The sequence below is a fragment of the Lithobates pipiens genome, unplaced genomic scaffold, assembly GCF_037356315.1.
Source record: "Lithobates pipiens isolate NorthernLeopardFrog02 unplaced genomic scaffold, aLitPip1_a1.2 Scaffold_73, whole genome shotgun sequence".
Lineage (NCBI taxonomy): Eukaryota > Metazoa > Chordata > Amphibia > Anura > Ranidae > Lithobates > Lithobates pipiens.
Window position 1 is genome coordinate 176,408 of NW_027507896.1, and position 138,940 is coordinate 315,347.

Consider the following 138,940-nt stretch of genomic DNA (forward strand, 5'->3'; position numbering starts at 1 on the left):
GGTACAACCTGTGAGCTCAGACAATCCACATCCCGCTGTCCTATGACATCACAGTGATGTCATACCTGGTGCCCCACCTGATAACATTGTACTGCCATACCTCATATTATCGGGGTAGGTCGTGTGTTTTGTGTCTCATATCTGGAGGTGGGTAACAAGGTAAGCCGCACGATTCCAGGGATCTGATGTCAGAAGTTTCAGGTTGGGGTTTCTGATTGGCTGGTTTTCAACCATTCGTAATTCATCTTGGAATTCATATTTATAACCTTCCATTGGTAGATTTCAGTTGCTTTTTTTTTTTTTTTTTTAAGAAAGACCAGCCCCTCCCCCCCACCCCGGGGGGGGCAATAACGAGGTTAGAGGTAATAACCCCAGGGGTAGGAGATTCAGGGAATATCTGATTATTGATCAATGGAATATCCGATTATTCATTCAGGGAATATCCGATTGTTAATTCAGGGAGTATCTAATTATTGATCTGGGGAATATCCGATGTTTATTCAGTGAATATGCGATTATTGATCCAGAGAATATCCAATTGCCTCCTTGGATCTGGAAGATTTTTTTTTCCCCCACTGGAGTGAATTGGATCAGGTTTTTTGGGGTTGTTTGCATTCCTCTGGATCAGCTGTGGGTAAGGATAGTATATATATATGGAAGGTATATATGGAAGTTTTCTATTGGACGAACTAGATGGACTTGTGTCTTTTTTTCAGCCAGACATGTAACTACGTAACATGTGAGGCCAGCAATGGGGTGATGTATGTATGTGTATATAATATATTAGACATGTGCGATTCGTTTCGTACGAATCTCAAATTCGTACGAATTTTCCAAAATTCGTACGTTCTGGAGGACTCCGAAATACGAATTGCCGTGCGTCCGAATTCTGTACGCAATACAAACTTTTGTTTACGAATTTCGGATCAGTTGTCGTCGTATCGACGACGACTCAGTCATTATGCTTATTATGAGGGGCTCCCACCATCCCTGTGCTATGCTGACTTCCTCCTGGGGCTGTACCTCTGCTGTGCTCATTATGAGGGGCTCCCACCATCCCTGTGCTGTGCTGACTTCCTCCTGGGGCTGCTTATTAGGAGAGGCTCCCACCATCCCTGTGCTGTGCTGACTTCCTCCTGGGGCTGCTTAATATTAGGGGCTCCCACCATCCCTGTGCTATGCTGACTTCCTCCTGGGGCTGTACCCCTGCTGTGCTCATTATGAGGGGCTCCCACCATCCCTTTGCTGTGCTGACTTCCTCCTGGGGCTGCTTATTATGAGGGGCTCCCACCATCCCTGTGCTATGCTGACTTCCTCCTGGGGTTGTACCTCTGCTGTGCTCATTATGAGGGGCTCCCACCATCCTTGTGCTGTGCTGACTTCCTCCTGGGGCTGCTTATTATGAGGGGCTCCCACCATCCCTGTGCTGTGCTGACTTCCTCCTGGGGATGCTTATTATTAGGGGCTCCCACCATCCCTGTGCTGTGCTGACTTCCTCCTAGGGCTGCTTATTATGAGGGGCTCCCACCATCCCTGTGCTATGCTGACTTCCTCCTGGGGCTGCTTATTATGAGGGGCTCCTACCATCCCTGTGCTGTGCTGAATTCCTCCTAGGGGCTGCTTATTATGATGGGCTCCCACCATCCTGTGCTATGCTGACTTCCTCCTGGGGCTGTACCTCTGCTGTGCATATTATGAGGGGCTCCCACCATCCCTGTGCTATGCTGACTTCCTCCTGGGGCTGCTTATTATGAGGGGCTCCCACCATCCCTGTGCTGTGCTGACTTCCTCCTGGGGCTGTACCTCTGCTGTGCTCAGTATGAGGGGTTTCCACCATTCCTGTGCTGTACTGACATACTGAGCACAGCAGAGGTACAGCCCCAGGAGGAAGTCAGCACAGCACAGGGATGGTGGGAGCCCCTCATAATAAGCAGCCCCAGGAGGAAGTCAGCATAGCACAGGGGTGGTGGGAGCCCTCATAATATGCACAGCAGAGGTACAGCCCCAGGAGGAAGTCAGCACAGCACAGGGATGGTGGGAGCCCCTCATAATAAGCAGCCCCAGGAGGAAGTCAGCACAGCACAGGGATGGTGGGAGCCCCTCATAATAAGCAGCCCCAGGAGGAGCAGGCGCAAACTGGACCAGCGGTGCATGGCAGACAATCCGCTCCTCTCTTTCTCATCTAATGAAACTTCGTATTTCGGATAGGAAATTCTTCAACGGAATTTCGTATTTCGGATAAAAACCAAACTTCCATCAGCATCGACTGTCATATTGAGGTATATTTTTGCCTTTAAATTCATCGTAAAGAACGTTCGTACACGTTAACGAACCTAACGACAATTCATATTTCGTACGAAAAGAAACGGAATTTCGGACACGAAATACGAAGTACGAATTAATTTTAATACGAATCGTAACAGAACAGAAAGAAACGAGTTCATTGACGGCGCCCATGTCTATAATATATATATTGTAGGCTTGGAAGGTGGGAATGGGAGACAGGTTCTCCACATTGGTGAAATATAATGGATTTCTCTGGGGAAGTGGAGCGGAGAGGAAATCCTGGAGGAGAACAGAGATTAATGAATTGGAACAAATCCATTTCCTTCACAAGCCCTCCGCCTGCCAGGGTGGAGCTACCATATGTAATGTCCCAGGTTGGCCTGTTCCATCCAGCAGCCCCTCGTGGTTCCATGTCCCATCCCCATCCTCCATGTTGGACATCAGAGGCTTTTCTTCTTCTTTATGGTGTCCTGATGATGTTTCAGTGATGTTTGAAGAGCTCCAAAAATCCAGAAGCTCTTCTTCACGATTGGGGCACGAGGTAGGCCCTCCAACAGGGTGAGCACTGTGTGAGATATTCCCCCATCAACATTGACTGTGTTGAAGAGGGAATTGAGCAATTTTCTATCTTTTCAACCATGGTGGAAGAAAAGAAAATTGCATAATCTACGGCCTGCCTAATATTCTGACCTCAGATCATTGCAGAGTGGGGTAGAGGTGTAGGATGCCGACCCTCCAGGCCATTGAAGAGTAGATCGGAGGTGTAATGTGCTTACCCTCACCCTCTGGCCATTGCAGAGTGGAGTAGAGTTGTAGGGTGCCGACCCTCCAGACCATTGTAGAGTAGAGCGGAGGTGTAACGTAATTACCCTCACCCTCTGGCCATTGCAGAGTGGAGTAGAGGAGTAGGGTGCCGACCCTCCAGGCCATTGTAGAGTAGAGTGGAGGTGTAACGTAATTACCCTCACCCTCTGGCCATTGCAGAGTGGAGTAGAGGTATAGGGTGCCGACCCTCCAGGCCATTGTAGAGTAGAGCGGAGGTGTAATGTAATTACCCTCACCCTCTGGCCATTGCAGAGTAGAGTAGAGGTGTAGGGTGCCGACCCTCCAGGCCATTGTAGAGTAGAGTGGAGGTGTAATGTAATTACCCTCACCCTCTGGCCATTGCAGAGTAGAGTAGAGGTGTAGGGTGCCGACCCTCCAGGCCATTGTAGAGTAGAGCGGAGGTGTAATGTAATTACCCTCACCCTCTGGCCATTGCAGAGTAGAGTAGAGGTGTAGGGTGCCGACCCTCCAGACCATTGTAGAGTAGAGAGGAGGTGTAACGTAATTACCCTCACCCTCTGGCCATTGCAGAGTAGAGTAGAGGTGTAGGGTGCCGACCCTCCAGGCCATTGTAGAGTAGAGAGGAGGTGTAACGTAATTACCCTCACCCTCTGGCCATTGCAGAGTGGAGTAGAGGAGTAGGGTGCCGACCCTCCAGGCCATTGAAGAGTAGAGCGGAGGTGTAACGTGAGAAATTGGAGGGACGGGGGTGATTGTAGCTGTAGGATGCATTTTGTAATGAGGTTGTCCCTACAGATTGTGGCTTGGTCCCTCAGATTGTCCTGGCACATGAAAGATGGACATGTGTTAGTGGGAGGATTGCTCGTTATTATTGGATATAAGATTTGGTGTTCTCGGCTATCCTGCAGACATTGTACAGTCATTTACAGCCAGAAGCTCTTTCTGTGGGGAACATTTGGTCTATGTGTGTATGCTGTCACTGTCCATCCATCTCCATCGTCCATGTGCAATCCAGGGGCCAGTCCAGGCAAAGAGTAAGCCGAGACTTCTATAGGGGGGTCAGGCTACACAAAGCCTTCCAGGGTTGAGGGTCTCCACCTCGGATAATAAACATTGGCTGTGGTGACAGGTTCTCTTTGCAATGGCTTCTGAAGTTGTAGATGATAAAGGTTGGGTACGGCCACAGAAGATGGTGCCGCCCTGGTCAGGTAACTTTGTGTTAGTCGTGTAGATATGGAAAGTGTTGGGACATCAATGGCTACCAGCCTGGCCACAACATACAGGGATATGGGACATATTTATCGACATTGACACACACACACACACGCACACACGTTGAACTGGACGGACCATTTGTCTTTATTCATTCTTACCTACTATGTAACAGACAGCCTCACAGACACACATAAACCTCAGGACAAAGGACTCCTTTTTTTTAAAATGAAATGTTTCCATTGCATATGCATTCATGCAAACAAAAAGTACTAACTGACCGAGCCGACCCTAAAAAAGTACTAACTGACCGAGCCGTCCCTAAAAAAGGTCTAACTGACCGAGCCGACACTAAAAAGGGTCTAACTGACTGAGCCGACCCTAAAAAGGGTCTAACTGACTGAGCCGACACTAAAAAAGGTCTAAATGACCGAGCGGACCCTAAAAAAGGACTATTGACCGAGCCGACCCTAAAAAAGTACTAACTGACGAGCCGACCCTAAAAAAGTACTAACTGACCGAGCCGTCCCTAAAAAAGGTCTAACTGACCGAGCCGACACTAAAAAGGGTCTAACTGACTGAGCCGACCCTAAAAAGGGTCTAACTGACTGAGCCGACACTAAAAAAGGTCTAAATGACCGAGCGGACCCTAAAAAAGGACTATTGACCGAGCCGACCCTAAAAAAGTACTAACTGACGAGCCGACCCTAAAAAAGGACTAACTGACCGAGCCGATCCTAAAAAAGGACTAACTGACGAGCCGACCCTAAAAAAGGACTAACTGACGAGCCGACCCTAAAAAAGGACTAACTGACCGAGCCGACACTAAAAATAGAACTTCACGAAAACCAGCAACTGTTGGACTTTGGTGTAAAGGGAAACTCTGATGTCAGGGACCGTCTGACCAGCAAAGCCCCACGGCGCCCCCACCCCCACCTTACATAAGAGTCCCCAGAGTTCCCCTTACATTAGAGTCCTCAGAGTTCCCCTTTACATCACAGTCCACAGCGATTCCCCTTTCATCAGATTCCACAGAGTTCCCCTTTACATCACAGTCCACAAAGTTCTTACTTTCATCAGAGTCCCCAGGGATCCCCTTTACGTTACAGTCCACAGAGATCCCCCTTACATTAGATTCCACAGAGTTCCCCTTTATACACAGTCCACAAAGTTCTCCCTTACATCAGAGCTCCCCTATAAATTACAGTCCACAGAGTTCCCCCTTATATCATAGTCCACAGAGATCCCCTTTATATCATAGTCCGCAGAGATCCCCTTTATATCATAGTCCGCAGAGATCCCCTTTATATCATAGTCCGCAGAGATCCCCCCCTTACATCAGATTCCACAAAGTTCCCCTTTTACATTACAGTCCACAGAGATCCCCTTTTACATTACAGTCCACAAAGTTCTCCCTTACATCAGATTCCACAGAGTTCCCCCCTTTATCAGAGTCCGCAGGGTTCCGCCTTATAGTGTAAGCACCGTGGACCCCGATGTAAAGGGGAATGCTTCACACCGTGATGTAAAGAGGGAATTCTAAACTAAGGGGGTATCTGGACACTAAAGCCCCCCTTACACAAGAGTCCAGAGTTCCCCTTACATCAGAGTCTGCAGGATTCCCCCTTACAGTGAAAGTGGGAACTCTTGTGGACCCTGATGTAAAGGGGAACTCTGTGGACCCTGATGTAAAGGGGAACTCTGTGGACCCTGATGTAAAGGGTTGTACATTGTTCCCCTTTACATCAGGGTTCACAGAGGTCCTCCTTACACTGTAAGGGGAAATCTTGCAGACTCTGGTGTAAGGGGGGACTTCCTCAATCTCCCCCCCCCGGTGATCAGACTGTACATTGTAACTTTGTAGAAAGCAGGAGTGATTTCAGGAGAATCTTCCTGGTTACAGCTGTTTCTGGGACTTTTCTTCAGTGAGGATGAGGAGAGGGCCTCCTGTCCCCCGGGAGGATGAGGAGAGGGCCTCCTGTCCCCCGGGAGGATGAGGAGAGGGCCTCCTGTCCCCCAGGAGGATGAGGAGAGGGCCTCCTGTCCCCCGGGAGGATGAGGAGAGGGCCTCCTGTCCCCCGGGAGGATGAGGAGAAGGCCTCCTGTCTACCGGGAGGATGAGGAGAGGGCCTCCTATCCCCCGGGAGTATGAGGAGAGGGCCTCCTGTCCCCCGGGAGGATGAGGAGAGGGCCTCCTGTCCCCCGGGAGTATGAGGAGAGGGCCTCCTGTCCCCCGGGAGTATGAGGCGAGGGCCTCTGTCCCCGGGAGTATGAGGCGAGGGCCTCTGTCCCCGGGAGTATGAGGCGAGGGCCTCTGTCCCCGGGAGTATGAGGCGAGGGCCTCTGTCCCCGGGAGTATGAGGCTAGGGCCTCTGTCCCCGGGAGTATGAGGAGAGGTCCTCCTGTCCCCCGGGAGTATGAGGCGAGGGCCTCTGTCCCCGGGAGTATGAGGCGAGGGCCTCTGTCCCCAGAGTATGAGGCGAGGGCCTCTGTCCCCGGGAGTATGAGGCGAGGGCCTCTGTCCCCGGGAGTATGAGGCGAGGGCCTCTGTCCCCGGGAGTATGAGGCGAGGGCCTCTGTCCCCCGGGAGTATGAGGCGAGGGCCTCTGTCCCCCGGGAGTATGAGGCGAGGGCCTCTGTCCCCGGGAGTATGAGGAGAGGGCCTCCTGTCCCCCAGGAGTATGAGACGAGGGCCTCTGTCCCCCGGGAGTATGAGACGAGGGCCTCTGTCCCCCGGGAGTATGAGACGAGGGCCTCTGTCCCCCGGGAGTATGAGACGAGGGCCTCTGTCCCCCGGGAGTATGAGACGAGGGCCTCTGTCCCCGGGAGTATGAGACGAGGGCCTCTGTCCCCGGGAGTATGAGGAGAGGGCCTCTGTCCCCGGGAGTATGAGGCGAGGGCCTCTGTCCCCCGAGTATGAAGCGAGGGCCTCTGTCCCCGTGAGTATGAGGCGAGGGCCTCTGTCCCCAGGAGTATGAGGCGAGGGCCTCCTGTCCCCCTCGAGTATGAGGCGAGGGCCTCCTGTCCCCGGGAATATGAGGAGAGGGCCTCTGTCCCCCGGGAGTATGAGGCGAGGGCCTCTGTCCCCCAAGTATGAGGAGAGGGCCTCTGTCCCTGGGAGTATGAGGCGAGGGCCTCTGTCCCCGGGAGTATGAGGAGAGGGCCTCCTGTCCCCCGAGAGTATGAGGAGAGGGCCTCTGTCCCCGGGAGTATGAGGCGAGGGCCTCTGTCCCCAGGAGTATGAGGAAAGGGCCTCTGTCCCCAGGAGTATGAGGAAAGGGCCTCTGTCCCCCGGGAGTATGAGGCGAGGGCCTCTGTCCCCGGGAGTATGAGGAGAGGGCCTCTGTCCCCCGGGAGTATGAGACGAGGGCCTCTGTCCCCCGGGAGTATAAGACGAGGGCCTCTGTCCCCCGGGAGTATGAGACGAGGGCCTCTGTCCCCCGAGTATGAGGCGAGGGCCTCTGTCCCTGGGAGTATGAGGAGAGGGCCTCTGTCCCTGGGAGTATGAGGAGAGGGCCTCTGTCCCTGGGAGTATGAGGAGAGGGCCTCTGTCCCTGGGAGTATGAGGAGAGGGCCTCTGTCCCCCGGGAGTATGAGGCGAGGGCCTCTGTCCCTGGGAGTATGAGGAGAGGGCCTCTGTCCCTGGGAGTATGAGGAGAGGGCCTCTGTCCCCCGGGAGTATGAGGAGAGGGCCTCTGTCCCCGGGAGTATGAGGAGAGGGCCTCTGTCCCCGGGAGTATGAGGAGAGGGCCTCTGTCCCTGGGAGTATGAGGCGAGGGCCTCTGTCCCTGGAAGTATGAGGCGAGGGCCTCTGTCCCCGGGAGTATGAGGAGAGGGCCTCTGTCCCCGGGAGTATGAGGAGAGGGCCTCTGTCCCCGGGAGTATGAGGAGAGGGCCTCTGTCCCCCGGGAGTATGAGGCGAGGGCCTCTGTCCCCGGGAGTATGAGGAGAGGGCCTCTGTCCCCGGGAGTATGAGGAGAGGGCCTCTGTCCCCGGGAGTATGAGGAGAGGGCCTCTGTCCCCGGGAGTATGAGGCGAGGGCCTCTGTTTCCCGAGTATGAGGAGAGGGCCTCTGTCCCCGTGAGTATGAGGCGAGGGCCTCTGTCCCCAGGAGTATGAGGCGAGGGCCTCCTGTCCCCCTCGAGTATGAGGCGAGGGCCTCCTGTCCCCGGGAATATGAGGAGAGGGCCTCTGTCCCCCGGGAGTATGAGGCGAGGGCCTCTGTCCCCCAAGTATGAGGAGAGGGCCTCTGTCCCTGGGAGTATGAGGCGAGGGCCTCTGTCCCCGGGAGTATGAGGAGAGGGCCTCCTGTCCCCCGAGAGTATGAGGAGAGGGCCTCTGTCCCCAGGAGTATGAGGCGAGGGCCTCTGTCCCCAGGAGTATGAGGAAAGGGCCTCTGTCCCCCGGGAGTATGAGGCGAGGGCCTCTGTCCCCGGGAGTATGAGGAGAGGGCCTCTGTCCCCCGGGAGTATGAGACGAGGGCCTCTGTCCCCCGGGAGTATGAGACGAGGGCCTCTGTCCCCCGAGTATGAGGCGAGGGCCTCTGTCCCTGGGAGTATGAGGAGAGGGCCTCTGTCCCTGGGAGTATGAGGAGAGGGCCTCTGTCCCTGGGAGTATGAGGAGAGGGCCTCTGTCCCCCGGGAGTATGAGGCGAGGGCCTCTGTCCCTGGGAGTATGAGGAGAGGGCCTCTGTCCCTGGGAGTATGAGGAGAGGGCCTCTGTCCCCCGGGAGTATGAGGAGAGGGCCTCTGTCCCCGGGAGTATGAGGAGAGGGCCTCTGTCCCCGGGAGTATGAGGAGAGGGCCTCTGTCCCTGGGAGTATGAGGCGAGGGCCTCTGTCCCTGGAAGTATGAGGCGAGGGCCTCTGTCCCCGGGAGTATGAGGAGAGGGCCTCTGTCCCCGGGAGTATGAGGAGAGGGCCTCTGTCCCCGGGAGTATGAGGAGAGGGCCTCTGTCCCCCGGGAGTATGAGGCGAGGGCCTCTGTCCCCGGGAGTATGAGGAGAGGGCCTCTGTCCCCGGGAGTATGAGGAGAGGGCCTCTGTCCCCGGGAGTATGAGGAGAGGGCCTCTGTCCCTGGGAGTATGAGGCGAGGGCCTCTGTTTCCCGAGTATGAGGAGAGGGCCTCTGTCCCCCGGGAGTATGAGGCGAGGGCCTCTGTCCCCCAAGTATGAGGAGAGGGCCTCTGTCCCCGGGAGTATGAGGCGAGGGCCTCTGTCCCCGGGAGTATGAGGAGAGGGCCTCTGTCCCCCGGGAGTATGAGGCGAGGGCCTCTGTCCCCGGGAGTATGAGGCGAGGGCCTCTGTCCCCGGGAGTATGAGGCGAGGGCCTCTGTCCCGGGAGTATGAGGCGAGGGCCTCTGTCCCCGGGAGTATGAGGCGAGGGCCTCTGTCCCCGGGAGTATGAGGAGAGGGCCTCCTGTCCCCCGGGAGTATGAGGCGAGGGCCTCTGTCCCCGGGAGTATGAGGCGAGGGCCTCTGTCCCCGGGAGTATGAGGCGAGGGCCTCTGTCCCCGGGAGTATGAGGAGAGGGCCTCTGTCCCCGGGAGTATGAGGAGAGGGCCTCTGTCCCTGGGAGTATGAGGCGAGGGCCTCTGTTTCCCGAGTATGAGGAGAGGGCCTCTGTCCCCCGGGAGTATGAGGCGAGGGCCTCTGTCCCCCAAGTATGAGGAGAGGGCCTCTGTCCCTGGGAGTATGAGGCGAGGGCCTCTGTCCCCGGGAGTATGAGGAGAGGGCCTCTGTCCCCGGGAGTATGAGGAGAGGGCCTCTGTCCCTGGGAGTATGAGGCGAGGGCCTCTGTTTCCCGAGTATGAGGAGAGGGCCTCTGTCCCCCGGGAGTATGAGGCGAGGGCCTCTGTCCCCCAAGTATGAGGAGAGGGCCTCTGTCCCTGGGAGTATGAGGCAAGGGCCTCTGTCCCCGGGAGTATGAGGAGAGGGCCTCTGTCCCCCGGGAGTATGAGGCGAGGGCCTCTGTCCCCCGGGAGTATGAGGCGAGGGCCTCTGTCCCCGGGAGTATGAGGCGAGGGCCTCTGTCCCCGGGAGTATGAGGCGAGGGCCTCTGTCCCCGGGAGTATGAGGCGAGGGCCTCTGTCCCCGGGAGTATGAGGAGAGGGCCTCCTGTCCCCCGGGAGTATGAGGCGAGGGCCTCTGTCCCCGGGAGTATGAGGCGAGGGCCTCTGTCCCCGGGAGTATGAGGCGAGGGCCTCTGTCCCCGGGAGTATGAGGAGAGGGCCTCTGTCCCCGGGAGTATGAGGAGAGGGCCTCTGTCCCTGGGAGTATGAGGCGAGGGCCTCTGTTTCCCGAGTATGAGGAGAGGGCCTCTGTCCCCCGGGAGTATGAGGCGAGGGCCTCTGTCCCCCAAGTATGAGGAGAGGGCCTCTGTCCCCGGGAGTATGAGGCGAGGGCCTCTGTCCCCGGGAGTATGAGGCGAGGGCCTCTGTCCCCGGGAGTATGAGGAGAGGGCCTCCTGTCCCCCGGGAGTATGAGGCGAGGGCCTCTGTCCCCGGGAGTATGAGGCGAGGGCCTCTGTCCCCGGGAGTATGAGGCGAGGGCCTCTGTCCCCGGGAGTATGAGGAGAGGGCCTCCTGTCCCCCGGGAGTATGAGGCGAGGGCCTCTGTCCCCGGGAGTATGAGGCGAGGGCCTCTGTCCCCGGGAGTATGAGGCGAGGGCCTCTGTCCCCGGGAGTATGAGGCGAGGGCCTCTGTCCCCGGGAGTATGAGGCTAGGGCCTCTGTCCCCGGGAGTATGAGGAGAGGGCCTCCTGTCCCCCGGGAGTATGAGGCGAGGGCCTCTGTCCCCGGGAGTATGAGGCGAGGGCCTCTGTCCCCGGGAGTATGAGGCGAGGGCCTCTGTCCCCGGGAGTATGAGGAGAGGGCCTCCTGTCCCCCGGGAGTATGAGACGAGGGCCTCTGTCCCCCGGGAGTATGAGACGAGGGCCTCTGTCCCCCGGGAGTATGAGACGAGGGCCTCTGTCCCCCGGGAGTATGAGACGAGGGCCTCTGTCCCCCGGGAGTATGAGACGAGGGCCTCTGTCCCCGGGAGTATGAGGAGAGGGCCTCTGTCCCCGGGAGTATGAGGCGAGGGCCTCTGTCCCCCGAGTATGAAGCGAGGGCCTCTGTCCCCGTGAGTATGAGGCGAGGGCCTCTGTCCCCGGGAGTATGAGGCGAGGGCCTCCTGTCCCCCTGGAGTATGAGGCGAGGGCCTCCTGTCCCCGGGAATATGAGGAGAGGGCCTCCTGTCCCCCGAGAGTATGAGGCGAGGGCCTCTGTCCCCCGGGAGTATGAGGCGAGGGCCTCTGTCCCCGGGAGTATGAGGAGAGGGCCTCCTGTCCCCCGGGAGTATGAGACGAGGGCCTCTGTCCCCCGGGAGTATGAGACGAGGGCCTCTGTCCCCCGGGAGTATGAGACGAGGGCCTCTGTCCCCCGGGAGTATGAGACGAGGGCCTCTGTCCCCCGGGAGTATGAGACGAGGGCCTCTGTCCCCCGGGAGTATGAGACGAGGGCCTCTGTCCCCGGGAGTATGAGACGAGGGCCTCTGTCCCCGGGAGTATGAGGAGAGGGCCTCTGTCCCCGGGAGTATGAGGCGAGGGCCTCTGTCCCCCGAGTATGAAGCGAGGGCCTCTGTCCCCGTGAGTATGAGGCGAGGGCCTCTGTCCCCGGGAGTATGAGGCGAGGGCCTCCTGTCCCCCTGGAGTATGAGGCGAGGGCCTCCTGTCCCCGGGAATATGAGGAGAGGGCCTCCTGTCCCCCGGGAGTATGAGGCGAGGGCCTCTGTCCCCGGGAGTATGAGGCGAGGGCCTCTGTCCCCAGGAGTATGAGGAGAGGGCCTCTGTCCCCAGGAGTATGAGGAAAGGGCCTCTGTCCCCCGGGAGTATGAGGCGAGGGCCTCTGTCCCCGGGAGTATGAGGAGAGGGCCTCTGTCCCCCGGGAGTATGAGGAGAGGGCCTCTGTCCCCGGGAGTATGAGGAGAGGGCCTCTGTCCCCCGGGAGTATGAGACGAGGGCCTCTGTCCCCCGGGAGTATGAGACGAGGGCCTCTGTCCCCCGGGAGTATGAGACGAGGGCCTCTGTCCCTCGGGAGTATGAGACGAGGGCCTCTGTCCCCCGGGAGTATGAGACGAGGGCCTCTGTCCCCCGAGTATGAGGCGAGGGCCTCTGTCCCTGGGAGTATGAGGAGAGGGCCTCTGTCCCTGGGAGTATGAGGAGAGGGCCTCTGTCCCTGGGAGTATGAGGAGAGGGCCTCTGTCCCCCGGGAGTATGAGGCGAGGGCCTCTGTCCCTGGGAGTATGAGGAGAGGGCCTCTGTCCCTGGGAGTATGAGGAGAGGGCCTCTGTCCCCCGGGAGTATGAGGCGAGGGCCTCTGTCCCCGGGAGTATGAGGAGAGGGCCTCTGTCCCCGGGAGTATGAGGAGAGGGCCTCTGTCCCCGGGAGTATGAGGCGAGGGCCTCTGTCCCTGGGAGTATGAGGCGAGGGCCTCTGTCCCCGGGAGTATGAGGAGAGGGCCTCTGTCCCCGGGAGTATGAGGAGAGGGCCTCTGTCCCCGGGAGTATGAGGAGAGGGCCTCTGTCCCCCGGGAGTATGAGGCGAGGGCCTCTGTCCCCGGGAGTATGAGGAGAGGGCCTCTGTCCCCGGGAGTATGAGGAGAGGGCCTCTGTCCCTGGGAGTATGAGGCGAGGGCCTCTGTTTCCCGAGTATGAGGAGAGGGCCTCTGTCCCCCGGGAGTATGAGGCGAGGGCCTCTGTCCCCCAAGTATGAGGAGAGGGCCTCTGTCCCTGGGAGTATGAGGCGAGGGCCTCTGTCCCCGGGAGTATGAGGAGAGGGCCTCTGTCCCCCGGGAGTATGAGGCGAGGGCCTCTGTCCCCCGAGTATGAGGCGAGGGCCTCTGTCCCTGGGAGTATGAGGAGAGGGCCTCTGTCCCTGGGAGTATGAGGCGAGGGCCTCTGTCCCCGGGAGTATGAGGAGAGGGCCTCTGTCCCCCGGGAGTATGAGGCGAGGGCCTCTGTCCCTGGGAGTATGAGGAGAGGGCCTCTGTCCCCCGGGAGTATGAGGCGAGGGCCTCTATCCCCGGGAGTATGAGGCGAGGGCCTCTGTTTCCCGAGTATGAGGAGAGGGGCTCTGTCCCCCGGGAGTATGAGGCGAGGGCCTCTGTTTCCCGAGTATGAGGAGAGGGGCTCTGTCCCCCGGGAGTATGAGGAGAGGGCCTCTGTCCCCCGAGTATGAGGAGAGGGCTTCTGTCCTCCGGGAGTATGAGGCGAGGGCCTCCTGTCCCCCGGGAGTATGAGGAGAGGGCCTCTGTCCCTGGGAGTATGAGACGAGGGCCTCTATCCCCGGGAGTATGAGGCGAGGGCCTCTGTCCCCGGGAGTATGAGGCTAGGGCCTCTGTCCCCGGGAGTATGAGGCGAGGGCCTCTGTCCCCGGGAGTATGAGGAGAGGGCCTCTATCCCAGGGAGTATGAGGCGAGGGCCTCTGTCCCCTGGGAGTATGAGGCGAGGGCCTCTGTCCCTGGGAGTATGAGGAGAGGGCCTCTGTCCCTGGGAGTAAGAGGCGAGGGCCTCTATCCCCGGGAGTATGAGGCGAGGGCCTCTATCCCCCGGGAGTATGAGGCGAGGGCCTCTATCCCCCGGGAGTATGAGGCGAGGGCCTCTATCCCCGGGAGTATGAGGCGAGGGCCTCTATCCCCCGGGAGTATGAGGAGAGGGCCTCTGTCCCCCGAGTATGAGGCGAGGGCCTCTGTCCCGGGAGTATGAGGAGAGGGCCTCTGTCCCCGGGAGTATGAGGAGAGGGCCTCTGTCCCCCGAGAGTATGAGGCGAGGGCCTCCTGTCCCCCGAGAGTATGAGGCGAGGGCCTCCTGTCCCCCGAGAGTATGAGGAGAGGGCCTCTGTCCCCGGAAGTATGAGGAGAGGGCCTCTGTCCCCGGGAGTATGAGGAGAGGGCCTCTGTCCCCGGGAGTATGAGGCGAGGGCCTCTGTCCCCGGGAGTATGAGGCGAGGGCCTCTGTCCCCGGGAGTATGAGGAGAGGGCCTCTGTCCCCGGGAGTATGAGGAGAGGGCCTCTGTCCCCCGAGTATGAGGCGAGGGCCTCTGTCCCCGGTAGTATGAGGAGAGGGCCTCTGTCCCCGGGAGTATGAGGAGAGGGCCTCTGTCCCTGGGAGTATGAGGCGAGGGCCTCTGTCCCCGGGAGTATGAGGAGAGGGCCTCTGTCCCTGGGAGTATGAGGAGAGGGCCTCTGTCCCTGGGAGTATGAGGAGAGGGCCTCTGTCCCCGGGAGTATGAGGAGAGGGCCTCTGTCCCCGGGAGTATGATGAGAGGGCCTCTGTCCCCCGAGTATGAGGCGAGGGCCTCTGTTCCCGGTAGTATGAGGAGAGGGCCTCTGTCCCCGGGAGTATGAGGAGAGGGCCTCTGTCCCCGGGAGTATGAGGCGAGGGCCTCAGTCCCTGGGAGTATGAGGCGAGGGCCTCCTAACCCCCGAGTATGAGGAGAGGGCCTCTGTCCCCGGGAGTATGAGGCGAGGGCCTCTGTCCCCGGGAGTATGAGGCGAGGGCCTCTGTCCCCGGGAGTATGAGGAGAGGCCCTCTGTCCCCGGGAGTATGAGGAGAGGGCCTCTGTCCCCGGGAGTATGAGGAGAGGGCCTCTGTCCCCGGGAGTATGAGGAGAGGGCCTCTGTCCCCGGGAGTATGAGGCGAGGGCCTCTGTCCCCGGGAGTATGAGGCGAGGGCCTCTGTCCCCGGGAGTATGAGGCGAGGGCCTCTGTCCCCGGGAGTATGAGGAGAGGGCCTCTGTCCCTGGGAGTATGAGGAGAGGGCCTCTGTCCCCCGAGTATGAGGCGAGGGCCTCTGTTCCCGGTAGTATGAGGAGAGGGCCTTTGTCCCCGGGAGTATGAGGAGAGGGCCTCTGTCCCCGGGAGTATGAGGCGAGGGCCTCAGTCCCTGGGAGTATGAGGCGAGGGCCTCTGTCCCCCGAGTATGAGGAGAGGGCCTCCTGTCCCCCGAGTATGAGGAGAGGGCCTCTGTCCCCGGGAGTATGAGGCGAGGGCCTCTGTCTCCGGGAGTATGAGGAGAGGGCCTCTGTCCCCGGGAGTATGAGGAGAGGGCCTCTGTCCCCGGGAGTATGAGGCGAGGGCCTCTGTCCCCGGGAGTATGAGGCGAGGGCCTCTGTCCCCGGGAGTATGAGGCGAGGGCCTCTGTCCCCGGGAGTATGAGGAGAGGGCCTCTGTCCCTGGGAGTATGAGGAGAGGGCCTCTGTCCCCCGAGTATGAGGCGAGGGCCTCTGTCCCCGGGAGTATGAGGAGAGGGCCTCTGTCCCCGGGAGTATGAGGAGAGGGCCTCTGTCCCTGAGAGTATGAGGCGAGGGCCTCAGTCCCTGGGAGTATGAGGAGAGGGCCTCTGTCCCCGGGAGTATGAGGAGAGGGCCTCTGTCCCCCGAGTATGAGGCGAGGGCCTCTGTCCCCGGGAGTATGAGGAGAGGGCCTCTGTCCCCGGGAGTATGAGGAGAGGGCCTCTGTCCCTGGGAGTATGAGGCGAGGGCCTCAGTCCCTGGGAGAATGAGGAGAGGGCCTCCTGTCCCCGGGAGTATGAGGAGAGGGCCTCTGTCCCCGGGAGTATGAGGAGAGGGCCTCTGTCCCTGGGAGTATGAGGCGAGGGCCTCTGCCCCCCGAGTATGAGGTGAGGGCCCCTACCCTCGGGAAGAGGCGTTGGCTGGGTCGAGCCCTGATGAGCAATATAAAAGTTATAGGCGGTGTGAAGTGAGTGTCTACATTACAAGGACATTCAGTTATCGAAGTGCCAAAAATGTCACATTGTGTGCCACAAAACACGGGGACAGCAAAGTCCTGGGATCAGGGATTATGGGAGAAGCAGCTGCGAGCTCTCAGTGTTTGTAATGCAGAAATTAAAGACGTGATACCATTAAAATACTAATCACCCGACATGTTTATAGTGTCAGCCGATCAATAAGGAGCTATGAAAGTTCTCCTGAGGGGAAGATATTTTCCCACACACTGCTGACTTCCTATATTCCTATACTATGGGGGGGGGGGGGGTGCAGGCTGTGTTCTTCATTATCTTTACCCCGTGATTTTGTCTCTCAGATCATAGAACAAAGCTACAATGAATCGTACATCAGTCGCAACAGTCCCGAGTCTCATTCCATCGATGTCGGCCACCTACGCACGTTGTGGGCGCTGTCGGTGGCCATTTTCTCTATTGGTGGCATGGTGTCCTCTTTGTGTGTCGGGGTCGTGTCTCAGTGGCTGGGACGGTAAGTGAGGATTGTGGTTGACCAGAATATTGCAGCCAGGAACAATTTGGATGGAATACATAAAATGTGGAGAATAAGAGGGAAGGGGGAGCCAGGACGATGTACATGGAGATCAGGGAACATGGAGAGTACGAGGGGAGGGGGAGCCAGAACGATGTACACGGAGATCAGGGAATATGGAGAATACGAGGGAAGGAGGAGCCAGGACGATGTACACGGAGATCAGGGAATATGGAGAATACGAGGGGAGGGGGAGCCAGGACGATGTACACGGAGATCAGGGAATACGGAGAATACGAGGGAAGGAGGAGCCAGGACGATGTACACGGAGATCAGGGAATATGGAGAATACGAGGGGAGGGGGAGCCAGGACGATGTACACGGAGATCAGGGAATACGGAGAATACGAGGGAAGGGGGAGCCAGGACGATGTACACGGAGATCAGGGAATATGGAGAATACGAGGGGAGGGGGAGCCAGGATGATGTACACGGAGATCAGGGAATATGGAGAATACGAGGGGAGGGGGAGCCAGGATGATGTACACGGAGATCAGGGAATATGGAGAGTATGAGGGGAGGGGGAGCCAGGACGATGTACATGGAGATCAGGGAACATGGAGAGTACGAAGGGAGGGGGAGCAAGGACGATGTACATGGAGATCAGGGAATATGGAGAATACAAGGGGTGGGGGAGCCAGGACGATGTACACGGAGATCAGGGAATATGGAGAATACGAGGGGAGGGGGAGCCAGGACGATGTACACGGAGATCAGGGAATATGGAGAGTATGAGGGGAGGGGGAGCCAGGACGATGTACACGGATATCAGGGAATATGGAGAGTATGAGGGGAGGGGGAGCCAGGACGATGTACATGGAGATCAGGGAATATGGAGAGTACGAGGGGAGGGGGAGCCAGGACGATGTACATGGAGATCAGGGAATATGGAGAGTACGAGGGGAGGGGGAGCCAGGACAATGTACACGGAGATCAGGGAATATGGAGAATACGAGGGGAGGGGGAGCCAGAACGATGTACATGGAGATCAGGGAATATGGAGAATACGAGGGGAGGGGGAGCCAGGACGATGTACACGGAGATCAGGGAATATGGAGAGTATGAGGGGAGGGGGAGCCAGGACGATGTACACGGAGATTAGGGAATATGGAGCGTACGAGGGGAGGGGGAGCCAGGACAATGTACACGGAGATTAGGGAATAAGGAGAATACGAGGGAGGGGGAGCCAGGACGATGTACACGGAGATCAGGGAATATGGAGAGTATGAGGGGAGGGGGAGCCAGGACGATGTACACGGAGATCAGGGAATATGAGGGGAGGGGGAGCCAGGACGATGTACACGGAGATCAGGGAATATGGAGAATACGAGGGGAGGGGGAGTCAGGACGATGTATATAGAGATCAGGGAAGGGGGAGCCAGGACGATGTACACGGAGATCAGGCAATATGGAGAATACGAGGGGAGGGGGAGTCAGGATGATGTATATAGAGATCAGGGAAGGGGGAGCCAGGACGATGTACACGGAGATCAGGGAATATGGAGAATACGAGGGGAGGGGGAGCCAGGACGATGTATATAGAGATCAGGGAAGGGGGAGCCAGGACGATGTACACGGAGATCAGGGAATATGGAGAATACGAGGGAAGGAGGAGCCAGGACGATGTATAATTAGTTTTGGTAGATCGTATTTACTGTTTACATGCCTAAAAAAATTGGTGTTTCCATTCAGCCAATATTTTGGTTTAGGCACCCCTGTCAAACAGTACATCCAGGAATTAGACAGTAATTTCCAGGTTTATGGTAGTTTCCTGTGTCTCCTCCACCTCCTCACTGAGCATTGAACAGTATTGTCCAGTGAGCATTGAGGTGATCCTGGAAATAATCTTCCTGGCCATGCAGTCGGATCAGTCAGTACATTCCAGGACTGGATAAGTAGAATTACAGATCATTATGATGATGTGAAAGTTGTACCAGAAGCTTTCAATCAAATTTGGAAAATGGAGTCTCAGTTTTCTGTGCTGATCGTGTTTTGTTTTTCTTTTCTTCCATCCCTGAACAGGAAGAAAGCCATGATTGTGAATAACATCTTCGCCTTCATTGGTGGGGCCATGATGGGACTATGTCAGATCAGCCAGTCGTATGAGATGATGATCCTGGGAAGGTTCATTATTGGAGTATATTCAGGTAGGAAAGGCGAAAAACAGACCATTGGAAGATATCACTAGTGATGGACGAACTTCTGACGGGACGTTTCGCGAAAGCGAACCGCAAACGCAAAGTTTGCGGCGGATCCCATTGACTTTAATGGGAGGCGAACCTTAAAAACCTCCAGGTCATATTTTCAGCCACAAAATAATTACTAGCTGTGTACACATAGTCCCACCACATGGCCAATGACACAACACATGTATGAGGTGAATCTGGGATCGACAACTACAAGCATTCTTTTTTTTATATGGGAAATTTTGACAATTCAGGACTCAGGAGCGCATGAAGGCCATGGAGGAGAGGGAAGGTCAGGGTAGGATATGAAGGGGGTACAGGAGATGATCAGTGCCACAGTCAGGGCAGCGCAGTCCTGGGCCAGTGTCCCAGTGTGTCAACCTGTGCTTGAGCCCTTCCCTCTGCCCGGCCCTTACCCCCACCTATGCAGGGCTCCACTGCGGTGGTCCGGAGGTGCCAGTCCAGTGCTGATCCTCAGCCATGGTGCTGGCACTGCCTGCTGATTGGCTTCTCCGCTGCTATCTCCCTCACTGTCTGAAACCAGCACCGCAATAGAGACTGAGCAGTGACACCAGCACCGTGATAGAGAGCACTGACACCAGCACCGTGATAGAGAGCACTGACACCAGCACCGAGATAGAGAGCACTGACACCAGCACCGAGATAGAGAGCACTGACACCAGCACCGAGATAGAGAGCACTGACACCAGCACCGAGATAGAGAGCACTGACACCAGCACCGAGGATAGAGAGCACTGACACCAGCACCGTGATAGAGAGCACTGACACCAGCACCGTGATAGAGTGCACTGACACCAGCACCGTGATAGAGAGCACTGACACCAGCACCGAGATAGAGAGCACTGACACCAGCACCGAGGATAGAGAGCACTGACACCAGCACCGTGATAGAGAGCACTGACACCAGCACGTGATAGAGAGCACTGACACCAGCACCGTGATAGAGAGCACTGACACCAGCACCGTGATAGAGAGCACTGACACCAGCACCGTGATAGAGTGCACTGACACCAGCACCGTGATAGAGTGCACTGACACCAGCACCGTGATAGAGAGCACTGACACCAGCACCGAGATAGAGAGCACTGACACCAGCACCGAGGATAGAGAGCACTGACACCAGCACCGTGATAGAGAGCACTGACACCAGCACGTGATAGAGAGCACTGACACCAGCACCGTGATAGAGAGCACTGACACCAGCACCGTGATAGAGAGCACTGACACCAGCACATGATAGAGAGCACTATGCTTTCTATATGTGCAAGTATTTTATACGTGTATTACACCCCTATATACTGCACACCAAATAGTACACCTATACCAGTCCTTAAAAGGACCTTTGTGGACCTAGTAGCTAGTGATTTGCAGACTGTCCCTCAGTCCCTACACTGATAAAAGACAGCTGCAGAATCGGGCAGCACTCAGCACAGCAGTCAAGTATAATAGGCTTTCTATATTTGAAAGAAAGTATATTATACGTGTACAACCCTATATACTGTACACCTATACCAGTCCTTAAAAGGACCTTTGTGGACCTAATAGTAATAGATAGTGATTAAACTGACTGTCCCTGCTCCACACAGCGTCCTGTCCCTCCCTACACTGACAAAAGACAGCTGCAGAATCGGTCAGCAGTGCACTCAGCAATCAGCAGCACAGAAGTCAGCAGCCGTGCACCAGAACCCTATATACTGTACTACACCTATACCAGTCCTTAAAAGGACTTTTGTGGACCTAATAGCTAGTGATTTGTGTCACTACAGTCTCTCCCTGCTGCACACAGCGTCCTGTCCCTACACTGACATAAGACAGAATGTAAAATGGCCGCCAGATCAGGTCTATTTATAAGTTAGGGGGAATGTCCAATTGTCCATGTGCTGAAATGTTTCCATTGGCTGTCCTGTACCCCATGATGGATGTGTCATCATGGGTCAAAGTTCTTTCACAATGTAAACGCATATGTCCGCCGCACGAACAGCGCCAGAAGTCCACCGGTTTGGCGAATCGCGACCCGCAAAATTCACCACGAACCAAGCGCCGGGGCGAACCGCAAGGCCATCCCTAGATATCACACAGTACGATGAAAATGCAGGCCACCTATTGGACTCTATTGTCCAAGAGAGGTCCTTGTAGACCTTCCTCAACATTGGTCACGTGATATCACCACATTGCCAACATGACATCGCCAGCTTTCGGGATAGAGGGTGCGTGACCACATGACATAAATAGTTTGAGGGTCGGCTCACATACTATGAGCGTGTTCGAATATTTCTTGGTCATGTAATGTAACACAAATCTGTTGGTCCTTCTCTTTGCTTCATTTGTTCCATCACCTCCTCGTGATATCTCAGTAAAACCTTCTCTGTGTTATGCCAGGTCTGGCCTCTGGGTTGGTTCCAATGTATGTAGGAGAAATTTCCCCAACACACCTGCGAGGGGCGCTGGGCACCCTCCACCAGCTATCGCTGGTCATCGGTATTCTTGTGGCTCAGGTAATCTGATGGATGGTCCTCGTTCTCTGTCCTCATGGTCTCCCCCACCTCTTTTCTTCACCTTTGTGTCTCGTTTTCTCAGGTCCTGGGTCTGGATGTGTTCCTGGGCACAAGCTCTCGGTGGCCGGTCCTCTTCTGGGTGACTCTGATCCCAGCTGCTCTGCAGTCAGTGCTGCTGCCATTCTGTCCGGAGAGCCCCCGCTTCCTGTACATTGTGTGCGAGCAGGAGGGGCATGCCAAGACCAGTAAGTGGCACCCACCTGTATAAGCAGGGCTAGAACAAGGGGTGGACGGGAGGGAATGGTTCCCTGGGGGGGGGGGGGGGGACACCGTGAGAAGATTAAGCGAGGAGGGAATTAGTGTTGGGAGGAGGAATGTGAGGGGGAGGGAGCAGCAGAGGGTAATAATTGTTCTCAGAGGGAAAATAATTGGGGGGGGGGGGGGCTAGGAGTGGTGATTAAGGGAGAATTGTGTGGGGTGTAGGGAGGAGAGAATGTGTACTTGGAGGGAAAATTTGAGGGGTGGAGGATTTGTGCCAATAGGGGGATTTGGAGTTTGGGGGGAGAATGCATACTTGTAGGGGGCATTTTTTGGGAGGGGTAATTTGGGGGATGGAGGGGGCAGAAATTTGTGTTGGGAGAGCGAATTTAAGCAGGGGGATGGATTTGTACTGTGAGGAGGGGGAATTAATGCTTAAGGGGTAATCGTGCAGGTTGGTGCCCAATTTCTTTCTTTTTTTGGCGGGGGGGGTGCTAGTAGGGATTATTGGGGGTGGTTTGTGCTATGAAATGGGATGGGGGTGGTAGTAGAGATGATTGGGGGAGGTTTGTGCTAGGATGTGGGATAGGGGTGGTAGTAGGGATGATTGGGGGTGGTAGTAGGGATGATTGGGGGTGGTAGTAGGGATGATTGGGGGAGGTTTGTGCTAGGAAATGGGATGGGGGTGGTAGTAGTAGGGATGATTGGGGGAGGTTTGTACTAGGAAGTGGGATGGGGGTGGTAGTAGGGATGATTGGGGGTGGTTTGTGCTAGGAGATGGGATGGGGGTGGTAGTAGGGATGATTGGGGGTGGTTTGTGCTAGGAAGTGGGATGAGGGTGGTAGTAGGGATGATTGGGGGTGGTTTGTGCTAGGAAGTGGGATGGGGGTGGTAGTAGGGATGATTGGGGGAGGTTTGTGCTAGGAAGTGGGATGGGGGTGGTAGTAGGGATGATTGGGGGAGGTTTGTACTAGGAAGTGGGATGGGGTGGTAGTAGGAATGATTGGGGGTGGTTTGTGCTAGGAAGTGGGATGGGGGTGGTAGTAGGGATGATTGGGGGCGGTTTGTGCTAGGAGATGAGATGGGGGTGGCAGTAGATATGATTGGGGGTGGCTTGTGCTAGGAGGTTAGATGGGGGTGGTAGTAGGGATGATTGGGGGAGGTTTGTGCTAGGAAGTGGGATGGGGGTGGTAGTAGGGATGATTGGGGGAGGTTTGTGCTAGGAAGTGGGATGGGGGTGGTAGTAGGGATGATTGGGGGTGGGTTGTGCTAGGAAGTGGGATGGGGGTGGTAGTAGGGATGATTGGGGGTGGTTTGTGCTAGGAGATGGGATGGGGGTGGTAGTAGGGATGATTGGGGGTGGTTTGTGCTAGGAAGTAGGATGGGGGTGGTAGTAGGGATGATTGGGGGCGGTTTGTGCTAGGAGATGGGATGGGGGTGGTAGTAGGGATGATTGGGGGTGGTTTGTGCTAGGAGGTGAGATGGGGGTGGTAGTAGGGATGATTGGGGGAGGTTTGTACTAGGAAGTGGGATGAGGGTGGTAGTAGGGATGATTGGGGGCGGTTTGTGCTAGGAGATGGGATGGGGGTGGTAGTAGGGATGATTGGGGGTGGTTTGTGCTAGGAGGTGAGATGGGGGTGGTAGTAGGGATGATTGGGGGAGGTTTTTGCTGGGAAGTGGGATGAGGGTGGTAGTAGGGATGATTGAGGGAGGTTTGTGCTAGGAAGTGGGATGAGGGTGGTAGTAGGGATGATTGAGGGAGGTTTGTGCTAGGAAGTGGGATGAGGGTGGTAGTAGGGATGATTGAGGGAGGTTTGTGCTAGGAAGTGGGATGGGGGTGGTAGTAGGGATGATTGGGGGTGGTTTGTGCTAGGAGGTGAGATGGGGGTGGTAGTAGGGATGATTGGGGGAGGTTTGTACTAGGAAGTGGGATGAGGGTGGTAGTAGGGATGATTGGGGGCGGTTTGTGCTAGGAGATGGGATGGGGGTGGTAGTAGGGATGATTGGGGGTGGTTTGTGCTAGGAGGTGAGATGGGGGTGGTAGTAGGGATGATTGGGGGAGGTTTGTACTAGGAAGTGGGATGAGGGTGGTAGTAGGGATGATTGGGGGCGGTTTGTGCTAGGAGATGGGATGAGGGTGGTAGTAGGGATGATTGGGGGTGGTTTGTGCTAGGAAGTGGGATGGGGGTGGTAGTAGGGATGATTGGGGAGGTTTGTACTAGGAAGTGGGATGGGGGTGGTAGTAGGGATGATTGGGGGAGGTTTGTGCTGGGAAGTGGGATGAGGGTGGTAGTAGGGATGATTGGGGGAGGTTTGTGCTAGGAAGTGGGATGGGGGTGGTAGTAGGGATGATTGGGGGTGGTTTGTGCTAGGAGGTGGGATGGGGGTGGTAGTAGGGATGATTGGGGGAGGTTTGTGCTAGGAAGTGGGATGGGGGTGGTAGTAGGGATGATTAGGGGAGGTTTGTGCTAGGAGATGGGATGGGGGTGGTAGTAGGGATGATTGGGGGAGGTTTGTGCTAGGAGGTGGGATAGGGTGGTAGTAGGGATGATTGGGGGCAGTTTGTGCTAGGAGGGGGATTTGGAGTGTAGGAGGGTGAATGAGTACTTGGAGGGGAAATTTGAGGGGTGGAAGATTTGTGCTTGGAGGTCTTTTTTTTTGGGGGGGGGGGGTGGAGGGGGCATTTCATTCAGCAGGGGGGGGCAGATTTGTATGAGCAGGAGGGGGAATTTATGGTTAGAGGGTAATCATGCAGATTAGTGCCACATTTCTTGGGTGGGGGGGGGCAGTTTGGCATACTTGCCCTTGGCTTGGCCTGGCACGGAGTATAAAGGGCAGGAGGGGACACTGACCACAGTATGAGTGGAGTATATCGGAGTGTGGAGGGTCACCATACGGCGTGGACCAGTGACAATAAGCTTGGTGGGTCTCCTGCCACGTCTCACCCCCTTGCCCCCTTTTCCCAGGTCTGCGGCGTCTGACCGGTCTCATGGATGTATCGGGTGCCCTCTCGGAGATGAAGGAAGAGAAGAGACGGATGGACATGGAGCAGAAGGTCACCATCCCGCAGATCTTCAGGTCCAGACAATACCGGCAACCCATGATGGTGGCCATAATCCTCCAACTCTCCCAACAACTTTCCGGCATCAATGCGGTGAGTCTTCTCCACTGGCCGTCCCGTGTAAAGTCCCTCGGCAACGTGAAGGAGGCTTGAGATGTGACCGGTTTTCATTGTCTTTCCTCAGATCTTCTATTATTCCACCGATATCTTTGCTAAAGCCGGAGTGGAGCAGCCGATCTACGCCACCATCGGGGCAGGAATCGTCAACACGGCCTTTACGGTGGTGTCGGTACGGGAAAAGATCTATCTCCTTTCTCTGTTTAGGCCGATGACACAGTCCACAGTCTCTAGACCAGTGATGGTGAACCTTGGCACCCCAGATGTTTTGGAACTACGTTTCCCATGATGCTCCACTACATCCTGAGGCAATGTCTCGGAACTACGTTTCCCATGATGCCCCACTACATACTGAGGCAATGTCTTGGAACTACGTTTCCCATGATGCTCCACTACATCCTGAGGCAATGTCTCGGAACTACGTTTCCCATGATGCCCCACTACATCCTGAGGCAATGTCTTGGAATTACGTTTCCCATGATGCTCCACTACATCCTGAGGCAATGTCTCGGAACTACGTTTCCCATGATGCCCCACTACATCCTGAGGCAATGTTTTGGAACTACATTTCCCATGATGCCCCACTACATCCCGAGGCAGAGGGCAAGAGCATCATGGAAAATGTAGTTCCAAGACATTGCCTCGGGATGTAGTGGAGCATCATGGGAAACGTAGTTCCAAGACATTGGCTCGGGATGTAGTGGAGCATCTTGGGAAGAGTACAAGAGCATCTTGGGAAACGTAGTTCCAAGACATTGCCTCGGGATGTAGTGGAGCATCATGGGAAATGTAGTTCCAAGACATTGCCTCGGGATGTAGTGGAGCATCATGGGAAACGTAGTTCCAAGACATTGCCTCGGGATGTAGTGGGGCATCTTGGGAAACGTAGTTCCAAGACATTGCCTCGGGATGTAGTGGAGCATCATGGGAAATGTAGTTCCAAGACATTGCCTCGGGATGTAATGGAGCATCATGGGAAACGTAGTTCCAAGACATTGCCTCGGGATGTAGTGGAGCATCATGGGAAACGTAGTTCCAAGACATTGCCTCGGGATGTAGTGGAGCATCATGGGAAACGTAGTTCCAAGACATTGCCTCGGGATGTAGTGGAGCATCATGGGAAACTTAGTTCCAAGACATTGCCTCGGGATGTAGTGGAGCATCATGGGAAACTTAGTTCCAAGACATTGCCTCGGGATGTAGTGGAGCATCATGGGAAATGTAGTTCCAAGACATTGCCTCGGGATGTAGTGGAGCATTACGGGAAACGTAGTTCCAAGACATTGCCTCGGGATGTAGTGGAGCATCATGGGAAACGTAGTTCCAAGACCTTGCCTCAGGATGTAGTGGAGCATCATGGGAAATGTAGTTCCAAGACATTGCCTCAGGATGTAGTGGAGCATCATGGGAAACGTAGTTCCAAGACATTGCCTCGGGATGTAGTGGAGCATTACGGGAAACGTAGTTCCAAGACATTGCCTCGGGATGTAGTGGAGCATTACGGGAAACGTAGTTCCAAGACATTGCCTCGGGATGTAGTGGAGCATCATGGGAAACGTAGTTCCAAGACATTGCCTCAGGATGTAGTGGAGCATCATGGGAAACGTAGTTCCAAGACATTGCCTCGGGATGTAGTGGAGCATCATGGGAAATGTAGTTCCAAGACATTGCCTCGGGATGTAGTGGAGCATTATGGGAAACGTAGTTCCAAGACATTGCCTCGGGATGTAGTGGAGCATTACGGGAAACGTAGTTCCAAGACATTGCCTCGGGATGTAGTGGAGCATCTTGGGAAACGTAGTTCCGAGACATTGCCTCGGGATGTAGTGGAGCATCATGGGAAATGTAGTTCCAAGACATTGCCTCGGGATGTAGTGGAGCATCATGGGAAACGTAGTTCCAAGACATTGCCTCGGGATGTAGTGGGGCATCTTGGGAAACGTAGTTCCAAGACATTGCCTCGGGATGTAGTGGAGCATCATGGGAAATGTAGTTCCAAGACATTGCCTCGGGATGTAGTGGAGCATCATGGGAAACGTAGTTCCAAGACCTTGCCTCAGGATGTAGTGGAGCATCATGGGAAATGTAGTTCCAAGACATTGCCTCAGGATGTAGTGGAGCATCATGGGAAACGTAGTTCCAAGACATTGCCTCGGGATGTAGTGGAGCATTACGGGAAACGTAGTTCCAAGACATTGCCTCGGGATGTAGTGGAGCATTACGGGAAACGTAGTTCCAAGACATTGCCTCGGGATGTAGTGGAGCATTATGGGAAACGTAGTTCCAAGACATTGCCTCGGGATGTAGTGGAGCATTACGGGAAACGTAGTTCCAAGACATTGCCTCGGGATGTAGTGGAGCATCATGGGAAACGTAGTTCCAAGACATTGCCTCGGGATGTAGTGGAGCATCATGGGAAACTTAGTTCCAAGACATTGCCTCGGGATGTAGTGGAGCATCATGGGAAACTTAGTTCCAAGACATTGCCTCGGGATGTAGTGGAGCATCATGGGAAATGTAGTTCCAAGACATTGCCTCGGGATGTAGTGGAGCATTACGGGAAACGTAGTTCCAAGACATTGCCTCGGGATGTAGTGGAGCATCATGGGAAACGTAGTTCCAAGACCTTGCCTCAGGATGTAGTGGAGCATCATGGGAAATGTAGTTCCAAGACATTGCCTCAGGATGTAGTGGAGCATCATGGGAAACGTAGTTCCAAGACATTGCCTCGGGATGTAGTGGAGCATTACGGAAACGTAGTTCCAAGACATTGCCTCGGGATGTAGTGGAGCATTACGGGAAACGTAGTTCCAAGACATTGCCTCGGGATGTAGTGGAGCATCATGGGAAACGTAGTTCCAAGACATTGCCTCAGGATGTAGTGGAGCATCATGGGAAACGTAGTTCCAAGACATTGCCTCGGGATGTAGTGGAGCATCATGGGAAATGTAGTTCCAAGACATTGCCTCGGGATGTAGTGGAGCATTATGGGAAACGTAGTTCCAAGACATTGCCTCGGGATGTAGTGGAGCATTACGGGAAACGTAGTTCCAAGACATTGCCTCGGGATGTAGTGGAGCATCTTGGGAAACGTAGTTCCGAGACATTGCCTCGGGATGTAGTGGAGCATCATGGGAAATGTAGTTCCAAGACATTGCCTCGGGATGTAGTGGAGCATCATGGGAAACGTAGTTCCAAGACATTGCCTCGGGATGTAGTGGGGCATCTTGGGAAACGTAGTTCCAAGACATTGCCTCGGGATGTAATGGAGCATCATGGGAAACGTAGTTCCAAGACATTGCCTCGGGATGTAGTGGAGCATCTTGGGAAACGTAGTTCCAAGACATTGCCTCGGGATGTAATGGAGCATCATGGGAAACATAGTTCCAAGACATTGCCTCGGGATGTAGTGGAGCATCATGGGAAACGTAGTTCCAAGACATTGCCTCGGGATGTAGTGGAGCATCATGGGAAACGTAGTTCCAAGACATTGCCTCGGGATGTAGTGGAGCATCATGGGAAACTTAGTTCCAAGACATTGCCTCGGGATGTAGTGGAGCATCATGGGAAACTTAGTTCCAAGACATTGCCTCGGGATGTAGTGGAGCATCATGGGAAATGTAGTTCCAAGACATTGCCTCGGGATGTAGTGGAGCATTACGGGAAACGTAGTTCCAAGACATTGCCTCGGGATGTAGTGGAGCATCATGGGAAACGTAGTTCCAAGACCTTGCCTCAGGATGTAGTGGAGCATCATGGGAAATGTAGTTCCAAGACATTGCCTCAGGATGTAGTGGAGCATCATGGGAAACGTAGTTCCAAGACATTGCCTCAGTATGTAATGGAGCATCATGGGAAACGTAGTTCCAAGACATTGCCTCGGGATGTAGTGGAGCATCATGGGAAATGTAGTTCCAAGACATTGCCTCAGGATGTAGTGGAGCATCATGGGAAACGTAGTTCCAAGACATTGCCTCGGGATGTAGTGGAGCATTACGGGAAACGTAGTTCCAAGACATTGCCTCGGGATGTAGTGGAGCATCATGGGAAATGTAGTTCCAAGACATTGCCTCAGGATGTAGTGGAGCATCATGGGAAACGTAGTTCCAAGACATTGCCTCGGGATGTAGTGGAGCATTACGGGAAACGTAGTTCCAAGACATTGCCTCGGGATGTAGTGGAGCATCTTGGGAAACGTAGTTCCAAGACATTGCCTCGGGATGTAGTGGAGCATTACGGGAAACGTAGTTCCAAGACATTGCCTCAGGATGTAGTGGAGCATTACGGGAAACGTAGTTCCAAGACATTGCCTCGGGATGTAGTGGAGCATCATGGGAAACGTAGTTCCAAGACATTGCCTCGGGATGTAGTGGAGCATCATGGGAAACGTAGTTCCAAGACATTGCCTCGGGATGTAGTGGAGCATTACGGGAAACGTAGTTCCAAGACATTGCCTCGGGATGTAGTGGAGCATTACGGGAAACGTAGTTCCAAGACATTGCCTCGGGATGTAGTGGAGCATCATGGGAAACGTAGTTCCAAGACATTGCCTCAGGATGTAGTGGAGCATCATGGGAAACGTAGTTCCAAGACATTGCCTCGGGATGTAGTGGAGCATCATGGGAAATGTAGTTCCAAGACATTGCCTCGGGATGTAGTGGAGCATTATGGGAAACGTAGTTCCAAGACATTGCCTCGGGATGTAGTGGAGCATCATGGGAAATGTAGTTCCAAGACATTGCCTCGGGATGTAGTGGAGCATCATGGGAAACGTAGTTCCAAGACATTGCCTCGGGATGTAGTGGAGCATCATGGGAAACGTAGTTCCAAGACATTGCCTCGGGATGTAGTGGAGCATCATGGGAAACGTAGTTCCAAGACATTGCCTCGGGATGTAGTGGAGCATCTTGGGAAACGTAGTTCCGAGACATTGCCTCGGGATGTAATGGAGCATCATGGGAAACGTAGTTCCAAGACATTGCCTCGGGATGTAGTGGGGCATCTTGGGAAACGTAGTTCCAAGACATTGCCTCGGGATGTAGTGGAGCATCATGGGAAACGTAGTTCCAAGACATTGCCTCAGGATGTAGTGGGGCATCTTGGGAAACGTAGTTCCGAGACATTGCCTCGGGATGTAGTGGGGCATCTTGGGAAACGTAGTTCCAAGACATTGCCTCGGGATCATGGGGTGCCGAGGTTCACCATCACTGCTCCATACCGACCTGGCCACACACTTCTTATTATATGAGAGTTCTTTTCAGCGGGATCTTCTTTTTCCGGTTCTGCCGGGTAGAAGAGAAGGATCGGGTTGGATCGGGTTGGGTTGGGTTGGGTTGGGTTGGGGCTTTTATATCGGGAGAGGAGCTCTTATTGTGCACAAAGTTGGAAGCAATCACAGTTCCACATCTCAGAGGTCACAAGCTGCCAGCCACGCCCGGAGTTTAGTGAAAACGCTAAGCGAGGCTCCTCGGGGGCGGGCATAACGTTAATGCTTTTTAAGCTTGTTGAAAAATAAAAATAAATAAATAAAAAGTCCACAGGAGCGATAGAGCTTCTTAGGACAACTATTAGTGGAGTATGTGGGACAAGTGAAGAGCGCTACACCATCCCCCCCCCCCCCCCCCTCCTTTTCAAAACTGATTTCCTGGGTCTCACGTTACCAACAGACACGTGCGATTCGTTTTTTGTTACCAATCGAAATTTGGAAGAAATTTTCAATATTCGGAGATTCGGATGTATCTGAATTTTCCAACTTACAATCGTAATGAATTTCAATGAATCCCAAATAAAAATGTTATAAACAAATGAATTATCCGAATTTGAATATAAAGTTCAAATTGCAATAAATACAGCGAGATATAAATGTGAAATAAGATGATGATTCCGACTTAGGCTGCTTTTATAGAATAGAAACAAATAGAATAAAACATAATAGAATGGAAAAATACAATAAAAATGAGGAGAATGAAAAATAAAATAAAAATGAGGAGAATGAAAAATAAAATAAAAAGTGAGCAGAATAAAAATTAGTAGAATGAAAAATCGAGAATGGAAAATAAAATAAAAATGAGGAGAATGAAAATAAAAGAATAAAAATAAAAGAATAAAATAGAGAATGGAAAATAAAATAAAAATGAGGAGAATAAAAATTAGTAGAATGAAAAATAGAGAATGGAAACTAAAATAAAAAATGAGGAGAATGGAAAATAGAGAATGGAAAATAAAATAAAAATGAGGAGAATGGAAAATAAAATAAAAATGAGGAGAATGGAAAATAAAATAAAAAATGAGGAGAATGGAAAATAAAATAAAAATGGAGGAGAATAAAAATTAGTAGAATGAAAAATAGAGAATGTAAACTAAAATAAAAAATGAGGAGAATAAAAATTAGTAGAATGAAAAATAGAGAATGGAAAATAAAATAAAAATGAGGAGAATAAAAATTAGTAGAATGAAAAATAGAGAATGGAAACTAAAATAAAAAATGAGGAGAATGGAAAATAAAATAAAAATGAGGAGAATGGAAAATAAAATAAAAATGGAGGAGAATGGAAAATAAAATAAAAATGAGGAGAATAAAAATTAGTAGAATGAAAAATAGAGAATGGAAACTAAAATAAAAAATGAGGAGAATGGAAAATAGAGAATGGAAAATAAAATAAAAATGAGGAGAATGGAAAATAAAATAAAAATGAGGAGAATGGAAAATAAAATAAAAAATGAGGAAAATAAAAATTAGTAGAATGAAAAATAGAGAATGGAAACTAAAATAAAAAATGAGGAGAATAAAAATTAGTAGAATGAAAAATAGAGAATGGAAAATAAAAAAAAAATGAGGAGAATGGAAAATAAAATAAAAATGAGGAGAATGGAAAATAAAATAAAAATGAGGAGAATAAAAATTAGTAGAATGAAAAATAGAGAATGGAAACTAAAATAAAAAATGAGAATAAAAATTAGTAGAATGAAAAATAGAGAATGGAAAATAAAATAAAAATGAGGAGAATGAAAATAAAAGAATAAAAATAAAAAAGAATAAAATAGAGAATGGAAAATAAAATAAAAATGAGGAGAATGAAAAATAGAGAATGAAAATAAAATAAAAATGAGGAGAATGAAAAATAGAGAATGAAAATAAAATAAAAATGAGGAGAATGAAAAATAGAGAATGAAAATAAAATAAAAATGAGGAGAATGAAAAATAGAGAATGAAAATAAAATAAAAATGAGGAGAATGGAAAATAAAATAAAATAGAAAATGAAAATAGGGAATGAAAATAAAAGAATAAAAATAAAAGAATAAAATAGAGAATGAACATAAAATAAAATAGAGAATGAAAATAGGGAATGAAAATAAAAGAATGAAAATAGAGAATGAACATAAAAGAATAAATTAGAGAATGAAAATAAAAGAATAGAATAGAGAATGAAAATAAAAGAATAGAATAGAGAATGAAAATAAAAAGAATAGAAAATAATATGTTGTAAAACACTGTGAAAACCGTTGGTGCTATATAAATATAAATTATATTAATGGTATTAATAATAAAATAGAAAATAAAAGAATTACAATAAAAGAATAGAACGTAAAATAAAATAAAAGAATAAATTAGAAAATGAAAATAATAGAAGAGAATAGAAAATGAAGAAAATAGAATAGAATGCATATAACCTTCTTTTGCAATTCGAATCGATTTGAAAATAATTAATATACGAAACAAATTCCTAAAAGGAATAATTGTAAACATAACAAATCTGATGAAACAAAAGGATTTATCTTAAGGAACGAAGCCAAAATGAAAATCCCGCCGCGCACATCTCTAATCACCAAATCTTGGGGGGCCATTGACGTCGGAGCGCCCCGTTATTGGCGAAGGGTTTATGTAGGAAAGTCTTTTGTGTGACACCAAAGAACATGAGCCGGGATGGAGCTCACACACACACAGAGCTGAATCATCCACAAGGCAGACTAGGGACCGGGGGCCCCAGTTAGGACCTTCCCGGCTCCTGCGGTAAACCGGGGCAAACCGCCATTGGACAAATCTAGGCCAGTGATGGGGAACCTCGGCACCCCAGATGTTTTATAATCTCCATTTCCCATGATGCTCTGGCACTCTGCAGTGTAGTGGAGCATCATGGGAAATGTAGTTCCCAAACATGTGGGGTGCCGAGGTTCCCCATCTAGGATCTGGGCAGTGGGTGGGGCCATACCGGTAGAGACGATATAGACGGGACGGCTTCCCTATATACATAAGTTCCTATGAATGTCAATCAAAGCTGTTACGTGCCCCCAGGGCCCCACTTTGCCTCGTTCCGTCTCTACAGTTCAGGTTCTCTTCCATGATCGTTGGGCTCTCGTTGTTTTCTTTGCAGCTGTTCCTTGTGGAGAGGGCAGGAAGACGGACCCTACACCTGGTGGGCCTTGCGGGAATGATCCTCTGTGCCTTATTGATGACGGTGGCCATGGTCCTACAGGTGAGCAGTACACGGGGGGCTCCTGGGGGGCGGGGTTTAGGAGTTCTAAGGTAAAGCCGGACGCGGTTCCTGCACCGGAGCAGACCTTCTTCTTGCCAATAAGAGAACCCAACTCTTGCGGTTCCCGGAAGCGAAACGTCTGTTTCCCGGTTCTAGAAAACTGGTTGGGTTGCCGTTTTGGCACCAGAAGTCGTGTCTCATTTATTTCCCTCCCCCGTCTCTCCAGGAAAGCGTCCCCGCCATCAGCTCTCTCAGCATGGCCGCCATTTTTGGATTCGTGGCGTTCTTCGAGGTGGGGCCGGGTCCTATCCCGTGGTTTATCGTGGCGGAACTCTTTAGTCAAGGTCCTCGGCCGGCAGCCATGGCCATCGCCGGATGTACCAACTGGACGTCAAACTTCATCATCGGGATGGGATTCCCATACGTGGCGGTAAGAAACCAACATTTTCACCGGACGTGTTGCGCCTTTTTTTTTTGTTCCAAATTTTTTATTTTTTTTTCCATTTGAGTGTTTATCCAAATTTAACCCCTTCATGCCCCGAGCCTTCTTCTGACATTTGTTCCGCCCGCCGTCATTATACCATGGCACTTTATCGTTGTTATGGCAGCACCTTCCATAACCCCGGTATCCTCCTCTTCTTCAGCGGGCGGTCCACTACAAGATAAACGTGGCCTCTGCGGCGGATTCACCGCAAGATCACTTTTATGGCCGGTGGGAGAGCCCACCCCCCCACGCTCCAGTGCCCTCCTCCTCATACCGGAGCCGTCGGCAGCGGTGGAGGCGGTCGGGTCCTCTCCTTGGTTTGGTATGGAGACCAGTGAGGGGAAGATGCCCCCCCGCCCCCCCAACCGTCTCCATAACATTGCAGGGCGGAAGCCACTTCTACCCATAGCCCTTAAAATTAAATATAATTTAAAAAAAAAAAAAAAATGTCTATTTTTATCTTTATTTTTTTAATTTTTTATTGCATTTTAGTGTAAATATGAGATGTGAAGTCTTTTTGACCTCCAGATCTCATATGCAAGTGGTCCTGTCATACTTTTTTTTTCTATTACAAAGGATGTTTACATTCCTTGTAATAGGAACAAAAGTGACACCATTTTTTTTAGTTTTTTTAAAGAACAGTGTAAAAAAATAAATAAATAAAAAAAATGTATTTTTCTATTTAACAGTGTAAAAATAATAAAACATTTTTTTTATTATTATTATTTATTTTTAGACTGTTCTTTAAAAAAACAAAAAAAAAATGTATTTTTCTATTTTTTTAAGAACAGTGTAAAAATAATAAAAATTATTTTTTTAATTATTATTTATTTTTTATTTTTAGACTGTTCTTAAAAAAAATAGAAAAATACATTTTTTTTTAAAGAACAGTGTAAAAATAATAAAAAAATGTTTTTATTATTATTTATTTTTTATTTTTAGACTGTTCTTAAAAAAAATAGAAAAATACATTTTTTTTAAAGAACAGTCTAAAAATAAAAAATAAATAATAATAAAAAAAATAATTTTTATTATTTTTACACTGTTCTTAAAAAAAATAGAAAAATATTTTTTTTTAAAGAACAGTGTAAAAATAATAAAAAAAATTTTTTATTATTAATTTATTTTTTATTTTTAGACTTCTTTAAAAAAAAAAAAAAATGTTTCTATTTTTTTTAAGAACAGTGTAAAAATAATAAAACATTTTTTTTTATTATTATTTATTTTTAGAATGTTCTTTAAAAAAAAAAATAAAATAAAAATAAAGTATTATTATTTAACGCGTCCTGCAAAGCTCACGTGTAGAAGCAAACGCATACGCGAGTAGCTCCCGCATATGAAATCGGGGGGTTCAAACCACACATGTGAGGTATCGCCGCGATCGGTAGAGTGAGAGAAATAATTCTAGCCCCGGAACTCCTCTGTAACTCAAAACTGGCAACCTGTAGAATTTTTGTTTAAAACTTTGCCTATGGAGATTTTTAAGGGTAAAAGTTTGTCGCCATTCCATGAGCGGGGGGGGGGGGGGGGGGGGGCACAATTTTGGAGCGTGACATGTTGGGTATCAGTTTACTCGGTGTAACATTATCTTTCACAATATAACAGAAAAATTGGGCTAACTTTACTGTTTTTTTTTGGATGGAAAAAAAAATAAGACAAGTGTATATTTTTCCAAAAAAAGTGCGCTGAGTAAGATACGGTGTGACAAAAAGTATTGCAACGACCGCCATTTTATTCTCTAGGGTGTTAGAACCCCCAAACACATTATACACACACATACATATGCATTATATATATATATATATATATATATATATATATATATATATAAAAATATATATATAAAAATATATTTATTTTTTTATTATAATATAGATATTTATTTGGGGGTTACAAGTAATTTTCAAGTAAAAAAAAAATAGATTTTAACCACTCAAGGACCGAGTCTATTTCTGAGATTTTTTAACTTGTAAACACTAAATCTCAGAAATAGACTCGGTCCTTGAGTGGTTAAAATCTGTATTTTTTTTTTTTTTTTTTTTGCTTGAAAATTACTTGTAACCCCTAAATAAATATTTATATCATAATATATAATTTTTTTTTTTTTATTTATATATATTTTTTTTTTAAGCAGAGGTTCCAGAGAATAAAATGGTGGTCGTTGCAATATTTTATGTCATACAGTATTTTTGCAGCGGTCTTTCAAACGCAGCTTTTTTTGGGGGAAAAAAAAAATACTTTCACGATTTAAAAAAAAAAAAAAAAAAAATACTTTCACGATTTAAAAAAAAAAAAAAAAAAAAAAATACTTTCACGATTTAAAAAAAAAAAAAAAATACTTTCACGTTTTAAAAACAAAAAAAAACAAAAAACAAACAAACAGTGCAGTAAAGTTACCATTTTTTTTGTATAATGTGAAAGATGATGTTGCGTCAAGTAAATAGATACCCAACATGTCACACTTTTAAATTGCGCCCGCTCGTGGAATGGCGACAAACTACGGTACTTAAAAATCTCCATAGGCGACGCTTTAAAAATCTCTACAGGTTACCGGTTCAGAGTTACAGAGGAGCTACAGAATTATTGCTCTCGCTCTAACGATCGCGGCGATACCTAACACGTGCGGCATGAACGCGGTTTACAGTTTCGGTCGCGATTTGCGTATATGCGTTCATTTCTGCGTGCAAGCACAGAGGGATGGGGGCTCTTCAAAATTTGAATTAAAAAAAAAATAAAAAATTTAAATCGGCCTTCGAATTCATTCTATTCCAATTTCAGAAGACGGTTATTTTTTATTCTATTTTCTAATCTATTCTATTAAAAAATTTTTTTTTTTTTTTTTTAATTCAAATTTTGAATAGAATAGATTAGAAAATAGAATAAAAAATAACCGTCTTCCGAAATTCGAATAGAATGAATTTGAAGGCCGATTTAAGTTTTTTTTTTTTTTTATTCAAATTTTGAAATAGAATAATTAGGAAATGGAATAAAAAAAAAAAAATAACAGTCTTCTGAAATTGGAATAGAATTAATTTGAAGGAGGATTTAAATTTTTTTTTGTTTTTACAAATTCTAAAATTAAATTAGAAACAAATTCAGAAAACAAAAACAATAAAAAAAAAATGTAATGAATCCGAAATAATGAAACAAAATTACATCTAAAATTCCAATATTTAAATACGAAATTTAATTTTAAAACAAGAATAGAATAAAATAGAAGAGAACAGAATAAAAAAAAAAAAATAAAGGAATATGAAGAATATAACCATCTTCTGAAATTCAAATACAATAATCTAATTTTATTGTATTTGAATTTCAGAAGATGGTTATATTCTTTATATTCCTTTAATTTTTTATTCTGTTCTCTTCTATTTTATTCTATTCTTGTTTTCAAATTCAATTTCGTATTCAAATATTGGAATTTTAGACGTAATTTGGTTTCATTATTTCAGATTCATTCATTTTTGTTTGGAAATTTTGTTTTCTGAAAGATTAAAAAAAAATTGAATAGAATACAGAATAAAATAATTGAATAGAAATCCCCCCCCACCAAAAAAAATAATAATAATTTTAAAAAAATACAAAAAACATAATCAAATTTTATTGTATTTGAATTTCAGAAGATGGTTATATTCTTTATATTCCTTTAATTTTTTATTCTGTTCTCTTCTATTTTATTCTATTCTTGTTTTCAAATTCAATTTCGTATTCAAATATTGGAATTTCAGATGTAATTTGGTTTCATTATTTCGGATTCATTCATTTTTTTTTTTTTATTGTTGTTCAAAAATTTTGTTTTCTGAAAGATTAAAAAAAAGATTTGAATAGAATACAGACTAAAATAATTGAATAGAAATCCCCCCCCCCCCCCAAAAAAAATAAAATAATAATAATTTAAATAAAATACAAAAAAACATAATCAAATTTTATTGTATTTGAATTTCAGAAGATGTATATTCTTTATATTCCTTTTTTTTTATTCTGTTCTCTTCTATTTTATTCTATTCTTGTTTTCAAATTCAATTTCGTATTCAAATATTGGAATTTTAGACGTAATTTTGGTTTCATTATTTCAGATTCATTCATTTTTTTTTTTTTTTTTTTTTTTATTGTTGTTCGGATATTTTGTTTTGTGAAAGATTAAAAAAAGATTTGAACAGAATAAAATAATTGAATAGAAATCCCCCCGCCCCAAAAAAAAATAATTATTGAAATAAAATACAAAAAAAAAAAAAATCAAAATTTTATTGTATTTGAATTTCAGAAGATGGTTATATTTTTTATATTCCTTTATTTTTTATTCTGTTCTCTGAATTTGAAAACAAGAATAGAATAAAATAGAAATTTCGTATTCAAATTGGAATTTTAGACATAATTTGGTTTCATTATTTCGGATTCATTCATTTTTTTTCTTTTTTATTGTTGTTCGGAAATTTTGTTTTCTGAAAGATTAAAAATTAAATTTGAATAGACTACAGAATAAAATAATTGAATAGAAATCCCCCCCACCCCAAAAAAATAATAATAATAATAATTTAAATACAATAAAATTTGATTATTTTTTTTGTAATTCAATTTCGTATTCAAATATTGGAATTTTAGACGTAATTTTGGTTTCATTATTTCAGATTCATTCATTTTTTTTTATTTTTTTTTTTTTATTTTTTTTATTGTTGTTCGGATATTTTGTTTTGTGAAAGATTAAAAAAAGATTTGAACAGAATAAAATAATTGAATAGAAATCCCCCCGCCCCAAAAAAAAATAATTATTGAAATAAAATACAAAAAAAAAAAAAATCTAAATTTTATTGTATTTGAATTTCAGAAGATGGTTATATTTTTTATATTCCTTTATTTTTTATTCTGTTCTCTGAATTTGAAAACAAGAATAGAATAAAATAGAAATTTCGTATTCAAATTGGAATTTTAGACATAATTTGGTTTCATTATTTCGGATTCATTCATTTTTTTTATTTTTTTTTATTGTTGTTCGGAAATTTTGTTTTGTGAAAGATTAAAAATAAAATTTGAATAGACTACAGAATAAAATAATTGAATAGAAATCCCCCCCACCCCAAAAAAATAATAATAATTTAAATACAATAAAATTTGATTATTTTTTTTGTATTTTATTTGAATTTCAGAAGATGGTTATATTCTTTATGTTCCTTTAATTTTTTTTATTCTGTTCTCTTCTATTTTATTATATTCTTGTTTTCAAATTCAATTTTGTATTCAAATATTGGAATTTTTAGACGTAATTTTGGTTTCATTATTTCAGATTCATTCATTTTTTTTTTATTTTTTTTTATTGTTGTTCAGATATTTTGTTTTGTGAAAGATTAAAAAAAAGATTTGAACAGAATAAAATAATTGAATAGAAATCCCCCCGCCCCAAAAAAAAATAATTATTGAAATAAAATACAAAAAAAAAAAAATCAAAATTTTATTGTATTTGAATTTCAGAAGATGGTTATATTTTTTATATTCCTTTATTTTTTATTCTGTTCTCTGAATTTGAAAACAAGAATAGAATAAAATAGAAATTTCGTATTCAAATTGGAATTTTAGACATAATTTGGTTTCATTATTTCGGATCCATTCATTTTTTTTTTTTTTTTATTGTTGTTCGGAAATTTTGTTTTCTGAAAGATTAAAAATAAAATTTGAATAGACTACAGAATAAAATAATTGAATAGAAATCCCCCCCACCCCAAAAAAATAATAATAATTTAAATACAATAAAATTTGATTATTTTTTTTTGTATTTTATTTGAATTTCAGAAGATGGTTATATTCTTTATATTCCTTTAATTTTTTTTATTCTGTTCTCTTCTATTTTATTATATTTTTGTTTTCAAATTCAATTTTGCATTCAAATATTGGAATTTTAGACGTAATTTTGGTTTCATTATTTCAGATTCATTCATTTTTTTTTTTTTTTTTTTATTGTTGTTCAGATATTTTGTTTTGTGAAAGATTAAAAAAAAGATTTGAACAGAATAAAATAATTGAATAGAAATCCCCCCGCCCCAAAAAAAAATAATTATTGAAATAAAATACAAAAAAAAAAATCAAAATTTTATTGTATTTGAATTTCAGAAGATGGTTATATTTTTTATATTCCTTTATTTTTTATTCTGTTCTCTGAATTTGAAAACAAGAATAGAATAAAATAGAAATTTCGTATTCAAATTGGAATTTTAGACATAATTTGGTTTCATTATTTCGGATTCATTCATTTTTTTTCTTTTTTATTGTTGTTCGGAAATTTTGTTTTCTGAAAGATTAAAAATTAAATTTGAATAGACTACAGAATAAAATAATTGAATAGAAATCCCCCCCACCCCAAAAAAATAATAATAATTTAAATACAATAAAATTTGATTATTTTTTTTGTATTTTATTTGAATTTCAGAAGATGGTTATATTCTTTATGTTCCTTTAATTTTTTTTATTCTGTTCTCTTCTATTTTATTCTATTCTTGTTTTCAAATTCAATTTCGTATTCAAATATTGGAATTTTAGACGTAATTTTGGTTTCATTATTTCAGATTCATTCATTTTTTTTTTTTCCCCAATCGTCTTTCAGGACAGCCACCTTTGAGAGACACTGGCTCCTCCCCTCTTAGGAAACACCGCCTTCATTTTCATGATTTAAGCCTCCTCCTCCCTTCGTTCCTCAGTTATGGTGTTTCCTCCGGTGGGGAGACATCGCTAAGGAACCTTAGCTGAATTCGGTTGGTGAGACTGAAGCTATCCGAGCGGAGCCCCGGCCCCACTCGGTTACCCGACCGTCTATCGGTCGGCCCTTGACAGTCTGATCAGCGGGGAGCTGAAGCGTTCGTACTGTCCGTATACCCTAAACTTCGCTTGGGGAAAGCAGGAAGTTTTACAGGGTCGTCCGTCCGTTCACCCGCGGGTGTTTTAACGGAACAGGCAGTCCGGTCGGCTGGGGAAGCTGAACTCTTGACTGACCTTTTCTACACGCACTCCAATCTTCGCTTGGGGAAAGCAGGAAGTTTTTGGGGAGGTTCATCCCTGCGTTTCGCCCAGTGGGGCGCTGCAACGAGGACGTCCAAGGCCCCCCTGTGTATCCAGTCGGCTGGGAGCCAGAGGCCGGACCGGTTGGCGGGCGACGTCAATTCCGGTGGGGGCGGACCTCTTCGTTGGATCCGCGTCTTCCGGTTCCGGACGCGGCACGTGGAGGGGAACCTAGCGTTCGGCTGGTGCAGCCTCTCTTTCTACAGTTGCACAGGTAGCTGTTGGAGGCACGTTCGTACCACTCTTCCTCAAACAGGAGAATGTCCAAAGCAGTGGCTTCGGGAGCTCCAGGAGTAACGGCACCAGCCACTCAAAGGTAAAAGCCCTGGCGAGGGGTTCCCTTACCTTACAACCAGTAGCTCCACTGGTGTTTTTTCCCCCTAGGTGGTCGGGGGGAAGGGCAGTGCGTCTGGGATCCAGATGGAGATTGATCCTAGGGGAGGGCACTCCCGGTGGTCCTCTTAAGTAGTGCTGGTGTTTGTTTTTTTTAGGATTTTATGCTGCTCTTTTATCTCTAGGTCTCTGAAGGACATGAGCAAGTCTCCCCTTGGTTCTAGGAGGGAGCGTCCTTCATATAGAGCCTCTTTGGGGGAATCCCTGGTTCAAAGGCACTTGGTAAAGAGTGTATTGAGGCACCGGATAGCTCAGTCAGACCTTTAACCTAAGGTTCCAGTGGCCTCAGAGGGTTCAGGTCCCTGTTTGAGCGCCATCAGGAAACAGGCAGCAGAACACGGTGCATATCTGGCGGCTTCTGGGAAGGTTCCAGTGGCCTCAGCTCCAGAGCACTCTTTCACCAGCACAGCAGAGTGTTCCACCTAACCCGATGGATGTTCCTCCTGCAGGTTAAGGGAGAGTCTAGAGGGTTCCAGAGAGGAAGTTGAGGAAGAAGTTGACAGTGCCGTCTCAGACTCCCAAGGGACTCTGATAAAGGTGAGGGCTTGGGTGGGGAACCCAAAAGAACCCCTCGATATAAACTTCCCCCTGGATGAAGTGGATAAGCTCTTGAGAGCTATTCATACCACTTTAGGAAGAAGGCATTGTCACCCCACGATCAGATGTACTAGGACCTGGGGGAAGCGGGTGTTCCCGGTTCATGATGTCTTGATCGATGCCATCAGGATGGCGGGGTCCCGAAGGAAAACCTTTCTTTTCTGGTGCTTTAAAGCAAAGGTTTTTTCTTGGGCGGAAGAGGAAGCTCTTGTCTGGAATAGAATCTCCCAGGTTAGAGACTACCTTTCTTCAGACGTCCAGGCATACTGACCTGTCCTCAGGGACATGGGAATACTTTCAGACCCTATGTTTGAAATGATGGACTCACTTCTGAAGTCTATCCTCCTTTCCCATACTGCTTAAGGTGTTGGCATACGCTGCTTCGATTCAATCCAGGCGAATGTATGCAAGATCTTCGGCTCTGACCAACTCAGCCTGGAGGGCTCCAAGGCTGAAGACATGGCAGGGGGTCAAGGCGTCCAAGGCAAAAGCTCTGTGTAATCCTTTTTACAGGAAACCTGCTGTTGGATGGATTCACTTCTGAAGGATGCCTGGGATTTATAATAAGAAAATCTTTAAGCCTGACATAGAAGCCACAGTGGTGGCTCGTAATATGAAGTGTTGGCTTATCCAGATTAATGCATGAAGCAATGACAGCAGAGGAGACTTTTCTATCCTCCTCTCCCATGGTGCTTAAGGAGTCAGCATACACTGCGGGTGCTTCGACTCAATCCATGCGAATGTATGCAAGGTCCTCGGCTCTGGCCAACTCAGCCTGGAGGGCCTTAAGGCTGAAGACATGGCAGGGGGACAAGGCGTCCAAAGCAAAGCTCTGGAATCCTTTTTACAGGAGACTGCTGTTACTGCTACTGTTTACTGCTGTTTTGGCCAGGTCTTGAAGCAGTGCTAGATCGCACGGCTGATAAGAAAAAGGCCTTTCCCCTTAAGAAGAAATATGGGGAGCAGTAAAAAAGGGGCCTTCCTCCCCCAGTGGGAGATGATCACCTCCAATCAGTTTGTGTTGGGGATCATCGTAAGAGGTTACCGTTTGGAGTTTTCAGAGCTCTCCTCTTTTGAGACTCCTTGTCACTGAGCTACCAAAATGTGCCCTTCTTTCCTCTTCAGGAGTTAGAGGAACAGGAAGTGGTAATACAGGTCCCAGCAGGATATATAGAAAGGGCTCCTATTCTCACATTTTGGTGGTTCACAAGCCTTTGGGAAAATTCAGGCTCATCCTGAACATGAAACGTCTGTGTGTCTTAGTCACCTACAGATGGCTTTCGTTGGTTTTGGTCACTGGGTGAGGGCACCTCTTCCACCAAAACTTTTTCAGGGCATGGATAGTATGGATGCATACCTGCATATTCCCATTGCAGAGAACCACCAGCGTTTCCTTAGGCTGGCAGTGATAACTTCTGTAGGGGTGCTACACATTCAGTTCAAAGCACTTCCCTTTTGGGCTATCCCTTTCCTCCTCCTATCTTCACCAAAGTGATGGTAGAAGTTCTGGCATTCCTGCGTCTCAGGGGAGTCTCGGTGATCGTGTGTCCTGAAGATCTTCTCCGGTTTGTACCTTCTCTGACGCAGTCGATTTGGGATCAACAGGTAACAAAAGACCTGTTTGTGAGCATGGGTTGGCCTCTGAACCTAGAGAAACCCAACTTAAATTCCTTACCAGGGGGTCACCTTCCTGGGGTAGGTGCTGGGCTCAACAGAACAAAAGGTCTTCCCTCCTTGGAGAAGATCCAGAAGATAGACAGAGCACTGTTGTTTCTCCAGGGCAACTGTCAAAAACTCAGTTAGGCAGGTTGAGTTTACTGACAGCCACGCTCCTAGCAGTTCAGTGGACGGGGTCATGTTACCGTCCTCTGTAAACTATTCATCTTGAAGATTTGGGACCACAGTCAGGGGTCTTGGGACTCTTTGGTTCCAACTCAGGTAAAGAGGTCCCTTTGGGAAAGGGAGCACGTTTGTTACAAGACCTAGAATGGAGTTTCCCAGTATCCAGGGTGGTTACAACCGATACGAACGGCTTAGGTTGGGGTACACACCTAGACTCCTGTTTGGTACAGGAAGGAATCTAAGAGATCCTCAAATTGGAGGGAGTTGAGAACAGTAGATCTGGTTCTCAGGACCTCTCAGAGTTCTCTGGAGACTTCATGTAAGAGTCATGGAAACAATCCCTTGGCAGTGGCTTGCGTCGACAGGACGGGGACTCCTGGAGCGGATCCTTTATGGGTCCTAGCGAAGGCCATCCTCAGATGGGCCGAATATTGAAATCCTGTCTTTTCAGTGATCTGTTTTGAAGGAGAGCAAATCCTGATATTAGATTTCCTCAGAGCAACCAGGTTCTCAAGCAGGAGGTTCTTCGAATGGATCACCCAGAGTTGGGGGATTCCTTGGATGGACCTCTCTTTTTCTCAAGGGAAAACGCAAAGGAAGCCATCTCCTGTTCCATGAACAGGGGAGATGGGAGGTCGGGAGCAGACACACTAAAGCACAGAGTTAGGGTTTCTCTAAGTGCTATGCTTTCTCCCCTCCCGTTCTGATTCCTGCAGGGTCAGGGAAGTTTTCAGGTGGAGATTACTACCTATTTTCTAATCACACCTCTTGGGCCCAGGAGGCCGTGGTTCTCCATTCTGAAGGGCCTGTCAGTAGAACCCCCCCCCCCCCCCCGGGTTTTCCCGGTCTAGGAGTGTCCCTTTTCCCAGGGTCCAGTCTGCGGTCCCCAGGTGGATTCTTGCAGCTTGGCTACTGAGAAGGAATTGCTGAAGGGCAAAGAGGTCTCAGACTGTTTAATAGCCACTCTTCTGAATTGCAGGTAAATAGAAACTCAGACCATTTTCTTGAAGGTATGGAGACGGTTCAACAGCTGATGCTCAGAGAACTCCTTCAATGTGCACAGCCTTGTAGCCGTTCTAGAGTTCCTGCAGTCAGGGGCAGATAAAGGTTTAGCCCCATAAACATTGAAGAGTCAGGTTTTCGCTTTTAGCGTATTCCTGGAAGGGCATCTAACATCAGACCTTGGTATAGTAAGGTTCTTAGAGCCTTAAGTAGGCAAAGACCAAGCCTTTGGTCGCCCCCTTCCCAGTCGGGGTCACTCATTAGTTTTACAGGTTCCCACAAAGGAACCTTTTTCAGCAATTGGAATCTGGCTGGTTATGGTTGATCACTCTCAAAACTGTGTTTTTTGTGGCGATCACTACGGCAAGGAAAGTGAGTAAACTCGAAACCCTTTCTGTTAAGGCACTCCCTTTCCAGACCATTCAGTTTTTAAGATCATTCTGGCCTTTTTACCTAATGGTAGTCTCTAATCCTCAGAGAGTCCGAGAGATTATGCTGCCTATTTTTCGTTCAAAACCAGTGAGCAAACAGGACACATCTTCTTGGACGTGTCCTTCATTATTTTGGTTACACAAAGCCAGTTCAGGAAGTCTGATTTACTTTTAGTGTTACTTCCAGGGGCTAGGAAGGGTTCCAAAGCCTTTAGACGTACGCTAACCAGATGATTAAGGTCAGCCATTGGGCAGACTTGCGCGGTTGGGGTATTAAAGCCTCCAGTTAGAATTAAAGCACACTCAGCCAGGACAGCGGCAACTCCGCAGACAATGTGGGCTGGTGTGTCTCCTGAACAGATCTGTAGAGCCGCAACGTGGTTCAAGTTTTCTACGTTCGTGAAGCACTATAGATTGGATCTTCTCTCAGCCAAAGACCAAGCCCTTTGGTCACAAGGTGCTGCAAGCAGTAGGTCCCACCCTAAGACAAGGTACTCGCTTATCCTCTCAAAGGTGGCTGTCCTGAAAGACGATTGGGGAAAAATGGAATTACGTACCGGTAACATCCTTTTCCAGGAGTCTTTCAGGACAGCACCGGTTCCCACCCAAGTTTTTTGCAGATCATCGGGAACTCATTACATGAGGCCGTCAGGTAAGACTTAAAAGTTTGTTTATTTGACGTGTTCTTGTGTCTCCCCAGTTGGCCGGAGGTACTCTGGAAGAACTGAGGAACGAAGGGAGGAGGAGGCTTAAATCATGAAAATCAAGGCGGTGTTTCCTAAGAGGGGAGGAGCCAGTGTCTCTCAAAGGTGGCTGTCCTGAAAGACTCCTGGAAAAGGACATTACCGGTACGTAATTCCATTTTTTTTTTTTTTTTTATTGTTGTTCGGATATTTTGTTTTGTGAAAGATTAAAAAAAGATTTGAACAGAATAAAATAATTGAATAGAAATCCCCCCGCCCCAAAAAAAAATAATTATTGAAATAAAATACAAAAAAAAAAAAATCTAAATTTTATTGTATTTGAATTTCAGAAGATGGTTATATTTTTTATATTCCTTTATTTTTTATTCTGTTCTCTGAATTTGAAAACAAGAATAGAATAAAATAGAAATTTCGTATTCAAATTGGAATTTTAGACATAATTTGGTTTCATTATTTCGGATCCATTCATTTTTTTTTTTTTTTTATTGTTGTTCGGAAATTTTGTTTTCTGAAAGATTAAAAATAAAATTTGAATAGACTACAGAATAAAATAATTGAATAGAAATCCCCCCCACCCCAAAAAAATAATAATAATTTAAATACAATAAAATTTGATTATTTTTTTTTGTATTTTATTTGAATTTCAGAAGATGGTTATATTCTTTATATTCCTTTAATTTTTTTTATTCTGTTCTCTTCTATTTTATTATATTTTTGTTTTCAAATTCAATTTTGTATTCAAATATTGGAATTTTAGACGTAATTTTGGTTTCATTATTTCAGATTCATTCATTTTTTTTTTTTTTTTTTTATTGTTGTTCAGATATTTTGTTTTGTGAAAGATTAAAAAAAAGATTTGAACAGAATAAAATAATTGAATAGAAATCCCCCCGCCCCAAAAAAAAATAATTATTGAAATAAAATACAAAAAAAAAAAATCAAAATTTTATTGTATTTGAATTTCAGAAGATGGTTATATTTTTTATATTCCTTTATTTTTTATTCTGTTCTCTGAATTTGAAAACAAGAATAGAATAAAATAGAAATTTCGTATTCAAATTGGAATTTTAGACATAATTTGGTTTCATTATTTTGGATTCATTCATTTTTTTTTTTATTGTTCGGAAATTTTGTTTTCCGAAAAAGGAAAAAAAAAAAATAATTGAATAGAATACAGAATAAAATAATTGAATAGAAATCCCCCCCACCCCAAAAAAATAATAATAATTTAAATACAATAAAATTTGATTATTTTTTTTGTATTTTATTTGAATTTCAGAAGATGCTTATATTCTTTATGTTCCTTTAATTTTTTTTATTCTGTTCTCTTCTATTTTATTATATTTTTGTTTTCAAATTCAATTTTGTATTCAAATATTGGAATTTTAGACGTAATTTTGGTTTCATTATTTCAGATTCATTCATTTTTTTTTATTGTTGTTCAAATTTTATTTTTAACCTTTTAGAAAATAAAATTTCCGAATAGAATACAGAATAAAAAAAAAAATATTTTTTTTTTTAAATAAAATACAAAAAAAAAATAGAATAGAAAATAATAAAAATGGTCCTCCGCAATTCAAATTTTGAATACAATAAATTTGAATCCGAAATTTTCCAATTTTCAGTTGAATTAGAATTAACAAATCGAATTCCACTAAACCAATTGAATGAAATAAGGAATCCAAAGAAAGGTTTTGGTTCTCCACGTGTCTAAATTTGAAATGTCAGAGGGATTTATTGGATGAAACAATTTTCTAATGTCTCCATTGGCCTGTAGAGCGTGTTGGTCACCTACCTCCAGGTAGGTCGCTGAAGACGAGGTTCCCTTTGCCCGTATCTCACGTTCTCTTCTCATTTCCAGGACCTCTGTGGGCCGTACGTCTTCCTCCTCTTCGCTGCCTTATTGTTGGGTTTCCTGATCTTCACGTATTTCCGCGTCCCGGAAACCAGGGGCAGATCCTTCGATGAGATTGCCCACGATTTTCGGAGGAGGAGGAACCCGTCGCTGTTGGACCACGAGATGAAGGCGGCCAGCACCGAGCTGGACAGTCTTGGCGGTGGAGAGGAGGCATAAAGTCAGGAGATGAGCGAAGCTCTGAAGGAACCTGCCTGGAACGAAGCCAAAAACTTTACCGAAACTCACCAAAAAAAAAAAACTTCTGAAGGTTTGTGTTGCGGCGTTACGGACGGCGCGGCGTTATTCTGTACCTATCAAGAGCGCCAGTTCTAGATAACAAATGCCAACCAAGGGGGCAAGTAGCTGGATGGAGGGAGATACCACCCAACCCCCCCATCATCTCCAGGACCTTCCCATTGCCAGGATATAGCCAAATGTATGTGGTGAGAGAATTCATAACCCAAGTATTACGTGTGATGACATATGAATGGTAGGGATTACGCCGAGGGTGGCCTCCGCTCTGGAAATCACTGCGCATGCCGTACAGCAACCACCGTCACCTCGTCCAGGAAGAGCCGGAATCGAATATCACCGAGATAGATTTTCTTATATTGTGTATAATTTCATATATATATTTTTTCCTATCACCTGAGAAATGGCGGAGGTCCCCCTACAGAGGGCACTATAGAGGTATATATTCTGTATAAATATGTATATAATCTTGCCGTGATAATAAATTATGAGGTATATACAATGGTTTCCACATACACCCATCACACAGAACTTCACGAGTAGATCCTCCTTTCCTGACCCTTCAAGGCATGGAGGCCACTAGACCTCTGAAGGTACACGGTGGTATCTGGCGCCATGCCCCCACTAGTAGATTCTGGAAGTCCTGGGGGTGGGGACTCCATGGATCAGACTTGTTCTTCCAGCACATCCCACAGATTGTCCCTTGGAATGAGATCTGGAGGCAAAGTCAACACCTCAAACTCATGTTCCTCAAACCATTCCTGAATTCATCAGACCGGGTCACCTCCTTCCATTGCTCTGTGGTCCAGTTCTGTTACTCGCGTGCCCATTGTAGGTGCGTTTGGCTGTGGACAGGGGTCAGCATGGGCATCGTGACCGGCCTACACCGCCCCATACACAACAAACTGTGATGCTCCAACACCTATCAAAACCAGAATTACCTTCACCAGTAATGTGAGCTCCAGTAGTTCTTCTATTAGGTTGGATTATACGTGCCAGCCTTCCCTCCCCACCTCCATCAATGAGCCCCCCCGATAAATTAGCATTCCCTCCCCAACCTCCATTAATGAGCCCTCAACCTCAGGCAATGAGCCTTCCACCCCACCTCCACCAGTGAGCCTCCCCACCCACCTCAACTTTCATCAATGGAACTCCCACCAGAACCTCCGTCAACGAGCCTTCCCTCTCAACCTCCACCAAATGAGCCTTCCCCTCCACCTCAACCTTCATCAATGGGCCTCCCACCCCACCACCACCTCCGTCAATGAGCCTTCCCTCTCCACCCTCCAGTACTGAGTCCCCAACCTCCGTCAATGAGCCTTCCCTCTCAACCTCCACCTCAACCTTCATCAATGGGCCTCCCACCCCACCACCTCCGTCAATGAGCCTTCCCTCTCCACCCTCCAGTAATGAGTCCCCAACCTCCGTCAATGAGCCTTCCCTCTCAACCTCCACCTTCATCAATGGGCCTCTCACCCCACCACCACCTCAGTCAATGAGCCTTCCCTCTCCACCCTCCAGTAATGAGTCCCCAACCTCCACCAAATGAGCCTTCCCCTCCACCTCAACCTTCATCAATGGGCCTCTCACCCCACCACCACCTCCGTCAATGAGCCTTCCCTCTCCACCCTCCAGTAATGAGCCCCCAACCTCTGTCAATGAGCCTTTCTCCCCACCTCTATCAATGAGCCCTTACCTCCACCAAATGAGCCTTCCCCCCCACCTCAACCTTCATCAATAGGCCTTCCTTATTCCCCTACCTCCATCAATGGACCTTCCCCCCACCTCAACCTTCTTCAATGAGCCTTCCCCCCCCCCCCCCCCCCCCACCCCACCTCAACCTTCATCATTGAGCCTTCCCCCCCTACCTCAAACCTCCATCAATGGGCCTCCCACCTCCTCCAATGGGCCTTACTCCCCCCCCCCCCCCCAAAGTTAATAGGCTTTCCTTTCCCCCTACCTCCATCAATGGACCTCATCCCCCACCCCCCCCATCAATGGGCCTTACTTTGCCCCCCTCCCCCAAATCAATGGGCTTTCCTTTCCCCCCTACCTCCATCAATGGGCCTCATCCCACCAAACTCCATATGAGCCCATTGTCTAGACAATTACATTTTGGTCCTTCTCAAAGTCCCTCAAATCCTTACACTGGTCCATTTTTCTGCTGCTTTCATCACACCTTCAGGAACAACATGTTCACTTGCTGCCTAACATATCCCCCCCACCTTCAGATGCCATTGTAACCAGATGATTAATGTTAATCACAGCCAGAATGTTATGGCCATAATGGTGTAGGGCCAATGGGTGTTTATGCTGAGCGGTGCTACACAGATTGTGCTTTACTGTTCCCTTCCCACTGCCACATTCTACACAGTCCACTCTGAACGCCTGAAGTCTATTGTGGTTCAATGATCTCATTTCAGCAGGAGGTACCAATGTCACTCCTTATCAGACCCCACCAAAAGGGAGAACCTACCTTCTCCACGTAGAATTACTCTCTATAGAGGGTCTGGGATCCCATAAATGGTTCTCCACCACTAGCAGGAGAGAGGAGGCCGCTTCCAACCAAACCCAGGCAGCCTCATTACATATACATAAAACATGTCCCCCCCAAACCATGGTTATTGGTCGGTGAAGCAGCACAGCCCAATGGGAAACTCACTATTCGCACAACTGAGCCTTCTGGGTGCTCTGGAAACTAGGTGAAGGTATGCAGGTCACATAGTAATTCTTGGACACCCAAGTGCTGATTCTACCTTCTATTCTGCTACAGACAGCAATACCTCCCCTTGAGGTGCCCTACTCAGAGTGACCACATCTTCATTGAGGTCCACAGGGGCATTGCATTTCATTAAAGCCACCCATGGGAGAAGCAACACATGATATGGTCATTATGAAGCTCTGAAGAACCTGCATCTTCACTGGTGTTAGGGGGGCTTCCATAGGCGTTCATATAGAACAGACTGTTCCACTGGGCAGTTTGAGGAGCATGCCATGAGAGGCCAAGTAATACACCACCAGTCACCAGCAGGACAACGTCAGGCTCATCCATTCCAAGTCTAAACTGAATGTGGTGTACGCACTATATGCAAATTGAACAATCGTGTCTAGTACAGAATTTTTGTGCGTACCCCATTTTAGTCTAGCGGGGAACCACTTTGGACCAACTCGGTTGGTGAAGAGGACCATGTAAAGCAAAGTTGATGGACTTGTGAGCAGATATCCACATGTTCTAGGAGAGGCTCAGCAGAGGAGCCACCTCACATTGTGTGGGGGAAACATGAAAGACAACTAGGCACTAGCTGCCAAAACCCAAGAGACTTGGGGGGAGATAGACCAATAGGCACCACAGGTGTAGCAAGTGTCTTGAACCCCTGAAGTACAAGCATGGCAGGCCACGTGGAGCTTACAGAAGTCAGTTAAGGAATTTCTCCAAGTAGATTCAGCTTTGAGCGACTGATCTCTGTCCCTCCATCACAGTAAGAGCTAGCAAATCAATCCCAACATTGCGTGAACAGAAGTCAGATGGGGCACCTCCCTACAGCATTGATCACTACACGATGTGGTGCAATGGGGACCTCCGTTCTACAGCCTGTGAGAGTCGTAAAGGGTCAAAAACATAAAAATCATGCTGGGTTTTTACAGCCGCAGATGGTCTGAAGCCGGGGGGGGGGGGGGGGTCTCAAACTGGTGGCCCTCCAGCTGTTGTGGAACTATGAGTCCCATCATGCGTCTGCCCAAGGGTGTAATGCATGTAACCGTCCGCCTAGCAAAGCCTCATGGGAGTTGTAGTTTTGCAACAGCTGGAGGGCCACCAGTTTGAGACCCCTGGTCTGAAGGGTCACTGGAAGGGAAGTCTGCCATAAAAACACACCACCCTGTAAGGGAACCCCATCATCCAGGTAGGGATCACCCCACATGGGGGGGGCATGTGGCCCATCTGTATCAATCACCCCGCAGAGGGGCGCGGGCCTCAAAATCTACACAGTCGTCTCTGGCACAGCAGCTTAGTGAGCCCGGTGTTGAAGATTACGAGGACAGGTTTGGCAGGTCTGAGAACAATGTAGCACTTCTGCTGTGCCAGCGACCACAACGCACGAGCACCTCCAACCGCCCAACACCTGATAGAGCTTCAGGGTGCCGGTTTAATAGACCTTTACATCCTCTTCCAGCAATAATCACCTCGCCTATAACACACCCTTTTAGGGGCAGGCCACTGGTGTATGGTCTAAAAAATTCTTCTATTCACAGCCAAGAACATAATACCGACTCCTTGACAGACCTCACCAGTGGAGGAGCATGTGAGGAATTACAGACCCGGAGACGAGGCAGCTTAGACCGAAAACAGATGGAGCATTTATATTTTACTACTCCGCCCTGGAGCTGCAAAGTATCCAATCACACAGCTCCACCACTCCGAGCACCTTGTCAGAATGGCAGTCGAGACCCACAGATGGAAGCCTTGTGATGGGCCAGCATGGTCATCACACAACCTATCAAATGGTGTAGGGTCAGTGATGGCGAACCTCAGCACCCCAGATGTGTTGGAACTACATTTCCCATGATGCTCCTGCAGTGTAGTGGAGCATCATGGGAAATGTAGTTCCAACACATCTGGGGTGCCAAGGTTGGCCATCACTGGTGTAGGTCCTCTTCCTAAAGACATGTATTGGCCACCTGGGAAGTAGTAGGTTCTGATCCAGGACTACGAAGGATGAACTCATCCTACACAAGACTGCAAGAACATTGGATGTTTCTACACAAGAATTTTGTGTAGGAACATACGCAGACAGTAAAAGGCGAGTCTGGAGTTAGGACAGTCGCTAGGTACAGTACAGACCACCAGCAGGAGAAGCTAAAGGCACAAGTTCTGCTGGTGGGTCTGGGTTGAGAGCAAGGTATGCCAAAGCAGATATTGGATGAGGCGCTTGCTTAGAAGGCCTCACCCATTCTGTGCTCCTCCACCCAATGAGACGCATCCTTGGCGTTGGCCATTGTACGGCAAAACCCAAGACCTGGCTTTAAAATACCACCTAGGCCAGTGATGGCGAACCTTGGCACCCCAGATGTTTTGGAACGTTTCCCATAATGCTCAACTACATTGCAGAGTGCCAGAGCATCATGGGAAATGTAGTTCCAAAACATCTGGGGGTGCCAAGGTTCCCCATCACTGACCTAGGCTATGGACTTGGCAGGTGGAATTCTGTGGCAAGTTGTGGATGAGCTCCAGTGCACCAGGTTATCTGTACACCAGAAGTGGTTTCATAACTTGTAGAACCACCACTGGATCATGCAAAGTAGTCTGACCAGCACAGGCAATACAAGGTGGAAATGGAGGGGGTGCAACTACCAAACCATTATAGAATAGTCCCAGAACCCGTCCTCAGGGGTGCGTTCTCCAGCTTTGTTAGGGCAGTTTAATCTGTTTGCCTCAACTCATTCAACACATGAAATCCCACCAGCTCACTGTAGTAGCTCCTTTTTCCTACCAAGACTGGCTACCCCATATCTGTTCACTGGGGAACCATCTCCTCATTGTCCACCATCCACTTGTTACCGCTAAGGGGTACACACCTGAGGAACATGCCCTGCCAGCACCTCCTGAACAGGTAGGACTTTGAGGTGGAAGATGCCAGGTAGATTGAAGAACATGCCCAGGAGGTAGATTTACTCAAATGTGGTCTCACGTAACATGGCCATCCAAGAATGAAGGACACCTTGTCATCCAAGTCAATACGCTGTGGGTGAGGAACCCCCACGCAGGAACCCCCACGCAGGGCTGACGGTGAGGAACCCCCACGCAGGGCTGACGGTGAGGAACCCCCACGCAGGGCTGACGGTGAGGAACCCCCACGCAGGGCTGACGGTGAGGAACCCCCACGCAGGGCTGACGGTGAGGAACCCCCACGCAGGGCTGACGGTGAGGAACCCCCACGCAGGGCTGACGGTGAGGAACCCCCACGCAGGGCTGACTCAAGTTCTGGGTGAAGAATGCAGTGTTTTGAGGTTACAGAGATGAATGTATGTACTCCCATTGACTGAAGGATCCAGACCACCATGTACAACCTTCGTTTCTCTCCAGTCAACACCCCCCGTCCCACCCGCCAGGACCAGCTGGCACCTAACTCAAGGACAGCCATTCCCCATAGCGATTTTACACCCCCCATCCATAGACTGAACAAACGACAGAACACAGATTGTGGTTTTCCATCTTTACTACAGCACAAGTCAGTGCAATAAAGAAATAAAGCCCTAAAGTGCATACAATCCCATACATAGTGACACGCCCCATGTCATCCCACATTGTGCTCCAAAGATGAATGCTGCAGTAAGATGGAAATCCAAGGCACCTGAGGAAGAAAAGAAAAAGACATGGGTCAAAGTCCAAACAAGTGTGCCCCCTCCCCAAGAGATGAGCTATCACCTCACTCCTAAGAGCCAACCACCCTGAGAAGTTCGTCCACACCACCACCACCCCCACCAAAGAAGAGCCCACCAAAGAAGAGCCCACCAAAGAAGAGCCCACCAAAGAAGAGCCCACCAAAGAAGAGCCCACCACCCAGAGAAGTTCGTCCACACCACCACCACCCCCACCAAAGAAGAGCCCACCAAAGAAGAGCCCACCAAAGAAGAGCCCACCAAAGAAGAGCCCACCACCCAGAGAAGTTCGTCCACACCACCACCACCCCCACCAAAGAAGAGCCCACCAAAGAAGAGCCCACCAAAGAAGAGCCCACCCAAGAAGAGCCCACCACCCAGAGAAGTTCATCCACACCACCACCTCTGAAGAGCCCACCCAAGAAGAGCCCACCACCCAGAGAAGTTCATCCACACCACCACCTCTGAAGAGCCCACCCAAGAAGAGCCCACCACCCAGAGAAGTTCATCCACACCACCACCTCTGAAGAGCCCACCCAAGAAGAGCCAACCACCCAGAGAAGTTCATCCACACCACCACCTCTGAAGAGCCCACCCAAGAAGAGCCAACCACCCAGAGAAGTTCATCCACACCACCACCTCTGAAGAGCCCACCCAAGAAGAGCCAACCACCCAGAGAAGTTCATCCACACCACCACCTCTGAAGAGCCCACCCAAGAAGAGCCAACCACCCAGAGAAGTTCATCCACACCACCACCTCTGAAGAGCCCACCCAAGAAGAGCCAACCACCCAGAGAAGTTCATCCACACCACCACCTCTGAAGAGCCCACCCAAGAAGAGCCAACCACCCAGAGAAGTTCATCCACACCACCACCTCTGAAGAGCCCACCCAAGAAGAGCCAACCACCCAGAGAAGTTCATCCACACCACCACCTCTGAAGAGCCCACCCAAGAAGAGCCAACCACCCAGAGAAGTTCATCCACACCACCACCTCTGAAGAGCCCACCCAAGAAGAGCCAACCACCCAGAGAAGTTCATCCACACCACCACCTCTGAAGAGCCCACCCAAGAAGAGCCAACCACCCAGAGAAGTTCATCCACACCACCACCTCTGAAGAGCCCACCCAAGAAGAGCCCACCCAAGAAGAGCCAACCACCCAGAGAAGTTCATCCACACCACCACCTCTGAAGAGCCCACCCAAGAAGAGCCCACCCAAGAAGAGCCAACCACCCAGAGAAGTTCATCCACACCACCACCTCTGAAGAGCCAACCACCCAGAGAAGTTCATCCACACCACCACCTCTGAAGAGCCAACCACCCAGAGAAGTTCATCCACACCACCACCTCTGAAGAGCCAACCACCCAGAGAAGTTCATCCACACCACCACCTCTGAAGAGCCAACCACCCAGAGAAGTTCATCCACACCACCACCTCTGAAGAGCCAACCACCCAGAGAAGTTCATCCACACCACCACCTCTGAAGAGCCCACCCAGAGAAGTTCATCCACACCACCACCTCTGAAGAGCCCACCCAGAGAAGTTCATCCACACCACCACCTCTGAAGAGCCCACCCAGAGAAGTTCATCCACACCACCACCACCTCAACCTACTGAGAAGAGCCCACCAAGAAGAGCCCACCAAGAAGAGCCCACCAAGAAGAGCCCACCAAGAAGAGCCCACCAAGAAGAGCCCACCAAGAAGAGCCCACCAAGAAGAGCCCACCAAGAAGAGCCCACCAAGAAGAGCCCACCAAGAAGAGCCCACCCCCATCTATAACATCCGACAGGGGGGGGGGGGGTGTACATGGGAAGGCCTCTACAATACCTGATAACAGATGCAGCTGGTATTTGAGGGGTCACTCTGGAGCAGGGACATCTGCTACCACAGCTGGGGGTGGAGGAGAAGAAGAGGCCTGAATGGAGTAGATACTGGAATTACTACCAAATAGGAACATCCAGCCCCACCATCAGGAGCACCACACAATACATTGGTCATTAGAAGCTCCACACCGGAATACCAACCCCGACAAGTTGAGCTCCAGACACCAAAAGCAACAGGTCTGGAGCCTAAACCAATCAGCGTTTAGTCTTTATGATGCCGATGGAATATGGGGAAGCAAATTTAACGGACCTCAGCCATAATAAAGCTCATCTAGAGGGCAGGGCTTGCTAAAAAGCCATCATCACTCTAAAAGATGAGGATCTGAAGCTACAGGCAGCCATGATACTGGAGACGTCTAGGAGATGGTTGAACACGTACCTCAGCCTGGCTCTTCCCAGCCTCTGTAGGGCCACCCGATGGCTTTGCAGCATCTTCTGACGGGGGGCTCTGGCTGGGCTCAGCTGCATTCTTTTCCTCACCCTGTAGAAAAGAAAAAAAATCCAGGTTAGAAATGGTCTCATTATCCTCAAAAGAACCTTCATATGCAAAGACCCAGAAAACCCACCGGGGCTGCGGCCTGCCCTGCTGCCCCTCCTCCCCTCCTCCGACGCTGGAAATAGGGGCGGTTCCTCTGACGCTGAGGCTCTGGACGGAGCTCTTCGTTAGCTGCGGGTTTGGGAGCATTCTCTCCTCCTTCGGCGGTCTGCGTTGGCGGGGGTCGAGGGCGGAAAGGTCTGTGAGGAGATACAGGGAAAAAAACATTAGAACACCCAGAGAAATATAAATGCTGCTCCAAGTCCTCAGGCCTGGATACCCAGAGACATGCCAAGGATCAGCGCATTCTACCACAGCACCATTCAACCACAGCGCCCGTCCTCATCACACGCCATTCGTGAGGCATTCCGGGTATGCACACCAGCTACAGGGGAGCAAGTCTATGGTAAACCTTGTGCCCACACTTCTATAGAGTTGGGGGAATGAGAAGCTTGTATAAAAACGACCTCTTCATAGCGCCTCACCGAGAGTGCCCACCAGCAGAAAAGTCCACCTTGGTCTGTTCTTAATCTGAACTCTGGTGTACCTTCACTATCCCCTCCAACTGAACGTTTAGGACATCAAAGCTCTCCCCATAGCTTCTGGAAGGAGGCAGCTACTCTTCCTGCCCTGGAAATGAGCACTGGGGGAACCCTGAGGGTACACTGGAGATGGCACCCCAGCTCTTCATGGAAGTCTGATGGCCCAACATCTTTACTGCCCCTAGACTTGAACTGTTGGCCCAACAAGATCAGGTGGTTAAACATCACCCTCAAGCAGTAAAATTTGCCTCCAAACACCACCCCTTCCAGATACACCCATGCTGCACCCAATGTTGGCTCAAGTGCCCGTGTGCTCATACCTGCGCCATCTGGGACGGAAGCGACGTGGAGGCGGCCTCTGCTGGTCATCTCCACCAGGCCGAGCTTCTGCCGATGCTGGATCTTTATTCTCCGCATCCTACAGGAGAGACAGAAGACCATGGAGACTTCTAGTACTCTGACCCCAACCAAGGCCAATACAAGACCCAACGTGGGCCTACTTAATCCACCCTCCGCAGACACGAGAACCCAACGTGGGCCTCCTAATCCACCCTCCGCAGACACGAGAACCCAACATGGGCCTACTTAATCCACCCTCTGCAGACACGAGAACCCAACGTGCGCCTCCTAATCCACCCTTCATAGACACGAGAACCCAACGTGTGCCTCCTAATCCACCCTCCGCAGACACGAGAACCCAACGTGTGCCTCCTAATCCACCCTCCGCAGACACGAGAACCCAACGTGGGCCTCCTAATCCACCCTCCGCAGACACGAGAACCCAACGTGCGCCTCCTATTCATCCCTCCGCAGACACGAGAACCCAACGTGTGCCTCCTAATCCACCCTCCACAGACACGAGAACCCAACGTGTGCCTCCTAATCCACCCTCCGCAGACACGAGAACCCAACGTGTGCCTCCTAATCCACCCTCCGCAGACACGAGAACCCAACGTGCGCCTCCTATTCATCCCTCCGCAGACACGAGAACCCAACGTGTGCCTCCTAATCCACCCTCCACAGACACGAGAACCCAACGTGTGCCTCCTAATCCACCCTCCGCAGACACGAGAACCCAACGTGTGCCTCCTAATCCACCCTCCGCAGACACGAGAACCCAACGTGCGCCTCCTATTCATCCCTCCGCAGACACGAGAACCCAACGTGTGCCTCCTAATCCACCCTCCACAGACACGAGAACCCAACGTGTGCCTCCTAATCCACCCTCCGCAGACACGAGAACCCAACGTGTGCCTCCTAATCCACCCTCCGCAGACACGAGAACCCAACGTGGGCCTCCTAATCCACCCTCCGCAGACACGAGAACCCAACGTGTGCCTCCTATTCATCCCTCCACAGACACGAGAACCCAACGTGTGCCTCCTAATCCACCCTCCACAGACACGAGAACCCAACGTGTGCCTCCTAATCCACCCTCCACAGACACGAGAACCCAACGTGTGCCTCCTAATCCACCCTCCGCAGACACGAGAACCCAACGTGTGCCTCCTAATCCACCCTCCGCAGACACGAGAACCCAACGTGCGCCTCCTATTCATCCCTCCGCAGACACGAGAACCCAACGTGTGCCTCCTAATCCACCCTCCGCAGACACGAGAACCTAACGTGTCCCTCCTAATCCACCCTCCGCAGACACGAGAACCCAACGTGGGCCTCCTAATCCACCCTCCACAGACACGAGAACCCAACGTGTGCCTCCTAATCCACCCTCCACAGACACGAGAACCCAACGTGTGCCTCCTAATCCACCCTCCGCAGACACGAGAACCCAACGTGTGCCTCCTAATCCACCCTCCGCAGACACGAGAACCCAACGTGTGCCTCCTATTCATCCCTCCGCAGACACGAGAACCCAACGTGGGCCTCCTAATCCACCCTCCGCAGACACGAGAACCTAACGTGTCCCTCCTAATCCACCCTCCGCAGACACGAGAACCCAACGTGGGCCTCCTAATCCACCCTCCGCAGACACGAGAACCCAACGTGGGCCTCCTAATCCACCCTCCGCAGACACGAGAACCCAACGTGTCCCTCCTAATCCACCCTCCGCAGACACGAGAACCCAACGTGTGCCTCCTATTCATCCCTCCGCAGACACGAGAACCCAACGTGTGCCTCCTAATCCACCCTCCGCAGACACGAGAACCTAACGTGTCCCTCCTAATCCACCCTCCGCAGACACGAGAACCCAACGTGGGCCTCCTAATCCACCCTCCACAGACACGAGAACCCAACGTGTGCCTCCTAATCCACCCTCCACAGACACGAGAACCCAACGTGTGCCTCCTAATCCACCCTCCACAGACACGAGAACCCAACGTGTGCCTCCTATTCATCCCTCCGCAGACACGAGAACCCAACGTGTTCCTCCTAATCCACCCTCCACAGACACGAGAACCCAACGTGTGCCTCCTATTCATCCCTCCACAGACACGAGAACCCAACGTGGGCCTCCTAATCCACCCTCCGCAGACACGAGAACCCAACGTGGGCCTCCTAATCCACCCTCCGCAGACACAAGAACCCAACGTGGGCCTCCTAATCCACCCTCCGCAGACACAAGAACCCAACGTGGGCCTCCTAATCCACCCTCCGCAGACACGAGAACCCAACGTGGGCCTCCTAATCCACCCTCCACAGACACGAGAACCCAACGTGGGCCTCCTATTCATCCCTCCGCAGACACAAGAACCCAGCGTGGGCCTCCTAATCCACCCTCCGCAGACACGAGAACCCAACGTGTGCCTCCTAATCCACCCTCCGCAGACACGAGAACCCAACGTGGGCCTCCTAATCCTCCCTCCGCAGACACGAGAACCCAACGTGGGCCTCCTAATCCACCCTCCGCAGACACGAGAACCCAACGTGGGCCTCCTAATCCACCCTCCACAGACACGAGAACCCAACGTGGGCCTCCTATTCATCCCTCCGCAGACACAAGAACCCAGCGTGGGCCTCCTAATCCACCCTCCGCAGACACGAGAACCCAACGTGTGCCTCCTAATCCACCCTCCGCAGACACGAGAACCCAACGTGGGCCTCCTAATCCTCCCTCCGCAGACTAAAAACCCAACATGTGCCTCCTAATCCACCCTCAAACCAAAAACCCAAAGTTACCTCCTAAGCCACCCTGCACACCCGAGAACCCAACGTGTGCCTCCTAATCCACCCTCAGACACAAAACCCAACATATGCCTTCTAAACCACCCTGCCCAGACCAAAAACCCAAAGTTGCCTCCTAATCCACCCTCCAGACATGAGACCCAACGTGTAACTCCCAATACACCCTGCACCCACTACAGATTGAAGCCCCAACTTGTGCCTCCACTTCCATCGGTAGAATCAGCCAGCGGGATATGTGCCCAGGCGTTACATGGTGCCACAGGAAACCAATATACAAGTTTTAAGCTTACCTCTGAGGCCTGCTGCTGACCAGGTGGCCTGGGGCCTCTTCCAAAGCGACGCCTGTAGAAGAAAGGTGGTGGGCGCCTACGTGGTGGTGGTGGTCTTTGCTGGGGGGAGGCATCCTCTCCTCTCTCCCCCTCACTCAGAGGCTCTGCATTCCCACCTTCGCCACCAGACCCGGCCATATCCCCTCTGGGCCGAAATGGGCGCCTACGGAACCTCCGTCTGTTTGGGGCAAATCTGCTGCCCTTCACCGGCACACCCCCGGGGCCAGTCACATTGGCGGCTTCCGCGCCCTGAACAGAGATAAGAGGATAAAACAAGAGCCGCCAAGGAGCGACAACACCCCCCCCCCCCCCACCACGTCATTACAAGGACCAACACCCACCTTCTCTCCTTCCACCACATCAAACTCTACCGTCTCCCCGTCCCCAACGCTGCGAAGAAACTTCCGAGGGTTGTTTCTCTTTATTGCCGTCTGTGAAGAAAAAACGGTTACTTTCCATATTAGCGGATCCCCTCCCGGAGTCACCGCCCAGAGAGCCCCGGGCACACCGCCCAGAGAGCCCCGGGCACACCGCCCAGAGAGCCCGGCACTTACCTGATGGACAAAGACGTCTTCCTTGGTGTCATTCCTGTAAGAAAGGTCTCGTGTTAGTGTACCGGAGGAGAGGGCGCCCCCCAGAGGAGGAGGAGGAGAGCGCCCCCCCCCCCCCCCGGAGGAGAGCGCCCCCCAGACTAATATTAGTAATTATATCATATCATCACCCCCATTTTGCTCCACACACCACCCACATGTACCAACCCTTCCACTCCAACCCCACCACCACATCTGCCAATTGCACCCCACACCCATACCAACCCCTCCACCAGCACATCTGCCAATTACACCCCCCCCCACCCGTGCCAACCCCTCCATCACATCTGCCAATTGCACCCCCCACCTGGGCCAACCCCACACCCCCCACCCATGCCAACCCCACACCCGTGCCAACACCACCACATCTACCAATAGCACCCCCCACCCATACCAACCCCTCCACCACCACACCGGCCAATTGCATCCACCACCCATACCAACCCCTCCACCACCACATCTGCCAATTGCACCCCCCCACCCGTGCCCTCCCCTCCATCACATCTGCCAATTGCACCACCCACCTGGGCCAACCCCACACCCCCCCACCCGTGCCAACCTCTCCACCACCACATCTGCCAATTGCACCCCCCCACCACCACATCTGCCAATTGCACCCCCCCACCACCACATCTGCCAATTGCACCGCCCCACCCGTGCCAACCCCTCCATCACATCTGCCAATTGCACCCCCCACCTGGGCCAACCCCACACCCATGCCAACCCCACACCCCCCACCCGTGCCAACCCCTCCACCACCACATCTGCCAATAGCACCCCCCACCCGTGCCAACCCCTCCACCACCACACCCCCCCCACCTGCTAATTGCACCCCCCTCCCTTGCCAACCCCGCCCAAGAGAAGAGCCCAAAGAGAAGAGCCCAAAGAGAAGAGCCCAAAGAGAAGAGCCCAAAGAGAAGAGCCCAAAGAGAAGAGCCCAAAGAGAAGAGCCCAAAGAGAAGAGCCCAAAGAGAAGAGCCCAAAGAGAAGAGCCCAAAGAGAAGAGCCCAAAGAGAAGAGCCCAAAGAGAAGAGCCCAAAGAGAAGAGCCCAAAGAGAAGAGCCCAAAGAGAAGAGCCCAAAGAGAAGAGCCCAAAGAGAAGAGCCCAAAGAGAAGAGCCCAAAGAGAAGAGCCCAAAGAGAAGAGCCCAAAGAGAAGAGCCCAAAGAGAAGAGCCCAAAGAGAAGAGCCCAAAGAGAAGAGCCCAAAGAGAAGAGCCCAAAGAGAAGAGCCCAAAGAGAAGAGCCCAAAGAGAAGAGCCCAAAGAGAAGAGCCCAAAGAGAAGAGCCCAAAGAGAAGAGCCCAAAGAGAAGAGCCCGCCATGTCATACCTGTTTATAAAGCCGTATCCATTCCGCACATTGAACCACTTCACCGTGCCCTGCACCTGGGTGGCTGCAACACAAGAAAAAACGCCAGTCAGACGCACCACCACCAGCCTGCACCACCCTGATCTATGGCATGGGGGGGGGGGGGGGGGGTCATTCACTCCCTCTAGGAGACCTCACCCAATATGGAGGTCATCTCCGGGAACTCCACATACTCAACACTGGAAAGTCATTCATCTCTGCAAGATAAGTGGTGCCAGTTCCACCCACCGCCACAGCAGCATGGCAACCGGCTGATTAGGCCATTAGGTCTGAGCCCAAGAGTCTTCCTAGAGGGTGGGGGGGGGGGATCTGACCACACTACCCCAAGAGAGACTCTGGCATGGGGGGGCCCCACACACACGGCCAATCCCTCCATCAAAAATTCCACCCACCCTGCCAATCCCCCCACTGGCCTCAACTCCCCCCCACCCCCCCATTCCTCCACCCACCATCTGCCAACCCCTCCACTCCCACCCGCAAGTCCCTCTACCCTACATGTGCCAACTCATCCCCCCCCCCCCCCCCCCCCATCTACCAACCCCTCCACGTGCCAACCTGTAAACTCCAAACCGCACCCCATCTACCAACCCCTCCACCACCTGCTAATTGCTCCACACACCAACCCCCCCCCCCCCCCCCCCAACATGTACCAACCCTTCCACTCCAACACCACACCTGCAAACCCCTCCACCACACCTGCTAATTGCACCCCCCACCTGTGCCAACCCCTCCACCACCCCACCTGCTAATCTGATAATTGCAGCCCCTCCCGTACCAACCCCACCACATCCCACCATCTGCCACATCCACCCCCCCCCCCCCCCAAAAAAAAAAACTCAATACATTTTAGCCTAAACTCATGATCCCACACCCCTAATCTCCCCCCCCCCCCCCCGCGGGGGGTGCAGAGTAATCAACGCAAACCGACCTCCATTCTTCCATCTCTTGGTGATGGAGCTTTGTCTCCATCTGCTGGAGGGTTTCCTGTAGTGCAGATTTCGCTGTGCCCAACCCACGTCCCCTGCGCTACTAGACAGCCTTATGGTAGATGTCATGTTAATAAACTCGGGTCCCCTCCCCCTCCTCTCTCCCCACCCCCCCCCCCACCGTAACAATTCCTCAATGGATGGGAAGTTGAACCCCTTGAACACTCAAACCTTCTACTGACATCTGATGGTTCCAAGTTAAAATCTATTTTCTTTTCAGTAGAGACCCTAGAGAATAAAACGGCGGTTGTCGATATTTTATGTCACACGCCATCGGCTCAGCCGCCTTTCAAATGACATTTTTTTTGGAAATTTTTATATTTTTTTTTTAAAAATCCCATTTTCTGTATAACGTGAAGATTTTAAATCACGATTAGAGAATCCGTCAGATCTGGTAACAGAAGAGGTTCCGTCACCACCATCTTGGTACACCCTGCACTTGGCCGCACCAAGCGGACATCTTTGTACACCCGGCTGAGTATTGCTTTCACACTATACCAGTAAGCGGAGCATGACATGTGACCGTTTTTGATGTTGAATTGTAAAACCAGCGGCGAGAGCCTTGTGATGTCACAGGTTTGTTAATGACGGAACACGCCCCATTTTATACCCCATCAAAAGAGCGTTCAAACTTCTGAATCCTGAACCCCCTTCATACAAGTCCAGCTGACCGGGAAAAAGTGTGACGTGCGAGACTTCAGACTGCAGGGAGTACCAAGATGGTCGTGGCTGAACGTCACTTCCGTTACCAGAGCTAACAGGTCGCCAAGATGGCCCAGGGAGGCCATGTTGGTACACCCAACAGTTGTAAGGTGGCCCGGGGGCCATGTTGGTACACCCAACATTTGTAAGGTGGCCCGGGGGCCATGTTGGTACACCCAACATTTGTAAGGTGGCCCGGGGGCCATGTTGGTACACCCAACATTTGTAAGGTGGCCCGGGGGCCATGTTGGTACACCCAACACTGCTCAGCGCCAAGCCTGTCAAAAGGCAACATCCACACATATATATACACACACACACACGACTGCAATTCAAGCTGTAGACGGGTGTAGTAAGATGTCCACAGCTGCTCACTAGAGTGTAAGCTCCTGTGATCAGGATCAAATCCTCCAACATGCAGATGGGGAACCAATCATATACACACCAGACTATCAGTCTTCCATATATTGGACCGGTCCTATACACCTCACACCTAGCACTTCCTTATCGCTCTTCTAGTGTGTGATATTTTACACACAGTGGTCCCATATATTGGGCTGGTCCATATACAGCCCTCACCCAGCACTATCTTGCTGGCCTGGGTCCGGTATATTGGACCAGTTTATATACACATACAGCCCGGTCCATACACACACACACACATATATACAGCCCGGTTCATATATATATATATATATATATACACATACATACACACAGCCTGGTCCATCCGCACATATATACAGCCCAGTCCATACGCAGGGTATACGGCCCTCACACACACATATATAATATATATACACCCCGGTCCATACGCCAGGTATACGGCCCTCACACACATATATAATATATACAGCCCGGTCCATACGCCAGGTATACGGCCCTCACACACACACATATATACAGCTCGGTCCATACTCCGGGTATACGGCCCTCACACACATATATATATATAATATATACAGCCCGGTCCATACGCCAGGTATACGGCCCTCACACACACACACATATATACAGCTCGGTCCATACGCCGGGTATACGGCCCTCACACACATATATAATATATACAGCCCGGTCCATACGCCAGGTATACGGCCCTCACACACACACACACATATATATACAGCTCGGTCCATACGCCGGGTATACGGCCCTCACACACATATATAATATATACAGCCCGGTCCATACGCCAGGTATACGGCCCTCACACACATATATAATATATACAGCCCGGTCCATACGCCAGGTATACGGCCCTCACACACACACACACATATATACAGCTCGGTCCATACGCCGGGTATACGGCCCTCACACACATATATAATATATACAGCCCGGTCCATACGCCAGGTATACGGCCCTCACACACACACACATATATACAGCTCGGTCCATACTGCGGGTATACGGCCCTCACACACACACATATATACAGCCCGGTCCATACTGCGGGTATACGGCCCTCACACACACACACATATATACAGCTCGGTCCATACTGCGGGTATACGGCCCTCACACACACATATATACAGCCCGGTCCATACTGCGGGTATACGGCCCTCACACACACACACACATATATACAGCTCGGTCCATACTGCGGGTATACGGCCCTCACACACACACATATATACAGCCCGGTCCATACTGCGGGTATACGGCCCTCACACACACACACATATATACACCCCGGTCCATACGCCGGGTATACGGCCCTCACACACATATATAATATATACAGCCCGGTCCATACGCCAGGTATACGGCCCTCTCACACACACACACATATATACAGCTCGGTCCATACGCCGGGTATACGGCCCTCACACACATATATAATATATACAGCCCGGTCCATACGCCGGGTATACGGCCCTCACACACATATATAATATATACAGCCCGGTCCATACGCCAGGTATACGGCCCTCACACACACACACACACATATATACAGCTCGGTCCATACGCCGGGTATACGGCCCTCACACACACACATATATATACAGCTCGGTCCATACGCCGGGTATACGGCCCTCACACACATATATAATATATACAGCCCGGTCCATACGCCAGGTATACGGCCCTCACACACACACACACACACATATATACAGCCCGGTCCATACGCCGGGTATACGGCCCTCACACACATATATAATATATACAGCCCGGTCCATACGCCAGGTATACGGCCCTCACACACACACACACATATATACAGCTCGGTCCATACGCCGGGTATACGGCCCTCACACACATATATAATATATACAGCCCGGTCCATACGCCAGGTATACGGCCCTCACACACACACACACACACACACATATATACAGCTCGGTCCATACTGCGGGTATACGGCCCTCACACACACACATATATACAGCCCGGTCCATACTGCGGGTATACGGCCCTCACACACACACACACATATATATACAGCTCGGTCCATACTGCGGGTATACGGCCCTCACACACACACATATATACAGCCCGGTCCATACTGCGGGTATACGGCCCTCACACACACACACATATATACACCCCGGTCCATACGCCGGGTATACGGCCCTCACACACATATATAATATATACAGCCCGGTCCATACGCCAGGTATACGGCCCTCTCACACACACATATATATACAGCTCGGTCCATACGCCGGGTATACGGCCCTCACACACACATATATAATATATACAGCCCGGTCCATACGCCAGGTATACGGCCCTCACACACACACACACATATATACAGCTCGGTCCATACGCCGGGTATACGGCCCTCACACACATATATAATATATACAGCCCGGTCCATACGCCGGGTATACGGCCCTCACACACATATATAATATATACAGCCCGGTCCATACGCCAGGTATACGGCCCTCACACACACACACACATATATACAGCTCGGTCCATACGCCGGGTATACGGCCCTCACACACATATATAATATATACAGCCCGGTCCATACGCCAGGTATACGGCCCTCACACACACACATATATACAGCTCGGTCCATACGCCGGGTATACGGCCCTCACACACATATATAATATATACAGCCCGGTCCATACGCCAGGTATACGGCCCTCACACACATATATATAATATATACAGCCCGGTCCATACGCCAGGTATACGGCCCTCACACACACACACACACATATATACAGCTCGGTCCATACGCCGGGTATACGGCCCTCACACACATATATAATATATACAGCCCGGTCCATACGCCAGGTATACGGCCCTCACACACATATATAATATATACAGCCCGGTCCATACGCCGGGTATACGGCCCTCACACACAAACACACATATATACAGCTCGGTCCATACTGCGGGTATACGGCCCTCACACACACACATATATACAGCCCGGTCCATACGCCGGGTATACGGCCCTCACACACATATATAATATATACAGCCCGGTCCATACGCCAGGTATACGGCCCTCACACACACACACATATATACAGCTCGGTCCATACGCCGGGTATACGGCCCTCACACACATATAATATATACAGCCCGGTCCATACGCCGGGTATACGGCCCTCACACACATATATAATATATACAGCCCGGTCCATACGCCAGGTATACGGCCCTCACACACATATATAATATATACAGCCCGGTCCATACGCCAGGTATACGGCCCTCACACACATATATAATATATACAGCCCGGTCCATACGCCAGGTATACGGCCCTCACACACATATATAATATATACAGCCCGGTCCATACGCCGGGTATACGGCCCTCACACACATATATAATATATACAGCCCGGTCCATACGCCAGGTATACGGCCCTCACCCAGCACTATATTGTTGGCTTGGGTCCAGTATATATATATATATACACACGGCCCGGTCCATACACATATATAATATATACAGCCCGGTCCATACGCAGGGTATATGGCCCTCACCCAGCACTATATTGTTGGCTTGGGTCCAGTATATATATATATATATATATATATATATATATATACACGGCCCGGTCCATACACATATATAATATATACAGCCCGGTCCATACTGCGGGTATACGGCCCTCACCCAGCACTTTCTTGTTGGCCTGGGTCCGGTATATGGGACCAGTCTATATACACACACACATATACACCAGTCCATACACATATATATATATATACGGCCCTCACCCAGCACTTTCTTGTTGGCCTGGTCCTGGGTCCGGGTGGGCGGGGTCGCGGTTTCCTGGTCGGGCTCCTGTAGGGCCGGCTCGGGGCCCCCCCGGGGCTCCACCTCCGTCATGTTGGGTCGGTTGGGCGTGTCCTTCTGTTCGCGGAGTCAGCTGTTCCCCTCCCCCCACCTGTCACCGAGAGCCGAGCCTCCCCGGGGCCGCCCGCCTCTTATACCGGAGAGGAGACTTCTGATTGGACGGCCGCCGGGTCCGTCACCGCCAGACGCCCGCTGAATGGCCGGAGGACTAGACTCGCCCCCTTTTCAGTTTTTGGCGGGAAATTGGAACCCATCGGCTCTGTGATTCGCCGCTCCGCGTCACAAGTCCGTGGTGCCGCTCTCTGATTGGCCGAGAGGAGTTCCTGACAGGATTCGGAGAGCGGTGTGTATCAGAGTGCAGGGGAGAGAGGGGGCGGGGTGTGAGATCCTCCCATGACGTCACACAATGACATCATACAATGACAGAAGGTAAGATGTACCCAGAAATCTCTGCCTCCTGATTGGTCACCTCTACAGGGCCCTGTACTGGGTGAAAGAGCCCGTCACCCATAGCAACCGGTCACCCATAGCAACCGGTCACCCATAGCAACCGGTCACCCATAGCAACCGGTCACCCATAGCAACGCCTCACCCATAGCAACCGGTCACCCATAGCAACGCCTCACCCATAGCAACCGGTCACCCATAGCAACGCCTCACCCATAGCAACCGGTCACCCATAGCAACGCCTCACCCATAGCAACCGGTCACCCATAGCAACGCCTCACCCATAGCAACCGGTCACCCATAGCAACGCCTCACCCATAGCAACCGGTCACCCATAGCAACGCCTCACCCATAGCAACGCCTCACCCATAGCAACGCCTCACCCATAGCAACCCATCACCCATAGCAACGCTTCACCCATAGCAACCCATCACCCATAGCAACGCTTAACCCATAGCAACGTCTCACCCATAGCAACGCTTCACCCATAGCAACGCTTCACCCATAGCAACGTCTCACCCATAGCAACGCTTCACCCATAGCAACGTCTCACCCATAGCAACCGGTCACCCATAGCAACACTTCACCCATAGCAACCCATCACCCATAGCAACCCATCACCCATAGCAACCCATCACCCATAGCAACACTTCACCCATAGCAACCCATCACCCATAGCAACCCATCACCCATAGCAACCCATCACCCATAGCAACACTTCACCCATAGCAACCCATCACCCATAGCAACCCATCACACATAGCAACACTTCACCCATAGCAACCCATCACCCATAGCAACCCATCACCCATAGAAACCCGTCACCCATAGCAACCCATCACCCATAGCAACCCATCACCCATAGCAACACTTCACCCATAGCAACCCATCACCCATAGCAACCCATCACACATAGCAACCCATCACACATAGCAACCCATCACCCATAGCAACCGGTCACCCATAGCAACCGGTCACCCATAGCAACCCATCACACATAGCAACACTTCACCCATAGCAACCCTTCACCCATAGCAACGCCTCACCCATAGCAACCCATCACACATAGCAACACTTCACCCATAGCAACCCATCACCCATAGCAACACCTCACCCATAGCAACACCTCACCCATAGCAACCCTTCACCCATAGCAACCCATCACCCATAGCAACCGGTCACCCATAGCAACCGGTCACCCATAGCAACCCATCACACATAGCAACACTTCACCCATAGCAACCCTTCACCCATAGCAACGCCTCACCCATAGCAACCCATCACACATAGCAACACTTCACCCATAGCAACCCATCACCCATAGCAACGCCTCACCCATAGCAACCCATCACACATAGCAACCCATCACACATAGCAACCCATCACACATAGCAACACTTCACCCATAGCAACCCATCACCCATAGCAACCCATCACCCATAGCAACGCCTCACCCATAGAAACCCGTCACCCATAGCAACACTTCACCCATAGCAACCCATCACCCATAGCAACACTTCACCCATAGCAACCCATCACCCATAGCAACCCATCACCCATAGCAACGCCTCACCCATAGAAACCCGTCACCCATAGCAACACTTCACCCATAGCAACCCATCACCCATAGCAACACCTCACCCATAGCAACCCATCACACATAGCAACACTTCACCCATAGCAACGCCTCACCCATAGCAACCCATCACACATAGCAACACCTCACCCATAGCAACCCATCACCCATAGCAACCCATCACACATAGCAACACTTCACCCATAGCAACCCATCACCCATAGCAACGCCTCACCCATAGCAACCCATCACCCATAGCAACCCATCACACATAGCAACCCATCACACATAGCAACGCCTCATCCATAGCAACCCATCACCCATAGCAACCCATCACCCATAGCAACGCCTCACCCATAGCAACCCATCACACATAGCAACACCTCACCCATAGCAACCCATCACCCATAGCAACCCATCACCCATAGCAACCCATCACACATAGCAACCCTTCACCCATAGCAACCCATCACCCATAGCAACGCCTCTCCCATAGCAACCCATCACACATAGCAACACTTCACCCATAGCAACCCATCACACATAGCAACACCTCACCCATAGCAACCCATCACACATAGCAACACTTCACCCATAGCAACCCATCACCCATAGCAACGCCTCACCCATAGCAACCCTTCACCCATAGCAACCCATCACCCATAGCAACCCATCACACATAGCAACACTTCACCCATAGCAACCCATCACCCATAGCAACCCATCACACATAGCAACACTTCACCCATAGCAACCCATCACACATAGCAACACTTGACCCATAGCAACCCATCACACATAGCAACACTTCACCCATAGCAACCCATCACCCATAGCAACGCCTCTCCCATAGCAACCCATCACACATAGCAACACTTCACCCATAGCAACCCATCACACATAGCAACACCTCACCCATAGCAACCCATCACACATAGCAACACTTCACCCATAGCAACCCATCACCCATAGCAACGCCTCACCCATAGCAACCCTTCACCCATAGCAACCCATCACCCATAGCAACCCATCACACATAGCAACACTTCACCCATAGCAACCCATCACCCATAGCAACCCATCACACATAGCAACACTTCACCCATAGCAACCCATCACACATAGCAACACTTGACCCATAGCAACCCATCACACATAGCAACACTTCACCCATAGAAACCCGTCACCCATAGCAACGCCTCACCCATAGAAACCCGTCACCCATAGCAACGCCTCACCCATACCAACACTTCACCCATAGCAACCCATCACCCATAGCAACCCATCACCCATAGCAACGCCTCACCCATAGCAACCCATCACACATAGCAATACTTCACCCATAGCAACCCATCACCCATAGCAACGCCTCACCCATAGCAACCCATCACCCATAGCAACACCTCACCCATAGCAACCCATCACCCATAGCAACGCCTCACCCATAGCAACCCATCACACATAGCAACACTTCACCCATAGCAACGCCTCACCCATAGAAACCCGTCACCCATAGCAACGCCTCACCCATAGCAACCCATCACACATAGCAACCCATCACACATAGCAACACTTCACCCATAGCAACCCATCACACATAGCAACACTTCACCCATAGCAACCCATCACCCATAGCAACGCCTCACCCATAGCAACCCATCACACATAGCAACCCATCACACATAGCAACACTTCACCCATAGCAACCCATCACCCATAGCAACCCATCACCCATAGCAACCCATCACCCATAGCAACCCTTCACCCATAGCAACGCCTCACCCATAGCAACCCATCACACATAGCAACCCATCACCCATAGCAACCCATCACACATAGCAACACTTCACCCATAGCAACCCATCACCCATAGCAACCCATCACCCATAGCAACCCATCACCCATAGCAACCCATCACCCATAGCAACCCTTCACCCATAGCAACCCATCACCCATAGCAACCCATCACACATAGCAACACTTCACCCATAGCAACCCTTCACCCATAGCAACCCATCACACATAGCAACACTTCACCCATAGCAACCCTTCACCCATAGCAACCCTTCACCCATAGCAACCCTTCACCCATAGCAACCCATCACCCATAGCAACCCTTCACCCATAGCAACCCATCACCCATAGCAACGCCTCACCCATAGCAACCCATCACACATAGCAATACTTCACCCATAGCAACGCCTCACCCATAGAAACCCATCACACATAGCAACACTTCACCCATAGCAACCCTTCACCCATAGCAACCCATCACACATAGCAACACTTCACCCATAGCAACCCATCACCCATAGCAACCCTTCACCCATAGCAACCCTTCACCCATAGCAACCCATCACCCATAGCAACCCTTCACCCATAGCAACCCATCACCCATAGCAACGCCTCACCCATAGAAACCCATCACACATAGCAACCCTTCACCCATAGCAACACTTCACCCATAGAAACCCATCACCCATAGCAACGCCTTACCCATAGCAACCCTTCACCCATAGCAACCCATCACCCATAGCAACGCCTCACCCATAGAAACCCATCACACATAGCAACCCTTCACCCATAGCAACACCTCACCCATAGAAACCCATCACCCATAGCAACGCCTTACCCATAGCAACCCATCACCCATAGCAACGCCTCACCCATAGAAACCCATCACACATAGCAATACTTCACCCATAGCAACCCATCACACATAGCAACACTTCACCCATAGCAACCCATCACACATAGCAACCCTTCACCCATAGCAACGCCTCACCCATAGAAACCCATCACACATAGCAACCCATCACACATAGCAACACTTCACCCATAGCAACCTATCACACATAGCAACACTTCACACATAGCAACCCATCACCCATAGAAACCCATCACACATAGCAACACTTCACTCATAGCAACCCATCACCCATAGCAACACTTCACCCATAGCAACCCATCACCCATAGCAACACTTCACACATAGCAACCCATCACCCATAGCAACGCCTCACCCATAGAAACCCATCACCCATAGCAACACTTCACCCATAGCAACCCTTCACCCATAGCAACCCATCACACATAGCAACCCTTCACCCATAGAAACCCATCACCCATACCAACACTTCACACATAGCAACACTTCACCCATAGAAACCCATCACACATAGCAACACTTCACCCATAGAAACCTATCACACATAGCAACACTTCAGCCCTAGCAACCCGTCGCCCATAGCAACACTTCACCCATAGCAACAAGTCACCCATAGTAACTGCATTCTTCTGCTGTGGAGAGGAATGATGGGAAGTGGTTGGTTTCATGGACAATGACGTGGGATTCTTCAGAGGGCACAGCCAAACCTAGGGGGGTCACAACGTCATGTCTGCATGACTGATGTGTTGGGTCTCCTGCGTTGGGTCTCCTGGGTTGGGTCTCCTGGGTTGGGTCTCTTGGGTTTGCGTCTCATGCGTTGGGTCTCCTGCGTTGCGTCTCCTGGGTTGGGTCTCCTGGGTTGGGTCTCCTGGGTTTGCGTCTCATGCGTTGGGTCTCCTGGGTTGCGTCTCCTGGGTTGGGTCTCCTGGGTTGCGTCTCCTGCGTTGCGTCTCCTGCGTTGCGTCTCCTGGGTTGGGTCTCCTGGGTTGGGTCTCCTGGGTTTGCGTCTCATGCGTTGGGTCTCCTGGGTTGCGTCTCCTGGGTTGGGTCTCCTGGGTTGCGTCTCATGGGTTGGGTCTCCTGGGTTGCGTCTCCTGCGTTGGGTCTCCTGGGTTGCGTCTCCTGCGTTGGGTCTCCTGGGTTGCGTCTCCTGGGTTGGGTGTCCTGGGTTGCGTCTCCTGGGTTGGGTCTCCTGGGTTGGGTCTCCTGGGTTGGGTCTCCTGGGTTGGGTCTCCTGGGTCAGGTCTCCTGGGTCGGGTCTCCTGGGTTGGGTCTCCTGCGTTGGGTCTCCTGGGTTGCGTCTCCTGGGTTGGGTCTCCTGGGTTGGGTCTCCTGGGTTGCGTCTCCTGCGTTGCGTCTCCTGCGTTGCGTCTCCTGAGTTGGGTCTCCTGGGTTGGGTCTCCTGGGTTTGCGTCTCATGCGTTGGGTCTCCTGGGTTGCGTCTCCTGGGTTGGGTCTCCTGGGTTGCGTCTCATGGGTTGGGTCTCCTGGGTTGCGTCTCCTGCGTTGGGTCTCCTGGGTTGCGTCTCCTGGGTTGGGTCTCCTGGGTTGCGTCTCCTGGGTTGGGTCTCCTGGGTTGGGTCTCCTGCGTTGGGTCTCCTGCGTTGGGTCTCCTGGGTTGCGTCTCCTGGATTGCGTCTCCTGGGTTGGGTCTCCTGGGTTGGGTGTCCTGGGTTGCGTCTCCTGCGTTGGGTCTCCTGGGTTGGGTCTCCTGAGTTGGGTCTCCTGTGTTTGCGTCTCATGCGTTGGGTCTCCTGGGTTGCGTCTTCTGCGTTGCGTCTTCTGCGTTGCGTCTCCTGGGTTGCGTCTCCTGGGTTGGGTCTCCTGGGTTGGGTCTCCTGGGTTTGCGTCTCCTGGGTTTGCGTCTCCTGGGTTTGCGTCTCCTGCGTTGGGTCTCCTGGGTTGCATCTCCTGGGCTGGGTCTCCTGGGTTGCGTCTCCTGGGTTGGGTCTCCTGCGTTGGGTCTCCTGGGTTGCGTCTCCTGGGTTGGGTCTCCTGGGTTGGGTCTCCTGGGTTGCGTCTCCTGGGTTGCGTCTCCTGGGTTGCGTCTCCTGGGTTGGGTCTCCTGGGTTGCGTCTCCTGGGTTGCGTCTCCTGGGTTGCGTCTCCTGGGTTGCGTCTCCTGGGTTGGGTCTCCTGCGTTGGGTGTCCTGGGTTGGGTGTCCTGGGTTGGGTGTCCTGGGTTGGGTGTCCTGGGTTGGGTGTCCTGGGTTGGGTGTCCTGCGTTGGGTGTCCTGGGTTGGGTGTCCTGGGTTGGGTGTCCTGGGTTGCGTCTCCTGCGTTGCGTCTCCTGGGTTGCGTCTCCTGGGTTGCGTCTCCTGCGCTGCGTCTCCTGGTTTGCGTCTCCTGGGTTTGCGTCTCCTGGGATGGGTCTCCTGCGTTGGGTCTCCTGGGTTGCGTCTCCTGGGCTGGGTTTCCTGGGTTGGGTCTCCTGGGTTGGGTTTCCTGTGCTGGGTCTCCTGGGTTGCGTCTCCTGGGTTGCGTCTCCTGCATTGGGTCTCCTGGGTAGCGTCTCCTGCGTTGGGTCTCCTGGGTTGGGTCTCCTGGGTTGGGTCTCCTGCGTTTGGTCTCCTGGGTTGGGTTTCCTGGGTTGGGTCTCCTGGGTTGCGTCTCCTGGGTTGGGTGTCCTGGGTTGGGTCTCCTGGGTTGCGTCTCCTGGGTTGCGTCTCCTGGGTTGGGTGTCCTGGGTTGGGTCTCCTGCGTTTGGTCTCCTGGGTTGGGTTTCCTGGGTTGGGTCTCCTGGGTTGCGTCTCCTGGGTTGGGTGTCCTGGGTTGGGTCTCCTGCGTTTGGTCTCCTGGGTTGGGTTTCCTGGGTTGGGTCTCCTGCGTTGGGTCTCCTGGGTTGCGTCTCCTGGGTTGCGTCTCCTGCGTTGGGTCTCCTGGGTTGCGTCTCCTGTGTTAGGTCTCCTGGGTTGCGTCTCCTGGTTTGGGTCTCCTGCGCTGGGTCTCCTGGGTTTGCGTCTCCTGGGCTGGATCTCCTGCGTTGGGTCTCCTGGGTTGTGTCTCCTGGGTTGCGTCTCCTGGGCTGGGTCTCCTGGGCTGGGTCTCCTGGGCTGGGTCTCCTGGGTTGGGTCTCCTGGGTTAGGTCTCCTGGGTTGCGTCTCCTGCATTGGGTCTCCTGGGTTTGCGTCTCCTGGGCTTGGTCTCCTGCGTTGGGTCTCCTGCGTTGGGTCTCCTGCGTTGGGTCTCCTGGGTTGCGTCTCCTGCGTTGGGTCTCCTGGGTTTGCGTCTCCTGTACTGGGTCTCCTGCGTTGGGTCTCCTGGGTTGCGTCTCCTTGGTTGCGTGTCCTGAATTGGGTCTCCTGGGTTGCGTCTCCTGCGTTGGGTCTCCTGGGTTGGGTCTCCTGCGTTGGGTCTCCTGGGTTGGGTCTCCTGCGTTGGGTCTCCTGCGTTGCGTCTCCTGGGTTGCGTCTCCTGCGTTGGGTCTCCTGGGTTGCGTCTCCTGCGTTGGGTCTCCTGGGTTTGCATCTCCTGTACTGGGTCTCCTGCGTTGGGTCTCCTGGGTTGCGTGTCCTGGGTTGGGTCTCCTGGGTTGCATCTCCTGGGTTGCGTCTCCTGGATTGGGTCTCCTGCGTTGGGTCTCCTGGGTTGAGTCTCCTGGGTTGCGTCTCCTGCGTTGGGTCTCCTGGGTTGGGTCTCCTGGGTTGGGTCTCCTGCGTTGGGTCTCCTGGGTTGCGTCTCCTGGGTTGCGTCTCCTGCGTTGGGTCTCCTGCGTTGGGTCTCCTGGGTTGCGTCTCCTGCATTGGGTCTCCTGGGTTGCGTCTCCTGCGTTGGGTCTCCTGGGTTGCGTCTCCTGCGTTGGGTCTCCTGGGTTGGGTCTCCTGGGTTGGGTCTCCTGCGTTGGGTCTCCTGGGTTGGGTCTCCTGGGTTGGGTCTCCTGTGTTGGGTCTCCTGGGTTGCGTCTCCTGCGTTGGGTCTCCTGCGTTGGGTCTCCTGGGTTGGGTCTCCTGCGTTGGGTGTCCTGGGTTGGGTCTCCTGGGTTGGGTCTCCTGGGTTGGGTCTCCTGGGTTGCGTCTCCTTGGTTGGGTCTCCTGGGTTGCGTCTCCTGCGTTGGGTCTCCTGGGTTGGGTCTCCTGGGTTGGGTCTCCTGGGTTGGGTCTCCTGGGTTGCGTCTCCTGAATTGGGTCTCCTGGGTTGCGTCTCCTGCGTTGGGTCTCCTGGGTTGGGTCTCCTGCGTTGGGTCTCCTGGGTTGGGTCTCCTGTGTTGGGTTTCCTGCGTTGGGTCTCCTGGGTTGCGTCTCCTGGGTTGCGTCTCCTGCTTTGGGTCTCCTGGGTTGCGTCTCCTGCGTTGGGTCTCCTGGGTTGCGTCTCCTGGGTTGCGTCTCCTGGGTTGGGTCTCCTGGGTTGGGTCCCCTGCGTTGGGTCTCCTGGGTTGGGTCTCCTGGGTTGCGTCTCCTGCATTGGGTCTCCTGGGTTGCGTCTCCTGCGTTGGGTCTCCTGGGTTGGGTCTCCTGCGTTGGGTCTCCTGGGTTGGGTCTCCTGCGTTGGGTCTCCTGCGTTGGGTCTCCTGGGTTGCGTCTCCTGGGTTGCGTCTCCTGCGTTGGGTCTCCTGGGTTGCGTCTCCTGCGTTGGGTCTCCTGGGTTGCGTCTCCTGCGTTGGGTCTCCTGGGTTGCGTCTCCTGCGTTGGGTCTCCTGGGTTGCGTCTCCTGCGTTGGGTCTCCTGGGTTGCGTCTCCTGGGTTGGGTCTCCTGGGTTTGGGTCTCCTGCATTGGGTTTCCTGCGTTGGGTTTCCTGGGTTGGGTCTCCTGGGTTGGGTGTCCTGGGTTGGGTGTCCTGGGTTGGGTGTCCTGGGTTGCGTCTCCTGCATTGGGTCTCCTGGGTTTGCGTCTCCTGGGCTGGGTCTCCTGCGTTGGGTCTCCTGGGTTGGGTCTCCTGGGTTGCGTCTCCTGCGTTGGGTCTCCTGCGTTGGGTCTCCTGGGTTGGGTCTCCTGCGTTGGGTCTCCTGCTTTGGGTCTCCTGGGTTGCGTCTCCTGGGTTGCGTCTCCTGCGTTGGGTCTCCTGGGTTGCGTCTCCTGCATTGGGTCTCCTGGGTTTGGGTCTCCTGCGTTGGGTTTCCTGGGTTGGGTGTCCTGGGTTGGGTGTCCTGGGTTGGGTGTCCTGGGTTGCGTCTCCTGCGTTGGGTCTCCTGGGTTTGCGTCTCCTGGGCTGGGTCTCCTGCGTTGGGTCTCCTGGGTTGCGTCTCCTGCGTTGGGTCTCCTGGGTTGGGTCTCCTGCGTTGGGTGTCCTGGGTTGCGTCTCCTGGGTTTCGTCTCCTGCGTTGGGTCTCCTGCGTTGGGTCTCCTGGGTTGGGTCTCCTGGGTTGCGTCTCCTGGGTTGCGTCTCCTGGGTTGGGTCTCCTGGGTTGGGCCTCCTGGGTTGGGCCTCCTGGGTTGCGTCTCCTGGGTTGCGTCTCCTGGGTTGCGTCTCCTGGGTTGGGTCTGCTGGGTTGGGTCTCCTGCGTTGGGTCTCCTGGGTTGGGTCTCCTGCATTGGGTCTCCTGGGTTGCTTCTCCTGGGTTGGGTCTCCTGGGTTGCGTCTGCTGGGTTGCGTCTGCTGGGTTGCGTCTGCTGGGTTGGGTCTCCTGGGTTGCGTCTCCTGGGTTGCGTCTCCTGGGTTGGGTCTCCTGCGTTGGGTCTCCTGGGTTGGGTCTCCTGCGTTGGGTCTCCTGGGTTGCTTCTCCTGGGTTGCTTCTCCTGGGTTGGGTCTCCTAGGTTGCGTCTCCTGGGTTGCGTCTGCTGGGTTGCGTCTGCTGGGTTGCGTCTGCTGGGTTGGGTCTCCTGGGTTGGGTCTCCTGGGTTGCGTCTCCTGGGTTGGGTGTCCTGGGTTGGGTCTCCTGGGTTGGGTCTCCTGGGTTGGGTCTCTCCTGGGTTGCGTCTCCTGGGTTGGGTCTCCTGCATTGGGTCTCCTGGGTTGCTTCTCCTGGGTTGCTTCTCCTGGGTTGGGTCTCCTGGGTTGCGTCTGCTGGGTTGCGTCTGCTGGGTTGCGTCTGCTGGGTTGCGTCTGCTGGGTTGGGTCTCCTGGGTTGCGTCTCCTGGGTTGCGTCTCCTGGGTTGGGTCTCCTGCGTTGGGTCTCCTGGGTTGGGTCTCCTGCGTTGGGTCTCCTGGGTTGCTTCTCCTGGGTTGCTTCTCCTGGGTTGGGTCTCCTGGGTTGCGTCTGCTGGGTTGCGTCTGCTGGGTTGCGTCTGCTGGGTTGCGTCTGCTGGGTTGGGTCTCCTGGGTTGGGTCTCCTGGGTTGGGTCTCCTGGGTTGCGTCTCCCGGGTTGGGTGTCCTGGGTTGGGTGTCCTGGGTTGGGTCTCCTGGGTTGCGTCTCCTGAATTGGGTCTCCTGGGTTGCGTCTCCTGCGTTGGGTCTCCTGGGTTGGGTCTCCTGCGTTGGGTCTCCTGGGTTGGGTCTCCTGTGTTGGGTCTCCTGCGTTGGGTCTCCTGGGTTGCGTCTCCTGGGTTGCGTCTCCTGCTTTGGGTCTCCTGGGTTGCGTCTCCTGCGTTGGGTCTCCTGGGTTGCGTCTCCTGGGTTGCGTCTCCTGGGTTGCGTCTCCTGGGTTGGGTCTCCTGGGTTGGGTCCCCTGCGTTGGGTCTCCTGGGTTGGGTCTCCTGGGTTGCGTCTCCTGCATTGGGTCTCCTGGGTGGCGTCTCCTGCGTTGGGTCTCCTGGGTTGGGTCTCCTGCGTTGGGTCTCCTGGGTTGAGTCTCCTGCGTTGGGTCTCCTGGGTTGCGTCTCCTGCGTTGGGTCTCCTGGGTTGCGTCTCCTGCGTTGGGTCTCCTGGGTTGCGTCTCCTGGGTTGGGTCTCCTGGGTTTGGGTCTCCTGCGTTGGGTTTCCTGGGTTGGGTCTCCTGGGTTGGGTGTCCTGGGTTGGGTGTCCTGGGTTGGGTGTCCTGGGTTGCGTCTCCTGCATTGGGTCTCCTGGGTTTGCGTCTCCTGGGCTGGGTCTCCTGCGTTGGGTCTCCTGGGTTGGGTCTCCTGGGTTGCGTCTCCTGCGTTGGGTCTCCTGCGTTGGGTCTCCTGGGTTGGGTCTCCTGCGTTGGGTCTCCTGCTTTGGGTCTCCTGGGTTGCGTCTCCTGGGTTGCGTCTCCTGCGTTGGGTCTCCTGGGTTTGGGTCTCCTGCGTTGGGTTTCCTGGGTTGGGTGTCCTGGGTTGGGTGTCCTGGGTTGGGTGTCCTGGGTTGCGTCTCCTGCGTTGGGTCTCCTGGGTTTGCGTCTCCTGGGCTGGGTCTCCTGCGTTGGGTCTCCTGGGTTGGGTCTCCTGGGTTGCGTCTCCTGCGTTGAGTCTCCTGGGTTGGGTCTCCTGCGTTGGGTGTCCTGGGTTGCGTCTCCTGGGTTGCGTCTCCTGGGTTTCGTCTCCTGCGTTGGGTCTCCTGCGTTGGGTCTCCTGGGTTGGGTCTCCTGGGTTGCGTCTCCTGGGTTGCGTCTCCTGGGTTGGGTCTCCTGGGTTGGGTCTCCTGGGTTGCGTCTCCTGGGTTGCGTCTCCTGGGTTGCGTCTCCTGGGTTGGGTCTGCTGGGTTGGGTCTCCTGCGTTGGGTCTCCTGGGTTGGGTCTCCTGCATTGGGTCTCCTGGGTTGCTTCTCCTGGGTTGCTTCTCCTGGGTTGGGTCTCCTGGGTTGCGTCTGCTGGGTTGCGTCTGCTGGGTTGCGTCTGCTGGGTTGGGTCTCCTGGGTTGCGTCTCCTGGGTTGCGTCTCCTGGGTTGCGTCTCCTGGGTTGCGTCTCCTGGGTTGGGTCTCCTGCGTTGGGTCTCCTGGGTTGGGTCTCCTGCGTTGGGTCTCCTGGGTTGGGTCTCCTGGGTTGGGTCTCCTGCGTTGGGTCTCCTGCTTTGGGTCTCCTGGGTTGCGTCTCCTGGGTTGCGTCTCCTGCGTTGGGTCTCCTGGGTTGCGTCTCCTGCGTTGGGTCTCCTGCGTTGGGTTTCCTGGGTTGGGTGTCCTGGGTTGGGTGTCCTGGGTTGGGTGTCCTGGGTTGCGTCTCCTGCGTTGGGTCTCCTGGGTTTGCGTCTCCTGGGCTGGGTCTCCTGCGTTGGGTCTCCTGGGTTGGGTCTCCTGGGTTGCGTCTCCTGCGTTGGGTCTCCTGGGTTGGGTCTCCTGCGTTGGGTGTCCTGGGTTGCGTCTCCTGGGTTGCGTCTCCTGGGTTTCGTCTCCTGCGTTGGGTCTCCTGCGTTGGGTCTCCTGGGTTGGGTCTCCTGGGTTGCGTCTCCTGGGTTGCGTCTCCTGGGTTGCGTCTCCTGCGTTGGGTCTCCTGGGTTGGGTCTCCTGCATTGGGTCTCCTGGGTTGCTTCTCCTGGGTTGCTTCTCCTGGGTTGCTTCTCCTGGGTTGGGTCTCCTGGGTTGCGTCTGCTGGGTTGCGTCTGCTGGGTTGCGTCTGCTGGGTTGGGTCTCCTGGGTTGCGTCTCCTGGGTTGCGTCTCCTGGGTTGGGTCTCCTGCGTTGGGTCTCCTGGGTTGGGTCTCCTGCGTTGGGTCTCCTGGGTTGCTTCTCCTGGGTTGGGTCTCCTGGGTTGCGTCTCCTGGGTTGCGTCTGCTGGGTTGCGTCTGCTGGGTTGCGTCTGCTGGGTTGGGTCTCCTGGGTTGGGTCTCCTGGGTTGCGTCTCCTGGGTTGGGTGTCCTGGGTTGGGTCTCCTGGGTTGGGTCTCCTGGGTTGGGTCTCTCCTGGGTTGCGTCTCCTGGGTTGGGTCTCCTGCATTGGGTCTCCTGGGTTGCTTCTCCTGGGTTGGGTCTCCTGGGTTGTGTCTGCTGGGTGCGTCTGCTGGGTTGCGTCTGCTGGGTTGGGTTTCCTGGGTTGCGTCTCCTGGGTTGCGTCTCCTGGGTTGGGTCTCCTGCGTTGGGTCTCCTGCGTTGGGTCTCCTGGGTTGCTTCTCCTGGGTTGCTTCTCCTGGGTTGCTTCTCCTGGGTTGCTTCTCCTGGGTTGGGTCTCCTGGGTTGCGTCTCCTGGGTTGCGTCTCCTGGGTTGCGTCTGCTGGGTTGGGTCTCCTGGGTTGGGTCTCCTGGGTTGTGTCTCCTGGGTTGCGTCTGCTGGGTTGCGTCTGCTGGGTTGCGTCTGCTGGGTTGCGTCTGCTGGGTTGCGTCTCCTGGGTTGGGTGTCCTGGGTTGGGTCTCCTGGGTTGGGTCTCCTAGGTTGGGTCTCCTGGGTTGCGTCTCCTGGGTTGCGTCTCCTGGGTTGGGTGTCCTGGGTTGGGTGTCCTGGGTTGGGTCTCCTGGGTTGGGTCTCCTGGGTTGCGTCTCCTGGGTTGGGTGTCCTGGGTTGGGTGTCCTGGGTTGGGTCTCCTAGGTTGGGTCTCCTGGGTTGCGTCTCCTGGGTTGCGTCTCCTGGGTTGGGTGTCCTGGGTTGGGTGTCCTGGGTCGGGTCTCCTGGGTCGGGTCTCCTGCGTTGGGTCTCCTGGGTTGCGTCTCCTGGGTTGGGTGTCCTGGGTTGGGTGTCCTGGGTTGGGTGTCCTGGGTTGGGTCTCCTGGGTTGGGTCTCCTGGGTTGCGTCTCCTGCGTTGGGTGTCTGATGCGATCAGACATGGTGTCTGTATGGAATCTCTGAGGCCTCCAGCCTCTTGTGCACAGCATCTTGCCACACTGGCTCCTCATGCACCTGTGGAGGTCTTCTTCAAGTTGGAAAGGTTGAGGTCGGAGAACTCCAGTTGTTGAATTCCTCCTCTGTGGGGTGCAGCTGAGAGAACCACGTTGGGGGTGATGGCTCCTCCAGGCACAGGAAAACATTTGGGATGTTTCGGGGGCCACCGGGACCCAAATCCAGTGAGCTTTGAAGAAGAGGATTCCGGAAGTGTCAAGTCAGTGTAGACCACTCCCATGCCGGAGAGGGCCCGGGGCCCGGGGACTCCTCCTGGGCTGGAATTCCCGATCCTCAGCTGCTTCCTCCTCCTCATATTCAGGATGTTCCTCCAACGCCTCATTGAAATCAGAGTTGGGGGAGGGGAGTGCTCACATTTGTGTCCTACAAGACGGAGAGACCCCTGAGAGCCCCTCACACAGAAGACCCCTCCCAATGGAAGTGAAGGATTGGGTCCCGGAGATAAGTATATGGTCAGAGTTTCAGAGCCAATCTGTACCTTTGGGGAGCCACTACACGGCACACAGTTCTGGGGGTCCCTCCTACCCGATAGAGGGACTTCTCTCCACCAGGGTCTGAGGGTCTGAGGGCCTAATATAGCCCACCCACCCAAGTGTCCCCACATACTTGCTGAGCCCCGGGCTGTACCCAGCGGCTGCAGTTGGAAGAGAGTCGCCCAGGGAACCAGGAAAATGGTGGCCACCAGAGATTTCGGCCGCCTGTAAGTGTGGCCTGATGTTTGCCTATCGGTGAATGTCCAGGGATGGGCACTGAGTGCCTGTAGAACATGTGGCTGCGCTCAGCTTTGGAAGTGCACCGGTGCAGTTCTTAAGCCGGCCAAATGCTTCTCGGCCCATGTGGTGGGGGAGGGTGTGTCCCGGCCTGTGTGTGATGTCATAGTGCACATCTGTCATGTCTATAAAAGCCTTTTCCCAGCACCCATCATTCCTTCACAAGCAGTCGGGGGGGATGAAGTGAGTCTGTAATTACACGCACACTGCCTCTGCCTGCTGGAGCAGTCTCTCTCTCTCTGGGGGCAATTGAGCAGTCTCTCTCTGGGGGCAATGGGGAGCAGTCTCTCACTCTGGGGCAATGGAGCAGTCTATCTCTCTGGGGGCAATGGAGCAGTCTCTCTCTCTCTGGGGGCAATGCAAAGCAGTCTCTTTTTCTCTGGGGGCAATGTGGAGCAGTTTCTGTCTCTCTCTGGGGGAATGTGCAGCAGTCTCTCTCCCTCTCTCTGGGGGTAAGGTGGAACAATCTCTCTCTCTCTGGGGGCAATGTGGAGCAGTCTCTCTTTCTCTGGGAACAATGTGGAGCAGTCTCTCTTTCTATCTCTCTTTGGAAGCAATGTGGAGCAGTCTCTCTTTCTGTCTCTGGGGGCAATGTGGAGCAGTCTCTCTCTGGGGGAAATGGGGATCAGTCTCTCTCTCTCTCTCTCTCTCTGGGGGAAATGGGGAGCAGTCTCTCTCTCTCTCTTGGGGGGCAACGGAGCAGTCTCTCTCTCTATCTCTCTGGGGGCAATGGAGCAGTCCCTCTCTCTCTCTGGGGGCAATGGAGCAGTCCCTCTCTCTCTATGGGGGCAGTGGGGAGCAGTCTCTCTCTCTCTCTTGGGGCCATGTGGAGCAGTCTCTCTCTCTCTATGGGGGCAACGTGGAGCAGTCTCTCTCTCTCTTTCTGTGGGGGAAATGTGGAGCAGTCTCTCTCTCTCTCTTTGGAAGCAATGTGGAACAGTCTCTCTCTCTCTCTTTGGAAGCAATGTGGAGCAGTCTCTCTCTCTTGGTGCAATGTGGAGCAGTCTCTCTCTCTCTCTCTGGGGGCAATGTGGAGCAGTCTCTCTCTCTGGGGGCAATGTGGAGCAGTCTCTCTCTCTCTCTGGGGGCAATGTGAAGCAGTCTCTCTCTCTGGGGGCAATGTGGAGCAGTCTCTCTCTCTCTGGGGGCAATGTGAAGCAGTCTCTCTCTCTATGTGGGCAACGTGGAGCAGTCTCTCTCTCTCTCTCTCTCTCTGTGGGGGAAATGTGGAGCAGTCTCTCTCTCTCTCTCTTTCTGTGGGGGAAATGTGGAGCAGTCTCTCTCTCTCTCTTTGGAAGCAATGTGGAACAGTCCCTCTCTCTCTATGGGGGCAGTGGGGAGCAGTCTCTCTCTCTCTCTCTGGGGGCAATGTGGAGCAGTCTCTCTCTCTCTCTGGGGGCAATGTGAAGCAGTCTCTCTCTCTGGGGGCAATGTGGAGCAGTCTCTCTCTCTCTGGGGGCAATGTGAAGCAGTCTCTCTCTCTATGTGGGCAACGTGGAGCAGTCTCTCTCTCTCTCTCTCTCTCTATGGGGGCAACGTGGAGCAGTCTCTCTCTCTCTCTTTCTGTGGGGGAAATGTGGAGCAGTCTCTCTCTCTCTCTTTGGAAGCAATGTGGAACAGTCTCTCTCTCTCTCTTTGGAAGCAATGTGGAGCAGTCTCTCTCTCTCTTGGTGCAATGTGGAGCAGTCTCTCTCTCTCTCTCTGGGGGCAATGTGGAGCAGTCTCTCTCTCTCTCTCTCTATGGGGGCAACATGGAGCAGTCTCTCTCTCTCTCTTTCTGTGGGGGAAATGTGGAGCAGTCTCTCTCTCTCTCTTTGGAAGCAATGTGGAACAGTCTCTCTCTCTCTCTCTCTTTGGAAGCAACATGGAGCGGTCTCTCTCTCTCTCTGGGTGCAATGTGGAGCAGCCTCTCTCCCCGGGGCAATGTGGAGCAGTCTCTCTCTCTCTCTGGGGGCAATGTGGAGCAGTCTCTCTCTCTTGGTGCAATGTGGAGCAGTCTATCTCTCTGGGGGCAATGTGCAGCAGTCTCTCTCTCTGGGGGCAATGGAGCAGTCCCTCTCTCTCTATGGGGGCAGTGGGGAGCAGTCTCTCTCTCTCTCTGGGGGCCATGTGGAGCAGTCTCTCTCTCTCTATGGGGGCAACGTGGAGCAGTCTCTCTCTCTCTTTCTGTGGGGGAAATGTGGAACAGTCTCTCTCTCTCTCTTTGGAAGCAATGTGGAACAGTCTCTCTCTCTCTCTTTGGAAGCAATGTGGAACAGTCTCTCTCTCTCTCTTTGGAAGCAATGTGGAGCAGTCTCTCTCTCTTGGTGCAATGTGGAGCAGTCTCTCTCTCTCTCTCTGGGGGCAATGTGGAGCAGTCTCTCTCTCTGGGGGCAATGTGGAGCAGTCTCTCTCTCTCTCTGGGGGCAATGTGAAGCAGTCTCTCTCTCTGGGGGCAATGTGGAGCAGTCTCTCTCTCTCTGGGGGCAATGTGAAGCAGTCTCTCTCTCTATGTGGGCAACGTGGAGCAGTCTCTCTCTCTCTCTCTCTCTGTGGGGGAAATGTGGAGCAGTCTCTCTCTCTATGTGGGCAACATGGAGCAGTCTCTCTCTCTCTCTTTCTGTGGGGGAAATGTGGAGCAGTCTCTCTCTCTCTCTTTGGAAGCAATGTGGAACAGTCCCTCTCTCTCTATGGGGGCAGTGGGGAGCAGTCTCTCTCTCTCTCTGGGGGCCATGTGGAGCAGTCTCTCTCTCTCTATGGGGGCAACATGGAGCAGTCTCTCTCTCTCTCTTTCTGTGGGGGAAATGTGGAGCAGTCTCTCTCTCTCTTTGGAAGCAATGTGGAACAGTCTCTCTCTCTCTCTTTGGAAGCAATGTGGAGCAGTCTCTCTCTCTCTCTGGGGGCCATGTGGAGCAGTCTCTCTCTCTCTATGGGGGCAACGTGGAGCAGTCTCTCTCTCTCTCTTTCTGTGGGGGAAATGTGGAGCAGTCTCTCTCTCTCTCTTTGGAAGCAATGTGGAACAGTCTCTCTCTCTCTTTGGAAGCAATGTGGAGCAGTCTCTCTCTCTCTTGGTGCAATGTGGAGCAGTCTCTCTCTCTCTCTCTGGGGGCAATGTGGAGCAGTCTCTCTCTCTGGGGGCAATGTGGAGCAGTCTCTCTCTCTCTCTCTCTCTGGGGGCAATGTGAAGCAGTCTCTCTCTCTGGGGGCAATGTGGAGCAGTCTCTCTCTCTCTCTGGGGGCAATGTGAAGCAGTCTCTCTCTCTATGGGGGCAACATGGAGCAGTCTCTCTCTCTCTTTCTGTGGGGGAAATGTGGAGCAGTCTCTCTCTCTCTTTGGAAGCAATGTGGAACAGTCTCTCTCTCTCTCTCTTTGGAAGCAACATGGAGCGGTCTCTCTCTCTCTCTGGGTGCAATGTGGAGCAGCCTCTCTCCCCGGGGCAATGTGGAGCAGTCTCTCTCTGGGGGCAATGTGGAGCAGTCTCTCTCTCTCTCTCTGGGGGCAATGTGGAGCAGTCTCTCTCTCTCTCTCTGGGGGCAATGTGGAGCAGTCTCTCTCTCTCTCTGGGGGCAATGTGAAGCAGTCTCTCTCTCTCTCTCTCTGGGGGCAATGTGGAGCAGTCTCTCTCTCTGGGGGCAATGTGGAGCAGTCTCTTTCTCTCTGGGGGCAATGTGAAGCAGTCTCTCTCTCTATGGGGGCAACATGGAGCAGTCTCTCTCTCTCTCTCTGTGGGGGAAATGTGGAGCAGTCTCTCTCTCTCTCTTTCTGTGGGGGAAATGTGGAGCAGTCTCTCTCTCTCTTTGGAAGCAATGTGGAGCAGTCTCTCTCTCTCTCTTGGTGCAATGTGGAGCAGTCTCTCTCTCTCTCTTGGTGCAATGTGGAGCAGTCTCTCTCTCTCTCTCTGGGGGCAATGTGGAGCAGTCTCTCTCTCTGGGGGCAATGTGGAGCAGTCTCTCTCTCTCTCTCTCTGGGGGCAATGTGAAGCAGTCTCTCTCTCTATGGGGGCAACATGGAGCAGTCTCTCTCTCTCTTTCTGTGGGGGAAATGTGGAGCAGTCTCTCTCTCTCTCTCTGGGGGCAATGTGAAGCAGTCTCTCTCTCTATGGGGGCAACATGGAGCAGTCTCTCTCTCTCTTTCTGTGGGGGAAATGTGGAGCAGTCTCTCTCTCTCTTTGGAAGCAATGTGGAACAGTCTCTCTCTCTCTCTGGAAGCAACGTGGAGCGGTCTCTCTCTCTCTGGGTGCAATGTGGAGCAGCCTCTCTCCCCGGGGCAATGTGGAGCAGTCTCTCTCTGGGGGCAATGTGGAGCAGTCTCTCTCTCTTGGTGCAATGTGGAGCAGTCTATCTCTCTGGGGGCAATGTGGAGCAGTCTCTCTCTGGGGGAAATGGGGATCAGTCTCTCTCTCTCTCTTGGGGGGCAACGGAGCAGTCTCTCTCTCTCTCTCTCTCTATCTCTCTGGGGGCAATGTGCAGCAGTCTCTCTCTCTCTGGGGGCAATGGAGCAGTCCCTCTCTCTCTATGGGGGCAGTGGGGAGCAGTCTCTCTCTCTCTCTGGGGGCCATGTGGAGCAGTCTCTCTCTCTCTATGGGGGCAACGTGGAGCAGTCTCTCTCTCTCTCTTTCTGTGGGGGAAATTTCAGTCTCTCTCTCTCTCTTTGGAAGCAATGTGGAACAGTCTCTCTCTCTCTCTTTGGAAGCAATGTGGAACAGTCTCTCTCTCTCTCTCTTGGTGCAATGTGGAGCAGTCTCTCTCTCTCTCTCTGGGGGCAATGTGGAGCAGTCTCTCTCTCTGGGGGCAATGTGGAGCAGTCTCTCTCTCTCTCTGGGGGCAATGTGAAGCAGTCTCTCTCTCTGGGGGCAATGTGGAGCAGTCTCTCTCTCTGGGGGCAATGTGGAGCAGTCTCTCTCTCTCTCTGGGGGCAATGTGAAGCAGTCTCTCTCTCTGGGGGCAATGCGAAGCAGTCTCTCTCTCTATGTGGGCAACGTGGAGCAGTCTCTCTCTCTCTCTGGGGGCAATGTGGAGCAGTCTCTCTCTCTCTCTCTCTGTGGGGGAAATGTGGAGCAGTCTCTCTCTCTCTCTTTCTGTGGGGGAAATGTGGAGCAGTCTCTCTCTCTCTCTTTGGAAGCAATGTGGAACAGTCCCTCTCTCTCTATGGGGGCAGTGGGGAGCAGTCTCTCTCTCTCTCTGGGGGCCATGTGGAGCAGTCTCTCTCTCTCTATGGGGGCAACGTGGAGCAGTCTCTCTCTCTCTCTTTCTGTGGGGGAAATGTGGAGCAGTCTCTCTCTCTCTTTCTGTGGGGGAAATGTGGAGCAGCCTCTCTCCCCGGGGCAATGTGGAGCAGTCTCTCTCTCTTGGTGCAATGTGGAGCAGTCTCTCTCTCTTGGTGCAATGTGGAGCAGTCTCTCTCTCTCTCTCTGGGGGCAATGTGGAGCAGTCTCTCTCTCTCTCTCTGGGGGCAATGTGGAGCAGTCTCTCTCTCTCTCTGGGGGCAATGTGAAGCAGTCTCTCTCTCTGGGGGCAATGTGGAGCAGTCTCTCTCTCTCTGGGGGCAATGTGAAGCAGTCTCTCTCTCTATGGGGGCAACGTGGAGCAGTCTCTCTCTCTCTCTCTCTGTGGGGGAAATGTGGAGCAGTCTCTCTCTCTCTCTTTCTGTGGGGGAAATGTGGAGCAGTCTCTCTCTCTCTTTGGAAGCAATGTGGAGCAGTCTCTCTCTCTCTCTTTGGAAGCAATGTGGAGCAGTCTCTCTCTCTCTTGGTGCAATGTGGAGCAGTCTCTCTCTCTCTCTCTCTGGGGGCAATGTGGAGCAGTCTCTCTCTCTGGGGGCAATGTGGAGCAGTCTCTCTCTCTCTGGGGGCAATGTGAAGCAGTCTCTCTCTCTATGGGGGCAACATGGAGCAGTCTCTCTCTCTCTTTCTGTGGGGGAAATGTGGAGCAGTCTCTCTCTCTCTTTGGAAGCAATGTGGAACAGTCTCTCTCTCTCTCTCTCTCTCTCTTTGGAAGCAACGTGGAGCGGTCTCTCTCTCTCTCTGGGTGCAATGTGGAGCAGCCTCTCTCCCCGGGGCAATGTGGAGCAGTCTCTCTCTGGGGGCAATGTGGAGCAGTCTCTCTCTCTCCGGGGCAATGTGGAGCAGTCTCTCTCTGGGGGCAATGTGGAGCAGTCTCTCTCTCTCTGGGGGCAATGTGGAGCAGCCTCTCTCTCTCTTTGGAAGCAATGTGGAACAGTCTCTCTCTCTCTCTCTTTGGAAGCAACATGGAGCGGTCTCTCTCTCTCTCTGGGTGCAATGTGGAGCAGCCTCTCTCCCTGGGGCAATGTGGAGCAGTCTCTCTCTCTGGGGGCAATGTGGAGCAGTCTCTCTCTCTTGGTGCAATGTGGAGCAGTCTCTCTCTCTTGGTGCAATGTGGAGCAGTCTCTCTCTCTCTCTCTGGGGGCAATGTGGAGCAGTCTCTCTCTCTCTCTGGGGGCAATGTGAAGCAGTCTCTCTCTCTGGGGGCAATGTGGAGCAGTCTCTCTCTCTCTGGGGGCAATGTGAAGCAGTCTCTCTCTCTATGGGGGCAACGTAGAGGAGTCTCTCTCTCTGTGGGGGAAATGTGGAGCAGTCTCTCTCTCTCTCTCTCTTTCTGTGGGGGAAATGTGGAGCAGTCTCTCTCTCTCTTTGGAAGCAATGTGGAGCAGTCTCTCTCTTTCTCTCTCTTTGGAAGCAATGTGGAGCAGTCTCTCTCTCTCTTGGTGCAATGTGGAGCAGTCTCTCTCTCTCTCTGGGGACAATGTGGAGCAGTCTCTCTCTCTGGGGGCAATGTGGAGCAGTCTCTCTCTCTCTCTCTCTCTGGGGGCAATGTGAAGCAGTCTCTCTCTCTATGGGGGCAACATGGAGCAGTCTCTCTCTCTCTTTCTGTGGGGGAAATGTGGAGCAGTCTCTCTCTCTCTTTGGAAGCAATGTGGAACAGTCTCTCTCTCTCTCTTTGGAAGCAACGTGGAGCGGTCTCTCTCTCTCTGGGTGCAATGTGGAGCAGCCTCTCTCCCCGGGGCAATGTGGAGCAGTCTCTCTCTGGGGGCAATGTGGAGCAGTCTCTCTCTCTCTGGGGCAATGTGGAGCAGTCTCTCTCTGGGGGCAATGTGGAGCAGTCTCTCTCTCTCTTTGGAAGCAATGTGGAGCAGTCTCTCTCTCTCTCTCTCTGGGGGCAATGTGAAGCAGTCTCTCTCTCTGGGGGCAATGTGGAGCAGTCTCTCTCTCTGGGGGCAATGTGAAGCAGTCTCTCTCTCTATGGGGGCAGCATGGAGCAGTCTCTCTCTCTCTCTTTCTGTGGGGGAAATGTGGAACAGTCTCTCTCTCTCTCTCTTTGGAAGCAACGTGGAGCAGCCTCTCTCTCCGGGGCAATGTGGAGCAGTCTCTCTCTGGGGGCAATGTGGAGCAGTCTCTCTCTGGGGGCAATGTGGAGCAGTCTCTCTCTCTCTCTTTCTGTGGGGGAAATGTGGAGCAGTCTCTCTCTCTCTTTGGAAGCAATGTGGAACAGTCTCTCTCTCTCTCTCTTTGGAAGCAATGTGGAACAGTCTCTCTCTCTCTCTCTTTGGAAGCAACGTGGAGCAGCCTCTCTCTCTCCGGGGGAATGTGGAGCAGTCTCTCTCTGGGGGCAATGTGGAGCAGTCTCTCTCTGGGGGCAATGTGGAGCAGTCTCTCTCTCTCCGGGGCAATGTAGATCAGTTTCCCTCTCTCTGGGGGCAATGTCTCACATTGGAGGATGGTTTTGGTGGGTTTCGTTGGTGTTTGGTTCTAGTCTCGGGTGTATCACAGTCTCTCTCTTGGTGTAGTTGGCTTCTCTTGGACTGGCACTGATCCCGAGTTCCCGGCCTTCCTGGATCTGCCCCAGGAGACGGTCACCTGCCTGCAAACAATCAACTGCCACTGCAAACTCTCCTTGGCAGTCTCAGAGTTGAGCATACAACTACCTCTACAGGTAAGTACTCATCATTTGGTTTTTTGGGATATAACTCTCATTCCAGTGCGTTCTCTTGTAGATGTAGCTTTTTTCGGACTCCCACCCACCTCCACCATGGATGACGAAGTGGGAAAAGATTTTAAAGGTCTGTTTGATGTCTGAATTTTGGCACCTTTAAGAGCCGTCATTGGTAACACGAGACAGTTCAGGGCTTGTGCTGGTTGTAGGTAGTGCGGTGTTCGCACTTCCACTATAGAAATGGAAGGGGCCCCCGAAAAACCTCACAAACATAGGCTTTGTCCCTTTTCAGGCTCACGGCAAACCGGCACGCGGTTCAAAGACTGGATATCATCGGGGCTGGAGTCCAGACACAAGGCCAAGTGTCTGTGGTGCAAGAAATCAGCATAGCACACGGCGGAGTTTGTGGTGTCCGTAGTCATGCTACATGTTCCATACACAAGTCTATTGCTGCGGCTAGGCAAGCCAGCTCTGGAATTGTTCATCGTGCTAGAAAAACCGGGCTGAAGCGTTATCTAACCACGAATGGAAACCAACCAGTGCTTCTACTGCTGGTGAGGACAACAGGGCTGAAACTTTACTGTACCCCGAATAGAAACCAATCGGTGCTTCTTCTGCTGGTGAGGACAACAGGGCTGAAGCTTTTACCGTACCCCGAATGGAAACCAATCGGTGCTTCTTCTTCTGCTGGTGAGGACAACAGGGCTGAAGCTTTATCTAACTCCGAATGGAAACCAATCAGTGCTTCTTCTAATGCTGGTGAGGACAACAGAGCTGAAGCTTTTACCGTACCCCGAATGGAAACCAATCGGTGCTTCTTCTTCTGCTGGTGAGGACAACAGGGCTGAAGCGTTATCTAACCACGAATAGAAACCAATCAGTGCTTCTTCTACTGCTGGTGAGGACAACAGGGCTGAAACTTTACCGTACCCCGAATGGAAACCAACCAGTGCTTCTACTGCTGGTGAGGACAACAGGGCTGAAACTTTACTGTACCCCGAATAGAAACCAATCGGTGCTTCTTCTTCTGCTGGTGAGGACAACAGAGCTGAAGCTTTATCGTACCCCGAATGGAAACCAATCGGTGCTTCTTCTTCTGCTGGTGAGAACAACAGGGCTGAAACTTTACCGTACCCCGAATGGAAACCAATCGGTGCTTCTTCTTCTGCTGGTGAGGACAACAGGGCTGAAACTTTACCGTACCCCGAATGGAAACCAATCGGTGCTTCTTCTTCTGCTGGTGAGAACAACAGGGCTGAAGCTTTATCGTACCCCGAATGGAAACCAATCGGTGCTTCTTCTTCTGCTGGTGAGAACAACAGGGCTGAAGCTTTATCGTACCCCGAATGGAAACCAATCGGTGCTTCTTCTTCTGCTGGTGAGGACAACAGGGCTGAAGCTTTACTGTACCCCGAATGGAAACCAATCGGTGCTTCTTCTTCTGCTGGTGAGGACAACAGGGCTGAAACTTTACCGTACCCCGAATGGAAACCAATCGGTGCTTCTTATTCTGCTGGTGAGGACAACAGGGCTGAAGCTTTACTGTACCCCGAATGGAAACCAATCGGTGCTTCTTCTTCTGCTGGTGAGGACAACAGGGCTGAAACTTTACCGTACCCCGAATGGAAACCAATCGGTGCTTCTTATTCTGCTGGTGAGGACAACAGGGCTGAAGCTTTACTGTACCCCGAATGGAAACCAACCAGTGCTTCTACTGCTGATGAGGACAACAGGGCTGAAACTTTACCGTACCCCAAATGGAAACCAATCAGTGCTTCTTCTGCTGCTGGTGAGGACAACAGGGCTGAAACTTTACCGTACCCCGAATGGAAACCAATCGGTGCTTCTTCTTCTGCTGGTGAGGACAACAGGGCTGAAACTTTACCGTACCCCAAATGGAAACCAATCAGTGCTTCTTCTGCTGCTGGTGAGGACAACAGGGCTGAAGCTTTTATCGTACCCCGAATGGAAACCAATCGGTGCTTCTTCTACTGCTGGTGAGGACAACAGGGCTGAAGCTTTATCTAACTCCGAATGGAAACCAATCAGTGCTTCTTCTAATGCTGGTGAGAAAAACAGGGCTAAAGCTTTACCGTACCCCGAATGGAAACCAATCGGTGCTTCTTCTACTGCTGGTGAGAACAACAGAGCTGAAGCTTTATCGTACCCCGAATGGAAACCAATCGGTGCTTCTTCTAAAGCTGGTGAGAACAACAGGGCTGAAGCTTTATCTAACTCCGAATGGAAACCAATCGGTGCTTCTTCTACTGCTGGTGAGGACAACAGGGCTGAAGCTTTATCGTACCCCGAATGGAAACCAATCGGTGCTTCTTCTACTGCTGGTGAGGACAACAGAGCTGAAGCTTTATCTAACTCCGAATGGAAACCAATCGGTGCTTCTTCTACTGCTGGTGAGGACAACAGGGCTGAAGCTTTATCTAACCCTAAATGTAAACTAATCGGTGCTTCTTCTACTGCTGGGTAGAACAACCGGGCTGAAGCTTTATCTAACTCCGAATGGAAACCAATCGGTGCTTCTTCTACTGCTGGTGAGAACAACCGGGCTGAAGCGTTATCTAACCACGAATGGAAACCAACCAGTGCTTCTACTGCTGGTGAGGACAACAGGGCTGAAACTTTACTGTACCCCAAATGGAAACCAATCGGTGCTTCTTCTGCTGCTGGTGAGGACAACAGGGCTGAAGCTTTATCTAACCACGAATGGAAACCAACCTGTGCTTCTGCTGGTGAGAACAACAGAGCTGAAGCTTTATCGTACCCCGAATGGAAACCAATCGGTGCTTCTTCTACTGCTGGTGAGGACAACAGGGCTGAAGCTTTATCTAACCCTAAATGTAAACCAATCGGTGCTTCTTCTTCTGCTGGTGAGAACAACAGAGCTGAAGCTTTATCGTACCCCGAATGGAAACCAATTGGTGCTTCTTCTTCTGTTGGTGAGGACAACAGGGCTGAAGCTTTATCTAACCCTAAATGTAAACTAATCGGTGCTTCTTCTACTGCTGGTGAGGACAACAGGGCTGAAGCTTTATCGTACCCCGAATGGAAACCAATCGGTGCTTCTTCTACTGCTGGTGAGGACAACAATGAGGTGGTGGTGGAGGACTGATTACAGATGTCATGAGTGTGGACATGTTTGATTCCTTCCTCATGTGTGCAATCAGAAAACAGGAAGATTTCATTTCTGTTATAACAGAAAATCAGTTTGAGTTGCGGAAATGTTGGGGTTCGGTGTTTTTTGTGTATCTTTTGCCTACAAAGGCCGATTTGAGTTTTATTTGCTCCCGTTGTTGAAAGTGGGGTCAGGAGTTTCACCTTGTCCTCTGTCACAGGGGCCAGGAAGTGACCACTTTATTTTGCAGTTGTCAGTGGAAGAAGAGATGAGGGAACCCTTCCCATGGGGGCCGCTTCTGCAATGTCCTTTCAGTGTTTTATTGATGTCTCTGTGCCGCAGGTGGGGGAGATTCACCTTCTATTTGCCCCGTTTATCATTATCACCACAACGAGAAGGAGGTCAAATCTGGAACAGGGGATCCGGTGATCATGGTGGCTACCAGGGATTTCTCCCCACTCTCTGAGGTGACCATGGAACGCAGATTAAAGGGGAATCTCTCTCAATGGACACGGGGGGACAAAACAAAGTTTATAATCCCCCCCCCCCTTCCTTTATACAAAATGTGAAATACATTGTTTTTTTGCCTTCAGTTCTAATTGTATAACTTAAATACTGAGATTTGCACTGAAAACTAATTTTGTAACTTCTTGATAAAAAAAGAAGTTGACGGTGTTAGTAAATTTCACTTCGGTAGGTTGACAACCCTGGTGGCCACATATGTGCAGATTCACGCCAAGACCACTGCTGTGGTGTGATGCTCCACCTGAGAAAACAGCCCCACACCAAAAGGTAAAGACTGGCACCTGGACCAGAAGGCACTCACCTGTCCCTGTAGCAGGGTCAGTAGACCCAATTTTCACCCCTTTATGATGTGTGCCCCCCCCCCCCCCCCGCAGGGCCTTCACGAATATCACTTGCCCTCCTGGGGATCACTGCCCTGGACTTGTGGCGCCCCCTGCCAGTGAGTTCACTGGGTATACAATACCCCAGACATCAATGTTCCAAGGATCCAGCAGCATTACAGGCCGTACTGGCTCTTGCAGGTGGGGCCTACTGGTTCTACCGACTGATCCGGATCGATAAAGCCCACCCCGGAAGGGGGGTGAGGAACAGGCCAGGAATTGTCACCATAACACCCCTTAATAAAGCCCATGAAGTCAGTCTTCAGAGAGACAAAGATAGGTCCATCCATCACCCAAGAGCTGAGTTGGGAGGGGTTATACCTAGCTGGGGAGTCCTGGGGGGGGGGGCGGTCAGCGAGCGGTGTGTAGTGTCGGGGGGGGGGGGCGGTCAGCGAGCGGTGTGTAGTGTTGGGGGGCGGTGGTCAGCGAGCGGTGTGCAGTGTCGGGTGGCAGTCAGCGAGCGGTGTGTACAGTCAGTGACCAGTACCCCACATACCATCCACCTCAGGCTGCCCAGGGAGAAGTTGCTGAGCACCCCCTCGTTTCCGGGATAATTGATATGGGGGAGGAGAAATCCAATATGAATTCCAGATGGAGGAGAGAACCACAGGCAAATCACTCCACTGACCCGGACCGCCCTGAGGGGAAACCAGCATGCTCCCTAGCAACCAATGACGTAGTTGGTTGGTAGGATGCAGGCAGCCCAGCACAGGGTCAAGGCTTGTATTTCTGACCTGTAACTCTCTGTAGAATAAGGCAGGCTTGGCTGAAGCGATTTGTAGCCTGCTTTGTTGGTACAGATTTGAGCACAGAGAATGATGAAGACTGGTCAGAGGAGTAGAGGTGCCACCACTCGTTCTTCTATGGCTCCTCCACCCTGACCAGGACACAAAGTGAGACGCTCTGGTAGGGCACAGTAACGGGGTAGAGCTCTCAGGCAGTGGAATCAGATGGGGTTACAAGATGGATAATCACCACGATACTCTAAGACAGGGGTCTTCAAACTACGGCCCTCCAGTTGTTCAGGAACTACAATTCCCATCATGCCTAGTCATGTCTGTGAATGTCAGAGTTTTACAATGCCTCATGGGATGTGTAGTTTCTCAACAGCTGGAGGGCCGTAGTTTGAGGATCCCCTGCTCTAAGAAGATTCTAAAAATCAGTCTGACAACAAAAATGATAAACGGCTTTTATTTTATTACAGCAAGATGCCACAGGCGGGTTCCGTGATGCCGCATCAATTACACTCGGTTAGTAGGAGGTCATAAACTTCTTATTTTATATAAAACATATATTCTTTCCATCACACGCAAATTATTCCATACAACTATTTACACAGGAAAGCTGGCAATGAAACGCAAAAGTATGGAAAGCAAGAAAACATGGGGTGACGATACTGGGACAAGGACAAAAAACACGAGGGAAGGAGGAGGGACAGAGGGAACATGTTAGACAGAGATGTTTAACACATGAGCAAGGGAGGACAGAGGTGTTGGGTTAGATGGAAATCTGAGGAAGGGAGGAAAGAGGGTTCGGGTTAGATGGAGATCTTGGGAAGGAGGGACAGAGGTGTCGGGTTAGATGGAGATCTGGGGTAGGAGGGACAGAGGTGTCGGGTTAGATGGAGATCTGGGGTAGGAGGGACAGAGGTGTCGGGTTAGATGGAGATCTGGGGTAGGAGGGACAGAGGTGTCGGGTTAGATGGAGATCTTGGGAAGGAGGGACAGAGGTGTCGGGTTAGATGGAGATCTGGGGTAGGAGGGACAGAGGTGTCCGGTTAGATGGAGATCTCCGGAAGGAGGGACAGAGGTGTCCGGTTAGATGGAGATCTCCGGAAGGAGGGACAGAGGTGTCGGGTTAGATTGAGATCTTGGGAAGGAGGGACAGAGGTGTCGGGTTAGATTGAGATCTTGGGAAGGAGGGACAGAGGGTTCGGGTTAGATGGAGATCTGGGGTAGGAGGGACAGAGGTGTCGGGTTAGGAGGGACAGAGGTGTCGGGTTAGATGGAGATCTTGGGAAGGAGGGACAGAGGGTTCGGGTTAGATGGAGATCTTGGGTCGTAGGGACAGAGGGTTCGGGTTAGATGGAGATCTTGGGAAGGAGGGACAGAGGGATCGGGTTAGATGGAGATCTGGGGTAGGAGGGACAGAGGTGTCGGGTTAGATGGAGATCTTGGGAAGGAGGGACAGAGGTGTCGGGTTAGATGGAGATCTTGGGAAGGAGGGACAGAGGGTTCGGGTTAGATGGAGATTTTGGGTCGTAGGGACAGAGGGTTCGGGTTAGATGGAGATTTTGGGTCGTAGGGACAGAGGGTTCGGGTTAGATGGAGATCTTGGGAAGGAGGGACAGAGGTGTCGGGTTAGATGGAGATTTTGGGTCGTAGGGACAGAGGGTTTGGGTTAGATGGAGATCTGGGGAAGGAGGGACAGAGGGATCGGGTTAGATGGAGATCTGGGGTAGGAGGGACAGAGGTGTCGGGTTAGATGGAGATCTGGGGTAGGAGGGACAGAGGTGTCGGCTTAGATGGAGATCTAGGAAGGGAGGACAGAGGTGTCGGCTTAGATGGAGATCTGGGGTAGGAGGGACAGAGGTGTCGGGTTAGATGGAGATCTAGGAAGGGAGGACAGAGGTGTCGGGTTAGATAGAGAAATTAAAAATTAGAAAAAAGTCATTTCAGTCTGGAACGTAGACAAAGTATAAGAAGCCTCATTGAGTAAAGAGTAAAACATGAACTATATGTACCGCCCCACACCAACCAATTTGATTAAGAATATTACATTCCAACACGTTTTCCAGTGCCGGCCTCAATCTGACTGCCGTATGGGCAGGGCATACAGCGGTTGTCATCTGAGAAGAAGCAGTGCGGAGCTTTAGGTGAGACATTTTTCGAAGAATTTGTAAATAGTGAGAGGAGGAAGAATATTTACAATCCGGCTTTAATCTTATTAGAAAACCATTCTTGTCAATAATAAGAGGTCCCCGATGTTTATTTGTGGTAGAAGCGCTGATTCTGTCCATGCTGCATGAATGGAAGACGGGGTGTTTGCTGAGGAGAGGCCTGAAATCCAGACTGAGGAAATAAAGCAGAGAAAACACAGATCAAGAAATCTTGAAAAAAAATAAAAACGAAACACTAAAGTTTAGCCTGCAGAGGTCCCTTACTGTGTGGGGCTGCTGAGGTGGAGTCCCGTGGCTGTACCCTCCAGGAGAAGCAGACCTTGAAGTGTGGGTGTAAGACAAGGCAGACTGCAAACAAATGGAGAGATGGTGAGAAGGAGAAAGAGAAGGGATGGGATAGTTGAGCGGAGAGGGGCGAGGGAGAGAGAGAGAGAGACGGACGGAGAGGGGCTAGGAGGAGAAAGAGAGGGATGAGGAGGAGAAAGAGAGGGATGAGGAGAAAGAGTGTGAGGGTTGAGGAGAAAGATGAAGACACACGGGAGGGTTGGGAAGAAAGATAGAAATGTTGAGGAAAAAGATGCAGACAAATTGGAGAGTTGAGGAGAAAAATGAAGATAGACGGGAGAGTTGAAGAGAAAGATGAAGACAGACGGGAGAGTCGAGGAGAAAGATGAAGACAGACGGGAGAGTCGAAGAGAAAGATGAAGACAGACGGGAGGGTTGAGGAGAAAGATGAAGACAGACGGGAGAGTTGAAGAGAAAGATGAAGACAGACGGGAGAGTCGAGGAGAAAGATGAAGACAGACGGGAGAGTCGAAGAGAAAGATGAAGACAGACGGGAGAGTCGAAGAGAAAGATGAAGACAGACGGGAGGGTTGAGGAGAAAGATGAAGACAGACGGGAGAGTCGAGGAGAAAGATGAAGACAGACGGGAGAGTCGAAGAGAAAGATGAAGACAGACGGGAGAGTCGAAGAGAAAGATGAAGACAGACGGGAGAGTCGAAGAGAAAGATGAAGACAGACGGGAGAGTCGAGGAGAAAGATGAAGACAGACGGGAGAGTCGAAGAGAAAGATGAAGACAGACGGGAGGGTTGAGGAGAAAGATGAAGACAGACGGGAGAGTCGAGGAGAAAGATGAAGACAGACGGGAGAGTCGAAGAGAAAGATGAAGACAGACGGGAGAGTCGAAGAGAAAGATGAAGACAGACGGGAGAGTCGAAGAGAAAGATGAAGACAGACGGGAGGGTTGAGGAGAAAGATGAAGACAGACGGGAGGGTTGAAGAGAAAGATGAAGACAGACGGGAGAGTCGAAGAGAAAGATGAAGACAGACGGGAGGGTTGAGGAGAAAGATGAAGACACATGGGAGGGTTGGGAAGAAAGATAGAAATGTTGAGGAAAAAGATGCAGATTGGAGAGTTAAGGAGAAAAATGAAGACAGACGGGAGAGTTGAGGAGAAAGATGAATACAGACGGGAGAGTCGAGGAGAAAGATGAAGACAGACGGGAGAGTCGAGGAGAAAGATGAAGACAGACGGGAGAGTCGAAGAGAAAGATGAAGACAGACGGGAGAGTCGAAGAGAAAGATGAAGACAGACGGGAGAGTCGAAGAGAAAGATGAAGACAGACGGGAGGGTTGAGGAGAAAGATGAAGACAGACGGGAGGGTTGAAGAGAAAGATGAAGACAGACGGGAGAGTCGAGGAGAAAGATGAAGACAGACGGGAGAGTCGAAGAGAAAGATGAAGACAGACGGGAGGGTTGAGGAGAAAGATGAATACAGACGGGAGAGTCGAGGAGAAAGATGAAGACAGACGGGAGAGTCGAAGAGAAAGATGAAGACAGATGGGAGAGTTGAAGAAAAAGATGAAGACAGACGGGAGGGTTGGGAAGAAAGATAGAAATGTTGAGGAAAAAGATGCAGATTGGAGAGTTAAGGAGAAAAATGAAGACAGACGGGAGAGTTGAGGAGAAAGATGAATACAGACGGGAGAGTCGAGGAGAAAGATGAAGACAGACGGGAGAGTCGAAGAGAAAGATGAAGACAGATGGGAGAGTTGAAGAAAAAGATGAAGACAGACGGGAGAGTCGAAGAGAAAGATGAAGACAGACGGGAGGGTTGAGGAGAAAGATGAAGACAGACGGGAGAGTCGAGGAGAAAGATGAAGACAGACGGGAGAGTCGAAGAGAAAGATGAAGACAGACGGGAGAGTCGAAGAGAAAGATGAAGACAGACGGGAGGGTTGAGGAGAAAGATGAAGACAGACGGGAGAGTCGAAGAGAAAGATGAAGACAGACGGGAGAGTCGAAGAGAAAGATGAAGACAGACGGGAGGGTTGAGGAGAAAGATGAAGACACATGGGAGGGTTGGGAAGAAAGATAGAAATGTTGAGGAAAAAGATGCAGATTGGAGAGTTAAGGAGAAAAATGAAGACAGACGGGAGAGTTGAGGAGAAAGATGAATACAGACGGGAGAGTGGAAGAGAAAGATGAAGACAGACGGGAGAGTCGAAGAGAAAGATGAAGACAGACGGGAGAGTCGAAGAGAAAGATGAAGACAGACGGGAGAGTGGAAGAGAAAGATGAAGACAGACGGGAGAGTGGAAGAGAAAGATGAAGACAGACGGGAGAGTCGAAGAGAAAGATGAAGACAGACGGGAGAGTCGAAGAGAAAGATGAAGACAGACGGGAGAGTCGAAGAGAAAGATGAAGACAGACGGGAGAGTCGAAGAGAAAGATGAAGACAGACGGGAGAGTCGAAGAGAAAGATGAAGACAGACGGGAGAGTCGAAGAGAAAGATGAAGACAGACGGGAGAGTCGAAGAGAAAGATGAAGACAGACGGGAGAGTCGAAGAGAAAGATGAAGACAGACGGGAGAGTGGAAGAGAAAGATGAAGACAGACGGGAGAGTGGAAGAGAAAGATGAAGACAGACGGGAGAGTGGAAGAGAAAGATGAAGACAGACGGGAGAGTGGAAGAGAAAGATGAAGACAGACGGGAGAGTGGAAGAGAAAGATGAAGACAGACGGGAGAGTGGAAGAGAAAGATGAAGACAGACGGGAGAGTGGAAGAGAAAGATGAAGACAGACGGGAGAGTCGAAGAGAAAGATGAAGACAGACGGGAGAGTGGAAGAGAAAGATGAAGACAGACGGGAGAGTGGAAGAGAAAGATGAAGACAGACGGGAGAGTCGAAGAGAAAGATGAAGACAGACGGGAGAGTGGAAGAGAAAGATGAAGACAGACGGGAGAGTGGAAGAGAAAGATGAAGACAGACGGGAGAGTCGAAGAGAAAGATGGAAGACAGACGGGAGGGTTGGGAAGAAAGATGAAGACACATGGGAGGGTTGGGAAGAAAGATAGAAATGTTGAGGAAAAAGATGCAGATTGGAGAGTTAAGGAGAAAAATGAAGACAGACGGGAGAGTTGAGGAGAAAGATGAATACAGACGGGAGAGTCGAGGAGAAAGATGAAGACAGATGGGAGAGTCGAAGAGAAAGATGAAGACAGATGGGAGAGTTGAAGAAAAAGATGAAGACAGACGGGAGGGTTGAGGAGAAAGATGAAGACAGACGGGAGAGTCGAGGAGAAAGATGAAGACAGACGGGAGAGTCGAAGAGAAAGATGAAGACAGACGGGAGAGTCGAAGAGAAAGATGAAGACAGACGGGAGGGTTGAGGAGAAAGATGAAGACACATGGGAGGGTTGGGAAGAAAGATAGAAATGTTGAGGAAAAAGATGCAGATTGGAGAGTTGAGGAGAAAGATGAAGACAGACGGGAGAGTCGAGGAGAAAGATGAAGACAGACGGGAGAGTCGAAGAGAAAGATGAAGACAGACGGGAGAGTCGAAGAGAAAGATGAAGACAGACGGGAGAGTCGAAGAGAAAGATGAAGACAGACGGGAGAGTCGAAGAGAAAGATGAAGACAGACGGGAGAGTCGAAGAGAAAGATGAAGACAGACGGGAGAGTCGAAGAGAAAGATGAAGACAGACGGGAGAGTGGAAGAGAAAGATGAAGACAGACGGGAGAGTGGAAGAGAAAGATGAAGACAGACGGGAGAGTGGAAGAGAAAGATGAAGACAGACGGGAGAGTGGAAGAGAAAGATGAAGACAGACGGGAGAGTGGAAGAGAAAGATGAAGACAGACGGGAGAGTGGAAGAGAAAGATGAAGACAGACGGGAGAGTGGAAGAGAAAGATGAAGACAGACGGGAGAGTGGAAGAGAAAGATGAAGACAGACGGGAGAGTGGAAGAGAAAGATGAAGACAGACGGGAGAGTGGAAGAGAAAGATGAAGACAGACGGGAGAGTCGAAGAGAAAGATGAAGACAGATGGGAGAGTCGAAGAGAAAGATGGAAGACAGACGGGAGCGTTGAGGAGAAAGATGAAGACAGACGGGAGCGTTGAGGAGAAAGATGAAGACAGACGGGAGAGTGGAAGAGAAAGATGAAGACAGACGGGAGAGTGGAAGAGAAAGATGAAGACAGACGGGAGAGTCGAAGAGAAAGATGAAGACAGACGGGAGAGTCGAAGAGAAAGATGAAGACAGACGGGAGCGTTGAGGAGAAAGATGAAGACAGATGGGAGAGTCGAGAACGATGAAGACAGACCTGAGGCTTCATGCACACTGGACTTTAAAAAAAAAGTTATAAAAAACACCAGTAGTTTTGCAGTGAGCTTTTCACTGTTTTGTTTTTAAATGTTTTTGCAATAGCTTTTTTTTTTTTAAAAATATTTTTTTTTATTTCCCAATAGACCAAAAACGTTAATCGCTGGCGAACTGCGTTTTTCTGCATTTATCAGCGTTTTTTTGATGTTCAAGTGTTTTTACAGCTGAAAAACTCCTCTCGGAACCCACTAATTTTATTTATTTTTTTTTTTTTAAAGCCAAGAAGCACCCCAGCCAAAAACGGATAACTGCTTATGTAAGCATGAACATATAGGATAACATGATGGGGAGTTTATTGACTGTAGAAAAAAAAAAAAAAAAACATCTGAAGCCAAAAACAGCTGCTGTAAAAACGTCCAGCGTGCATAAGGCCTCAGAGTTGAGAAAGATGAAGACAGACTAGAGAGATGAGGAGAAAGATGAAGACAGACGGGAGAGTTGAGAAGAAAAATGAAGACAGATGGGAGAGATGAGGAGAAAGATGAAGACAGACGGGAGAGATGAGGAGAAAGATGAAGACAGACGAGAGAGATGAGGAGAAAGATGAAGACAGACGAGAGAGATGAGGAGAAAGATGAAGACAGACGGGAGAGTTGAGAAGAAAAATGAAGACAGACTAGAGAGATGAGAAAGAGGAAGACATACGTGAGAGTTGGGGAAAACGAAAACAGACCTGAGGCCTCATGCACAATGGATGTTATAAAAACAGCAGTAGCTTTGCAGTGAGCTTTTCAACATTTTATGCAATAGCGTTTTTTAGCGTTTTTCCACGTTAGCATTTAAAAAAAAAAAAAAAAAATTATATATATATATATATTTTTTTTTTTCCAATGGACCAAAAATGTTAAACGTTTTTCTGCGTTTATCAGTGTTTTTTGACATTTGAGCATTTTTACAGCTGAAAAACTCCTCTCAGAACCATGAAGACAGATGGCAGAGTTAAGGAGAAAGATGAAGACAGACAGGAGAGTTAGAGAGAAGGATGACAAAAGATGGAAATGTTGAGGAAAAAGATGCAGATGGGAGAGCTGAGGAGAAAAATGAAGACAACAGGAGAGTTCACAAGAAAGATGAAGACAGTTGGAAAAGTTGAGGAGAAAGACGAAGACAGTTGGAAAAGTTGAGGAGAAGAACGAAGACAGTTGGAAAAGTTGAGGAGAAAGACAAAGACAGTTGGAAAAGTTGAGGAGAAAGACAAAGACAGTTGGAAAAGTTGAGGAGAAAGACAAAGACAGTTGGAAAAGTTGAGGAGAAAGACAAAGACAGTTGGAAAAGTTGAGGAGAAAGACAAAGACAGTTGGAAAAGTTGAGGAGAAAGATGACAGATGGGAGAAGAGATGAGGGGAAAGATGAAGACAGATGAGGGGAAAGATGAAGACAGATGAGGGGAAAGACGAAGACAGATGGGAGAAGAGATGAGGGGGAAAGACGAAGACAGATGAGGGGGAAAGACGAAGACAGATGAGGGGGAAAGACGAAGACAGATGGGAGAAGAGATGAGGGGGAAAGACGAAGACAGATGGGAGAAGAGATGAGGGGGAAAGACGAAGACAGATGGGAGAAGAGATGAGGGGGAAAGACGAAGACAGATGAGGGGGAAAGACGAAGACAGATGAGGGGGAAAGACGAAGACAGATGAGGGGGAAAGACGAAGACAGATGGGAGAGATGAGGGGGAAAGACGAAGACAGATGGGAAAAGAGATGAGGGGAAAGACGAAGACAGATGAGGGGGAAAGACAAAGACAGATGAGGGGGAAAGACAAAGACAGATGAGGGGGAAAGACAAAGACAGATGAGGGGGAAAGACAAAGACAGATGAGGGGGAAAGACAAAGACAGATGAGGGGAAAGACGAAGACAGATGAGGGGAAATATGAGAAGAAAGATGAAGACAGACTCGAGAGATGAGGAGAAAGATTAAGACAGATGGGAGAGATGAGGGGAAAGATGAAGACAGATGGGAGAAGAGATGAGGGGAAAGACGAAGACAGATGGGAGAAGAGATGAGGGGAAAGACGAAGACAGATGAGGGGAAAGACGAAGACAGATGAGGGGAAATATGAGAAGAAAGATGAAGACAGACTCGAGAGATGAGGAGAAAGATTAAGACAGATGGGAGAGATGAGGGGAAAGATGAAGAAAGGTGGGAGAGTTCAGGAGAAAGATGAAGAGAGATAGGAGGAGAGGAGGAGACAGACAAAGAGTAGAGGAGAAAGCTGACGAGTGAGAGGAGAGAGAAGGACGAGAGAGATGAAGAGAGGGAAAGGTGAGGAGGTAAAGGGAAACAAGAGAAGTAACGAGAAGAAAGCTGAAGAAAGGCAGGAGAGGTGAGGGGGAGAAAGACGAATAGAGGGGAGAAAGACGAAGAGGGGAGGGGGGAGAAAGACGAAGAGGGGAGGGGGAGAAAGACGAAGAGGGGAGGGGGAGAAAGACGAAGAGGGGAGGGGGAGGAAGACGAAGAGAGGAGGGGTCAGGAGGAGACAGTAATTAGAATTTTTGTTTATCTGTACATCATAGTCATGGCTGATTGGGTTATGTTGCAACCTTCAGGTGACTAGACACTGGCAAAAAAGAGTGGAGAGATATCTGTGTCCTGTGATGTACTTGCAAGAAAAGGATTTGACAGGTAAACCAAAAATCCTAGATTCTTAATCATACATCACTGGAAACGGGGTGTCTTCATATTCATAACTACTTGAGATGTCCCGAAAGAAAGAGGGAACCCCACTACAGAGACATCTGCAAGACCTTCCACCCAAAACTGGCGTCCACAGAGCCACGAACATCTACCTGGTGGAACTTGGTAAACCTGTGCAGAGAAGGCCGAGTAGCAGCCTGGCAAACTTGAATAACAGAAGCTTGATGCTATAGGTCAGGAAGCAAAGACACTCCTCCACTAGGAGGGGAGAAACCTTGCTCTTGAGGCCATAGGGCCTGAAAAATCCACCTAGAAATAATCTAACCCTTGCAAGGGCATTAAGGTAGGACAGGGATTCAGACTACTGAAAGAAAACGGTTGACTTCAGAGAAATGTGGACAACGTTCAATGAGTGAAGAACCTTCTACAACGAATTAGGAAAAAAAAAAAAGGAGACAACACAATGTCCTGATTCAGGTGGAACAAGGAAACCACCTATGGTGAAAAGAGATGCCCGAGGCCTGGGCACCACCTTATACTTGTGAAGAATCAGGAAAGGTTCCCTGCAGGAAAGCACATCCGGCTCTGTAAAGGCAACCAAACATTACGAGTAAATAGCACCAAAAAAATCCTTCACAGAGGCTCCAATGGAAAAGTCTGTAGAACAGACAAGACCAAATCCGCCCCAAGTGATCGATATACATCTCAGGAATTTAAAAAATGGTCTTGCAGATTTCTACCTTTTGTTATTGTGAAGAAATAGTTGTTTGTCTTTGTCCATGTGCAATGTAAATTGGAGTAACCTTATAATGATCAGTCAGCTACTGCACATGCAGGGCTCTAATGAGGAAAGTGGCAGGGTCTGCCTCCCTTTAGACCTGATTTCCCTTTGGAAGTATTTCATTAAAAATGACATTTTTATTGCAGGGGATGCCTAAAATCTGACTCGGTGAGCCAAAAGCAGTGAGCCAATAACATAAGCAGGAAATAATAATTTCTGGGGGGGCGTTATGTACACCATTTGTGTACAGAAGCCTCTAGGCTCCCATATTGGATTTTACAGAAAACTACAGCAACTGCAGAGTGAAAAGGAAAGGTCGGGTTTAATAATATTCAATTACATTACGACTTGTGTAACAATTGTGGAGTTACCCTTTAAAGTGATAAAAAAAAAACAAAAAAAAAAAACCGAAGACAAACATGTTATGTTATACTTACCTGCTCTGTGCAAGGATTTTGCACAGAGCGGCCCCGATCCTTCTTTTCTGGGGTCCCCCAAAGGAGCTCCTGGCTCCTCCTCTTCGAGTGCCCCCACAGAGAGGCGCTTTCCATGGGGGCACTCCCACTCCTACTGCGGTGTCCATTTGGGAAGAATGCATTAAAAAGGTGAGAAAACACAAAAGGTTTACCACCCCTTTAAGGTCCCACGGAGTCAAAGGGGCCTGCACAGGCCAAGCAATCCAGTGCGACACCCGGAACAAAAGGATTCTACCAAAGAATCACATAATGGGTCTCTGAAACACAATGGCCAAAGCCCGAGATGTGCCCCATGATGGTACCTAAGACCAGAGGCATCTCATCTCCAGACGGTCAGGGATAAACATTTACGAGTCTCACACCAGGCAAAATAGGCCTTCCATGTATGATGGCACACCTTCCTGAAGGTCAACTTTCCAACCCCCGAGGAAGGTGGGAATCACAGGATCACAAACTCCCTTGACCCTTAGGACTTGGCCATCAAAAGTCAAAGCAAGTGATTGCAATGGAGGATGGGGCAGCAAATATGGCTGATCTGGAGGAGCCCAGGGCTGGTTTGTCAAGAGATTGAGGATGCCTGGATACTGCACTCTTCTTGACCAAGCTAGTGCAATCAGAATGACCAGACTGCCCTCCAACCCAATCCTTTTTAACAGATGAGGAAAAAGCTGCAGAGGAGGAAAGGCATAGATCAGAGACAACTGATGCCAAGGAGTCACCAGGGCATCCACCCCAAATGCTTGAGTATCCCTGGTCCAGGACACAACCCTGCCCAGCTTGTTGTGGAAAATCTACACCAAGAGATCCTCATGTCCACTTCAGCATCCCCCCACTGCAAACACCTCCAAGTGAAGGGCCTATTCTCCTGCTGGATTCAGTTGTGGAAGGCTAAGGAAGTCCTACTGGTAATTTCCCACCCCCAGGAACGTGTACATGTACTGCAGAGAGGGCCAGAACGTGAAGCCCGGGGCAAGAACAGGTCCACTTCTTCTTGTGGAGTGTAACTTCTTGATGGTTCATGTATGCTACCACCGTGGCATTGTCCGACTGACAGGGAGACCCCAAATGGTAGACAGAGCAGTATAGGAGAGGCAGACAAATCACTGAGAAAGGCAAAAGACATCCCCCCCCCCCAAGTGGAGGTGTCCCTTTACTATGAAGAGGATGTGCCTCTGAACCCAGTGGACATGGGATTCCAGTTCTTCTCAAGGAATTGAAATGTAGGCTTCGGCTTAGAGCTTTCTGCTTACAAAAAGGAGGTCTTGGATTAGAAAGGGGGAACCATTTTCTGATTTGTTAATTTTGCCTTCTTCTAGAGTAACGGAATTCAGTTCCTCAAAGTCACCTTCTGAATGAAGGCATTAACAGGGCAGGCTCTCAAGTTGCTTCTTGAAGAGAAGAAGTTCTACCAACCAGCACTTGAGCCATTGGATCCTACTCATATGGACAGACATAGCGCCCAACCTGGAGAGCTGCCATATGGAGCCTTCCAACTACCTTAAGGCTCTCAAAAAAATCCTCCAGGAATTGCCAAATTCCTGGTCCAATTCTCTGGAACACAACCTATGCTTTGCCCAAACTTTGAGGAATTGACAAATTTCCACCTACAGAGCTACTCCTACAAGAGGAAAGAAGGACCCCTTAAAAGAGGGCATGCCACCTCTTATCAGTGGTGTCTTTAAAGACCGGGACCGTCAGGATCTTATGCAAGTAGGAATCCCTCTTCCATGGGGTACTACTGATGTGAGGGAACACTTCTCCAGGTGAGCCCAATGAGCATACATCAGTTCCTCCAAATAAAGATGCAGATGAAAAGATCTAGGATTTGTAGTCCGCCACCACCAGGACCCAAATCCAGTGTCTATGGGAGAGGAGGACTCTGGAAGCAGAACCAAGATGAGTTTGTAAGGTGTTGTCCTTTGCATGTGAAACAGCCCGAACCCGGAGACTCATCCTGAAAGGACTCACCCAAAGAAGACTCTCAAACCTCAACATCTGTCTCCTCATCCAGAAGATGATCCTCCGACACCACATAACCCACAAGAGGGGAAGAAGAGCACCCAATGCATTGCAATCCAGTTCTGCCCTGGACTTCTATAGCACCATGCCAGTGAGGTCACCAGATACTGGTGACCCCAGAGATGGCTGTCCGCAGAATTCAATGCCAAACTGCAACAGGCCATCCCTGTTCTTGCATGCGGGGGTCAAGGTACCGTCCCCCTCCGGGCCCCCAGGGCTGTAGATAACTGATCAGGATTAAGCCTTTGCCAAGCAAGGGTGTGCAGAATAGGCCATGAAAACGGGACTAACACAAAGGGATCTTCAGAGAGACGTCCCAGGCACATCCATCACGTAGGAACCCAAAAAATCTGGGGTTTAGTTGAGGTGGGAGGGGTCTGGGGAATCCCACCTTTTTTTTTAGTCAGTGTCCATTCACCTGAAGGTGGCAGCATAACCCAAGTAGTCGTGAATATCTAAGACACCCGATAGCCTGCGGTGTAGAGTTAGGGAAGATGGACACAGGACAGGTGAGGGGGGAGGAGGGGGATGATAGAGAGGTAAGGAGTAGAAAGAGGAGGATAGACGGGAGAAGTGAAGAAGAGAGGTGAATGTAGACAGGAGAAGAGAGATGAGGATAGACAGGAGAGGTGAGGGATGGAGGATAGACAGGAGAGGTGAGGAGAAGAGAGATGAGGATAAATGGAAGGAGGTGAGGAGAAGAGAGATGAGGGGAAAAGAGATGAGGATAGACAGGAGAGGTGAGGAGAAGAGAGATGAGGATAAATTGAAGGAGGTGAGGAGAAGAGAGATGAGTAAAGTTGGAGAGGTGTAGAGAGATGGGGATAAATGGAAGAGGTATGGAGAAGGGAGGTGAGGGGAAGAGAGAGATGAGGAAAGTTGGAGAGGTGAAGAGAGATGAGGATAGGTAGGAGAGATATGAGAGGAGGGGGAGGAGGAGGAGGAGGAGGAGGAGGGTAAAGGGAAAACACCTGCAGGTGGCATGTTACTCGGCTATTGCGGAGTCTTACCTTGGCAGTTTGCATGGGCACAGCTATCTGAGGTGCGGTGAGGAGAGTCTGGGTGGGGTGCAGAGCCTGGGGGTGCATGGGGCGGAGGGTAGACTACAATAAAACAGAAGCTGGTCAGGGCACATCCTCATCCAGACACCGTTCAGAAGTATGAATAAATATGACTCTGCCCTGTGAGGACGACAATGTACCCTCCCCCTCTCCATTTTCTAACAGCTGTGCTCATCACTGGGGGAAACAGAGAGGTGCTGCAGCAAAATGTAGATAAATAGCTGTACTTGCCCTCCCCATCTCATCAATAACCCCCATTACTGACCTCAGACCAAACGGCAACCACCACCCCAGGGCAATCCTGCTCCAGCAGGGAAGAGACATCTCCATTGGGGTTTGTGGAGATAATACACAGCGCTCAACTCTGTTGGAAAGTATAATGTGATGTCCTAGTCTATCTGTTCATTTCCACCACAAAGGTTCTGGTGAAAACCCCCCTGAGATGCCACCACAGGATGGATGTGCTGAGGAATAGAGCTAGAAAGTAGGATAAGGCCAAGGGTCATGTGACCCCCCCCCCCCCCCCCAGTGCTACTTGTGTGCCACCAAGCGTATGTCCCACCATGCCACCAATACACTTGATGGCCAACAACCTGTTCATACCTGACCAATGCCAGACAGTTGTCCGTTACCTTGTATTACCCAAGAGAAGGGAAGCTCACTCATATGAGCTTACTGGACCCTCCATTCCAGAACATGGCCATTAATATGTAGGTCATGGTCACACCATGTCTTTATGGAGCTGCCTTTGTACACATGGGGGGGGGTGCACCGTCATGGTGGAACAGCAAAGGGTCTTCAAACAGTTACCACCGAGCTGGAACAGCACAATTGTCTATAATGTCTCCAGTGGAGACACCTGATGGAGTATTACCAGGACCCTTCACTGGAGGCACCTGATGGAATATTACCAGGACCCTTCACTACAGACACCTGATGGATTATTACCAGGACCCTTCACTGGAGACACCTGATGGAGTATTACCAGGACCCTTCACTGGAGACACCTGATGGACTATTACCAGGACCCTTCACTGGAGACACCTGATGGATTATTACCAGGACCCTTCACTGGAGACACCCGATGGAGTATTACCAGGACCCTTCACTGGAGACACCTGATGGAGTATTACCAGGACCCTTCACTGGAGACACCTGATGGAGTATTACCAGGACCCTTCACTGGAGACACCTGATGGAGTATTACCAGGACCCCTCACTGGAGACACCTGATGGACTATTACCAGGACCCTTCACTGGAGACACCTGATGGATTATTACCAGGACCCTTCACTGGAGACACCCGATGGAGTATTACCAGGACCCTTCACTGGAGACACCTGATGGAGTATTACCAGGACCCTTCACTGGAGACACCTGATGGAGTATTACCAGGACCCTTCACTGGAGACACCTGATGGAGTATTACCAGGACCCTTCACTGGAGACACCTGATGGACTATTACCAGGACCCTTCACTGGAGACACCTGATGGAGTATTACCAGGACCCCTCACTGGAGACACCTGATGGAGTATTACCAGGACCCTTCACTGGAGACACCTGATGGAGTATTACCAGGACCCTTCACTGGAGACACCTGATGGAATATTACCAGGACCCTTCACTGGAGACACCTGATGGATTATTACCAGGACCCTTCACTACAGACACCTGATGGAGTATTACCAGGACCCTTCACTGGAGACACCTGATGGATTATTACCAGGACCCTTCACTACAGACACCTGATGGAGTATTACCAGGACCCTTCACTACAGACACCTGATGGAATATTACCAGGACCCTTCACTGGAGACACCTGATGGAATATTACCAGGACCCTTCACTGGAGACACCTGATGGAGTATTACCAGGACCCTTCACTGGAGACACCTGATGGAATATTACCAGGACCCTTCACTGGAGACACCTGATGGAATATTACCAGGACCCTTCACTGGAGACACCTGATGGAGTATTACCAGGACCCTTCACTGGAGACACCTGATGGAATATTACCAGGACCCTTCACTGGAGACACCTGATGGACTATTACCAGGACCCCTCACTGGAGACACCTGATGGAGTATTACCAGGACCCTTCACTGGAGACACCTGATGGAGTATTACCAGGACCCCTCACTGGAGACACCTGATGGAGTATTACCAGGACCCTTCACTGGAGACACCTGATGGAGTATTACCAGGACCCTTCACTACAGACACCTGATGGATTATTACCAGGACCCTTCACTGGAGACACCTGATGGAGTATTACCAGGACCCTTCACTGGAGACACCTGATGGAGTATTACCAGGACCCTTCACTGGAGACACCTGATGGAGTATTACCAGGACCCTTCACTGGAGACACCTGATGGACTATTACCAGGACCCTTCACTGGAGACACCTGATGGACTATTACCAGGACCCTTCACTACAGACACCTGATGGAGTATTACCAGGACCCTTCACTACAGACACCTGATGGAGTATTACCAGGACCCTTCACTGGAGACACCTGATGGAGTATTACCAGGACCCTTCACTACAGACACCTGATGGAGTATTACCAGGACCCTTCACTGGAGACACCTGATGGAGTATTACCAGGACCCTTCACTGGAGACACCTGATGGAGTATTACCAGGACCCTTCACTGGAGACACCTGATGGAGTATTACCAGGACCCTTCACTGGAGACACCTGATGGAGTATTACCAGGACCCCTCACTGGAGACACCTGATGGAGTATTACCAGGACCCTTCACTGGAGACACCTGATGGAGTATTACCAGGACCCTTCACTGGAGACACCTGATGGAGTATTACCAGGACCCTTCACTGGAGACACCTGATGGAGTATTACCAGGACCCTTCACTGGAGACACCTGATGGAGTATTACCAGGACCCTTCACTGGAGACACCTGATGGAGTATTACCAGGACCCTTCACTGGAGACACCTGATGGAATATTACCAGGACCCTTCACTACAGACACCTGATGGAGTATTACCAGGACCCTTCACTGGAGACACCTGATGGAATATTACCAGGACCCTTCACTGGAGACACCTGATGGACTATTACCAGGACCCCTCACTGGAGACACCTGATGGACTATTACCAGGACCCCTCACTGGAGACACCTGATGGACTATTACCAGGACCCTTCACTGGAGACACCTGATGGAGTATTACCAGGACCCTTCACTGGAGACACCTGATGGAATATTACCAGGACCCTTCACTACAGACACCTGATGGAGTATTACCAGGACCCTTCACTGGAGACACCTGATGGAATATTACCAGGACCCTTCACTGGAGACACCTGATGGACTATTACCAGGACCCCTCACTGGAGACACCTGATGGACTATTACCAGGACCCCTCACTGGAGACACCTGATGGACTATTACCAGGACCCCTCACTGGAGACACCTGATGGAATATTACCAGGACCCTTCACTACAGACACCTGATGGAGTATTACCAGGACCCTTCACTACAGACACCTGATGGAGTATTACCAGGACCCTTCACTGGAGACACCTGATGGAGCATTACCAGGACCCTTCACTGGAGACACCTGATGTAGTATTACCAGGACCCTTCACTGGAGACACCTGATGGACTATTACCAGGACCCTTCACTGGAGACACCTGATGTAGTATTACCAGGACCCTTCACTGGAGACACCTGATGGATTATTACCAGGACCCTTCACTGGAGACACCTGATGGATTATTACCAGGACCCTTCACTGGAGACACCTGATGGATTATTACCAGGACCCTTCACTGGAGACACCTGATGGATTATTACCAGGACCCTTCACTGGAGACACCTGATGGAGTATTACCAGGACCCGTCACTGGAGACACCTGATGGAGTATTACCAGGACCCTTCACTGGAGACACCTGATGGAGTATTACCAGGACCCTTCACTGGAGACACCTGATGGAATATTACCAGGACCCCTCACTGGAGACACCTAATGGAGTATTACCAGGACCCTTCACTGGAGACACCTAAACGCCATCATCTGGAAGGGGGTTCACATACTTTTAGCCATATAGTGGGTGCGATGGTCATGTGACCCTATACTTTGGGCCATATAATGGGTATGATGATTTTGGGGACCCCATACTCTTGGCCACATAGTGGGTATATATTATATATTCATATTGAACATATTGATCATTGGTCACCCGATGGGGGGCCACAGTTCAGTCATGAGACAGACAGATATGGGCTACTCACAGAATCGGTGAAGCCAGACTGCTGGTTGGCGTGTTCAAGCTGCTTCTGGAGAGGAATGCCGCTGCTGGGAGGGATAAACCCTGGAGGAGGACACAGAGGGGAACAGTCAGCCTGATTTCTGTATCCAGCAGTAGAAGGAATGAAATCACACATTGGAGAGCGCAGGGCGAGATACTAAACAGGACAGAACCTTCCATACACCATATCACTTGTGTTCTGGAGTCAGGGAGATCAGATCTAGGGGACCAGAGTCTAAGTGAACGGGGTCCAGGGGATTGGCCTTTAACAGATCAGAGTCTGAGGGATTGATGTTTAACAGATCGATGAGGTCATAGTCAAAGGATCAGAGTAGAAGATTTTGGAGTCTAGTAGATCGAAGAAATGGGAGAGTGAAATATTGGAGTCTCAGGGATGGGAGCCTAGGGTATCAGAGTCTAATGGAGCGACGTGTAAGGAACTGGAGACTTAAGCCTCGTACACACGATCGGATTTTTGACAGGGAATGACAGACTGTTGGCCTAAAATCTTACAGTTAGTACGCTCAGACAAGTGTTGTCCAACTTTCCACCAACAAATGTTGGCTGGCAGGCTAGTAAATCTTTCGGTGGACAACGATGTGTTGTCAGATTTTCGTATGGTCAGTACACAAGTCCGACACACAAAAGCTGAAAGTACAAACGGGCATGCTCAGAATCAGTGCTCACCAAACACAACATTAGCAGAAGGTGCCCAAAGAGACTACGGGTCTGAAGTCGGCGGGAATCGGAGACTACGGGTCTGAAGTCGGCGGGAATCGGAAGCTAAGGGCCTGAAGTCGGCGGGAATCGGAGACTACGGGTCTGAAGTCGGCGGGAATCGGAGACTACGGGTCTGAAGTCGGCGGGAATCGGAGGCTAAGGGCCTGAAGTCGGCGGGAATCGGAGGCTAAGGGCCTGAAGTCGGCGGGAATCGGAGACTAAGGGCCTGAAGTCGGCGGGAATCGGAGACTAAGGGTCTGAAGTCGGCGGGAATCGGAGACTACGGGTCTGAAGCCGGCGGGAATCGGAGACTACGGGTCTGAAGCCGGCGGGAATCGGAGACTACGGGTCTGAAGCCGGCGGGAATCGGAGACTACGGGTCTGAAGCCGGCGGGAATCGGAGACTACGGGTCTGAAGCCGGCGGGAATCGGAGACTACGGGTCTGAAGCCGGCGGGAATCGGAGACTACGGGTCTGAAGCCGGCGGGAATCGGAGACTACGGGTCTGAAGCCGGCGGGAATCGGAGACTACGGGTCTGAAGCCGGCGGGAATCGGAGACTACGGGTCTGAAGCCGGCGGGAATCGGAGACTACGGGTCTGAAGCCGGCGGGAATCGGAGACTACGGGTCTGAAGTCGGCGGAATCAGAAACAAATAGATCAGAAAAGGAAGGGCTTGGAGACTAAGGGATGGGAATATAAGGGGAACAGAATCTATGGATTGGAGTCTAAAGGGATTGGGCTGTAACAGATCGAAGGGATCAGAGTCTAAGCGATCGAAGTCTAGGGTAGACGGGGAGGTCCAGGGGATCAGAGTCTAGGGTAGACGGGGAGGTCCAGGGGATCAGAGTCTAGGGTAGACGGGGGGGGTCCAGGGGATCAGAGTCTAGGGTAGACAGGGAGGTCCAGGGAATCAGAGTCTAGGGTAGACGGGGGTCCAGGGGATCAGAGTCTAGGGTAGACGGGGGTCCAGGGGATCAGACTAAGATCAGAGAGAGGGGGGGGGGGGGGAGTTCTAGCTTTATATGGACAATGGTTATAGGGGAGGGTAGTTCTACCTACATCTCATGCAGGACAAACATGATGAGGCTGGTGAGGGAAAGGTTCTACCAACATCTCTAGGTGACAAGGCCGGAGCGAGGAGAGTTTTATCTATGTCCCTAGCAGGGCAATGGCAATGAGGCTGAGGCAGGGGATGAGGGTCTTGGTGCATAGAAAGTGAGAGAAGGTCGAACCTGCATGAGCTCCAGTATAATGACCATGGACTGCATATCCTTGCTGCTGGTGGGACAGGTACTGCATGGTGGGGAAAGCAGAAGGACCTAGAAGAGAAAATGAGAATTATATTAATATCGGAATTAGAATAGCAGAAAACAATTCACAGAATCTTCCATGTGACCTGAAAGCCATTCTGACCTCTGATAGGCTGGCTGCCTGTATAGCTGACCGGTCCAGCCTGGGCTGCTCCAAAGCTGTGCTGTGACTGGCTGACGGTATAGGGGCTGTGACCCGATTGGCTGGTCTGGTACTGGCCATGTTCTGCCGCAGTGGGACTGAAGGATGGCTGTGTCGAATAATGACGGCCCTGTGAGGAAGTTAAATGAATGAGATGAAATTCCGAGGCAGAGGACTAGAAGACCCTTTCACACCGTGGGCATTTCACACTGGAGCGGCGCGCTGGCGGGGTGTCACAAAAAGTCCTGCCCGCAGCTTCTTTGCAGCGGTGAACTCACCGCAGCTCCCCATTGATGGGATACCGCCGGCGTTTTGCGGGTGGATTTAACCCCTTTTCAGCCGCTAGCAGGGGGTTAAAAACAAACCCGCTAGCAGCCAAATAGCGCCACTAAAAACGGCTTGGTGTGAAAGGGGTCTTAGAACAACGAAGGAAGAGAAAACGGTACTCACAGTTATAACGGGAGGACCAAACATCTGCTTGGCCCGATCGGCCATAAGAGAGCTGTGCCGGGAATGACCTCCAGGGCTCCCTGTAAGAAGGATGGAAGAAGAGGACATTCAGGAGGTTCATGTCTACACACCCTTACAAGACGTCTCTACTCCACCGGAAGACTGGTCCCGTGTGATGTCACTTCCTGTGTGTGTGGTTAGGACTGGTCCTGTGTGATGTCACTTCCTGTGTGTGTGGTTAGGACTGGTCCTGTGTGATGTCACTTCCTCTGTGTGTGGTTAGGACTGGTCCCGGGTGATGTCACTTTCTGTGTGTGTGTGGTTAGGACTGGTCCCGGGTGATGTCACTTCCTGTGTGTGTGTGGTTAGGACTGGTCCCGGGTGATGTCACTTCCTCTGTGTGTGGTTAGGACTGGTCCCGGGTGATGTCACTTCCTCTGTGTGGTTAGGACTGGTCCCGGGTGATGTCACTTCCTGTGTGTGTGGTTAGGACTGGTCCCGGGTGATGTCACTTCCTGTGTGTGTGGTTAGGACTGGTCCTGGGTGATGTCACTTCCTGTGTGTGTGTGTGGTTAGGACTGGTCCTGGGTGATGTCACTTCCTGTGTGTGTGGTTAGGACTGGTCCTGGGTGATGTCACTTCCTGTGTGTGTGTGTGGTTAGGACTGGTCCTGGGTGATGTCACTTCCTGTGTGTGTGGTTAGGACTGGTCCTGGGTGATGTCACTTCCTGTGTGTGTGGTTAGGACTGGTCCCGGGTGATGTCACTTCCTGTGTGTGTGGTTAGGACTGGTCCCGGGTGATGTCACTTCCTGTGTGTGTGGTTAGGACTGGTCCCGGGTGATGTCACTTCCTGTGTGTGTGGTTAGGACTGGTCCTGTGTGATGTCACTTCCTCTGTGTGTGGTTAGGACTGGTCCCGGGTGATGTCACTTCCTCTGTGTGTGGTTAGGACTGGTCCCGGGTGATGTCACTTCCTGTGTGTGTGGTTAGGACTGGTCCTGGGTGATGTCACTTCCTGTGTGTGTGATTAGGACTGGTCCTGGGTGATGTCACTTCCTGTGTGTGTGATTAGGACTGGTCCTGGGTGATGTCACTTCCTGTGTGTGTGGTTAGGACTGGTCCTGGGTAATGTCACTTCCTGCGTGTGTGGTTAGGACTGGTCCTGGGTAATGTCACTTCCTGCGTGTGTTTAGGACTGGTCCTGGGTGATGTCACTTCCTGTGTGTGTGGTTAGGACTGGTCCTGGGTGATGTCACTTCCTGTGCGTGTGTTTAGGACTGGTCCTGGGTGATGTCACTCCCTGTGCGGGGTTAGGACTGGTCCTGGGTAATGTCACTTCCTGTGTGGGGTTAGGACTGGTCCTGTGTGATGTCACTTCCTGTGTGGGGTTAGGACTGGTCCTGTGTGATGTCACTTCCTGTGTGGGGCTAGGACTGGTCCTGTGCGGGGTTAGGACTGGTCCTGTGTGATGTCACTTCCTGTGTGGGGTTAGGACTGGTCCTGGGTGATGTCACTTCCTGTGTGGGGTTAGGACTGGTCCTGTGTGATGTCACTTCCTGTGTGGGGTTAGGACTGGTCCTGGGTGATGTCACTTCCTGTGCGGGGTTAGGACTGGTCCTGGGTGATGTCACTTCCTGTGCGGGGTTAGGACTGGTCCTGGGTAATGTCACTTCCTGCGTGTGTGGTTATGACTGGTCCTGGGTAATGTCACTTCCTGCGTGTGTTTAGGACTGGTCCTGGGTGATGTCACTTCCTGTGCGTGTGTTTAGGACTGGTCCTGGGTGATGTCACTCCCTGTGCGGGGTTAGGACTGGTCCTGGGTAATGTCACTTCCTGTGTGGGGTTAGGACTGGTCCTGTGTGATGTCACTTCCTGTGTGGGGTTAGGACTGGTCCTGTGTGATGTCACTTCCTGTGTGGGGCTAGGACTGGTCCTGTGTGATGTCACTTCCTGTGTGGGGTTAGGACTGGTCCTGTGTGATGTCACTTCCTGTGTGGGGTTAGGACTGGTCCTGTGCGGGGTTAGGACTGGTCCTGTGTGATGTCACTTCCTGTGTGGGGTTAGGACTGGTCCTGGGTGATGTCACTTCCTGTGTGGGGTTAGGACTGGTCCTGGGTGATGTCACTTCCTGTGTGGGGTTAGGACTGGTCCTGGGTGATGTCACTTCCTGTGTGGGGTTAGGACTGGTCCTGGGTGATGTCACTTCCTGTGTGGGGTTAGGACTGGTCCTGGGTGATGTCACTTCCTGTGTGGGGTTAGGACTGGTCCTGTGTGATGTCGTAGCAGAGATAACACCTCCTTGTACACTGTGACATCAGGAAGAGCAGTCTGACCCCAGGCCAGGGATGTAGGACACGTGTCATGTGACAGGCTGTACAGGAGACATCTTACCCTGCATGTTGAGGAGGTGAGCCCCGGCGTGCATTACCATGCCCTGCTGGTAGGCGGCAGATGTCAGAGTGCTGAGGTCACTGCGGGAGGAAGAGACAATACAGAGTCTGAGCACACACAATGCTAAACCTCCTTCCTTCTCCCCGAAATATACGGCGCTGTGCAAAAGATTTAGGCAGGTGGGAAGTAAGAACGCTTTCACAAATCTATATTTTGTTTTCTTTATCAATTTACAAAACGCCAATCGATATTTGGGGTGACTTTCCCGCTTTGCCTTGAAGCCAGCATCAAATTCTTTTAACCAACACTGTCCTCTACTGACAGGCCCTGCGCTCCGCCCACAGTGTCCACCGACACCGCCCTGCGCTCCGCCCACAGTGTCCACCGACACCGCCCTGCGCTCCGCCCACAGTGTCCACCGACACCGCCCTGCGCTCCGCCCACAGTGTCCACCGACACCGCCCTGCGCTCCGCCCAGTGTCCACCGACACCGCCCTGCGCTCCGCCCACAGTGTCCACCGACACCGCCCTGCGCTCCGCCCACAGTGTCCACCGACACCGTCCTGCGCTCCGCCCACAGTGTCCACCGACACCGCCCTGCGCTCCGCCCACAGTGTCCACCGACACCGCCCTGCGCTCCGCCCACAGTGTCCACCGACACCGCCCTGCGCTCCGCCCACAGTGTCCACCGACACCGCCCTGCGCTCCGCCCACAGTGTCCACCGACACCGCCCTGCGCTCCGCCCACAGTGTCCACCGACACCGCCCTGCGCTCCGCCCACAGTGTCCACCGACACCGCCCTGCGCTCCGCCCACAGTGTCCACCGACACCGCCCTGCGCTCCGCCCACAGTGTCCACCGACACCGTCCTGCGCTCCGCCCACAGTGTCCACCGACACCGTCCTGCGCTCCGCCCACAGTGTCCACCGACACCGTCCTGCGCTCCGCCCACAGTGTCCACCGACACCGTCCTGCGCTCCGCCCACAGTGTCCACCGACACCGCCCTGCGCTCCGCCCAGTGTCCACCGACACCGCCCTGCGCTCCGCCCACAGTGTCCACCGACACCGCCCTGCGCTCCGCCCACAGTGTCCACCGACACCGCCCTGCGCTCCGCCCACAGTGTCCACCGACACCGCCCTGCGCTCCGCCCACAGTGTCCACCGACACCGCCCTGCGCTCCGCCCACAGTGTCCACCGACACCGCCCTGCGCTCCGCCCACAGTGTCCACCGACACCGCCCTGCGCTCCGCCCAGTGTCCACCGACACCGCCCTGCGCTCCGCCCACAGTGTCCACCGACACCGCCCTGCGCTCCGCCCACAGTGTCCACCGACACCGCCCTGCGCTCCGCCCACAGTGTCCACCGACACCGCCCTGCGCTCCGCCCACAGTGTCCACCGACACCGCCCTGCGCTCCGCCCACAGTGTCCACCGACACCGCCCTGCGCTCCGCCCACAGTGTCCACCGACACCGCCCTGCGCTCCGCCCACAGTGTCCACCGACACCGCCCTGCGCTCCGCCCACAGTGTCCACCGACACCGTCCTGCGCTCCGCCCACAGTGTCCACCGACACCGTCCTGCGCTCCGCCCACAGTGTCCACCGACACCGTCCTGCGCTCCGCCCACAGTGTCCACCGACACCGTCCTGCGCTCCGCCCACAGTGTCCACCGACACCGTCCTGCGCTCCGCCCACAGTGTCCACCGACACCGTCCTGCGCTCCGCCCACAGTGTCCACCGACACCGTCCTGCGCTCCGCCCACAGTGTCCACCGACACCGCCCTGCGCTCCGCCCACAGTGTCCACCGACACCGCCCTGCGCTCCGCCCACAGTGTCCACCGACACCGCCCTGCGCTCCGCCCACAGTGTCCACCGACACCGCCCTGCGCTCCGCCCACAGTGTCCACCGACACCGCCCTGCGCTCCGCCCACAGTGTCCACCGACACCGCCCTGCGCTCCGCCCACAGTGTCCACCGACACCGCCCTGCGCTCCGCCCACAGTGTCCACCGACACCGCCCTGCGCTCCGCCCACAGTGTCCACCGACACCGTCCTGCGCTCCGCCCACAGTGTCCACCGACACCGCCCTGCGCTCCGCCCACAGTGTCCACCGACACCGTCCTGCGCTCCGCCCACAGTGTCCACCGACACCGTCCTGCGCTCCGCCCACAGTGTCCACCGACACCGTCCTGCGCTCCGCCCACAGTGTCCACCGACACCGTCCTGCGCTCCGCCCACAGTGTCCACCGACACCGTCCTGCGCTCCGCCCACAGTGTCCACCGACACCGTCCTGCGCTCCGCCCACAGTGTCCACCGACACCGTCCTGCGCTCCGCCCACAGTGTCCACCGACACCGCCCTGCGCTCCGCCCAGTGTCCACCGACACTGTCCTGCGCTCTACTGACATACCATCCACTGCGCTACTGTGCTGTACCGAACCTATCTTCTGCTCTACTGACACCACCCTCTGCCCCAATGACGAAGTCCACTGCCCTACTGACAACATCCTCTGTCCAACTAACACTGCCCTCTGCCCCAATGACGCCGTCTATTGCCATACTGACAACATCCTCTGCCCCAGTGACGCTGTCCACTACCCTACTCTTTGCCCCGCCCCACCCCACCGCCGCCACCCTCTGCCCCACTGACAACATCCCCACCGAGGCCGCCCTCTGCCTCACCGACATGTCGTCCACTGCCCCACCCACACTGTCCTCTGCTCTAAAGTGACCCTGAAAACTGTTCCTGTCCTTTGACACCGTCCTCTGACTCCATCCACTACTCTACTAACAACTGTGCGCAATTGGCCCCAAATTTATTCTGCAGCAGGACAAACACCCCAAACATACAGCCATTGTGATTAAAAACTATCTTCAGTGAGAAGAAAGAAGAAAGAGTCCTGGAAGTGATGGTTTGGCCCCAACAGAGCCCTGATCTCACCATCATGGAGTCTGTCTGGGGATGATGACATGAAGAGACAGAAGGATTTGAGGCTGCCGATACCCACAGAAGATCTCTGCTTAGTTCTCCCAGATGTAGATAGAACAACTTACCTGCCAAGGTCCTTCAAATACTGCGTGCAAGTGTCCCTAGAAGAAGACAAACAGGGGTCACCTCAAATATTCATTAGACCACACAGAACTCCCTCCAATCACCACACAGAACTCCCTCCATTCACCACACAGAACTCCCTCCATTCACCACAAAGCCCTCCCCATTGCCCGTCATCACCTCAGTTTTCTGTATACTGTTTATAAGAAAAAAAGGCTTTGCCATGTTCATCACTAACCCTAAGTAGACAGTATAGACTACCTACCATGTGTGGGCCCCATCCAGCCTCATCTACCGTGTGTGGGCCCCATCCAGCCTCATCTACCGTGTGTGGGCCCCATCCAGCCTCATCTACCGTGTGTGGGCCCCATCCAGCCTCATCTACCGTGTGTGGGCCCCATCCAGCCTCATCTACCGTGTGTGGGCCCCATCCAGCCTCATCTACCGTGTGTGGGCCCCATCCAGCCTCATCTACCGTGCGTGGGAGCCATCCAGAATCATCCACCCTGTGTGGGACCCATCCAGAATCATCTACCGTGTGTGGGACCCATTCAGCCTCATCTATCATCTACCGTGTGTGGGTCCCATCCAGCCTCATCTACCGTGCGTGGGCCCCATCCAGCCTCATCTATCATCTACCGTGTGTGGGTCCCATCCAGCCTCATCTACCGTGCGTGGGCCCCATCTACCGTGCGTGGGACCCACCCAGCCTCATCTACCGTGCGTGGGACCCACCCAGCCTCATCTACCGTGCGTGGGACCCACCCAGCCTCATCTACCGTGCGTGGGACCCACCCAGCCTCATCTACCGTGCGTGGGACCCACCCAGCCTCATCTACCGTGCGTGGGACCCACCCAGCCTCATCTACCGTGCGTGGGACCCACCCAGCCTCATCTACCGTGCGTGGGACCCACCCAGCCTCATCTACCGTGCGTGGGACCCACCCAGCCTCATCTACCGTGCGTGGGACCCACCCAGCCTCATCTACCGTGCGTGGGACCCACCCAGCCTCATCTACCGTGCGTGGGACCCACCCAGCCTCATCTACCGTGCGTGGGACCCACCCAGCCTCATCTACCGTGCGTGGGAGCCATCCAGCCTCATCTACCGTGTGTGGGTCACACCCAGCCTCATCTACCGTGTGTGGGTCACAACCAGCCTCATCTACCGTGTGTGGGTCACACCCTGCCTCATCTACCGTGTGTGGGTCACACCCTGCCTCATCTACCGTGTGTGGGTCACACCCAGCCTCATCTACCGTGTGTGGGTCACACCCAGCCTCATCTACCGTGTGTGGGTCACACCCAGCCTCATCTACCGTGTGTGGGTCACACCCAGCCTCATCTACCATGTGTGGGTCACACCCAGCCTCATCTACCATGTGTGGGTCACACCCAGCCTCATCTACCATGTGTGGGTCACATCCAGCCTCATTTAATGTGCATGGGCTCTGTCTAATCTCACCTTTGCTCCTTCCTTCTCCTCTTCTCCTCTTCATGAAGAACCTTCTTCAGCTGCAGAAAGAGTTGATGTTTTTCCTCTTGTAACTTGTTCAGCTTCTCCTGGAGCTTCATGATCTATAAAAGGAGTCAGGAGTTCAGAGAGGAGAAATACAGGACAATGAAGACATCATCATTCTGGCACTGGCCCCTCACAGAGGCCTTCACATCTACTACTACTCGGATCACCACTTCACACTCAAACAACCCCCCCCCCCCCCCCCCAATCAATCTGATCCTCCTTCCTGTAACCCACTTCAATGGACCTTTCTAGAGTTGTCAATCCTCTATTAGAAGCACCTCTGTGTGTGGGGAGTAGAAGGTGCTGGCATCTCTGCACTGAAAATGGTGCTGTTAGCAGAGAGAAGATATGGTCAGCTCCTCACAGATTTTTTTTCATATGAGCCCCTCGTGAGGCGATACCATTGGACAAATAGAAATCTGTCCAGAATTCTGACTTTACCTGTTCCCGGGTCTCTTCCAGGGACATCCTCTCCTCCATTTCCTTCTTTCTCCTCCTCTCTTGTTCATCTCTCATCTTCTGCTCCATCATCTTATCCACCTCCTCCTCCTCTGTGGAAAACAGAAGACAAGATGGACCTCCCCTTCAGTTTGAACACCCACACCATCCTTCTACTACACCAAAGTTGGAGGCTAACCTTGTCGCTTGCGTTCCCGCTCCATCATAACATGCCGATGGAGGGCTCGGGCCATGGTGTTGGTCAGCTTGGGTCTCTCCAGAAGAGCCGGCATGATGAATAGCAAATATCACACTATGAGAATAAACAAGAAAGAAAAACAGCATTAGGCAACAAATAGGGAGTGGCAGTCAGAAGAGACATTTCATAGGGCATTGAGGACAATCGAAGGCCCTACTAACCAATCACCAATGTCTTTAAATTATACAAGGACCTAACATGGGAATATCACTGAGGTCTGAAGACCATAGAACAGGGGTCTCCAAAATATAGCCCTCCAGTTGTTCAGGAACTACAATTCCCAACATGCCGAGTGATGTCTGTGAATGTCAGGGTTTTACAATGCCTCATGGGACGTGTAGTTACACAACAGCTGGAGGGCAGTAGTTTGGTGACCCCTGCCTTAGAAGAACCCAACATGGGGAAGATCACTGAGGTCTGAAGACCATAGAAGAACCCAACATGGGAAGATCACTGAGGTCTGAAGACCATAGAAGAACCTAACACGGAAGATCACTGAGGTCTGAAGACCATAGAAGAACCCAACATGGGAAGATCACTGAGGTCTTAAGACCATAGAAGAACCTAACACGGAAGATAACTGAGGTCTGAAGACCATAGAAGAACCCAACATGGGAAGATCACTGAGGTCTGAAGACCATAGAAGAACCCAACATGGGAAGATCACTGAGGTCTGAAGACCATAGAAGAACCCAACATGGGAAGATCACTGAGGTCTGAAGACTATAGAAGAACCCAACATGGGAAGATCACTGAGATCTGAAGACCATAGAAGAACCCAACATAGGAAGATCACTGAGGTCTGAAGACCATAGAAGAACCCAACATGGGAAGATCACTGAGGTCTGAAGACCATAGAAGAACCCAACATGGGAAGATCACTGAGGTCTGAAGACCATAGAAGAACCCAACATGGGAAGATCACTGAGGTCTGAAGACCATAGAAGAACCCAACATGGGAAGATCACTGAGATCTGAAGACCATAGAAGAACCCAACATGGGAAGATCACTGAGGTCTGAAGACCATAGAAGAACCCAACATGGGAAGATCACTGAGGTCTGAAGACCATAGAAGAACCCAACATGGGAAGATCACTGAGGTCTGAAGACCATAGAAGAACCCAACATGGGAAGATCACTGAGGTCTGAAGACCATAGAAGAACCCAACATGGGAAGATCACTGAGGTCTGAAGACCATAGAAGAACCCAACATGGGAAGATCACTGAGGTCTGAAGACCATAGAAGAACCCAACATGGGAAGATCACTGAGATCTGAAGACCATAGAAGAACCCAACATAGGAAGATCACTGAGGTCTGAAGACCATAGAAGAACCCAACATGGGAAGATCACTGAGGTCTGAAGACCATAGAAGAACCCAACATGGGAAGATCACTGAGGTCTGAAGACCATAGAAGAACCCAACATGGGAAGTTCACTGAGGTGTGAAGACCATAGAAGAACCCAACATGGGAAGATCACTGAGGTCTAAAGACCATAGAAGAACCCAACATGGGAAGATCACTGAGGTGTGAAGACCATAGAACAGGGGTCTCAAACTGGCGGCCCTCCAGCTGTTGCAAAACTACAAGTCCCATCATGCCTCTGCCTGTAGGAGTCATGCTTGCAACTGTCAGCCTTGCAATGCCTCATGGGACTTGTAGTTTTGCAACAGCTGGAGGGCCGCCAGTTTGAGACCCCTGCCATAGAAGAACCCAACATGGAAGATCACTGAGGTCTGAAGACCATAGAAGAACCCAACATAGGAAGATCACTGAGGTCTGAAGACCATAGAAGAACCCAACATGGAAGATCACTGAGGTCTGAAGACCATAGAAGAACCCAACATGGAAGATCACTGAGGTCTGAAGACCATAGAAGAACCCAACATGGAAGATCACTGAGGTCTGAAGACCATAGAAGAACCCAACATGGAAGATCACTGAGGTCTGAAGACCATAGAAGAACCCAACATGGAAGATCACTGAGGTCTGAAGACCATAGAAGAACCCAACACGGAAGATCACTAAGCCCTTGTACACACAGTCGGAAAATTCTTTCATGCAGCGCATTCTCTTTTTCTTTACAATGCTACAAGAATGAAGTTGTTTTGCTGCTCATAGTCACACAAACTTCTCCCAAACGTATTTCTTTATTCTTTTTCTCATTTCATGAATACAAGATTTTTAATTTGTTACATCTCCCCAAATTTTTTTTTTTTTGGTTTTAAATTTTGTGGTTGGTATTTTAAATAAAGATCTCCTTTTTTGACAGTTTGCTCATCTTCGCAATTTTTTTTGATGTGTTTTGTGTGTCAACTTACCACAACACCATTATTAGCTTTTTATTTTATGGTTTTCTATTATAATCTAGGAGGAGGTTGTTTGGTGTTGGTGCCCCTTGTTATTAATTTGACTTTGTATTTTTGAAATGTACCTGCCTACTCACAAATAAACTGTCCTTTTTGAAGTAAAACCCATAGGCAAGTGTCAACCAAAAAAAAAAACCTTTATTTAGGTGTCAGTAACAAATAAAGAGGGAGGCAGCGCTGGAGAAACTGGGGAGATTAGCGAAGCCTTTGGCCCCCAGGGAACACATCAACTATTAAAACGCAAAACTTGGTGGCCTGAGGAGTACATGTCTGAGGGAGAGAAGTCTGGTCCTGAAGTCCAAGAAACCCGGAACAGCAGCAGATGACATCTATGTTCCCAGGCTGTGGTCCTACAAGAGGCTGCATCTTCTGTCAGACCAGACTGAACCCAGGTCATCACACTCTGGTCTTCCTTCCAGGCTGTGGTGCTGGAGGTGTGGCAGGAGGAGGAGGAGCATGGTCCAAATCACACAAGTGTGTTGTTTGTGTGATTTGTCCCAACAACCCCTTGTTGAGTGTGTGGATAATGAGCTCCTCCCACAAGAGGTGTTGCCCCTCCTCCATTTGCTGGAATTTGCAGGCAGCCAAGGCCTCTTGATAGGTGGGGGTGGCTTTGAGGGCCGCTGAAGCCTCCCCAATGAGCTTCAGGGCCGACTCCTCCACACCCCCCCCCCATTCTGGCTCTTTTGGGTGGAAGGTGGAGGGGAGGGACCTGTGACTGAGTCAGGCTCCTATGGCCTGCCCACCTCTTGGCTGCCGCTTACCCCTGCCTCCTCCTGGCTGCCACGTTCCACAGCCTCCTCCTGGCTGCCACGTTCCACAGCCTCCTCCTGGCTGCCACGTTCCACAGCCCCCTCCTGGCTGCCACGTTCCACAGCCCCCTCCTGGCTGCCACGTTCCACAGCCCCCTCCTGGCTGCCACGTTCCACAGCCCCCTCCTGGCTGCCACGTTCCACAGCCCCCTCCTGGCTGCCACGTTCCACAGCCCCCTCCTGGCTGCCACGTTCCACAGCCCCCTCCTGGCTGCCACGTTCCACAGCCCCCTCCTGGCTGCCACGTTCCACAGCCCCCTCCTGGCTGCCACGTTCCACAGCCCCCTCCTGGCTGCCACGTTCCACAGCCCCCTCCTGGCTGCCACGTTCCACAGCCCCCTCCTGGCTGCCACGTTCCACAGCCCCCTCCTGGCTGCCACGTTCCACAGCCTCCTCCTGGCTGCCACGTTCCACACCCTCCTCCTGGCTGCCACGTTCCACACCCTCCTCCTGGCTGCCACGTTCCACAGCCACCTCCTGGCTGCTGCATTCCACACCCTCCTCCTGGCTGAGGTCTTCCTGTGTATGAAAAAGGGACATAGTTTTAGTTTTTGGTTCATCAAACACACAATTTTCAGCTCAAGACTGTTGCAAATTGTTAACAAATAGAAAAGACGATCATTCTGAGCCCAGCATTTTTCATTCTTGGCCCAAAGGTTTTGGCCACTACTTTCTATTGATATGTGAAACACTTTCTAAAATCAGCAATTAGTGAGCAACAATCAAGTTAACATCATTCATTTTTACTACAAAAATATGTAGAACAATACTATACCTGGCTCAAGCTGGGCTCCCCCAGTTCTTCCTGAGTGGAAGCCCCAGGTTGGGTGTCGGAAGACTCAGCAGGGGTGGAATGTAGTGTAGAGGGACGCGTGGAAGGAAGGGTAGAGAGGGATTCTCTGACCTCAGCCTGGTCTGACAGAAACTGCATCCTCTCATAATACCACAGCCTGGGGACATAAACGTCATCTGCTGCAGCTCCAGATTGCATGGACTGCAGCACCTTCCTGCGCTCCTTCAAAAACGTACTCCTCAGGCCACCAATTTTCGTTCTTAAATAGTTGACGTTTGCCCTGGGGACCACCGGCTTCACAAACTCCACCAGTTTCTCCATCGCTGCCTGCCTCTTTAGTTTGTTACTGTAGTGTGGATGCGTAGCTTGCCAAAGGCAGGGCAGCTCCCTGTACTTATCGATGAACAGAGGGAGGAAACTGTGGTCGTTAAACCCGTCCATATTCTCTGCAAGACAAACCTTAATGTCAGGGTAAACTCTTCTAATCTTGTCCCAATACAGGCCTCAATCTAGCAGTATAGGCTAGTGATGTACCAAGTTAAAAATTGTACCTTCGTTTGCACGATCGGCGCGTCAGCTTCTCCCTCTGCTCGCAGATCGCACGTACGTCACACGCGTGTTGCGTTTTATATACAGTGCGCATGCGTGAAACTCCACCCGCCCCTGACGTTCTTTCTAGACTATTCCCCGCCCTTTCTTTTTTCGGCGCAGTGGGTAGAGCACATGGCGGAGACACAGCAGGGGCATGCTAATTCCACTAACGAGGAAAGCCCGGAGCCTAAAACGTCCCGATCCCAGAGGAGAAGATTTAAGGCCTCAAATATGTCTTTTGGAGAGATGTTGGACATATTGAACAGGTACGACTATGATGGGAAGTATGGACCTTACCCAAATATCAGAAAGGCCAAGATCATGACTAAAGTTGTGAAGAGTCTTCAGAAGTATTTTCGGGTACGACGATCCAAGGATCAACTGAGAAAACGCTGGTCAGACCTGAAACTGAGGGAGCACCATCAGTACAGAAGGATCAAGCGTGTTCTTCAAAAAAAGTAAGTAGTCGTCGTGTGTTCATATCATTATTATTGCTTGCATACTGCTCCATGTGCTTTGATTTCATGTTGTGCAGTTTAAAATGGCCACTTTCAAATTCATGGGTTCAATCGTTCGTAAGAAACATCATTCGTTAGCCCACTCCTAAAAATGATGTTTTGCCAACTTGCACTTGACTACAGTTGTTCACACAACAGGTAAGTATTCCAGCTTTAGAAAGTGTCAAAAATAATGTTCTCACCTTTGAACTCTGCCAAAAAAACACAATTGTACCACACTTCCAAGCAATGTTTCATATTCCTAGTTCTGCCCTCAAATAGCTGTGTGCCAAGTATTCCTTTTTTACATTCTTATAGGGGAGAGAAGACTCGAGGCGTCTGAGGACACCAGGTACCCCACACCTCCCAAAGAAGGGGAAAATACCAACACCAGAAGCAGAGGAGGAAGGAGATATTGTCAAAATTGTCACCACAACAGGTGAGTGTCGGATACCACAGCTTCAGGTAAGCTAATCAATGTATGCCTGCATATTTATAATACATGGTGTGTTTTTTTGTTTTTTTTTAGGTGATGTGGATGTTGTGGAAGAAAAATCGCATTTTACCAGTGAAAGTGCCCAGATCCTCATTGGGGAGATAATGGGGTGCAATCGCGATTTAGAGAATATCCAGGAAAACATCAAAGATGTTCAACAAAAAATGAAGAAGATCATTGAAGTTTTAAGGTGAGTCTGAAACACCCCAAAACTAGCTAGCATCCATTTAAAATGTTCAAAAACACTTTTATATTTTTTAGAAAAGCCAAAATTTGGAAGATGCACACAGTGTGTGAACATGTGTTATCTCCCATCATGGGGGGGATCAATGTACGTGTTTTGTGGGTGCAACCCCTTCCTTGCTACTAAAGTGGCTGAGATGAAGGGGTTGCACCCCCAAAACACGTACATTGGTACCCCATGATGGGAGATAGCACATGTTGACATTAGGCATGGGATCAGGAGGAAACCGGCCACTTTTTCATTCTGAATTTGTGTGCATCTTCCAAATGTGGCTTTTCCAGGGGTGACACCCCATCTGATGAAGGCAATATCAGCACAGTTTGTACATACTCATGTCTGATATCGTCTTCACTTTTCAAAGTTGAACTTTGTAAGTTCCTGTGTTCTGTATGTTATGCTTTGATACATGCCTGTTTACACAATGCCCCCCCTACCCACAAAGTACTCCACAAATCTGGATCTGACCTCACAGACGCTTTGGGGGGGAGACAAGCCAGGACGAGCAGCTTCAAGGGCCGTGAGGTTGACATTTTCCGCCAAGTCTGCATCTGGGCCAACTGAGGCCACATAGTTTACTGAATGTTTTTTTTCAAAAAATTGTGCAGAACGCAGTAGGCAAGCACAATGTGATTTAGTTTATATTCCGCCATGTGGATTGGAGTCAAAAAATAGGCGGAACCAGCTGGCCATTATCCAAAAAGATCCTCTGATCCGAGGTGAGGGTCCTCATCGGGAAAGGCCGCATCAGATGGTTTGCCAGAGCAAATGCCTCATCCGCAACGAAAACAAAAAGGGGAGTCCTTCGACATTCTCCTCTGGGGGTGGCAAGCCCAGACAGCCACTCTGGAGACGCCAGTAGAACTCCGTCCGCGCAGACACTCCACTAGGGATGAGCTTGGTGTTTGAGCCGAACGCATGTTCGACTCGAACACCGGCTGTTCGCACGTTCGGCGAAGCCAGAACTCTGTGGGCCGTTCGCTCCAAATTATGGTTAGCGCTCACGGCCCACAATGCACTGCGCCATCGCAGTGCACTGCTGGCTCATGATTGGCCAAGCATGCACTGTGACCCCGCATGCTTGGCCAATCACAGCGCCGGCAGCGAGGAGAGCCACGATTGGCCACAGGATGCCTGTGGCCAGTTATAGGTCAGGGGGTTTAGTACACGCCCCACACTATATAAGGCCGCTGTGTAGTGTGTTCCGGCGTGCAGGGAGAGGATAGGTAGGGACAGTTTGTTCTTTTCTCAGGCGTTTGCAGGAGTTAGTGGGTGTTGTGTGCCTCCAGCACAGTATACACCTGTATCTGCCCTTTATTGCTGGTGTTCTCTCATACAGGCGTCTGCAGGAGTTAGTGGGTGTTGTGTGCCTCCAGCACAGTATACACCTGTATCTGCCCTTTATTGCTGGTGTTCTCTCATACAGGCATCTACAGGAGTTAGTGGGTGTTGTGTGCCTCCAGCACAGTATACAACTGTATCTGCCCTTTATTGCTGGTGTTCTCTCATACAGGCGTCTGCAGGAGTTAGTGGGTGTTGTGTGCCTCCAGCACAGTATACACCTGTATCTGCCCTTTATTGCTGGTGTTCTCTCATACAGGCATCTGCAGGAGTTAGTGGGTGTTGTGTGCCTCCAGCACAGTATACATCTATATCTACCCTTTATTGCTGGTGTTCTCTCATACAGGCATCTACAGGAGTTAGTGGGTGTTGTGTGCCTCCAGCACAGTATACACCTGTATCTGCCCTTTATTGCTGGTGTTCTCTTATACAGGCATCTGCTGGAGTTAGTGGGTGTTGTGTGCCTCCAGCACAATATACACTACCCAATTGCTGGTTTTCCCATCTCCCTGCAGGCCTTTACCATGTCTGGAAGGCCAACAAGGAGAGGCAGACAGGCGCAAGCCGATAAAAGAGGGCAAGCAGGCTCTGTGTCTAGAGACAACAGTGCTGGTCGTGGACGCGGTGGATCGTCATCATCAGCACGTGGCCATGGGACACGCCTGTCCTTATTTTCGGCAGCTGGACATGTTGAGTCGCATCATGCCGAAGACTTGGTAGAGTGGATGACCAAGCCCTCTTCATCCTCCTCATCCTCTCTCACCCAGGCTCAGGGTACTAGCAAAGCAGCTGCCAACGCATTCTCCTAGTAGTTGGGGGGAGGGGGGGTTCCTAATGAGTTTGGCCCACCAAAAAAAAAAAAAAATACCTCTGGCACTCTGCATGAATTGAAGCACACACATAACATTTGTAGACATTTTAGGGCGTGTTTAGGGGAAAGCAATACTATGGAACTGAGAAAAGACATTGCTATATGACTAGGCTAGAGGTTTATGGGCCCAGGAGAGCATGCTGGGGAAGTTAGTGAAGGCAAATATACATGAAGGACAAAAAAGGAACTTGAAAAGCTTCCAGCATGCATGAGGACAAAGGGGCAGAGCATATGAATTAGAGCATATTGCAATGATGGTAATTAGGGAATGAGGAAAGAAAAGCAAGACATTATCAATCATGAAATACATAGAATGTGATGTTAAAGGATAAAACTTACCTTCATATAGTCCTTCTGCAGGACCTGAATGATGGCAGAACAGGTCTCTGGAATAATGATCCCCAGAGCCTGGGGGGAGATACCTGTAGAGAACTTGAGGTCCTGAAGGCTTCTCCCTGTCGCCAAGTAGCGCAACGTGGCGATGAGCCTCTGCTCCGGAGTGATGGCTTGCCGCATGCAGGTATCCTGCCTGCTGATATAAGGGGTCAGCAAAGCCAGCAGACGGTGAAAAAAACGGGGTCCGTCATATAATTCCTGAAATGATCAGGATTACTCTCCAGGATCTCCCGCAGCAAAGGCATGTGCGAGAACTGGTCACGCTGGACCGGGCTTGTGTCAAAGTAACAACCCCAACACTAAGCCCCTGCACAGCACAAACTCTACGACGAGTACGTAGAGGAAACATGGTTTGAAAACGGTTGGCTGGTCAGAACGGACACCAGAAAGCACCGATAAACAGCAAGGCCTGAAAGAACGACCGGAATAGCAGAAGCAAGCAGACAATAAGAAATGACTTTCAAAGCGTCCTATACCAAGATATAGTCCACAATGAGAAGCAAATACTTACTGACGTCACGCCCTGATTATCAGATACGCGAAGACAAGCGGAAACTGAAGAGCGGCACCGATCTGAATCACCAATGTGAAAAGTGCGAATCTTCTCTCCCCAAACTTCTTCTAACACGAGATCAGCAGAAGGAGCCCAAAGGCTGCCGGACGTGGTGCTGAACTTCCCTTTTCTAGTCCCGCCGTACACGGCTTACGTCACCGCGTTCTTGGCAAACGCAAAATCCGACAACTTGGTCCGACCGTGTGTATGCAACATCACTTCCCGACCTCTTCCGGAATTAATCCGGCGGAATAACTTCTGACGCATTTTGTGGTTGGAATCTCCGACTGTGTGTATGGGGGGGCTAAGCTGTGAAGACCATAGAGGAACCCAACATGGAAAATCCCTGAGGTCTGAAGACCGTAGAAGGTTGGAATGCCCCCCCCCCCCGGGACAGGATGGAATCCCCCCCCCCGGCACAGGATGGAATTGCCCCCCCCACCCCGGGCCCAGGATGGAATTGCCCCACCCCCCCGGCACAGGATGGAATTGCCACACCCCCCCGGCACAGGATGGAATTGCCACACCCCCCCGGCACAGGATGGAATTGCCACACCCCCCCGGCACAGGATGGAATTGCCACACCCCCCCGGCACAGGATGGAATTGCCACACCCCCCCGGCACAGGATGGAATTGCCACACCCCCCCGGCACAGGATGGAATTGCCACACCCCCCCGGCACAGGATGGAATTGCCACACCCCCCCGGCACAGGATGGAATTGCCACACCCCCCCGGCACAGGATGGAATTGCCACACCCCCCGGCACAGGATGGAATTGCCACACCCCCCGGCACAGGATGGAATTGCCACACCCCCCGGCACAGGATGGAATTGCCACACCCCCCGGCACAGGATGGAATTGCCACACCCCCCGGCACAGGATGGAATGCCCCCCCCCCACAGCACAGGATGGAATTGCCCCACCCCCCGGCACAGGATGGAATTGCCACACCCTCCGGCACAGGATGGAATGCCCCCCCACAGCACAGGATGGAATTGCCCCACCCCCCGGCACAGGATGGAATGCCCCCCCCACGGCACAGGATGGAATGCCCCCCCCCCCACGGCACAGGATGGAATGCCCCCCCCCCCACGGCACAGGATGGAATGCCCCCCCCCACGGCACAGGATGGAATGCCCCCCCCCCACGGCACAGGATGGAATGCCCCCCCCACTGCACAGGATGGAATGCCCCCACGGCACAGGATGGAATGCCCCCCCGGCACAGGATGGAATGCCCCCCCGGCACAGGATGGAATGCCCCCCCCCCCGGCACAGGATGGAATGCCCCCCCGGCACAGGATGGAATGCCCCCCCGGCACAGGATGGAATTGCCCCCCCCGGCACAGGATGGAATTGCCCCCCAGGACACACACGATCCGCATATCACACCCCCGTTTCCAGTTGATAGTCACAAGTAGAAATTGAATTGAAGTCGGGGAAATTCTCGGAGGACAGAAGAGGGACGGGAAGGGATTTCAGGTGTCGGAGTTCATTTCCATTGGATTTCCCAACTAAACTGACTGACCGAAAATCATAGGAGGAAAATTTCCGCACACACCCCACCAAATCAGATTGGATGAACGGCTGTCGAAAGTAATGAAGACATGATCTGAAAACCGTACGATCCGTCCTCACACCACCGCTTTCCTACAATATTCAGATCACATGTACGGGACATACCACTCCGGTGCGGGGGAGGAGTGACAGCCGGGGCCCTCCGGTGTGCGGGGGGAGGGGTGACAGCCGGGGCCCTCCGGTGCGGGGGAGAGGGGTGACAGCCGGGGCCCTCCGATGCGGGGGAGGAGTGACAGCCGGGGCCCTCCGGTGTGCGGGGGGAGGGGTGACAGCCGGGGCCCTCCGGTGCGGGGGGGAGGGGTGACAGCCGGGGCCCTCCGGTGCGGGGGGGAGGGGTGACAGCCGGGGCCCTCCGGTGCGGGGGGGAGGGGTGACAGCCGGGGCCCTCCGGTGCGGGGGGGAGGGGTGACAGCCGGGGCCCTCCGGTGTGCGGGGGGGAGGGGTGACAGCCGGGGCCCTCCGGTGCGGGGGGGAGGGGTGACAGCCGGGGCCCTCCGGTGCGGGGGGGGGAGGGGTGACAGCCGGGGCCCTCCGGTGCGGGGGGGGGAGGGGTGACAGCCGGGGCCCTCCGGTGCGGGGGGGAGGGGTGACAGCCGGGGCCCTCCGGTGCGGGGGGGGAGGGGTGACAGCCGGGGCCCTCCGGTGCGGGGGGGGAGGGGTGACAGCCGGGGGCCTCCGGTGCGGGGGGGAGGGGTGACAGCCGGGGCCCTCCGGTGCGGGGGGGAGGGGTGACAGACGGGGCCCTCCGGTGTGCGGGGGGGAGGGGTGACAGCCGGGGCCCTCCGGTGCGGGGGGGAGGGGTGACAGACGGGGCCCTCCGGTGTGCGGGGGGGAGGGGTGACAGCCGGGGCCCTCCGGTGCGGGGGGGAGGGGTGACAGCCGGGGCCCTCCGGTGCGGGGGGGAGGGGTGACAGACGGGGCCCTCCGGTGCGGGGGGGAGGGGTGACAGCCGGGGCCCTCCGGTGCGGGGGGGAGGGGTGACAGACGGGGCCCTCCGGTGTGCGGGGGGGAGGGGTGACAGCCGGGGCCCTCCGGTGCGGGGGGGAGGGGTGACAGACGGGGCCCTCCGGTGTGCGGGGGGGAGGGGTGACAGCCGGGGCCCTCCGGTGCGGGGGGAGGTGTGACAGTCGGGGCTCTGATGTCCCTCCGGTAGGTGAGGGGAGGGGGAGTCACCTCTCTCCGGTATCTCTCGGTTCCGGTGAGCTGGGAAGGCGGGAAGCTCTTCTCCCGATTCTCCGTTCCTCTCACTTCCGGCGGCGCTCCGATACACCTCGCGTAACTTCCGGGAACCACCAGCCGGACTTCCGGTGCGTCACGTCCGGCGTATAGCAGCCCGACTTCCGCCAACCCTAGAGGCGCTTCCGCCCTCCGCGCCCTGAACTTCCGGCGTAGGCTGTCAGACTCGTCTCCCTGGTGACGTCGTAAAGCGCCGGGGCTGCGGCCGTAAAGCGGCTGTCATGGCGGAGCTTCATCCCCGCACCGGCAAGCTGGTGATCCTGAGCAACCAGAACCGGACCGCCACCCGCAAACAGCCGGCTCAGGAGTTCAACCAGGGCCTGGTCCTGAGCGGGAGGCCGCTGTGCCCCGGGGAGGTCTTCACCGTCCGCCTGGACCGCAAGGTGTGTGTGAGGAGGGGGAGGGGGGTCCCTGGGGGCCGGACCGGGTACCGAACTGACCCGCCCCCGCCCTGTGTGACTCCTCCCCTTACTGTACTGCTCCTCCCCCCACTGTATATCCCCCCCCCATCCTATCCTACAAGGTGTGTGTGAGGAGGGGGAGGGGGTCCCTGGGGGCCGGACACTGACCTGCCCTGTGTGACTCCTCCCCCCCTACTGTATATCCCTGGGGGCCGGACCAGGCAACGAACTGACCCTCCCCCGCCCGGCGTGACTCCTCCCGCCCACTCTACTGCTCCTCCCCCTATCCTACAAGGTGTGTGTGAGGAGGGGGAGGGGGTCCCTGGGGGCCGGACCGGGCACCGAACTGACCCGCCCCCGCCCTGTGTGACTCCTCCCCTTACTGTACTGCTCCTCCCCCACTGTATACCCCCCCCCATCCTATCCTACAAGGTGTGTGTGAGGAGGGGGTCCCTGGGGGCCGGACCGGGTACCGAACTGACCCGCCCCTGCCCTGTGTGACTCCTCCCACCCAACTGCTCCTCCCCCACTGTATACCCCCCCCCCCATCCTATCCTACAAGGTGTGTGTGAGGAGGGGGTCCCTGGGGGCCGGACACTGACCTGCCCTGTGTGACTCCTCCCCCCCCTACTGTACTGCTCCTCCCCCACTGTATATCCCTGGGGGCCGGACCAGGCAACGAACTGACCCTTCCCCGCCCGGCGTGACTCCTCCCGCCCACTCTACTGCTCCTCCCCCCTATCCTACAAGGTGTGTGTGAGGAGGGGGTCCCTGGGGGCCGGACCGCGTATTCAAATGACCCTCCCCTGCCCTGTATGACTCCTCCCCCCTACTCTACCTAACACTTCTTATTTCCGCACTCTAAAGCTCCTCCCCTCCTCCTTACCTTATCCCCTCCCCCCCCCCCACACACTTTCCTATCTTACAAGGTGTGTGTGAGGGGGAGGTGGGGGGTCCCTAGGGGCTGAGCTGGGTACTGAACCGACCCCCCCCCCGATATGTATGGCTCCTCCCCCTTCTCTACTGTACTCCTCATCCTCCTTATGGTAACACCCCTCCCCCTATTGTATTCCCCCACCCTCCGTTTCTACTCTGTACAGTGGGTGTGCAAATCCCCCTATTTTACCCTCTCCCACCTGAATGCCCCTCCTCCGTTCTATACTGTCCCCCCCCCCCACCTGAATGCCCCTCTTCATACTATACTGTCCCTCCCCCCCCACCCAAATGCCCCTCTTCATACTATACTGTCCCTCCCCCACCTGAATGCCCCTCTTCATACTATACTGTCCCTCCCCCCCCACCTGAATGCCCCTCTTCATACTATACTGTCCCTCCCCCACCTGAATGCCCCTCTTCATACTATACTGTCCCTCCCCCACCTGAATGCCCCTCTTCATACTATACTGTCCCTCCCCCACCTGAATGCCCCTCTTCATACTATACTGTCCCTCCCCCACCTGAATGCCCCTCTTCATACTATACTGTCCCTCCCCCACCTGAATGCCCCTCTTCATACTATACTGTCCCTCCCCCACCTGAATGCCCCTCTCCGTACTATACTGTCCCTCCCCCACCTGAATGCCCCTCTTCATACTATACTGTCCCTCCCCCACCTGAATGCCCCTCTCCGTACTATACTGTCCCTCCCCCACCTGAATGCCCCTCTTCATACTATACTGTCCTCCCCCCCCCCCCCCCACCTGAATGCCCCTCTTCATACTATACTGTCCCTCCCCCCCCACCTGAATGCCCCTCTTCATACTATACTGTCCCTCCCCCACCTGAATGCCCCTCTTCATACTATACTGTCCCTCCCCCACCTGAATGCCCCTCTTCATACTATACTGTCCCTCCCCCACCTGAATGCCCCTCTTCATACTATACTGTCCCTCCCCCACCTGAATGCCCCTCTCCGTACTATACTGTCCCTCCCCACCTGAATGCCCCTCTTCATACTATACTGTCCCTCCCCCACCTGAATGCCCCTCTTCCGTACTATACTGTCCCTCCCCCACCTGAATGCCCCTCTTCATACTATACTGTCCCTCCCCCACCTGAATGCCCCTCTTCCG

The 138,940-nt window shown here is 51.6% G+C and overlaps 4 protein-coding genes and 1 long non-coding RNA gene across 10 annotated transcripts in view; 2 read left to right on the forward strand and 3 right to left on the reverse strand.

Moving 5' to 3' along the window:
• The first annotated feature begins 16,348 nt into the window (after positions 1–16,348).
• On the forward strand, positions 16,349–48,354 carry LOC143959393 (solute carrier family 2, facilitated glucose transporter member 4-like). The gene is made up of 9 exons (XM_077468030.1): positions 16,349–16,534; positions 18,616–18,740; positions 21,180–21,295; positions 21,378–21,540; positions 24,520–24,707; positions 24,799–24,903; positions 33,105–33,206; positions 33,433–33,636; positions 47,565–48,354. Exons 1-9 carry the CDS (start codon positions 16,488–16,490, stop codon positions 47,775–47,777), a joined length of 1,263 nt encoding a protein of 420 aa, XP_077324156.1. The 5' UTR covers positions 16,349–16,487; the 3' UTR covers positions 47,778–48,354.
• Positions 48,355–54,049: 5,695 nt separating this feature from the next.
• LOC143959394 (Y-box-binding protein 2-A-like) lies at positions 54,050–68,745 on the reverse strand. The gene is made up of 10 exons (XM_077468031.1): positions 68,527–68,745; positions 62,585–62,648; positions 61,220–61,253; positions 61,007–61,096; positions 60,627–60,914; positions 57,513–57,610; positions 56,682–56,850; positions 56,495–56,596; positions 56,060–56,147; positions 54,050–54,202 (listed from the first exon to the last, which is right to left on the reverse strand). The coding sequence occupies exons 1-9, from the start codon at positions 68,636–68,638 to the stop codon at positions 56,091–56,093; spliced, it is 1,014 nt and encodes a 337-aa protein (XP_077324157.1). The 5' UTR covers positions 68,639–68,745; the 3' UTR covers positions 54,050–54,202; positions 56,060–56,090.
• A 27,995-nt stretch (positions 68,746–96,740) lies between these two features.
• Positions 96,741–136,554, reverse strand: LOC143959397 (G protein pathway suppressor 2-like). 2 transcript variants are annotated; one of them, XM_077468033.1, is made up of 13 exons: positions 136,405–136,554; positions 124,627–124,740; positions 124,431–124,540; positions 123,933–124,045; positions 122,470–122,505; positions 119,414–119,493; positions 117,023–117,102; positions 116,534–116,702; positions 116,353–116,439; positions 114,382–114,461; positions 110,058–110,150; positions 98,729–98,812; positions 96,741–98,636 (listed from the first exon to the last, which is right to left on the reverse strand). In XM_077468033.1, the coding sequence occupies exons 2-13, from the start codon at positions 124,718–124,720 to the stop codon at positions 98,553–98,555; spliced, it is 1,110 nt and encodes a 369-aa protein (XP_077324159.1). In that variant the 5' UTR covers positions 124,721–124,740; positions 136,405–136,554; the 3' UTR covers positions 96,741–98,552. The 2 variants fall into 2 exon arrangements, with proteins under 2 accessions (XP_077324159.1, XP_077324160.1); XM_077468034.1 differs by lacking the exon at positions 110,058–110,150.
• On the reverse strand, positions 110,162–114,353 carry LOC143959398 (uncharacterized). Of its 5 annotated transcripts, none has more exons than XR_013270216.1 (3): positions 111,893–114,345; positions 111,227–111,744; positions 110,162–111,152 (listed from the first exon to the last, which is right to left on the reverse strand). It is a non-coding gene; the product is annotated as an uncharacterized LOC143959398 (long non-coding RNA). The 5 variants fall into 5 exon arrangements; XR_013270217.1 differs by having other exon boundaries at positions 110,163–111,744; positions 111,893–112,262; positions 112,337–114,353; XR_013270213.1 differs by having other exon boundaries at positions 110,166–111,744; positions 111,893–113,335; positions 113,373–114,349.
• Positions 136,555–136,594: 40 nt separating the features above from the next.
• LOC143959396 (neuralized-like protein 4) overlaps positions 136,595–138,940 on the forward strand; it is a gene marked incomplete in the record, with an annotated part of 104,341 nt that continues 101,995 nt past the window's right edge. The window contains 1 exon segment of the mRNA XM_077468032.1: positions 136,595–136,850. Coding sequence (XP_077324158.1) covers positions 136,689–136,850 — 162 coding nt within the window.

What these genes read in the sequence shown, in the direction of transcription:
- LOC143959393 (XM_077468030.1), top strand. Translation starts at nt 16,488, where the DNA reads ATGGTGTCCTCTTTGTGTGTCGGGGTCGTGTCTCAGTGGCTGGGACG. An exon ending in TCGGTATTCTTGTGGCTCAG is followed by an intron (nt 21,296 to 21,377) that starts GTAATCTGATGG and finishes TCGTTTTCTCAG; the next exon opens with GTCCTGGGTCTGGATGTGTT. An exon ending in CGGTGGCCATGGTCCTACAG is followed by an intron (nt 33,207 to 33,432) that starts GTGAGCAGTACA and finishes CCGTCTCTCCAG; the next exon opens with GAAAGCGTCCCCGCCATCAG.
- LOC143959397 (XM_077468033.1), bottom strand. Translation starts at nt 124,720, where the DNA reads ATGCCGGCTCTTCTGGAGAGACCCAAGCTGACCAACACCATGGCCCGA. An exon ending in AGGAGAAGGAAGGAGCAAAG is followed by an intron (nt 122,506 to 123,932) that starts GTGAGATTAGAC and finishes GTCTTCTTCTAG; the next exon opens with GGACACTTGCACGCAGTATT. An exon ending in TCACCTCCTCAACATGCAGG is followed by an intron (nt 117,103 to 119,413) that starts GTAAGATGTCTC and finishes TCCTTCTTACAG; the next exon opens with GGAGCCCTGGAGGTCATTCC.
- LOC143959394 (XM_077468031.1), bottom strand. Translation starts at nt 68,638, where the DNA reads ATGACGGAGGTGGAGCCCCGGGGGGGCCCCGAGCCGGCCCTACAGGAG. An exon ending in AAGACGTCTTTGTCCATCAG is followed by an intron (nt 61,097 to 61,219) that starts GTAAGTGCCGGG and finishes TTTTCTTCACAG; the next exon opens with ACGGCAATAAAGAGAAACAA. An exon ending in ATGTGGTGGAAGGAGAGAAG is followed by an intron (nt 60,915 to 61,006) that starts GTGGGTGTTGGT and finishes ATCTCTGTTCAG; the next exon opens with GGCGCGGAAGCCGCCAATGT.